A 144,179-nucleotide genomic window follows, 5' to 3' on the forward strand; every position below is an offset into this window, starting at 1 on the left:
GCACAATGAGACCATTTATTTGATTGTTAGAGGAGTACTGTGGTGGTATACTAGGACATGGACTAACCAAAGGGGGATATCCTCAACCTGACATCAGAACAACACACTTCACTGCTATCATGACATTGTGAATGAATTGTCCATGCTCTTTTATCTCCATCAGATGAGTGATAAGATCGCTAAAGTAACATGCGAGAAATCACCGTAGCTGACGACCGCATATTGGAAATGTCTAGTCACGTCACTTTACATTGGCGCCACGAGGTGTGAGAGTCCTGAAGGGTTGTCCCATTTCATAGGGGCAGATTCCAACCACTACACCTCGTAACTCTGTTCTAAGGGGGCAAGGGGACACTTGAAGTCTGCTCTGAAATTGGCATGGAAGCCTGTATACCAAAGTTATGGTGCCGGTGAAGTGTACACAGAGAGCAGCCCGGTGGTTATGGCTAAACAAAAAACAGGGAAGGCTATGGTTAAGTTCTGCTCTGGTGGTTTGTGGCACAAAACATCCAGCCTTGTGAGTCCATGTTGCCCTCCTCTTCTCACCTCTCTGTCTCCACCTCTTTGCTCCACCATCCCACACTGTGATAACGGAACAAAAGGGAGATTATTTTGGTGATAAATTCAGAGGGAAACGACACCCAGAGCCACACCCAGCATAGTGCGACCGCATCGCTTTCACCCAGCCTCTGTCTCAAACCAAACACTGGCACTGAAGGCTTTTTATTGCTGTCTCATTTTGGTTTCTTGGTGTGTGTGTGTGCGTGTGTGTGTGCATGTGTGTGTGTGTCACTCCCTCACTATCCTTCATCTTGGTTTAATTTCTTTTTGCGTGTGTGTCTTTTTCCTCCATTTCATCTCGGCTTGTGTGACCCCTATCTCTGTGTCTGCCGGCCTCATTTTGGATCCATTTTGGCTTCATGTGTGTGTGCGCAGATCTATCTTTGCAGTTGCCGCTTTAATTCAACTGCTTGTTGGCTTGTGTGTTAATGTGCATGTATGATACGTGAGGGCACACACGCACATGCACACACACACACACACACACACACACACACACACACACTCCTCCACCCCCTCTGCGTCTCTCTCTCCCTCTTTGCTCTGTAATAAGAGCAGCTGTGGTTGACGTGAGGCCGGCTCTGATTCAATTGCAGTGCAGGACTCTAGGCTATTATCCTCTGTACACTGGAGGAGGAGGGAAGCCCGGCTGCTGCAGCACAGCTGCTAACAGCAGTGACAGGTCTGATGCTTCGTACCAGGGAAGACCTACAGCTGGAAATTTCCCAAGCTCCTCACGAACCTCAAGCCTGATCAAAAAACTGAAAATAATCTTCTTCTTGTGTAATTTTCTCCCTCTGGAAATAATCTCATTTTGTCTTCACTTAAGTAGAGGTGTAATAAAGTATAACATCATTTAATGGGTTGTTCAAATTCCTGACTTTAAAAAAAGGACACTTTCTGGTTCCACTGAATAAAAGCGGCTACAAGTTGATTGTAGATGACATCATCAATGATGATGTTTTTATAAGATAAGTCAGACAATTGCACAAAATAACTATGAAAATATGTATTCTATTTTTTGACAACTGTTACAAAATGAAAACGTAAAAGAGAGACAAATTAAAGTGGCACTGTGATTGACTGATTATTCCTTTAAAAAGAAAAAGTCATTGTCAGACTATGAAACTGAACTAAAATAAAAAAAGCACATGACCGAGATTGTGGTGTCATCATGCCATTTTAAGTTACATTATAGAGGGTGCAGGTCTTCTGTGTTTCATATGACTAAGCCTACAATTCTAAATATTTATTTCTATCTCATAATATATCAGGTTTCTTTCTCTGTCTATGTGCTCATCACTGTGTCTTTGGCCATTTGTTTATTTGATAAAGATATTGGCTGTTTCATTGTTCTACATCTTTTATTTGGGCAAAAGTAACTAAAAAGTAGTGTAATAAGTTATTTATTATTCTACTCACACAGTAATTGTGTAAAAAAAAAATACATTACTTTAAAATGAAGGTAACAAGTAATATATGTTGCATTTTGAAAGTAACTTGCCCCAAACTGTGGCAGGTTAATAAGTCTTAGGCCTTGTTGTTGTTAATAAAGTTAACTGAAATTCAAACAGGGTTGTTTACAGTGCACAGAAGCCTGCTCAGCTCGGATCACAACCGAACTCAGGGCCAGCTGAAGTTTTGATTTATCGCATTGGTTGATGTGATCTTTTCAGCCCTATTGGAAAGGTAGAGGGGCGGGATCAAATGGTGACACAGTAGATTGCTAATGAGGCATAAAAATTCACAGAAGAGCCACAGGTGCGACGAGTAATTAAGTCCAGTACTTTGGTGAGTGCAGAGTTCACCGACGAGAAACGGACATTAAGAAGCATGTATGAGGTAAAAAGTTCTATGTATGTTTTGTACTGCTTCGGCAAATTACAGTGTGATAAAATGGCGACGCTAAGTGAGCTCATGCTAGCGGAATTAGCATTTATTGTAACGTAGTGTGCTAATGTTAGCAGTTAGTTTTATTGTCACAGACTCGGTATGAGAAGTAAAAGAGAAATTGAAGTAATACAAGGGAACTGTTAATGCACACAGCGGACCAGGAAACACTGCTGGACCCTCAGATATCACTTCGTCTGGACCTCACTGACTGACCGTTGGCCTTGACAACCGTCGCCCTGCTCTTCACCCTTCACCCATGCTGCGGATAAGAGCTGAGGGACTAGTGAGTACAATTCAACCAGTGCATTTTATTCACTTTCAGTAGCAAGTGAAATTGCCATTAGCTGTTGGTCACACTGCTCCCAAGCTACCACTCAGGCCTGCAGTGGGATTTTATTTTGAGTTTAAAGGACTAAGTTTGTTTTGTGTTTAAAATCTTTATATCATTAAATGTATTTACATTTCATTAAGTTTTGTTTTGAGTTAAAAAAAAAAAAAGGGGGACTATTAAACAAAATAACATAATCCTTGTGGGATTTAAAACCAGAAAATCATACTTTTCCTGTGAAGAGGAGGCAGAGCTATTTAATCAAAATGAATATATAAGTTTCAAAAGGTTTAAAAAGCAAGGTTAGCATGATCTGCCATAGTACTACAACCCCCCCTTAACTAATTAGTTAGCAATATATAATTGTGGGACAGGTGCTACCATTGGATTTACCTATTGCCTTATTTATATCGATTCCTCATCACAACAACAGTGCCGGATGGCAGTGCCCCCCCCCCCCAGCAGGACAGTGTGCCCTGACACACCACAAACACTGTTCAGGAACAGCTTGATGAACGCAATAAAGGGCCCAAGTTGTCAACCGTGCCTCCAAATTCCCCAGATCCCAATCCGATCGAGCATTTGTAAGACGTGCTGAGCAGGTCTGATCTTTGGAGGCCTAGTAAAATTTACAGCCCGGAATAGAACTTTCTTGGCTTGATGCTTCACTGAGAAGCTTCCAATGTGGTATCCAGATTTAAGTAGATCCAAGATGCTAATGCTAATTTAACAATGGCTGTGGAAGTAGCATAAGTGCTGATGTCATTTTGGCCATCAGCCATGTTTCTATTTTGTGGTCTAATGTATGCTGTCAAGTCTGCCCTTAAAGTAAATGTTTTAATATCTCCCAAGTATCACAAAAATAAAATAATAAATATTAACTGCAATAATGTTCCTGGTGTTTTAGCTGCTTGTTCAGTGAACAGTATGTTGATGAATGATCAGGCTGCTCTGCAGTGGAGAGCACATGGCTGCAGTAATGCCAGGTGAGTAAGAACAATAGTGAGTGGGTGGCCCTGTTAAAACAGCCAAAGTTTGTGAATGGCAACTGGATTAACTATGAAGAGTGTGTCTGTTACTGCAGAGAATGACAAACTGTGTTTGCATTCTTAAAGTCTGCTTTTAAATATAGCATTTTCTGTAGTACAAAGCAAACATGGCAACTACTGTGGCCTTTAAATACTCAAAATATCAAAATGTAGGGAAAAAAATGTGACTACATTAAAATGAAATATAATTTGTACCACAACTAAAACACATATTTGAAACTGCTACTAAATCAAACCTAGTTACCAAACTGAACGCATGTGACATTCGTCGAGGCTTCAAATTGCTCTTGCTGCCAGTGCCACAGTCCTCCACACTTTGTTCTGTCAGTTACAGCCCCCTGTAGCTTGAGGCGACATGACAATGTCTGTTAGAAAGGGTAACAGTATTTTTTCTCCCCTGGTTTTTCTGACTTGTGCCACTGGAATGCCTGGAGGATGTAATTACGACCTACTCTATGAGCTGGGAATTTCCCACGTCTGACTTTGAACTGAGGGCAGGCATCGTTCTTTGACAGCCAGAAGTGGCAAAGACAAAAAATGGTCAAGGAAGGTAATGAGGAAGAAAAGATAGAGACTGATGCATTTACAGTGGAATTAGAGGGGAATTGGTGCGAGAGAGGTGTGAGGAAAAGATTTTAAAAGGAGATAAAACGGCGACAATGCCAGAAAGAAAGCACAGGAAAGATGGGGGGAATGAGTGATTAAGGGAAGGAGGTGGAGACAAGCTGAGGACCTCTACAGCTTAATTAGATGCAGGAGGAGGAGACACCTGCCAGATGAACACCCCCTCTCCTTCTCTTTTCACTCTTCTATAGAAAGCACTTACTACAGAAAATAACAACACTTAAAACCCAGCATCTGTTTGCCGGTCAGCTCCGTGATCTGCCGGTACGAGACCCACCCCAAAAAAAATCTCCTCCTCCATCTACCCCAGGCGGATGTACCGCTATGAATAATGTAACAGGGAGGAGTGGAGGCCACTGGGCGTGTGCACGGAAAATAAAGAGGGGTAGTTCCTCCTCCCCCTCCCTCTCTCCCTCTCCTTCACCACCCCACTCTCTCTTCATTCTCCTCCCCTCCCCTCTTCACCCAACCCCCTTGCAGCCGGCCGCACTGCAGAAGGTCAGGGAGAGAAGAAGAAGAAGAGGAGAGAGGCGAAGACACAGAGAGGCAGAGGGAGAGACAGAGGGTGGGGTGTGTGGATGTACATGAACATGCCGAGAGGACAGTGCGTGGACGAGCGATGACAGCCATGCTGAGCCCAAAGATCAGACAGACCAGGAGAGGTAGGACACGGTTTACATCTACACAGCCTGCCAGCTGTGTTAGCTGCTCATACATCTGTAACTGGGTAGTGACACATCATGTCGTACTGACAGGGGCTATGATGGGAGTTCACAGATCAGAGGATACGTTAAATGTGATGCTAAAGCTTTATCTGGACTCTGATCTATACTTTTACAAATATATTTCATTTTAGAAAAAGTGCTTTTTGCTCTTTTACACCAGAATTTATCTGCAGGGGAAAAAAAAGATCCACTCCATCTTTTTTCCTACTGCAGTCACTATATTTCTGAATGAAGCGGCAGGTCATCCCACGCAGGGTAGCTCTCGCGTACATTAGCGTTCTACTACAGCTGGCCGATGCTGCCAGTGTGAATTCTATTAAGAGGAGTGAGCGGCATCTCTGGTTTCATCACTGCAGCGCTCAGCACTATCAGGCTGCCGTCAGCTGCTGCTGCCTGAGTGTGTGAGTGTGTGTGTCTGTGTGCTCACACTGGCTTATGTACAGTATGTTTGTGTGTATGGTGGATGGATTGTATTAATATGCTGTTGTGTGTGTGTGTGTGTGTGTGTGTGTGTGTGTCCTTCTTTCCTTCCTTGGCACTAATCTCCGTGACTGCAATTATACAGCTGGATCTGATTAAGATGAAATGAATAGTTTCCAAGAATGGTAGAGTGATGTGTAAATCCTCGGCTGGAGCGCCATGAAATTGGCAGTAAAGTGGATTAAATCTGTGTTTGCATAAATTAAGACAGCAGGGTGTGATTCACTGTGTACATTTTGTAAATTAGCACTTAATTGATTACATTGCATTTAGGCTGTGACAAATAATTTTAACGAGCATGATGGTTTAGCGTGAGCAGTATCAAGATATGATTTTTAGTAAGGCGGATTCATGTGCATTTACAGAAGGACAAAATATACAGAAATTGATTAAAAAGGTAAAATACAAATGTCTCACTACATTTAAGGTGTGCATCATTTCTGTTAAAATGGTGAAAATTAAGAGATTAAAGCGACTCTATGATCCTGCATGAGAAGCATTCTCTGCATGCCGTGTGTAAATGGTTGCTCCATTGCTGACAGCATCACATTTGTTGTGTGAAGCCCATGAATAAACGGGTATGTGACAGATGTGGTCGTGTAGTACAGGCTGAGCTGAGGTTAAACCGGGTCAAGAAAGGACACAGCACTAACCCGTGAGCATATGACATTTTCAATGGCTGAAACGTTTATGACCGGTGAACTAGAATGTCAAAGAAGTCACTGAAATTATGAATCAATAAAATAAATGTCATCGACTTTTTTTATTGATCATTCATGTCTGCGACATTCATGATGCTAGAAGGTCAGTTGACTAACTAGCGTCCATGTGGATAAGCCTTGTCATATTTGACTTTGGAAGGTCAGTGATGAGCTAGCTAGCTTAGATATGATATAAAAGATATGATGATGATGATGATGATGATCTAAAATGGCTGCATGCCATTGTTTTTACATCAAGTATACCACTAAGAAAGGTAGGTTTCATGGTGCCGTCACTCCCCTCTCTTGCCTCTTTAGCTAGGCTAACGGTACTTAGAATAGTTTGACAGTTTAGGAAACAAAACACCTATTTGCTTTCTTTGTGAGAGTGCGATGAAAATGTGCACACAGTCAGCCGGCCAGCTACTAAAATATGAAATGAAGGTAAAGACAGAAAATAGTAAGCTTAGCTTGCTAAATTGTTTTTTTTTTCCTGTAAATGAAGCATAAAAACTTTATATTCTAGTTTGGTTTTCGAAACCAGAGTGCTGGAAAAATTAAGCATGTCACATATACTTTAGCTGAGTTTAGTTTAGCATAGTTTAGCATAGAGACTGAAAGACAGGGGCAGCCTTATTAACATATTGTCTTTTAATTGTTTATCTGGTAGAAACATGTAACTAAATGTTCTTATGTAGAAATGCTAATCTGTGGACTGTAGCTTTGTATTTAGCATAGAGACATACGACTGGTATGGTATTAGAAACTTGTGTTTCTAATTTTACTCAGACAGAAAACATGAACATTTTCCATAGAAGTAGAACTAACATTATTCTAAAAACAAGTTGCAGTTTTAGGTGGAATTTATTTATTTATTTATTTATTTATTTATTTATTTATTTATTTATTCTTTTGGACAGAGTTTAGCTAGCTGTTTCCCTTTGATCACTTTTTTTGTGCTAATCTAAGATAATCTTTTGCTGGCTTTAACATTATGTTTACCATCCACTCGCAAAACTGGTATCAGTTTTCTGATATTGCATTATAATTTCCCAGAAGTCAAGCTCACATTATTTACCCAACTGATTATTTGGATTTGCCCCTGAGGTGTAATTAAATTTGCACCATTATGCTTTCATTTTAGAGCAACTCTTAATTGGAATGCTTGTGTAAGTATAAACACAATTTGCCGTGCTCCATATAAGGCTGCTGTGCTTCAGTAACTATAACAATTCACAACATATTAAAACTGTAATGGGTGTGTATTGGGTTCATTTTTCTAAAACTGGCTCCAGATTTGTAGTAGCAGCTTTAATTGCCCACATATCAGCTGCTTCATTCTCTTGCTGTGTCTTTCTGATGTGCGTTACCATGGTTTTATGATCAAAGTCCTGAAATGTAGCAGCACCCTGACATTCTGCCTTCCTGAGGCACATGAATGAACACCCTCACAACTAGATACTGTGAGCAAGCGTATACTGCATAGATAAAACAGTCACACACTGACACACACTGAAAATGAGCATGTGGCGATGATAAGATGCACAGAAATGCAGAGATTACGCTACACACCCGCTGCTGCAGATCAGTTCTGCTCCACTGCAGCTTTCACATACAGGCTGTATATTATTGGCCACACCTCCGAACATGTCAAGGAAGGCTGCCACACTCACACATACACATATATACACACACACACACACACACACACACACACACACACACACACACACACACCTAATGGTTAACACATTAATCAACGTGATAGGCTAACTGGAAGTTACGCCCTGATGCACCTGTAACTCTCCCTGCCATTTTCCAAGAGCCATAAATCACTTCACAACAACCAGATTAATGAAATTGAATTCCTTCAGCGTCCCCGTGTGTGATTGTGTGTAGTCTACCTGTGTGTGTCTGTGTATGTGATTTAGTCATCAGTGTAGTATTGTCTGGCTAAATGTGGAGCACCCGCCTTGCCATGCTAATGGATAGGCTCCTCTATGATGTACAAAAGAGCCGTATATCCATTTCCTGCTGATGGTAAATATATGACTCCAAACTACATTAAGTGACATCATGGGGGCCTAGGGTATGTGCGCAATCAGGCATACGATGTGTGTGTGTGTGTGTGTGTGTCTGAGAATGTAGTATCAAGTGTCTCTTCATGTGATCTACTGTAACACTTGTGTTTTGATTTAAGTCTGCAGACGACCATTTGTTCACATTGTAACATTACTTCCATACTTAAGACATGACATTTGTGAGTCCAATTGACTGAATCTTTTCCATCTGAGCCAATGTAGACCTGTAGAACCTTTGCTCAATGCAGCCTTTTTGAAGGTTTAGTTTTGACCAAATTGCATAAACATCACTATTTATATCCAGGGTCAACATTCAGTGCCAATGCAAGACTGCTCTTTATTTATCAAGGTGGACAGAAGGCTAATAGTGCAGAGGTCAAGGTGGTGGAGGACCAAGTTTCAATTTGGGGAAAACCGAATTAAGAGAACTTCAAGCAAATTTAGCAGTTTAAGTGAGTAAACCTGTACTTGAGGGAGACTTGGCACCATAAGCTGCAACTGGTTAGACTCATGGTCTCATGGAAAGTGGTAAAAGTTGAAATTCAACCATGAGTAATGGCTAGCTCTAGAGACTTGTTTACATAATGACTGCAGCATTGCTAGTTGGTGAACAGGCTAACAAGCAAGCTAAGCACTAAAATATGCTAACACCAGTAGTTAGTCCCTATATATGTTTATTACACCGCTCTTCTTTATGCTGCAGAAGCACCCATTCACTTGAATGGGCCTTCCCAACGTTCGGCGGTCAATTATTTTTGTATAATTGACTGCTGCTAAGCATATTTGACTCTCGTCAAGGAAAGTGGCCTTTTTGCCTCTGGTTCACGTAGTTCGTAGCACTCCATGCTCTTGAATCTTTTCTAAATTGTAAAAAGAAACACTGCGTGAAGTTATTTTTCGTGTCAGCAAGTAGCCATGTGATTAGTGGCATAATGTATAGAGTCATAGTCATTATTCGGAAAATAAGTAAAATATAAAATAAGTATCAACCCCCTCCACTGCACATCGGGGTCCAGTTCGTCCATACATTATCCCTTACATAGCTATTGATCCTTTTTACTTTGCCCCCCGCAAGTTGCTCATAAGAATGTACAAAAAAGGCTCTCTGAACTTGTTAGCTTAATTGTCTTTTAGCCAGTTCTTGACTTATGTCTGTTATGGGACGATACATTTTTTTCAGTTTATTCAAAAGACAAATGTGTACTACCGACTCCTGTGTTATGTGTGTCCTAAAACCATGGGAACAATTCAGAGAGTTACCCCGGCAGCAATTGTAAAATCCTCAAATGACACCAGTATTATCCACCACATTACAAACAATGATGAGAGTTTTTAACCGGAGGAAATCAACATTCTTGCTGAGTGGTTCACAAAGAACAATCTACTGCTCGACATGAAAAAAAATCCAAAGACCTGATTGTTGATTTTTTTAACAAAGGAGGCAAAGACACACATCCATCTGCCAAAAGATACAGAAGTATCCACTGCCATAGCAGACTACCAAGCAACTTCATTCTTCAGGCTGTGAGATTCCCGGACTCATCCTCATCTTTACCGACTTGCATTTTGTTGTACAAGTGACAAATAAGTGAAGCTGGAATCCAGTGATTGTGATCCATTAACACGTTTGACATATTAAATGTTTTAAATTTGTCATGATTATTGTGTATTTCTTTTAGTTCAATATAAGCTTGTTTTTTCAATTTCAATCATAAGATGGTTGACAGTATCCATTCTGCTTTACAAACCCATCTGTACCAACACACATCCACATTAATGATATCATGTATGAGCTCATGACTGAGTGAGTCCCTAATCCATCTGTTATTCCTGGATATTCTTCTCCATACCCAGAATTATTCATCCATGATGCTGAAATTACATGAGACACATACTACTTTACATATATCATCACTGGGGCATATCACCATAAACAAATGTGGGCAGACTACATCTGCACTCAGAGTCAGGCATGATGTTCAGCCCCTATTATTTGACTCAGTTCTTCCCTAACTACTATCTACTGTAAATGAATGAGCCACAATTACACTCTCTGTTTTGGTGAATTGCTGCGATTATGCATAGAGCGCACTATTACAGTCAAGCAGCCTCTTTTCAGCATTGTAGTTGATAGTTGTAGAAGTGACCACAGAGCAGCTCCACCCAAGCCAAGGAAGGTCTGAATCACTCCGAGCAGAAGGTCCAAATTGGCGCAATGGGTAGTCGTGCTTGGCACACACACACACACACACACACACACACACACTCTCAAAAATCAGTTGTTGTGACTCAGGCGTGATTCATCGGCTAGTTTAGTTCCACTCAGTCCGTGATCCAGACAGCTGATGTGTTGAACAGTGGTGCTCTTTTATGCTCAAACTGGCAGGGTAAGGAAGGATGGAAAGAAAAGAGGGATGTGATGTGGTGAGGAAAAACGGGGGTGAAGGTAGACTGGTGAGTGGCATTTTTAGCAGGTAATAAGGTGGAAAGACAGAGACACCTAGTCAGGATTTCAGTTGATCATGTGAAGCACTTTACTGACAAAAAAATTGGTTTACTACCAAAATAATTAGTAGCAAGTAAGGGTGGCAGTGGGACAGACATCTGGATCACACAGGTACAATCTCTAAACAAAGTCTTAATGTATGAGGGAGGACAGAAAAAGGCTCAGGACTTGGGAAGCCATTGGAAAACCCAAGAGTGGTATCTTGACAATTCATGGAGAGTGCCAGGGATGACATTTTTGTAATAGGCTTTCTACTGGTTCCCTCAATAAAAAGCCTATGGAATTTTTCAGTTGGATCTTTGGATAGTAGCAGTAAAAAAGCTCTGTGTTGTAAACATCACCCAATTGCGAAAACCAATCTGCACAGTGCTCAAGAATTAACATTCCTCTCATAAACAATGGAAATAATTACATTTTAAGAATAGCTAATTAAAATGTGCCTCAACTCCAAGAACTCATTTATCAGACAAAACCTGCTTAAATGAGGTGCCAGTGGCGAGAGCAGGGATCTTCTTGTGTGCGCACGTGTGCTCTTACTAATAACAGAGCTTTGATTCAACAGACCCAGCAGTGCTGAATGTGAGGCGCGAGAGGCGAATTAGAGCGAGTCAAAGTAAGAGAAATGGAGGGAGACGAGGCAGGGGGGTGAGAGAGTGGAATTAACACAAGACGGATAAATGAGAATAGTCGAGGTAGAGGAGGTTGGCTAAATAGAGAAAGCGAGCAGGAGAAGAGTGTCTGTTGATGGCTATTAAACACATCCATTATGAATACAGGTAGGGAGGAATGGACAAGAAAAAAGATATTGTTCCATTGGATATTTTGATCTTATAAAGCATTACATATTGCCATGTTTGGTTGCTCAGCAACCCAATTTCCACCACATTGCTCAGATTTTACATGACAAGCTGCCCAGAGAGGTAGTCTAAGCCCAACCATCACACATCTGTGTTCTTTTATAACCCCACAAAAGACACAATAGACTCTATGCTCAAAGGTTTTTGGCTGTCTGTACACTCTCACCATGGTCTTAAATGATCCATTTACTACAGTGAACTGCACATTAACACAAAAAGACAAAAAATAGACAAGATTTTTAGTTGAACATGAAAGAGACTACTCGACCTGTGGAAGTTTGGTGACACTGTAATTGTGACAAATAATGATCACCCATCTTTATAGTTTCCCTTTTAGTATATTTAAGCCCATTGTATTGCTTTTATACTTCACTGTTTGTGTTCAGTCTCACAGCTTCCATCAAGTTGTAGCAGGCAGAAAAAAATGCTCTGACAAACCTACTGTACACTACCTGCCATGCACCAAACAGCAGACAGATACAGTTAGCAACGAGCTGATGAACATAGGGGAGCATTTAGCGGCTAAAGAGGGAGATATTTCCCTTAAGAGTTGGTGGAGACCAAAACATAGCTAAAATAGGAGTACATAATGGACCCAGAAATATTTAATGCTGGCTCAAGGATTTATACTTATGATAGTGAAGCTGCCAATTTAATTGTTGGTTAGTTTGATAACCTTTGGTATCTGACAAGAGCATTTCACATACTTCACATCAACACTGGAAGGTGAAGACGCTCAATGTCAGACACGGACCAAGGAATACAGTTTTGGAGACTGTTATTTTTCTTAGCGTGACTTATTTCAAGAAAAAAACAGATGACTGTTTCTTTCTCCAGCTGCGCCTCAGAAGTACAGCAGGTCCATTAATCGAGGGTCACTGGTTCAGCTCTGACTGCATGTCAGAAATAGAAATATTGTGAGGCACCTCGTATAGAAAAGCTCTGTATTGATCGTGAAGAGCAGTCCGGCACCCTGCATGGTAACCTCTGCCATCGGTATATGAGTGGATGTGTGAATGTGTTATAAAGTGCTTTGACTGGTTGGAAAACCATTTATTTGAAGATATGTGTAAATAGTAAATTCTTCACAAAAAATACTTTGATTTAACATGAAGGTGGTGAAAATAAAAACTGAAAATCTTGTAGAAATGATGAGTCCATCCATCATCCAGCACATCTCTGAGGATCAACAGGCTTTACAGACCATGACATGAAATAAAAATGACACGAGTGCTGTCCTTTATGCTATATGTTTTTTTCTGGACAAGGAGAGATGAGACAATAAAAAAGAAAACACATTGATTTTCTTCACCCTCCCCATTCATCCATCCCCTCCTGCCCTCCCTGCCATCTGAACATTGATCATTTCTGTGTGTGTGTGTGTGTGTGTGTCTGCGGGGGGGGCGGCACAAGTGCACACCAGCAGGGAGGATGTCTGCACAATTGATTCCTATAAATTATACATGATCATCAAATAGCATTGCCAGCCCTCATCTCAGCTCTGTCACTCTGTGGCATTTCCCCTCTATGTAAAACCTTGAAATCTTGCATCCTGCTTCCTCCTTGAATCACGTTTCCTCTACATTCCCTCTCTTTTTTTAGATTTTGCCTCGCAGATTATAATAGAAGATAACAACCCAAAAGGCTGACAGTATACTTGGCAATGGTGTTTTACTCTTGTCATGCTTCAGTGTCAGATGAGATATAATAATGTCAAAAATGATCCACGCCGCACTCCTAAATCTGTTTTCTTTCATGGCTGATGTCATACAAGGACAGACCTGATGTCACATTGAGACACAGCCATAAAGCTGCCATCCCCTCCCTTTTAAACCTGTCCTTGACTGAGCTCAGGTTACGCACGTTTGCTGAAAATGATTCAGTCAGCCAGCCAGCCAGCCAGCCAGTCCCATGTGGTCCTATTATCTTAGCTGAAAAAGTCTGTGCTCTGCTATTGGGTTGCTGCACCACACACAATAAGTCTCCTCCAAGGACCTCTGAAATAGGAGGTGGGGGGGGATCCCTGTCACCTGAGGCTATGTGTGTGTGTGTGTGTGTGTGTGTGTGTGTGTGTGTGTGTGTGTGTGTGTATTCCCTTCACAGTCTCTATTTTATCTCCTTTCTGTCACTATTTGTGCCTGCTGCCTCTCTACAGTCCCTTTCCCCCTTCATCTGGCGGCGTTGCGGCCCGGGGCAGAAGGTTGTGTGTGTTCACGTCTGAAGAGCCTGGCAGGACATGAGTGTGCATGCAGCATACAGAATGAGGGATAACACAAGCTTCTATTAGGGAGAAAATGAAAAGAAAATTGGAGAAATGTAGTAAATCAAGCAGAAACACCAATTCATTCCCCTTTAACCCAGCCGACCCTTCACTTTCTTCCTGCTTGTGTAAACACAGTATACAATTGCTTTATGTGTGTGTGTGTGTGTGTGTGCGTATGTGTGTTTGCAGCCAGGTCCAAGAGCATGGTGATGGGTGAGGTGTCGCGAGGCCCATGCCGGCCGGCCTCCCCCAGCCTCCAGGAGGGGGCGCTGAAGGCTGGCTGGCTGAAGAAGCAGCGCAGCATCATGAAGAACTGGCAACTCCGCTGGTTTGTGCTGCGCTCGGACCAGCTCTTCTTCTACAAGGACGAGGAGGAAACCAAACCACAGGTAATATTACTTCAGCCACATTTGTGTAATGTGGAATACACTGACAGGACAGTTAAATCAAACCAAGATAGCTCACGACTCTTTGGCTTGTGGACATGCATTTACACAATTAAATCAAAGGGTTTTATCTTGGTCCCAGTGATGCAGCTCCCCACTCTCTGGAGCACTGATGAATTTTTACAGGCTAACAAGCCAGATAGCACTAAATCACATATAAAAAAAACTGGGGCTGTGGACTTAGAAATAAGGGCACTTACTACAGCTCTGCAGCCCCCTCCTCATCTCTACTTGAGGCTTTTGAGGCTACATTAGCTGTTGCTACATGTATCATAGCACACCAGAATGACCCGCCAGCAGTTGAGTTGCACTACCTCCACCAAGGTGGTTGTGTTTTTACTCATGTTTGTTGTTTGGTTGGTTTGTCAGCAAGATTACAAAAAACCCCTGCTGACAAAAACAGCATAGACCAGCACCAAAAGATAACCTATGCTGGTCTTGCTAGTGGCTTTTCATTAGCAAGACCAGCATATGTTGTGCTTTGGTGCTGGTTTTGGCGCTGGTGTATGTAGGTTTTTTCAGCAGGGAAATAGAGACAGATTTCCGGAAAAAAAACAGGACTCTGACAGTAAAGGAGCTACATTGTTGACTTTAGAATTTGGTCTGTGGTTTTCCTACAATGACGACTCCCTTAACGTTTTAAGTTCGATTCAAAAACAGCCAATTAAAAGAGCTAAAAAGGCTGAACAGCTAACTAGCTAGTTGCCAGAGTAGCACAATGGGACAAAAAAAACAAACCATGAAGCCGGGTAAAGTGACAGGCATCCTACAAATATTATTAGAATGAAAACATTTGTATGGTTGAGTTTAGAAAAGTTCCATGTCAATCAGTGGTGGAGCCCCAAGATCTTCATGGACAGTAGCTGTCAACATCAGGGCCTTCATTCAATCTTAACCATTATGGTTGCAAGTTCAATAAACATAGGCAAATCTGACAAATTGTTATCATTTCACTGCTTGATTGACTAGCAAAAATGGACAGTGAAAATCTACATATTTGATAATCCTTTTGCTTCCATTAGACAGCAGCTAACCTTAGCATTCAACCACTACCAAGCTAACCTTACTGTTTATATCATTAGACAATACGATAGAAAAGATGTACATTTATTTTAAGATATTATACATATTTTAGACACATTTACCTAAACTTAGAAGTGAAACGCACTGGATGTAATCAAAGGATACACTTAGCCAGGAAGTGGTTGTATGCTAACATTCTTAACAGGTTTTCAAAAATGTGCCTTAAAATGTGGCCTGTTTCCTTCCAGATCCTCACTATCCATTATCTTTTCAATTTCAGTAAAAATGAACAGCCACCAGTTGAGCTCCCCACCACGAATGTGACATCAGAGAAAGTGGTCTATGCCGAAAATCTGAAATAGCCACGTCATGCACTGCAAAACTATCTGTGATGAAAATAGGCTGAAGTAACCTAGACCAGCTACAAGTAACACTGTTACTGTTTAAGTAAACTCTCCCAACATTACTACTGTATGTGCTTTATTTGTGCCGGCAGATGGAAATGCACATCGGTTGCAGTGAGTCACCACATTCACAGTACAGTTTAAGTGCATTAGTAGCACAACAGTGTGTGTGACGCCTGGTTTCCTCCTCCATTAGTGCTCCATTATAAAAATATTTAGAGTAAACCCATAATCGATCCCATTGTTTCTGTGATGAGAGACGTCTTTAGTGGCCAGGTGCTGACTCACATTTTCCTATTATGGTTCCTATTTATGAGTTCAGAAGCAGTACGGTAGCTGGCCTGAACTGACCTTGTGCATGCACACACACACACGCACGCACGCACACACAAACACACACACACAGTCATATAAACAATGCTGGGATGGACAGCCAACAGCTGACAGGCTTACAAAACCGTAACATGAGGCGATGATGTAATCTAACAACAAAAGACAGTGGGGGCAGGTCTGTGACACATACACACCAACAGACACACACACACACACACACACCAACATGGCCTTTTGAGCATCATAATCATCTCTTTACATTTCTGGCTGAAATCTCGACACTTTTATTGATTTACTCCTTCTTCACTCTGCGTGACTGCCATTCATTTAATGCAGGCAGCAGCCGTCTGCCATTACTGTCTTTCAGTGGGTCAGCACACACACACACATTCATTCACACACGCTATACACATACACACACAGAATGACGTATCTCCTCAGCGCAGTCTCCGCTCTGCAGGGAACAACTGACTGAAGGCTTTGACAGACTGTCTTTAATCAGAGCTTGCCAATACCCATCCAGCTTGTATTGATTTGCAGCTCCCAATGGATTCAGTTCACACACACGAATGAGCAGACACACACAAACACACACACACACACACACACACACACACACACACACACACACACACACACACACTCACTCGGAGGAATGCACATTTATGCATACACACGCATCCTCCCCCTCAGAGAGCAGGCTGTGTGAGAAAGTGTCATTCTAGCCTTTTTTTCCTCTCATCTTCTAATCGATAGGAAATGCGAGGATGGGAGTGGTGGGGGTTTTAAGGAGGGGAGGGAGGGGCTACAGAACAAGACCCCCATCCACCCGGCCAAGATGAAAAGATGTGATAATTGGTTGACGGGAAGGCAATACTGAGGCATGATCTATACAGGTTTGCTTTTCCCTTTCATCATGTGGGTATAAATAAATCCACTTCAGAACAAATAGACTTCAGTTATTGGACAATAGATTTATGTTGATAAAAGACAAACACATGGGTGGTGCTGGTGGTGGTGGAGGAAGGGATAATTAGTGCACAGAATACAAAATGAGTCTTCAGCTGCAATTCATCACACAGGAACCAAGTTAGCATGTAATATTTAAAGTGGTGAGATGTGAGAAGCTTGTTGCGCCTCCATCTTATTACATAATGGTTATTAATGTGATGTTTAGCTGTAGCGACCGCCTGCCAGTCAAATACTTTGAGCTCATCTGTCATGTCTTGTCAGTTGTGTCTTCAGTTGTCTGTTGATGGAGCTTTAGTTTGGTGACACACTGTTCTTGTCAGCGCTGGTTTGGTGATGTCGTTCTTGTTAACTCCTCATTTCATTTTCTGTGAATATAAGATTAGCAAGAATCATCTTAAACATCACCTCCTGTGAGCCATAGGACCAGAATTTGAAGTGTGAGCACACACCCTGTCTGAAATAGGTGCCTGAGCTTGAACTCTCAGAGTGTTCGGAGAGAGACAGGTGAGCAGATGGTGATTGAATATTCATATTTGGGTGAACTGCTCCTTTAATGGATCTAAAACGCCAATAGAAACAAAGCGATAACACTTCCAACTCAGTGGCAGACTTATTTATGCCGTGAATGACTTTAGACTTCAGGCACATTCCAACAGTGTTCAGTCTTGATGTATGGCAATAAGTATTTCTGGGAAACTATGACGTGCAGCGGGGTTGAACAGCCGGTGACAGCTACGAGGGCTTCATTAAAAAGTATTAGCACCGCAGTAAGCTTTCTCATAGGAAGGTGCTTATGAGTGTTGAGTCCAATGTGGTCACGGTGAGAGCAGCTTTACTGCTGCTGCTTTGACTGGGATCCAGTATCAGCTCGGGTTTATATGCAAGGAGACAGCTGGTGAAATTGGTCAGAGCCTCACGGCATGTGTTAAACGAGGAGTTCGAGGTGTTTATGAGCCTCAATTTAAGAGCCACGCACATGGTACCAATCGTTCACAGAGTGTGATATTTGTGGCAGCGCCGGAGTAGGTTGTCCAAAGTGAGAGGGAGTCATCAGGGGCCTGAGCTGGTGTCCTGGTCCAGGATAACTATTGGCATTTACGTGCAAACCAGGTTAAACTGGGCGTGTCCACATCTGTTCACAGACTCGTGGATGAGAGCCCGGTTTAATACTGACGGGCGCTCTTTTCAAAGTCATTGAAAAGGACAAACTGTGCAATTTATCCCACATTTTTATCTTCCTCTGCTTTTTTTTTGTGATTTGTGTTCTCGGGTGACGTGTTGCCTTTTTCTTATTCATTTATCCCCGGCCAGCTACTTGTGTTATTCCGAGCACATAGCACCCCTGGGAGTTCTTCCCCGCGGTTCCTGCCCTGCCCCCGTGCTCCATCCATCCGCAGCTCCCACCCCTTCCATTTGTTGCCATGGCGACTAATGTTGGCGACAGCCCGCCCGGCCCTCTGGTCTGAAGCTCTTTGGCAGACTCCTCTCCCAGTTTGATGGAGGATGCCAGCGCGCAGATTAACGTGGGCCGACCCACAGACGCTGGCATCCCTTCACAGCTCACTTGGCCCTCGGCTCTCGAGGCTAAATGGGTATTGATTTGGATAATGTATTCTGATAATCTGTGTGGGTCCCTGTTCAATCACAGGAGTAGCTGCTTAAGATTTAAGAGGGGTCAAGAGTGGAGGGAAGGAAGGAAGGAAGTGGGAGTGAGGGAACAAGGACAAAAGGAGGACTGGATGGAGGAGAGGAAAAAGAAAGGCCAGAGGGCATGTAGAAGGACACTGAGCCAGAAGGAGGAGGGAGGGCAGATGATTTCAGGGCTGAACATGAGGGAAATATGTAATTGTGTTTTTTTCTGTACAATATTGCAATTATAGGCAACTGGACTTGTTTCAGTTTCTGGAAGACGTTTCACCTCTCATCCAAGAGGCTTCCTCAGTTCCCTCAGTTCTAACACTTAGATGCCCAGTTGCCTACGATACAGCACTTTGATTTAATATGACCTTGATGACTGAGAAACTTTATAAACAATATTGCAGTTAAGATTCAGATTTCAAATATGCATGTGTGGTCTACATGGTATTAAAACAAGATCATGACTAACATATCTATCTGATTCAGGACTGTATACTACATTCATTCACAGATCCGCTGATTAAACTCATAAAATGTTGAACATGCCGAATGGAAAGTGATGGTCATGGTGATGTAAAAGAAAAACATCAGTTGGCTGGAGATAAACAATGAATGGAAATATTTCAACAGAAAATGGCTCCTTCCCTTAAAGTCAATACAAACCAGGTGAAATCAAACACGGAACACTTCAAAATTTCCATTTCAATATGTAAGGATATGGAAGAAGACAAGGAGGGGTAAAAAGAATGGAAAGTAAGAAGAGTAAGAAGAAAGAAGAAAGGAGAAAGAAGAAAGGAGAGGAAAGACACAAGGACATTGCAACTGTTTCAGTCAAATATTCGAATGCATCTCTCTTTGCGTTTCAGGGCTGTATACCTCTGCAGGGATGCCAGGTCAACGAGCTCACAGCGAATCCAGACGAACCAGGAAGACACCTTTTTGAGATTGTACCAGGTGAGTTCCCCACTAGCTTCCTCATTGCCTACTTTTCCATCACCTCACATCTCTCCAGAAACAACACTACCACTTTACATAGTGTACATTTGAGTAATTTTATCTATCTTATTTTTAGTAGTGCACTTTTGGTTTTGGGTGTTCAGATTCCTGCCCATCCACAATAATAGGACTTTTATGCTCCCTTAGCTGCTATAGCATGCACTACCTTTTCCCTGCTGTTCCTGTTTCATCTTTCAACATAGCTTGTATTCCCATTGTGCTTGTCTTGTGCAATATTTACTCATTAAAATTGTCTAAAAAATGGAAGCAGCACTGAGAAACTACATGAAACATGAGTTATGTATCTTGTGTTATGTGAATTAAACAGTTGTTTTCTGTCTGAACTATTTTGAAAACTTCTCAGCAGACAGTATAAACTGTGGATTAATTACCTTTATTTTCCAGCTGCTATTCAGTATCCAGACAGCAGAGAGCACTGTTAGTCAAGGATTAGTTGCTGTAGTGGTCTGTCGCACTCGCACGACCTCAGAGCTGCAGACATGTCACGTACCAGCATTACATCTCTAACTCCAGAAGTGCCATGAAATAAATAGAAAATAAATTGGCCTCTCCATCATCCGAGGTGGCTCCACGACTGCAGATCTCAGGTCTGTGAGGGAGCTGTCATGCTTCACATGTTGGCACCTGCACAGAGGGGAGAACAGTCTACATAGATTAGCCTCACAGAGCCTTTCACTCAGTTAATACCTACTTTTACCTGGCAGTGTGTGTCAGTATGTATGTTGGGGCTTTTACCACAACAGCCACCACAAAACCTCAAAATCAAGTACAATTGAAGCTGCAACAGAGCCGCTGAGCTCAGGGGTGGTACAGTCCATCCCTCTGGCTCCATATATCACCCTGTCACTGTGGGAGTGTTTGCTCGGAGGTCCCTCCTTGTGTTTAGAATGGCTGACAGGCTTGTGAGTCTCTGTGTGTTTTGTTTATGGCCAGTCAACATAGCAGAGGGGTGAGAAACCCCATGAGTTTCTACGGCCAGCACCCTGAGGAACCAGACTGGAGGGAGAGCCGGGCAGATAGACAGCTGAAGAAGAAAGTAGACAGGTGGATGATGCAAGGAGACATGCAGGACAGCAGAAATACTTGAAGTTTGAGCCCTGGATGACATCCTCAGATGTCGTGTTTTGGTCCACAACCTAAAGATATTTAGTTTACTGTCATATAGGGATAAAGAAACCAGAAAATATGTACATATATCTGAGTATATCTGGATCTGAATCCTTAACATTTTTTGTTAAAGAATTGCTGAAATTGATTGTTTTATTACTACAATAGTTGGCAATTAAAAGTGCAACTATATAACAGTTTTGAAGGTTTGATGTTTATGTGGTGTGTTACAGGGATATCTAATGAAGTTGGTGCGCTAACCAGTCAGCAAAGCAAAGCTTTGGTGCAAGCGGCATAAACATCAACACTCCCATGGTGCTTTGATCTCACAGTTCAGACCGGTGGATGAATGGCTAGCAGCAGATAGCGGTTACTGTGATGATATGCCTGGCCTTGTTTGTTTTGAGTATGAATTTGACAGGTGGCCTGTTCTGACATATTGCATCTTGGGGATGTTCTCTGGATCAACGAGAGGAGTCTGATTGTATTTCACGGTGTTCCAAATGGATCAGTATGAGTTACATTCTTCTTCTTCTCCACCTACAGCACTGACTACATCTTCTGTTTATTAGATCTGTCGGCTCCGTGGGGAGAAACACATGAGTTACTCTGCTCTTTCTTCACTCTGTAATCGGCTTAGAGTGACGAAGGCTTTATCCACTCCTGTTGTATGAAATGAATAGACTGATGAATGGATCTCAGACTTCACGTTGAGTTAAAAGTAATGCTTCAAGGAGGACAGTGCTTCCTCTCATCTTTAAAACAGTCATTACGGTGTCCAGTCATGTCTGCAGCTTTTTCCTCACAGCGGGAGCAAGTTTTTACTGAACAATACACTGAGACAAACAGAGACAGAAGAGATAGAAGATCACCAGCCTGGCAAAACAGTAATCAGCAGTGATCTCAATAAGCACCGATGCTCTTTTACACAATCTTTTATGCTTCTAGGAAAGCAAAGACTGTAGTGAGTGTTTACTGTTGGCCGATGAATGAACTGCCACCGAGGGCATCTCAGCCAGCACTGATAAGTGATTGAGGAGAGGGGCTCTGAAGAGTTCTTTAATTAGTCCATCTACAAGAGTCCTTAACTCTTCATGCTTTAACAAACAGGATCTCACAGGGTTTGCAGTTTAATCCCAGGGTCCACCTAACCACATGTCCTTGGGTAAGACTCTTTCTCCTTTGGTAAGATTCTGCTACTTGGGCCATTGTATTAGGGTGAACAAGTTGTTGCATGACTGTTGTAAGCCAGGGCCTCGTTAACTGCATGTTTTTCACCTGGAACAAGATGGTTAAGGATTCTCCTCATTTTATTGCATGTAGCTAAAGTACTTTGGCCATTTTTTACCTAGCATATGGCAGTCCTGTTGATGCTTCTTGCTGTCGTTTGAACAGAAAATTAGAGGTAAAGTGGAGTGTTTGCAAAGGTTGCTGTTTTATGTGATCGTTGTTCCATATCTACAGAAGTGCACCAGTTTGTTCTTAAGACCAAACTACTCCCCGTCCACAAGCCTCGCCAGCGTTAGCAACCATGGTTTCCTTGTTTGTGTTTTTGAGTGTCCCAGCGTTGTCTGCAGCAGGCCTAGGAAGGTAAAATACAATGGCAAAGGGTGATGGAAAACTGGGGTGATTTGTCTTCACTGTGGAAAGGTTAAGTGAACCGCAATGCTGACTTGAAGCAAACTGCTCTCAGACCAACTGCCAAAGACGGGAGTCTCAGAGCAGTTCTTTTGGAGTTTTCAAATACAGGCACAAAAGCCTGACTTCATGCTCTGGGTTCGATTGGAGGGCTGTAAGGGACCAAGTGTGAAAACACGCTAAAACAATATGAGAATGTTTTTGTCCAATAGAAAGGCGTAAAACCCAATCACCTTTGTGGTAATCTCCCTTTAAAAGACCGTACCGACCTGGTGGAAGGGTTGAGTTCAGGTGAGGCCACAGCAGGCCAAATGAGTTCCATTTATTTTCTTGTTTGTTCATATTTTATATGTAATTGTAAACTGCCATTGTTCATATTATGGCCTGCACTGTCACTGTGGAGGGAAAGAAAATCATTCATCTGCATCAAACTGACCACAGTCCGTGTCTCCATTCACTTTTTCTCTTACTTCTTTTGTCAGTTTTGTTCTGTAAATTAAATGCTAGCAAATATAGTCTTTATCTCTATCATTAAACATTAAAATGTCATGTAATGATACAATACTGATTTTTTACAACCCTGTCCATCAAAAAGTAAATCAGTAATAATAGAAAAACACACACAAAAAGAACGTAACCTCTGGTGGAAGCATTTGTTCATTCTATTCATTCTCATTCTATAACTGACAGGAATCATTTGAAGCAGTAGCTTTGCAGAAAAAAAAAAAAAAACATCTAGGCGCCAAGATCGATAACAGATTAGGACTCCGCGGACTGAGAAACCTTCAATCTGAGGTCAGACCAGCCAAAAATGAAGCCGCTGGGTTTCTCTCACTTTCAACGCTCCTTTGTCCACTGTTAATGGTAGCCCTGTCCTTCAAAGGAGCCCAGGGACCTTGGCTGATCATCTGGGTCATGTCACTGACTGATGGACTTTGTTTTGGTTAGACAGTGTGTAGTGTGTGTGTGTGTGTGTGTGTGTGTGTGTGTGTGTGTGTGTGTGTGTGTGTGTGTGTGTCCAGCCACAGAGTAAATCCGCTGGTTATGATTGTTGTGGAGATACTGAGTACCCAGCACTGTTGCAAAAAATAGATACAAGACAGATAACAGCTGCAAGATGCAGAATCCCTCACCGAGACACACATTGAGCACACACACAGTTTAATGCTGCGAGAGTTAGATGTGTTCTGTGCTTTATCCGTGGCTTTGCATACAGGCCTCATCAGTGTTTATAGAAGCAGAATGAGGACACTTTCTCATAAGTTGACTCATGACATCATGGGAAAGAAAAGCATCCCAACTGCTTGGAAATGAGCAGCAATTGAATCTTTTCACGGGTTGATAAGCGTGAAATCATCATTCAATATGAATGTCTTATGGGCGCACAATCTCAGGGTCATAGCCAGTGTAAAATTCCCCATCTGAACATTTATATTGCATCAACACATTCAACACAATCCTGGCAGTCAACTTGTTCTTGAATGTTGCTCAGAGGAAGCAGAATAAAAAATCTCAACCTGCTACTCTATTGCTTACTATTACTTTGTAATTTCCCCTTGGCATATGTTTGGAATAACAGCAGCAGTCTAGCATGCAAGCAATTAAAAGTTGGACTCCCACCATGTTTTTTTTTTTTTATCTGTATGTACTCCAGACAGAATGAGCAGTGCACCCAAACAAAGCCGATTCCGCAGTCATGTGCCTGAGTCTGATTTGAGCCTGTGGGCATGAAGGAAACGGGCAAATGAGTGGATATTTTAAAAAATAATCTTTGTATTTAACGGCTGACTCAAGGCTATAAGCCCTCTGTTGTGCTGGTGTGAAGCAATTAAGCCATCTGGAAAACAGCTTCTGCTAATTCATTATTGTGGACCGGACTTTTAGGCCGCCCATGCTGACACACACACAGACACAGGATTTTTCCATTTTACAGGGGTTCAGAGCCCACACAGTTATTTTACCCTTTGACCTCTGTAATACAACAACTATACTGTATAATATATGTTAATTCTAATTGGATGTGATTTTAAGTGCATGGCCTTTTAAAAAGCACCACAGAGCAGGGACAAATAAGGAGGTTTAACAGAACCCGTCACACTGAGATTCTTCCTCCAGGTTATCATGAATTTACAATCCAACTAAAGGAGAGAGAGATTTTTTTGTTGTTCTTCTGTTAAAACGATGGTTTGACATTTTGAAGAAATATCCTCATATGCTTTCTTGCCGAGAGTTAGATGAGAGGATTGTTTATACTCATGTTTATATGCTGAATATGAAGCTAGAGTAGGCTTAGCAGGCAGTTAGTTTAGCCTAGCATGAAGAACGTACAGGGAAAACAGCTGGTAGCATCTGTTGTTTGGTTTGTAATTAAAGATTTAATATGTACTGTAAGATTTGGCTGTGGAACTCCTGTGTTGCATTGGAAGCCGGTCGTTGGTTTATGTTAACAGACCCCTTTTCTGACACTGGCTACTGTTGCTCTCTGTTAGCAGAATGGAGAGACGAAGCACTCAAAAAATGTGCATCAAGCCAAATGATTTGGACTAACATGAAAAAAGCTGAATTCTTTACATAGAAATCGACAGACTAGCTGCATTAAACAACTTATACGAATCGTCCCCAGGCAACCGAGAGAGACAGGGAAGGTCTTATTTTAATGTCATTCTAAAATCTGTTTACATCTGGCCTCTAAAAAAGAGAATAATACACGTAAATTGCTGCAAATTGTTACAACAGGCCAATTATCAATTTCTCCATGTCACCATTTCCTCCCCAGCCTGCCATTACTTACTTTACTCAATTTTTAATGGAGGATTGTCTGTGGGCAGTAGTGATATCATTGTGTAGTAGAAATTGAGTTTAATGGCCTGTAAGTGATCAGCTTGTGGCTGCCTTACTGTTTGGCTGATGAGGCAAACTGGAGAAACTGGTCTCTCCTGGTAGCTGATATTAGACTAAAGGTTTTGGGGGGTTTTGCAGTGTATATCCAAACACTGATAGTCATGCTGTAATCAACCATAGTTAACAAGCCTGCACTCTAAATATGGGTTTGTGAGATAAAAAAAAATATACAATGGCCTACTGTAAATACAAGAAATTCCAAGAATTGTAATGTACAATTTATAATGTATACACAAAGGATAGGGAAGATGTCAAACCAAACCAATAATCACATACATGTAGATCTATGTACTTCTTGGGCTCAACAATATCTTAGCATTTACAGAATGTGTAAGAATGCAGATGACTAATAGATGGTGAAAGTTGCAGTGTGTAAGAATTTGCTCCCTTCATAATTAGAAAAAATAGGGGCAAGCAATTCACCAAAGTCAGTGCTAATTGCTTCTAAAAATAGCCACCATTAGCTAGTTAGCTAAGGTATCAATGGAGCTAGTGGTCCAGACAGTGAGCTGTTGACCAGGACAGACCAGGGCTAGCTGGTTAGCATGTTAACTTCAGTATATATCAATACTTTGCACCCTGTTGATAATTTCAGTGAATTCTTGAATGCTTAGATATTGCATCTTTAATATACTGAAGTATCTGGACTACAGAGCTTTATTGAATACGCATCATTTACATACATACTGATTGTCTTCTAAGTGGAATTTTCAAGAAATATACTGAACGACTGTCACACTTCCTTGGATTGTACCTCGTCAAATTGGGAAAAAAGGGAGAGTTTTCATGAAGTGGCCACAGGTTGAATTTGAGGGATAGAAAGTGTCAGATTTTGCACATAATGTGTCATTCATGCAGTCCAGTATGACCCCAGAACCAGTCTGCTAGAATCCAAAGTCTGAACAGCCTGTATCTCCCAGAGATTGATTAGCACTGTCTGCTTTCACTCTGTGTGTGTGTATACAAGTTTGTTTGGCAAAGATTGGAGGACTGCCCATCTCCCTGCTACTGCACACACACACTCGGAAAGAGAGAGGGAAGGACAGACAGAGAGAGAGAGAGAGCCTTGTTACACTCCTCCTCAGGGATTTGCTTCTCCCCAGGGGTGCTGAGGGAATGGACCTGCTGCCCACGGCTGCTGAATGAAAGGAACGGGAAGAATAGAGGGAATGAATGGACAGAATAAACGAGTGAAGGGCAAAGTAGTGGGACTCGTTTGACGGGTTTAGTTTTACCGCTGGCATCGAGCATGCCTCACTGGCAGGTTCTGGCCGTCGGTGCTACCTGCGTACTGATCTGCTTCCAAGCAGACTTAGTGGTGACGGAGAAGCCGCTTCATGCTGCAGCTTTAGGCCAGAGGAAGTCCCAGCTCCAGTCTGCGCCGCTCACTCAGACATGGGGCCGGTCTGCTGCAAGCCGGACAGGCTGAAGAAACAACATCTCCAAGGTAACGGGAAACAGATGCTGGAGATTTTTTTACTAGAGTAGCTGAGCGCTTGAGTAGCTTTGAGACTGATGGAAGCTCAGATATATGTTTAGAGCAACCTTTTTATGGCCTTTGTGCATAATGTTAAAGGTACTGACTTCTGTTTCTGCTATTAGCTTATTCTGTTTAAGCAGGATTCATCATAAATTTGGATTTTTTTACGCTGGATCAGCAAAGTATAGACAGCAGAGTGACTTTTTGTGCAAGGTTTTGCTGCAAAACTGGTTCTGCCAGTAAATCATCCACTTCTGCAAAATGTTTTAAAAGTGTGTGTGTTTTTAAAGGTGCACTATGTAGTTTGGAGAATACATTTTAATCAAGAGAGAAAAAGCAACCGACAAAATCTTCAATAAACAGACTGACCTTAAAGGACAACTCAGTTTCACACTGTTTGTCTTGAATTATATTTGGCGGACCCTGCCACCTTTCTGGCTCAAAAACAGTGTTCTGAGGACCTTGTTATCCTCTGAGAACAACTTGTTTAGACACTAAAAATAAATACTTCTGAGTTCAAATTTCTATTAGTCAAAACTGCACAGTGCCCCTTATATAGAATAGTGGATGAATTGTTACCTAACATAAAGAAAAATGATGTAGCAACATAACAAAAAGCACAACCGCTTAAAAACATCTCCCTTTCCTTACCCCGCTTTGACCATGGCAGGAAGTATTCTGACATGCAAATGAATGTCATCCGGCTACTTACGGAATCATTCAGAGATGCTAATAACTACTTTTCTTGGGAGCTGCACACAGTCACTGACACAGTATGACTGGTGGTTCAGTGTCCACTGTACTGTGGGAGCTTGTTGTGTCCGCAACAGTGCACACTGGATGATAACCATGAGGTCAGGTCTGAAGAGTGGCTTTAAGGTCAGCCAGTACTGGTTGGGATCCTCGTGTATAACCTCAGAGTGAATGCAGAAATGCCACAATTCCTGCATTCACTCTGAGGTTATACACGAGGATCCCAACCAGTGTTTGCTATTGTCACTATAATTACGTTACCAGCACCATCCTGCAAAAATTAACTCCATTATCGTAACACTATAATTACATTTTGTAATTGTAATTTTCAATGATTCTTGTAAACCAATCATTACAAGTCAAAAGTGCACAACTTTTTGGTAGTCTTTCGTTCGTTATGTTGCACTCGCTCTCTCTCTCTCATACATAATACCTATAATAAGGTCGCATAAAGTTAATCCCCAACCGATTCATAGCCCCCAATCATCAGTCACATTATTAATAGAGGACTTTGCCTGAGGGACAACACACACCAGACAGTGTATAAACTCAATGACCTTTTCTTGGCCAGAACAGTGGTTAGAGACACAGTAAAGTTACTGAGAGGTCACGGCTTTCTGTGTGCCTGTCCCACCAATGCGAAGGCCTAAATCTGTGCTTTTAAAAAGTTGCCAAATGCTAAATTACGAGCTTCAACAACTGAAGACTGTCTAAAGCAACCATAAAAGAAATGTTCAGTATGTTGGGAAATAGTCTTGAGAGTTAGATAACATCATTATCACTCTTGTGTTTGTGCGCTGGATGGCAAACTACTGCCAGGAGACAAAATTAGCTCATCCTAACAAAAGGACTGGAAACAAGCTAGGGGAAGCAGCTAGCCTGACTCCTCCATATTTAAAACAGTTGTTACACAGGCACCTCTACATGACTACCTAATATCAGCCTGATAACAGTCTGACCTGACAGATGTACAGTACAGCGGCGAGAACTGAAATGTCCATCGGGCACGCCAGTTAATTGGTTTATCCCGTATGGTTTATGATAGTGACAGACAACAATTGATGCAACAACTTGGAGCATGTTCACATTCTTTTAACAACAAATTCCACAACATTTTCATATTGACAAATGGAGCTCCTAGCAGCCTTGTATGCACAATTGTAAATAAAGAGAAAATATGTTAGTGCAGCGATGTCAAAATGTGAAACAGAAAAGACCAATTTAATTTTCCTTTTTTTAAATCATTTGTTTTTATTTGTTTTCAAGGACGTCAGTCCATCCTTTCTAATGAAATCACACAGACATAATGCTATGACTGGTCTGGGACTAAGACTTAGTCTGTCATGTCACTCAGCGAAGTCATGGCAAGGTTGTATTACTTTATAATTGCCTAATTTGACACAGTGACCAGCCAAAAATATTGCTCAAGAGTTGCATGTCCTCACACTGATGCATTATGTTAAAAAATGAAGTGTAAAATCCAAAAGTTCTTGTTTCACTTGGCCAGGCCAAGCTAGGTTAGCCATTTCCTTCTTCTTACAGTCGACATATCCACACTAGAGTGAATTGATCATCTCAGCTATCTCTTGGCAAGAAAGCAACTAAACATATTTCCCAACTATGCTCAAATATTCCTTCAGCAAGTTGCGATTTATTTAGTTCAGTATTTCAATAGTTGGCTATTTTTGGCTGCCTAGTGGCAAAAGAGTTTATAGTTGTTAATTCCTGTAACGTCAGATACTTTTTTTTTTTTTTTTTTTAATTCTTCAGGGGACTTCAGGATATCAATTCCATCTCTGTGCTTTAGCTAACGTTAGACAGACTGATCTAGGACATGCATAGAAACTAGCCCTCTGGTTAGTCTTTGCCAGTTTGCTAATTTACTGTGCATCTGTGTGTTTGGTACATCTTTATTCAGGAAGCATTTGGTTTTCCCTAGAGTACAAAGGTGAATGAACTCCTTGGTTTTTAAGGACTAGGCTAATTGGGAGCTGAGTGAAGCTAACATTAAGCTGTTGATGGTCAGTGAACACCTCCAGTATGTAGGCTGCAAAAGCACTGTAATGTGTAATTTAATGAACTGATGTTGCTGTTGAGTTATGAAGCTACCTTTTCAATGAGTATCATGTAAGAGTAATTGATATTATTCAAGAAACTTGAGGAATGATATCAAAATTTGATGGCTGTCGAATGTTAATGCCAGCTTGCCACTGTCACCAAGTGTTTGCTCAAGGGACAACACTGGGTCTCTAATGGTTTTGCTAACATTTGTTGTGAATTGATGCAATATGAGTAACTTGACTAAATAAATTCAAGTTAGAAGGTGCATTACACCACCTGTCTCTCTTCTCATGTTGTTTTACAGGTATCTCTCTACATATTGACAGTTTAATAAGATCACAGTTTGACATCCGAAAGGACTACACCGCTACACCATCTCCCACTCAACAGTGTCTGCGAGCAGTCTGACATTTAAGGGCTGAAGTTGAAATGCTGAATCACATTATCATAGCTTCAGTTCTTTAAATGTCAGACACTCTAAAGGCAAAAGCCTGATGCGCACAAGCTGTAAACATCCAACTGTCTCTCAGGCTCAAATGTCAAACCTCTGTCTGTCGATCGCAACGTGGAAATCAAATTTATCACTGAGACTCTGAGAGGAAAACTCAGTTTGTCGCATGTCTCCATAAACCCTGCAGTCAGTGTTATCTTGATTGGCTCCAGTAGGGATCTTTGTACTCATCTATCCAAGCTTGGATGTTCCAATAGTCCTGATGTCTGTCGGCTGTGCTGGGATTGATTTTAACAGGAAGTCTTCGATGTAGAGCGTCTCCTCTTTATATTTTCAATCAGACTTTCAATTAGTCTCCTTTCCTCAGGGCATACTGAAGCACTCATTTACCATTATCATTATATTAATCATTATAATTCATACACATGCTGTACTAATGAGGGCAAAATATCAAATAGTAATGCATCCTCAGTTTCTTATTAGGCAGAGGAGCACATGTGAGGCCCGACTGCAGTGTGTTGTTCATCATGACGGTGTGAGTTTGCAAAGCTGGGTGACAAAGGCACTTAGTTTTATTGCACCGCTGTTTATATTTGGATTCCCTTCTCACAGCTAAATGACTGGGACAACAGTAACTGTGTCTGTGGCAACAACACCATCCAACACCAACAGCTCAGACAGACGGGAGACAGATGATATATTCTTTAGATCATTTAAATGTGGGGCAGAAGAAAACAGTTTGAACACAAAGATATCAAGATGTGTTCGCTGCATTATGTGATTCTTAATGGAGTGGTTGATGTTTTACTCCATGTTGCTGATGCATTCTTGTCTCAGCCTGATCAATGTGCATTTAATTCTAGTGTCACAGCTACGTATCAAACAGTATATTGGCAGTGCACACATCACTAATGTTTATGAAGTCTGAAACAAAAAGTAGAAAAGAGGCTGAATCTGCTCCAGCACTCAGTGAAAGCTGCTCTGGACCTCAGTGTCAACCAGCTAGCTGTCCTCAATGAAATACAAACCGGGACAGGACAGGAGGGTTAAAGTACTGTAGAGAAACTGTAGAGAACACATGACATGACAACTGTGCCATCTAGTGGTGAAACTTCTTTACAGCATATTGGTTTAAAGCCGGTATCAACCCCAAACACAAATACCGGCTGGACATTTTATTTTATTTTATTTTTTTCACTTATTATTTTTCTGTCTGAACTCAACAATATTGTTTGATGAAACTGAAGCATCAATTTGTGAACTCATGGAAATATTGTACATGTGTGAGGCTGCTACACCTGTTCAATTCACAAGCTTGTTTTGATGTTATGATCTTGCTACCACAACTTTGATTGTCCATATTCACAAGAAAACTGTAGCCACGTGGTTGTTAACCAGCAGTAAGGAAAGTGGCGAACAGCATTTTCACCGCAAGCGCGGATTAACAAGCCGCAGCTCAGCTCCTCCTGGTGCTATTCTTGCCATATTGCATGCAAAAAAGAAAAAAAAAAGACTGAACAAAAAAACTAAACAGTGCTGTGCTTGCAGTGTTAGGGTTTAGGGACTGAAACCACTCGATCAGGGTTATAGGAAAATCAAACGTTTTGACTTTAAAATATCTGTTTTGGTCACCACAAACAAGGATGTAACTTGTCTCGGGGTCTCCTTAAAAATAATCAGTGGTCTCTAATGAGTTCAGGTGTTGAAACACGGGCTCAAGTTGGCTTGACAGTCTTCTCAGTTAACTCAGCCACCATCCCTTCCAACTCCTGATATGGAAGTCAGGTCATAAAAATGAAGTGTGAACGTGGTATCACACATGTTGTAGAAGTGTCGATATGGTAACCAACATATGACATGTGCAGACATGTTATCTGCTACCCTTTAATTTTGTTGACAGGGCTGGATTCACTCTGCCCCCTGCTCTGCTTTTTATACTGTGTTCTCTACTTCCTTTCTACTGTCTCTTGAGAAATATGCCTGCTGCCTCAAGGTCTGTCTGCACCAGCCTGGACCGACCAACTCAATATGAGAGTGCTGGCTCAAACCAATAATGGATGCCGCTGTTCTTGAGGCAAAAATATCTCTGCTGTACTCACCTCTACTTTTTTTTCTCCCTCCTTCCCTAATTTCTCCCTCCAGGTGGAACAGGAGATAAGGATCGTGCACCGATCAGCCATGAATCCTTCCTGCTCATGGCAAACTCTCAGACGGACATGGATGACTGGGTCAAGGCCATACGGCGGGTCATCTGGGCGCCCTTTGGAGGAGGTAAAGCCAGGCCTTTGGAACCGAAACGTGGTCACCTTTAAAAACATAGACAGTTTTCATTCTTCAAAAGCCTCAGAGGAACGAGCAGCAATTAAGATCTCTGCAGATTGATTTAAAAATATACCAAAACATACAAGACAGGTTAAGCAGCCACAGAGACGAGAGCCTTTCACTTCAAGTGAAGTCCTTAGATTGTGTTCGGTGTAGTTTGAAGGACAGCAAACAGCAGTGAAAATTATATTTTATTATGATTCCTATGTTAATATTCATTGAGGACTGTCATCATTCCTTCAAAGCCTTATTCCAAACCAGGAAGTCCTCACTTCCTTTCCACACTATAGGCTCCAGAAATCCCACAACACTTCTTGAAACAAGCTTTTGCTGCTGAAACTGGAAAAGCTTACAGACTACCTCTCCGGTGTGTCAGTGTCGTACTATGTGGGTAACAAAACTTGAGCCGAGTCATGAAAGTATCACCTACCCCTGCTGTGCCTCATCCCTCGCCCGCAGTTAATTCTCACCCTGATGTGTCTATTTCTGCTGTCAAGCCGCTGTACCTGACGGGGGATATGTGAGCAGAGCTTGCTGTCAGTCCAGATCAGTGTTACTTTGAATTCAGAAATAGCAGATAAAATGCTTCTGTTGGGTGTCTTTCAGTGCTGTTGTGACTCATACACTATGAGGACGTTGGACACAGTTGAGTTTGTGAGTTTTAATCCATTTGAGTTTCTGTGATTCCAGAAAGGTCTGTTTTCCTCTCCATGCAGCCCTGAGCCTGTAGTTAATTCTCACCCTGTCTGCTCTGGTCTGCCCATCTAACTAGTGTACTTGACAGGAGGCCAGAAATATAAGCAGGCCTGTCTGGGTGTGAACTGGGACATAAGGAGCAGCTGAACAGCCTGGTGTTGGGTTACAAAGGAGCCTTATATTAATAGGGGGATTCACGTAGAATAACATGCCGATGATATAGTGCATGACATCACCGGTCTCATTTTAAACTTCATTTGGTGTCGGCCAGTAAATTCTCACATCAACAGCCCATCAACTGATTTTCTGTTGGTCAGCTAATTGATAGATGGAACACAACAAGGAGACCTTGGATTTGAGGTCCTCGTATTTGATACTTATTTATATTTTGTTCGAATGTTGATTAAAATTACAGTTAACTCTTTTCTCGAATTAAAGCTGTTCTGATAAAGTGAAGGTGATACTAAACAAAGGTGGTGGCCAGAAATGAGGCACATCATTGTTTGTATGATGTAGAAAGGAATATGTTTTATTGCCAGTTATATTTCCATATTCATGTCAATTTCATTATTATGTATTTATTTTCAAAAACACATCATTTATACCCACGGATACGTTTTCATACAAAAGAATAGCAACTCTTTAGTCTTTGCAGAGATTGTTTTTTTGAACAATGTATACTGGCTACTCCCCAGTGAGGAGTTCCTCATTAAAAATTGAGTTTTCTTCTTATTCTTTTATTTGTTATGATTTAGCTCTAAGACAGAGTCAAATAGGTGACTAAACTCTTTTGACACAAACAAAACACAGTAAGTGGATGGTACAGCAAGCTAACTTACCATACTTACACCTAAACTAAGCTACTCTTAGCGTAACGATTGTTGGCCTATAGCTTCAGAGACTTACAAGTTGAGCTGAATCCCAACAGATGATTTTTTTCCTGAGAACAGAGTAAACTTGTGTCCTAACTATTATTTTTACATCTGTGTTAACAAATCACATTTTCACTGTTACTTACACAAAGTAAAACAGTATGAAACTGTGTTGTCCTTTAAGGTCAGTTGTTTAATTCACTTCATTCAGTCATGAAAACAAAGAGTTTGTTTATTCATATATTTTTTGTTGCATTTCACACTATTTTGGGCTTTCCTAAAGTCTTTAAAATGCAAACAAATTGATAATTCCTAGCCAATTTGTTGTTCATATGATGGGGGTGGGGGACCAAGCTGTGGGGGCCCTAAATCCCTGTTCACAGATGTAATACATTTTCTTTTAGAGGGAAGAGCAGATTCAAAATCGACAACATTTGGGTGGATGTAATGTGTTATCTGCTGGGCCGCCTCATGTCATGTGCCCAGCCTCCCTCTCAGATTCACAGGGTGAGGGGTGTCTGTCTCTCAGTTCTCAGTCCAGAATAGATCTGTCGCCAACTTATAGACCTGTCGTTAACAGCAGCACTGCGGTCACAGCACACTGACCCCCGTCAGCTGTCATTTGTCTGAAGTCCTCGGTCGGTTCCTCCAACCGTAGCTCGTTTCTGCTGGACACAAGTTTGTGAATGCAGGATTAATCTACCAGTGGAGTCAAATGCCTGAGCCGGAATGGATGAACTTGATGAAATGTGGTTTTGGGGTGTATGAGAAACACTCTCTGCTGCTTTGCAGCTCCGGTTCGGTGAATTACTACCATTACTGCGAGCTGTCAGGCAGCTGCGACTGCTGCAGCCACTCGGCAGGTAACAATCAGGCCAGTTCACCATCAGAAGTCATTTTCTTCTGTATGTAATTTTAGATTTTTTTATGTAGGCCTGTCTGTTATACACTATTTACAGGGCTGCCAATTTCTTTCTTTGCTTTTCTTTGTGTCTGCATAACTGGATTTATCTTTCTGTAATATTTGAAGTGTCTCACAGATGCAATATATCCTAGATATATATGTTATGAAGATAAGAAAGTGTTTAAAAAATAATATTGTGATTCCTCTATTTGTTCCAGTTGCCTTCAGTGGATGCACGAGTGAATAATCTGTTGGACCTACAGTCCAAACAAGTGAATATGTTTCCTCCATCTGTCACCAGGGATATTTGGTCAGCGCTTAGAGGACACAGTCCAGTATGAGAAGAAGTTTGGCCCCCGGCTGGCCCCCCTGCTGGTGGAGCAATGTGTGGACTTCATCAGGGAGAGGGGCTTGGACGAGGAGGGTCTCTTTCGGATGCCAGGACAGGCCAACCTGGTCAAAGAGCTGCAGGAGTCCTTCGACTGTGGCGACAAGCCTCTGTTTGACAGGTAGTCATAAAAGTACATCAGATTTTAAAGGGACAATATGTAGTTGTGCTGTGTGTGCGGACCTTGCCACCTTTCCGCCACGTTTAAACAAAGTAAAACAGTATGAAACTGTGTCTTCTTTTAAGGCCAGTTTGTTTAATCATTTACAAAAATGACAAAACAAAAAATTTGTTTATTTTGTTTGTTTAGGCATAAAGAAAATCAGTCAGTGAAGATCTTTCTCTTCTGAGTTAAACACAGTGCACCTTTAATGATGGATCATCCACTGACAGCTTTTTTACTGCGCTCTCTTGCAGTAACACAGATGTCCACACGGTGGCATCCTTGCTAAAGCTGTACCTGCGAGAGCTGCCTGAACCAGTCATTCCCTTCTGCAAATATGAAGACTTTCTAACCTGTGCACAGCTTTTGGCCAAAGATGAGGAGGAGGTATGTGCAGTGTACCCTGTGTGTTCGTGTGTGTGTGTGTGTGTGTGTGTGTGTGCGTGTATGTGTGTGTGTGTATGTGTGTGTGTGTGTGGACATCTAACAATCCTTCAATCTGTCATTCATCAGGGGGTCCAGGAGCTTGGCAGGCAGGTTAGCACTCTACCTCTACCTAACTTCAACCTCCTCAAGTACATATGCAAGTAAGTCCACTAACATTTGTTCCCTCTGGATATTTTATTTCACATTGTCCTCAGTTTTCAAGAATGATGTCTGGTTCTGCTTCAGTTTTTAACTTTGTTATCTCTCCTTAGGTTCCTTGATGAGGTCCAGTCCCACTGTAACGAGAACAAGATGGGTGTCCAGAACCTCGCCACAGTATTTGGACCAAATATCCTTCGACCCAAGATGGAGGACCCAGTAACTATCATGGAAGGTAAAGACAACGTGGCGTCATTGGAAAGCTCATGAACTATTCCACACCACATCACTTAAAGGAGCAATTTATAAGATATAAGATATGTATTATGTTGCAAAAGTTAGCATGCTACCAAGCTAACAACAGCCCCTTCCGTTACAACATTGCTGTGTTGGTTGTGTAAACACCAACGCTCCCACGGAGCAGCAAGCTCTGAATCTGGACCACGAGGTACACAGCTAATTGACCTGACTAGCTAACAGCAGCTATGGTTAGCAGCAGTTAGTGGTTTCTCTGGTGACATGCTTGTTTTTGTTTATGTTTGTATGAATTTAAGGGGTGGCCAATTCTTACATATTGCACCTTTACGTGTTGATAGTCCAAAATCTGCTGTACTTTCAGCTGGGAGATGTGTGTGAGTGCAGAGTTCTCCACGTTTTATAAGCTCTCGTTTTTCAGTCTAGTAAATAAACTCACAAATATGTCCAAATGGTATAAATGTCAAAAAAAAATGTTTTTACACATATTGTCCTACTAAAAGGGCCACTTAGCTCAATGGCTGTCAGTCAAATTAGCTACAAATGCCAGCTAGCTACAGCCATAGATAGCTACAAGACTGCAGTTACTCTTGTGAAATGCTGTCCCATCAAAATCAAATGACACCTTGTAGTAAACTATCTGTATGTGCAGGATAAAAACTGAAATAATCCAAGTCCCTCAATGATATCCTGTCTGTCTGTGCTCTATAGGCACCTCTCTGGTCCAGCACCTGATGACAATCCTCATCAGGGAACACATCCGTTTGTACTCAGGGAGGGACCAGGAGGGATCCATGGCACCCCAGACGGAGCTCCCTCTCCAGGGACATCAGCTCCAACATCGCAGCCTGGGAGCCTGGATCTCAGAGGAGGACCTCCCCAGCTGCCCGGTCTCCAACCCCGACCAAGAGCTGCACAGCAGCGCCTCATCACTGGATGCCAAACTTTGTGCAGCCGTCACTCCAACCCAGACCCCAAACCTGAACCCAGGACCAAAACTGGGGTCTTCATCAGGGAAAGGAGAGACGCTGGTCAGCCCAAGCAAACAAGCCAAGACCACTCCCTCCTGGAAGTACTCCTTCAAAAGCTCTTCAGCTCCTCGTTCACAGACACAAGCCAAGCAAAGTAGCAGCAGCAGCTCTGTGGCTGATAACACGAGTGTGTCTTCTGGTGGGGGAGGAGGTGGAGCTGGTGGTGGTGGCGGTGGAGGTAACTGGCTCATGAACGGTTTGTCCTCCTTGAGGGGACACCGTCGCACGTCATCAGGCGAGCGGTCTGCCCGGGATCGCGACTCCACTGGCTCCTCGCAGAGACTCTCCACCTACGACAACGTCACCTCTTCCTCCAGCATGGGGAGCGTCCCAAGTGTGTCCAGCACACCTTGGTCCACATCCTCCTGCGAAATCTCCGTCCCTGACTCAGGAAGCGAACCCTCAGCCAACCAGAACTGCGGAGTAGGGGGTGAAGGTGCGGACAAAGCGGAGTGGATGGAGAGCCAGAGAGAGGCCGACAGAGGAAGGGATGGAGGGACGACGACAGACCCGAGCTCCGAGCAGGACAGCTGCGAGGCCATGGAGCTGTGCAGCAGCAGCGCAGCCTGCAGTGAGAACGGAAACATGGCCATGGCAGCAGGGGTGCCGTCCATTATCATGTCCGAGGACGGAGACGGGACAAATCTAACACTGAGCAGTTTGGTGGAAGGACTGAAGGACGAGTTGAGGAAGCAGAAGACATCGTATGAGGCCAGGATCCAGAAGTAAGTCTGTGTTCCTTGATTCCTACATTTGTCATGATGGTAAAAAGGATTATAACACTGCAAAAATTGGGACGTACTTCATCAGATTATCTAGGAGATAACCTGATGAAGGCCTAATTACTAGTCTTTTTCACACCTGCCGACCATAAAGGGTACAAAAGCTGCACTCTGTGGTTCAACGATAAAAACATATATTTGACAAAACTACAAAACTTGGTGCCATTGTTACATAATGGCTGATATGTATATTATCATTTATAAATATTAAGTAAATCATGTGGTGTGTGACAGTGGATATGAGGGTATCAGATTTTTCAGTCACATCCTCTTGAGTCATGTATTTCCTGTATGCTTGCTAGTGAATACCAGTTTTGCATTCCACTTTCAAACTGGCAGTAGACACGTTTTTTGCTTTATCATGAAGTGAATGTTGACTGCAAAATGTAATGAATATAAAAGAATGACACCATCAGTTTTCACAGTGGTTCCGTAGAAACCTCATTTTCAATATGCAGTTCTGTCTGCTGGTGCCATGAATTCTGTTGTGAAGGCTGTCTGGAGATCCAGTCAGGCTGGCAGCCTGGCACCATTTCTGTCCATTTGCTTTCACGGCCATTATTGACTAAATGAATAAATGAACTCACATTCTGTCCTGTGTTGTCAGTGGAAGCTACTCTGCGGAAAACGGAAAGCAATCTAGTTGTCTCTGCAAAAGCTGAGCCAATAATAATAATGCCACTTGGAAACGTTAGGAAGGAGGGCTTCAATTTATTTCCTGAATGCTGACGATATCTAACAGCACATTTTATTTTGGGGAAACAGGTCAACTGAGTGGAGAGAGTGGAGATAATTCTATCTCCACTCTGTCTTTAATCTCATTAATCTCAAGCTGTATCTACATTAGTATTGCAGACACCTTTATGTGCCTAGATAATGTACACTTCACAAAATAATTTCACACATCTCAAAACCAGAGCAAACATCACCTGAACCATCTTAGTTTTATTAGATACCTGTAAAGTAAAGTAAGAGAATTGTTTCCTCTTTGTTTTTGTAACTTGAGTTAATCGGTCTGTGGCCCTTTGGTCTGAACCTTCACTCTGTGTCCAAGATGTAAAGGTGAAGTCACTGACCTTTGGCTTGTGTCTGTGTTGTGCTGCCTCCCCTCAGACTCGAGGAGTCCAGCGCTGCTCTGTGTGCGCAGATGGAGCGCCTGGAACAAGAGATGGAGCAGGAGAGGAAGAAGCAACGCATGCTGGAGATCAAACTACGAAACTCCGAGCGGGCACGCGAGGACGCAGAGAACCGCAACCGGCTTCTGGAGAAGGAGATGGAGGATTTCTTCTCCACGCTGGGAGACCTGGCCCTGGGTGCAAGGACTAGTGACATTTGACACGGCACGGCCACGTCAGAGTTTGTATTTCGGTGTTAGGTGTCTTACAAGGGCTCGCGTCCTCCACAGTGCATCAGGGCGTTCCTTCAGATGAATTCAAAAAAAAAAAAAAAAGATAGATGAACTGAACATACCTGTGTGCATTCAGAACAATCTCAGACTGAAAGGTGGAGTTGAAGGATGCAAAAATCAAACTGGAAGTGACTGTGTCTCCATCTCCACGGAGCACCAACTGGTTTTGACTTTCGTACGCATGCTTGAACTGGACCGTTAAGATGAGAAGACGACACTCCTTGACGAGTCCAGTGTTTGTCTTGTGAAGGCAGTGTTTTAACAGTGCAGGTGCCTGTATGTATGTGACTGGTGGAACAAAATGTAATTTCTCTGAAATTCTCTATACTGAAGTGCACTGACTTCTTCAACCACTATTGTACAAGGACATGACCAGAATGGATTTCTTGCTGAAACTGCAAGACCCGATAGAGACATTAATGCTGATTAATATCTTTATCTGATATTAATCTTTGAGGAATATGTGCTACATTTTGGGGAATACTCTGGTTTGCTTTCTTGCCAAGAGTCAGACGAGAAGGTTGATACCACACTTTAGCGGGGTTCTTTTTAGGCAGCGCTAGGCTAACTCCTCTCACTGTCCTCTACCGTTTTCGTTAAGCTAGGCTAACCAGCAGCTTGCTGTAGTGTCATCATTTACATACTAGCATTTTGTATTTTGTTAGTTTAGTTGTTATTCCATAGTTTTATAGGAGTTTTAACCTTTATGCAAAGCTAATGTTAGTGGCCTTTGCTTTAGCTATTTATGTAGAAGAGTTCTTTTAATTTCAGGCAGCACTAGGTTAACTCTTTCCACTGTCTTCTACCTTTTGTTAAGCTATGCTAACCGGCAGCTTGCCGTAGCTTTATCATTTACTTACTAGCAATTTATATTTGTTGGTTGAGTTGTTATATTGTTACAAGTTTTACAGGAGTTCTAACCTTTATGCAAGCTAACTTGACTGGCCTTTGCTTTATCTTCATATTTAGCAGGGCTAAATGTCAGGCAGCGCTAGGCTAAATCTTCCAACTGTTTACCACTTTTATGTTAAGCTAGGCTAACTGGCAGTTTGCTGTAGCTTCACCCACTTACTAATGTTATATCTTGTTTGTTCAGTTTATAAATTGAAATGCAAGCTGCTGCTGGCTTTTTCCCTGTTTCCAGTTTTAATGCGAGGCTAAGCTAATTGCCATGCTCAAGCTTCATACTCAAAGCGTACAGAGGTTAAAGTGGTATCAGTCCTCTGTCCTTGATCTCAGGAAGAAAGTGAATTAATGTATTTCATAAAATGTCATGCTGTTCCTTCAACTGTAGGGTCAGTTTAACCAAATTATATAAAAAAAAAAACATGATTTCTCATTTGCCCATTTTGGAAGCAAGCAACTCAAATTTCTCTCTCTTTGGACAGGTTTCTTAAATATGAAGTTGAATTTGAATTTTTTTCAAATTTGGTCTTTAATAGCACGAACAACAAAATTGACCTCCACTTTTAGCCTTTTAGGTTTACAGCTGAAGTCTCGTTGACAGCTGCACAAAGACCCTGGAAATATAAAACCCAAGTGATTTTGCACGGCTCGAAAATACAAGGGGTACTTGAGAAAATTAGGTTTTTTTGTGAATCTGAGTGAACTGACTGTTAATTAAACTGTGCAATGGTGGCTTTAGCAGAAGTTCCTTCACTTGCATATATCCTCCTGCCCTCGTTTTGTACTGCTGACATTTCCCTCCTGAATGTTTATCTCTAGAATCACATTTGTATATGGTAACACAATAGCAGGTTTAGATGACCACACTTCCCAGTAACAGGTGGAACCTCTGCAATAGCTGCCTCCGTATTTTCTCGTCCTCAGGCCCGTCCAGTGCCTCTCTCGTCACCATCTACATGGTCTCCATTTGATGGCAAAGCCTCAGTCTTCGGTTAACTCCGACCCTCACAGATGTCAGTATACCTTTTAATGTACAAACAACACAACAGGGACAAATGAAGCATTTACAACTTAGCGCATGCTGCCTTGAACACAGGCCACGTGGCTCAGAAGGTGAAGGCCATTGACAGTACACAGTTAATACCAAAGCTGGACCGCCTCAGCTGTTCGCTCACTAAAGATCAGAATGGCCTGCCTGGAAGCCATGTTGATTTTGGCACATGAAGCTGAACACTGCCCTCAAAGAAACAATGGAATTTCCTGGTTGTGCCTTCAGGGAAGTGTTTATAGGAAAAAAAATGTAGTGTTGCTTGCTTGTCCGGAGATTTAGTGCATATATTCGCGCATAGTCGACACAGTGGCTGCATTGTATCATTTTTTTCTTTCTTTTCAAATGGCAACAAACTGCTGAAGACGAGTAACTTGATCTCCCTAGAAGGTGCCAATTCTTGTGTAAGTGAATCGTGAAAATTGAATGGAAGTTTTGATTTGAGAATGTATCCTCGTAGTGAATGTAACGTGTTGTTGATGAAGCCAGCCCGATGAAAAAATAAACGAGGAGAGAGGAAAAAAAGACAGGTCACCGATGGTGTTCAGGTCATCCAGTTCTGTGACCCATTACTGTGACCTCAGTTCTTATCAATGCTGGACATGTGATGTATTATGGGATGTATCACACAGACGCGCATCGCATCAGGACGCTGCGACGTGCTGTGTGTGGATCCGGTCCATTGAATCATTGACAGTTTTATCTTTCCCAAAATGAAGAGTTGCATATGTCTCCCTTGTGAGAATTGCATGTGGTTACATTGTTGAAAATGTCTTATCACCAATCAGAAGAATGTCCAGAGGAGACACTTGATTCTTACAGGGCACGACAGACGGTATAATTACAAGTGAAAGTGTGCTTTTGGTTGGACAATGTGACTGTATTTTTCCTTTTTATATTTTATAAAGAAACATGAAGCCAGTGTTGTTCCGTTAGCCTCTTCAGTTGCACAGATTTACATGGGGAAATTGTCCTTTTCGACCTCACCCTGTGTGAACCATCACTATCACAGTTGACAATACAGTGGTTGAAATCTATCGCAGGTTCTTTGATTCCAACAGATGCATTTATTTTCCTTTATGTACGTGTCATGGCGAAAGGCTCAATGTTTCTTATTGCTCTGCTGATCATCTATGGTGCTTATTTATTATGGATTTCCACTATTGTAATGAATGGACATGTATGGAAATAAAGGTGAAAAAGATCACCTGTGAGACATGAGTGAACCTGAGTTCTTGGAGTATGTGATCAAGTTTTCTGCTCAAAAAGATCTAATAATCCTTTTTAAAATGATTTCAGTGAACTATGACATGAGTGATGAGGACAAAGGGACAAAATTATGATGAAACGGAGTCCCATGGGTGTATTGTGTAAGAACTGGCCACTCATTGAATTCATACTCGACAATTAGCTGGTTAGCTCAGTTAGCCCTGCAGGTAGCAGTTTGCAGCGGCTTCGACCAGCCTCTTTAGGCGTACAATGGTATTTTGAGAAAAAAAGGGGCCAGGGCTAGTCAGTTAGCATGCTAACTTTGGTAAGTATCTGCATTATGTCTTTCCATTCTGTTGATGATTTTATTCTTTCTGACATGTTTTTAACAAACAGTTATTGCAGGCTGCACATTTAAAGTTCCTGGAAAACAGGAAATCTTGCTTAGTTCCAAATTTCTACACTGAAATTGAAACGGGCTACTAATTCCTATTCTTACTCAAACATTTCATTGAATGCTGAACCCTCTGTTTAAATTGGAGACTACAGGTACATCCTATAATACCCCAAAATGCATTCCCCAATGGTCAGTTGTTTAATCTGTATATATATATATATATATAATGTGTAAACTTGTATTGACCAGATAGTCACGTCATTTGCTTTCAGGAAGTCATCCCGTCTGTGGTGCTAACTGAAGACAGTCATTAAAACTGGGTCATATATATCTGTACACAATTTAAATTTTAAAAAGACTGAGTAATTACTTAACACTGCTGGACTCTATAGGTTTAGTTATTCAAATACATTTTACTCAACACTCCAATTCTAAACTAACTCTAGCTCCTGTTAGCTGAGTGGAGTCACTGAGACGAGGCGCTCGAGAACGCACAAACACACACATTCCTCGCACCGTCAAAGAAAATACAACTTGAGTCCTTCATGAAGAAATCAGAGACACGAGGAAGGTCTTTTTTTTTTTCTTAGATCACATTACAATCCGCTCACATATGGTCGATTTAAAAAAAAGATTAATACATATAAATTGTTACATATCTCCTCTGATGAATCATGCTGTTACTGGTGCCATCAAGGTTCGATCTTACTGGACTGAGCAATGAAGCGATGTGATTTGTTGTTAAAGGGAAACAAAAGAGACAAACAACAATAAATCAAAGTGTTTTTCTTTTATTTGCAGTATGTGTTTTTTAATTTTTTTCTTTTTTTTTTTTTTTTAAGATGTGGCATCATCAGATCCCAGTGCATGTATTCTAGTAGTGCACTTCTTCGTTGGTTGCGGTTTTTTGGGACGCGCAGATCCAGGAATTTCTTAAAACTACTTGCATGGCTGGATTCACTAGCAAACATTACAAACCAGCACCATACATATAATGATTTCTTGTAGGTATTTACTCATCTTTTTTTTGTGTTTATTAACATTACAGTCCTTACCGCGTCCCCAAATCAGAAAATCTGTCGGCCACGTCCCGACCCGCGAGAGCTTCCCGTCTCAGCGTCGAACCCCCGGCCGACAGATTTGTTTGGCGGGGGGGGTAAGTCTTGATTACGTAACATCATGACTATAAACAAGTCACAGAAATAAAAATTGATCTTATTCATAAAAAAGGAAAACATGGATTGACAGTACCAAACATTTTCTTTACCTTCAGGAGACAGCTAACAAAAGGCTAGGCCCATCACATACTACTAGCACAGTTTGCTGAAGGTATTGCACATTTAGTTTAAAAACAAAACAAAACAAAAAAAAAGAACAAAAAAAAATACATATAACAATTCTCTTACTTCTAGGTGAAGTATACATAATGTACAAAACTAGAAGTCTGTTGAAACCAACAAATAGTACACTTTCAAATAAATAAATAATGGAATCTGTTATTCACACGTCTTCGATAGCTAATTCTGCAGGCGACTAAGTATATGCAAGAACTGGCAGAAATTCAGCGTGAGGTAGTTCATCAAAGCCGACTTAAATCAGAATGACATTTGTTTGGAGAGATGCAGTAATTATATATATAAAAACAAAAGCAACAACAACCTAAGAAGAAGAAAAAAAAGAAAAAATACTCCAATTAAAGCCCCTAATGTTGGGCTGACAAAATTAAGAGCACTTTAGACAACAAAGTCTTTTTTTCTGATTGGTAACTTTAGCTAATATGACAAATGGGCTAATATGACAAATGGATACACACCACAGATTTTCTCCTTTCTTACAGATGTGACACTGCTCAGATCTTTAGCTCTCTGTTAATCAAAAAAAGACTATCGCACGTTTAGGTTTTTGTTTTTTTGCTGTCGGAGTCTACAGTAACTGACTGCAGATTGAATTCAGTTTTGAAATGTACAGCTCTGGCTCTGCAGTTTCCTCCACTGCACTTTGCTGGCACACCGTTAGTGCTCAATACTCAACTCTGTCTCTTCAGGTCTCTAAAAAGAGAGCAGGATCAAACGGCACCAGCTGTTCGTAACTTTAAACTTCAAACCGAAGTGTTTACAAGGTGCAACCTTTAGCCTTGCGACACTGAAATGAGTTGCACCACATAAACTAGTTCTTATATAGAGATTAGCTTGTTGTTTCAATATCAAACACCAAGTGACCGCTGGGTTTACCTGTTGCATAGCCACTGTTAGCATATTAACTGTTGTTTAGCTTGCGTTACTCTGATAATATATCAAATATTAACTGTGGCGCAGCAAACTGTTAAAGCTAACATTAGCTTGCTCATATACCTTGAGTTAACTGTTGCATAGCCAAATGACAAAGCTAAGGATTTCATGCTAGTTTGTTACATTTATCTGTTGCATACTGACATAGCTATCATTTGTTTGCTAATATTTTATATATTAACTGTTGTTTAGCTCAATGACATAGATAATGTTGTTTGCTAATATATTAATGTTAACTGTTGTTCAGCTCATTCTCATAGCTAACATTTGCTTGCTAATATATTAAATGTTAACTGTGGTTTGCTCATTGAGAAAGCTATCGTTTCCTTGCTAATACAATAAATTTTAACGGTCGTTTAGCTTGTTGACAAAGCGAACATTTGCTTGCTAATAAATTACCCGTTTAGACTGAACAGTGAAAGAGGTAACGTTATGTGGTTGTTGCTCTGAAGTACACTTGTATAAATGTATAATTACCACAACAATAACACAAAATACTTAAAATTAGAAAATGTGCCATAAGTGTAAGAATCAATTAACCAAATATGAGCGATACAGCTTGAAGAGAATATTTTTCTCATATATTAATTCTGACACACATGTACTCCATTTTTGCTGTTTCTTCTACTGCCATTTGTAAAAAGGAAACCTACCTACATCTAAAAAGAAGTTTAATATCATTTGACTTATGAATATACATTATTTTTGGAATTGATTCCAAGTTACAGCTGTTGATGCTTCAATGAATTCCATTTTACATTTACATTAATTTTGATACGAGTTCTAGCAAACCAATTTACCCATTGCTAAGTATCTCACGGGCTAAGACATTCATTAAGTTTTAATGGTGCAACCCGATTACTGGCTATATTTTACTTAGGCAGGACACACACCCAGTAATGGATTTTACGAATAGCTGGTGCAGGTCCGGAACAGATGAGCCACGGTGCGGCAGTAAGAGAAATCATGTCGTTAAATAAATGGTTCCGTCCATGTTCAGCCTTTCACATTTGGCAGACGAGTTGCAGGTCGAGCACAGCACAGAGCTACAGTAGCATCATGCTACCGTCTGAAGACAGACTTTTTTTTGTTTTGCAACTTTGCTTTGAGCTTCCCAGAAAAACGACTTGATCACCGACCGAGACAGGTTCTAGACGGACACGGTAATATTCATGACTCTGCTGCAAACATCTAAACTGAAAAAAGCCTGTTTCATTCATTTACTATGATATTCATGATATCATAATTCATCAAACCGTTTGCTTGAATGGCTTTATGCTAATATAGCTCGTTTTAGATAAACTATGGTTAGAGCATTTTTTTTTTCAGTTAGTACAAGTGTTGATTAACTTAAACACAGAAGATGGATTAACCAGGAACACTGTGGTTGTTTGGCTCTGACTCTCAGATATGTCTTCGGAAACTTAAGCGTCAGTCCACCTTCCGACAGTCACACAGAACCATCGCAGAATACTGACAGTGAAGCCAATGATGGAGTTGACTCTCCAAGTTTGATCCAGCAGCTGAATTTCAACGCGTCCATCTTTGTCAAATCTCCTCTCTCTCCGACAGTCATCACATTAAATTAGTACTCGGAGAAAAAGCCAAAAAACCTGTTATTAACCTAGATTTCGGTTGCTGTCGCTGCAAAGAAACACTTCTTTTTTTTTTCTCTTTACTTTGATGAAAGACCTTTGATTAAACTGCCTCCTCTTTCTGAAATGACTCAAACACGCTCAAGCATCTCAACGCATACGTCATCGCCGTCTTTACCCTGCAAGACACCGCAGTCTCCCGCCCGAGGGTCCAAATCAAAAAACAAGTAGAAAAATATACAAATACATTTTGTGAGAACTACAACCCCATCACCGATTACCGGTTTGATATGGAAACTACTGTTGTTATCCAGACGCCACGAAAACCTACGCGGAACACGCTTCCTCCCGGGTACTCAGGAATGAATGACAAACAACAGGCACTTTTCCTTTCCAAGCTAAATTAAAAAAGACTCAAAAAGGGCACAGTTATTGCATACCATGAAGAACAATTTGATTCTTTTGACTCTGGTTGTTTGTGCTGCTAAGTTTAAGCTCCTTTGAGTTTTATTCACAATTGCAGGCATGTCTGGTACACAGAGAGTTTTGGCGATGTTTTTAGAAAAAAACAAACAAAAAAAAAACACTTTCAAATGTTTCCAAATTCAGAAAAACTACAGCACATTACCTACTACTAACAGGATCTGGTTCGTAGGAAGCAGACATCTCTTCACACCGTTCCCATCAGGCTGCAGAACTGCTGTCCCTCCCAAGCCGCCGAACATCCAACACGTTCTCAACCCCACGATTCCCTACATGACTCAAGCACATTCTACCAAACACCGACACCGATTAACACAACCCCCACACGACTCTCGATAAACCTCCCCAAACCGCCACAAAATTAAACATTCTCAAGTCCTGATTAAACTGTCAAAAACCAAGCCAGTGGAGAACATCAAAAAAAAAAAAAAAAGAGCTCTGTGCATCCCAGACCTCCTAAAGCAAACACCAGCACTTCCGGTTCGTGTCACACAGCCTGTCGCAGACAAACAGGAAGAGGTAACTTTAAAGCACTTTAAAAAAAAAAGGGGGGGAAAAAAAAGGAAAAAAAACAGAAGACAGTCATCAGAAAACAAAAATCTCCACGTTATCCTGCGGGACCTCACTGAGCCGTCATCAATCCCAGAAGCTGAAATGGTAGAAGGTAAAAATGAATCGCACGGTTGAGCGAAAATCACTTTGAAATCCTATCACGTCGGAACGGGAAGTGAAGAACGAGCAAATTATAAAGCTTTCATTAAAATCTTACAATGTAGGAAGTAGTAGTGACTCACAGGAGAAGAACGTTTTTTTGTTTTTTTTTTACAAGTAAATCTACAAGATCTCAGTTCAAATGAGCGGATATGCCGTACGCAGTTCAAACAGTATCCATGTGAGGCGAGATCGAACAGAAGGGGAGCACTAAGACCGTACGCTCGTCAATTCAGTTATGTTTTTGATGGCTCACTGCAAACTTGTATCGAAGATAAAACTACATCTACCATAAAATCTGTACAAACTCAGTCTACATTTATATGGCAAGTTGTAAAAGCAGTAGCTTACAAGTGAAACGAATGACTTCCAACAGAAAAATAGATCACATTAAAACATTGTACAGATATTTCTTTAAATTCTCACTGTTGGTTAATACAAACCGGAGCATCGTGAAATCATAAAAATTCTCTTATCATCATCTTAGGTTTCTGAAAAAAATTAAGAAAAATGCCACAATAAATTACAGCTAGGACTCAAAATGAAAAAGAAATCCTAATTTAAAAAAAAAAAAAGACTAAACCGTAAAAAAAAAAAAAAAAGAAAAAAAAACAAGATCTGTCCTTTCAGAAATCAAAATATTTCTCAAACAGCTAGCTGGCTAATCGCTACACTACTGAAGACAAGCACAGAGAGGAGGAGGAGGAGGAGGAGGAGGAGGAGGAGGAGGGGGGTGGGGATGAGGGGGGTGGGGCCAGGAGCCAGTGTCGGGCTATCGGTCTTGGATGTGACCAGGGAGCGAGGCCAAGCCCAGGACCGGGAGGAGGCGGAGATGATAGTCATCTGCAGCAGCCCAGGGGGGCGGTGCCTGGAGCGGCGGCGGCAGCGGCGGCGGCGGCAGCGCTGGCCGTCTCCAGGCTGCTGTCGGTGTCGGTCAGAGTCGGGTCGGTAGATATGAAGGAGACGTTGGCGGAGGAGGACGTCGAGGTGTGGTGCTGCTGGTGCTGCTGGGGGCGGCTGCTCACTGCTGCACCTGTGCTATGAGGAGCAAGGACAGACCTGTGGTCAGCCATCGAACGTGAGCACGCAGCACCGGCCGCTCACTTGTTGAAGACACTGTTGTTTGAGCTGCTATTTTAAGGTAAAACAATCACATAATGTTGCTTTAATAATAAGGTGTGACTTGTAGGTTTATGCCAAATGTAACAGGGTCATAACTCAACACATACTTAGAGTCCAACCAGATATATTAGTGTGCTAATACAGTCAGAGTCCTGCCCACATACAGTAGGATTCAATTTGAGTGTTACAGAGGTGAAGTACAAAGATGAGCCCAAGACTGGAATACACCTTTACACAGACAGAAACATTAGAACCACATGACAGGCAGAACTGTAGCAGTGCACTACTGACACAGTTCATGAGCTCCAGTTTGTAAAAAGAAAAACCAGTGATCATTTAAACATCTTTAGGATTCAGAAGCTCTTTCACATAAACTCCACTAACCTATGGACGCTGGCTGTCCCCTGATGACACCGTTCTTTGTCCTCTCTTCCCAGTCCAACACTTCTTTGTATATCAACTCTGCAACAGACAAGTCACAATCACTTAATAGAGAAAGAGGAGAGGAAGAAAAAGGCCTGACACGGTGAACCTGTGAGCTGCTGTCATCACTCTGTCAGCGCTGAGGAGGACGGAGCGTCCACACGAGCGAGCAGAGCTTCTCACTGTGGTGTTTCCTAACAGTCGCGCTCACTCACAGGGCCGCCGCCATTTTTAGTTACATGTTGCATTTCTGTTACATTTCGTGTGAACAAAACATCAGTCTGTGCTGTGCAGTTCTATGCTAATGACACTGCGCTATATATGTTCCACTTATAAACAGGCAAAGTATGAGACTGAGAGAGAAGTATGAGATCTATGACTGTTGCTGGATGTAAGATGTCAAGTGTGGCATCTAATACTCATTTTACACTCGACAAAAACCATCTAACGTGCTAACACTTGTTTTTTGTCCTCAGAGTGAATGTGTACCATCAGTATGCACTCCCAGGTCAATCGACTCTGCAGCGGTCACAGGTATTTTAGCCTCAGGCTACAAACGGCTGTGATGTGAACACAACACCAGGGAATTTCCCTTTTCTGGCACAATGTCATGACATGTGTTGATGTTAATGCCATAATATCTTTTCATACACACCTTGTGTGTTCTAATGAGGTTTATGAACGGCTGCCATCTACTTTTTCTTGAATTTGTGGTGCTATTCAAATGTGTGAAAATAGGATTGTGCATCAAACATTAGTGCATTTGTGAGTTCAGGGGAGAGGAAAACGTGCACATCAGTTGGAGAACAAAGATTAAATGTCCCGTACGCCGCAAAGCACGAACACAGAGCGACCTTATGCAACGCATCGCGAAAAAGCAAAGTGCTTCTGACAGCTTACTCAAAGAGGAGAGGAGAGGGGAGGGGAGCAGCGACAGAGGATCGTTCCTACCTTTCCACTCCTCCACTGTGTGCTCTCTCTCATCCAGCTGCTTGTCTGTGATCACGGGTGGTGGCTGGAAAGAGACAGGCAGACACATTTGTTATATTTCAGTTCTTTTAACAGAAGCTCTTTGAAAACAGAGCAACAAGTCCACATGTTTCACTCGCTCAATATTAAGAAAAAAAAAGACTGAGATTCATTTAGACAACAACTTCTAGTTGCAAGTTTCACAGTGACCTGTATTTTTACAGGCTAGCAAATGTTTAATCTCTGCTGCGCATGTTTTCATTCCAACTAAACACTACGGCTCATGAATGATGAGTAAAGTCAAACCAGAGAGCTGCAGTAGCTCCCAGCTTAAACTGAAAACCTACAGACTCAGCTAATTGATGGCACAAGATAGCAGAAGGAAAACTGCTGCAGTGGACCTTCCTCATATTAAACCCACTTAATGCTGATTTGTTTTCTGCTTTGGACTGCACAAATCTCTTCAGGAACACGCCACAAACCCCTAAAATCAAACTGATAGCACGCACCGAGCTGGAACAAACTACTTCAACGCTAGCCGTGGGATAGAGTTATCCGTCCTCCCCAGAGTCTGGTGGAGATGTGATGCATTTATGCAGTGTCAGAGATCTGTGTACAAATCTGCGGCTTTCAAGGCTACACTGTCAGTTCTGAGGAATCCTTCATGTTGCAGGGGAGAAGGGGGGAGGGGGGGCAGCAATTCACCACAACTTTCAATTCGCCCATCACAGGCGAAATCAATTTGCACTGGCTGACTCATTGTGATTCCAAGGAGTGTGAGGTGGATTATCACAAAGCATACAGACACTGTTGTGTCACCAAACACAGACCGACAACGCATTTAACATGCAGAGCAGACATTTTTTAAAGAGGAGAGGACATGGATTATCTTAATAACATATCGAGGGATTCAAAAGTTGTGCACCATAACAATTCTATTTATTCTACATGTGTCCACGTGGAAAGAAATGTGAATATCATTTGCAAATGTTTTTCCTAAGTCGAACCAAATGTCAGCAGAGCGCTTCTTTTTCTGCATGAACACAACACCTCCAGCAGCCGTCACAACGGTTTGGGTTATTTAAATTTCGTCTATGCTCTCCTGTTGGTGGGCCTCAGCTGGAAAAAGCTGATGCCTCGTATGTCTCTGCACCAAATCATAATTCAGCACCATCAAATCAAAATCTTATGACAGTTGAGTTGTTTCATGCCAAAAGGCCACCGTCAATCAAATCTGATCTAATCACACAGACGCCAGAGATACATCTTGAGACTGAGCATTCAGGCGCTTTTAAAAGGAGCTGAAATCATTAATAATTAGTGAGTACTTACCGCCTCCACTTCAGTGGGGTCATACCACACGTTGATATAAGGGTGCTGGAGAGCCTCGTCCACCGAAATCCGCTTTGACGCATCTATTACCAGCATCTTGGATAGAAGGTCTCGGGCTTGGCTCGCTGTGAAAGAAATTGTGGCAGGGACAGAGAAAATGAATAATAAATGTAAAACAACATTTGAAACAACCAGATTTATAAGGTCGCCCCCTCCCAAAAGCCCAGTCTGCTCTAACTGGTTACTGTCACAGCAAGTGTATAACACCCAGAAGTGCTTTTTATTAAAAATAAATAAACGTTAAAATTCCAATACAATATCAAACCTTTAACTTTTGACATACATTTTTGGTATATATTTTTTTTTAAAAATTCTATTTTTTATCATTTTTATTCTTAATAATAAGAACCTGTACAAGGAATTAAATAGTATTAAATATTCACTCCTAAATAAGTTTTTATTTATTTTTTTTATTTCAAAAAGCATATCTGGTTGTTTAAATAGTATCACTAGGGGCAGAAAATAGTTGGGTTTGATGGAGTCGGGCAGGAGAGGCAACTATTCAAAATCTATTTGGTTTAATTGTGATAATGTTTCGAGCTTGTTTAAAGGTACTCTTTAAACTTTTCTTCTAAACACAGTTGTTTACTTTCTGTGTTTCTCAACAAAAAACATTTTCTGTATCATTGACACCTTACAACTAAGCAAATACAAATATGCTTATGAGTCCTCCTGCATCATACAAACGACACAGGGACCTACTCGTACAAAACACAACTCCACAGCACTACTAGTGGTCAAAAGCTACTCAGGGCTCCTTTAAACGTTGCCTTTTAAACCGAAGCCAAAGATAGAAAAACAGAGGCATCTTTTCTTTCTATCTGGCACTTTCAGGACATCCGTTGTGATTATCATATGTTCTGTGTGAAAGCCAGCGTGAGCTCTCGAAGCATTCAGAGCCAAATGTGAACATCCAACACATGCAGTCTGAGAGGAGCACTTCAGGGTAATACACTGTTGTCACACTCGTGCCTCTGTAGATTAATGAGGACAGAAAAAGATGAGCTCCATTTTTGGAGGTTTTCTTTTTTTTGCCACATCTCACAGCAGCTCCACAACGTTTTGCTGTGAGTCGTCCTGTCATCTTCTCTCCGTTTACACATGAACACGCTCGAGGTAAATTCCTCTTCGCAGTAAACAACTTGGTCCTGAACTGTCAGCTTCCGTAATAAGTGCTTAATCTCAGGCAGCCACTGAAAAGTGATTTGTCACTTGGGCTTTGCTGTCAGTGCACGTTTGTGAGGCTGCAAACGCACAGTGCAACAGAAACTGATGCTACATGGGGGAAAAGTTCATTCAGCTGCTTTGACAAGTGCTTGGATTCATTCACTCTCTGTGGAGGCGTTATATTAATCCTTCAATTACCAAAAAAGACATTTAAAAAAGGTCACCTGTGATAAATTCTACAATAGCAGAAAGAACCAGCTTTAAAGTCTTTTGTTCAGATTTTTTGCAGTAAAATTGAAGCACATTGTGCCATAAAACCGGTGGCTCTAGAAACACTGATTGCCTCATTATTCTTCGCACCGTCTGGCACGCGATAAAACAGCTATTTAAATTTTTACAAATGGTTCCTCTTCAAGCCGGACTGCGCACCCGTAATAAAGGAACTTTGCAGCAAAGTGGTTTAAGCTCAAATGGCACTGAAATTACAACCTCTCATCATTTCCCTTGTGCTATACATCACGGACATTAAAAGGCACACTATGCAGGATTTGTCTGTTGCCATTTATCAACAGACGATTTCAGAAAAAGAGATTTGGAGGAAAACCGGCGGACAAATACGAACTAGGAGTGTTGACTGTGATATTCAAAAATGAAAAATGGATTCCATGTCAATACTGTGTTGACCCGAATATAGGACAACCCTGATTATAAGACGTCCCCTCTTTTCAAGACTAATCTTCAGAAAAATACTCTGACAACCAAAATTGACTTTGTTTAAAGAAATTCTAACAATTAATGGTGATGGGCAGGCCTTCGTTTCGTTTTTCAGTGACAAACTCACATACCCTCCTGTCAGTCTCTTGGAAGCGGCCGCTTTGAGGACCACGATAAGCTTTTCTCTTACTGTTAGGATTTTTTTGACGGTCTTTTTGGACCCGCTATCTTTGGGCGTTACACTCCATAACTCCATATTTCTTGGCTGGCTGACAGTTGTTTGACGCCTCTGCTGCATTGACCACCATTATCTAAAATTAGCATCATAGCTCCGCCTCAGATGTCTGTTAACTTGCCCCACTTTTGATCCACTTTGCTCTGTACAATCATCGCGCCTCTCCACTTTTTCATCTCCTGTCGTTTCTTCTCCGCTGTGATAGTATTCTACAACCTGGGAATGAGACTCACACACCAACTATCTTTCTCCAGAATCGCTGATGCCCACAAACATCAAAATAAGAAGAAAATAGCACATCAGGCAAAAAGCAGGGTCTTTGCAAACACTTTTAGTGGGTCAAAAAGTGATGATTGAGATGAATAACCTTTGCACGAGTCATTAATCTTAGGAAAATCCTGCAGAGTATTCTTCTACGAGAGAAAACAGCATCTTTACCTTTCAGTTTGTTGTGTTCAGAGTCCGCAGGAAACAGGACATCAGGGAAGAGCTTCTCAAAGCTGTAGCCAGCATACCGTGGCCTGTTCTCCACGTAGGTCCTCACCGACTGGTTGAGCTTCATGAGGAACTCCTGAGACGGTGTCCCCAGCTGCTCGATCACCTTGTTCCACTGGTCGATATCTTAAGGTTACAGTATTAAGAAAAGCACTCGGCTTGGTTTGGACAAAAGGAGCGCCCCTTCCAGAGTTGGGTTGGGTATTTTTCAGTTCCATTTTGAACTGATGAATAATAAAAGAGAGCCATCTGGAGTTGCTGTGTTTTGTACTACATTGTTCCGGCTTGGGTAGTTTCTAAATTAAATGTAAGTGCAATGTTGCTGGAAAAGGAAATGTCAATGCTGGGCGGCTGAAGAAGGTACAGCAGCAGATAGTACCCTCTTCTGTAAAGTGCTGACTCAAGATAATGGAGTACATTTTTGCTCATGAAGAAAAGGTCGTAAGAGATTTGAATCCTTTTTAAACCTGTGCAAAACTGATTTCAAACATCTGGAAGTTCATCAATAATGCATATTGGATGCTCACCACAAGTAGGATGATATAAATATGTTACTCTTTTTCTTGAGGACAAAAAACACAAACATATATGTATACAGATGTAACATGTATGGATCTACCTGGAGGACACACAAAGTAATGCCTTGTTCACATCTTTGTTCATCCTAAAATATGAATGAACAACAAGGAGGGAAAGTCTAGCCAGTCAAAAGGGAAAAGATAAGTCAAACTACAAATTTTGGACCAATACCAATTTTATGTCTAGACCTCAAACTGTTTACTTTCAGTCTGGCAGAATACTGAAGGTTCTGCTTCACTTAGAACAAACAGATCAAACTTGACAAGAAAGGACTTTAACTGGTCCTTGCAATTGCTACCTCAGTTTCTGATTAGATTTAAAATCACACTGTTGAGACTGATGTGTCACAAGCTGCTGGATGGTAAGAGTAGAATAATCCCTTCAGTCTAACAGACAATGGCTAGCATGGCCCAATGTCAGACTGAATACTGAAGGGCAACAAAATCAGGTTAGGAGAGACCCGCTTAGCCCGACAAGCTAAACATATATGCTAAAGAATATGCTAATTAACATTATCAAAATGGTCACTTTAATAGACATTAAAAATGTAATATTAAGGATACTATTCAAAATAGGACTACATTTTCTACGTGTCCATGAGCCACATCAGCGGGTAAATATTAGCCCTTTTACAGTGCTAAAGTCCTACCACTTCAAGCTAGCTTCTGCTTCATTGAGTTATTTTCATTTGGCTTTCTAAAAACCTGAAACATCACATTGATATGATCTATCATAGCAAGGTAGTTAAAAAGTATACTGCTTCAGCAGACTAACATTTAAGCACATCATTATTTTAACCAAATAGGAAAAAAATGGCTAACACTGATAAAAAAAAAAAGTGTCATGCTGATGCTGTATTAACCTTTGCTAACCAAAGTTATCTATTAGGATATTACAGTGTTGAGCAACTACTAGATTCATGAAGCTAATGTAAAGTAATAAATCAGTAATATGGCACAAAGACGTTCCAAAATGTACACTAAAAACTAGAAATGTCGAATAACGCACTTATAAACACATTGTGATCATTCATCGACAAAGACACAGTAAAACCATGGATGTAATTAAATAAACCCTGGCGCTGTGCTTGTTAGCCTAGTTGAATAGCATGCTGGGTCAAAGAAATGGAATAGATCCCTCATTAACATTATTACACCTGTGCTGTTTTATCTGAGGAGACAAACTGTCAGGCATGAAAAAAGGTTTAATCCTCTTCTGCTCAGTCACTGAAGGAAACCAGCATCAACCCTGAATACATTAAGCATCTTCACTCATGAAACAGGCGCAGTAGCTTGGCAGCATTTCCCGTTGTGTGCAAAGATATGAACAAGATGTCAGACAAAAGGGATGAGACAAGACGGCATTTCGGGGGTTTAGATGGAGGTTCAACTTAAGGATACGATCAGTGCCTGGAAACAACACACTACCCCGGACCATTTCAGCCATGATGCAGCCAACAGACCAGACATCAACTGAAAAATGAAATGACAACCACTAAATTAGCATGCAGGACTGAGAAAACAAAGACAAAAACAAAACAAAAAAAAACCCTCAAAAGAACAAAAAGGGAAAAAACATGATGTGGTGCGAGGTGATGTGTGTGATACATGACAGAAATGAATTACATGCAGTTGAGTGCACTTGGGTCAGCGTCCCAAGGGGCTAAGGGAATTGATTATCATCTATCTTTTTTGCTAGCATAATCTGTGTATACTGCACATTGCTGGAAGAACAGTAGTGTTACTAATCAGAATGATTTCTGCTTCGGGACACAAACAGTGAATCAGAAGCTTTGACTTTCAAGGTCTTCTGGAAATGTTTTTGCAGAGATGCATCTTAACACCCTCAGTTATCCTCAATGCAATTCATGTCTGATGTGTTAAACTGGAATATTCTGATCCATGAGGTCAGAAATTAACATTTTTTGGTGATTTTCTGTCACATGTGTGACACTGAAGATTCAGAGGACTCACAAATATTTCTGTAGCTGAGCATCAATTCAGTATTACATTTTAGAGCCAAAACTAATCTGACTGCTGCTATGGCATCCACATATGGAAAGCAGTTTGAAGATAGCGAGGGTATTTGTTTGCAGTGTGATTCTCAGCTATGGGAGAGCAAACTATTCAATTCTATTTCGGTTTCCTTATGTGACAGTCGTGTTTTTGAAGCAACAGTTCTGCTGTAGAGGTGAGTGAGGACTGTGTCGTGTGACTTTGTGCATCTGTGAGAGGAGCAGGTGGGTGGTTGCAAGTCGAAAATGTCAGGCGAATCCGAGAAATAGAATTTCTGTAGTTGCTCACAGGATTATGATCTCCGTGCGATCCGTTGGATGAAACTAATGGTTCTGAAGAGACGACAGACGTTTGTGTGCTGTGTTTTGTTTCACAAGAAGTGCCAGACACTGCTGCAAGCAGCTCAAGGATACAATCCCTTCCTGGAAAAAGGATTTTGTGGCGAACCATTTCTGCCATAATGCAGCCCACAGCCCAAATATCCACTACATATGCGCAGCATAAAAGGAGGGAGAAGAGAGTAAGCAAAAAAAAAAAAAAAAATGCAACAAGTCAGCAGAAAAAATTAGGGTAAATGTTTTTGGTCAAGAGGACCAAAGATGAGTATTGGTATTTATAAGAATCTACAGTTTTGCTATAACGGGAACTTTATTGCTTTGTATCTACCTCATTTTTTTTGTGCTATCCAAAAATCCCCCCAATTGCCCTAAAAATGACAATTCAGTCATCCTCATCATCATGCTGATAGAAAAGTAGGTAAAGTTTTTGTCTACAAAGCATTTCTGGAGCTTAACAGCAAAACAGTGTTGCAGCTTTCCCCTAAACAACTGAAGAAGAAGATGGGGACTAGGTTTAAAATGTAAAATAACACCAACAACAAAAAAAAAAAAAAAACTGTTTGTCCTGCATAATTCATGTCGTCAGAGGCCCCGAGATCCCAAATAGATTTGAAAATGCATCATGTACAATCATTTGGTGAAGTACATGCCCCAATTTCAGATGGGGTGCTTGCTAACGCCATTAGCCTAGCAGCCACAGTGAGGATCTCCACTTAATAAAGGGCGTCAACATCTTTTTAAATCAATTTGGGACTTCAGGGCTTTGAGATGCATGGAATACACCAAACGAGCAGTGTGGAGCCACTGTATGTTTTTTTTCTTCTGGTTTTTTAACAATTTAAAACAAGTCCCTATCTTATTCAATTGTTCAGGAGAATCCACCAACGCTGTTTTGCTGTGAATCTCCAGAAATGTTTTGTTAACTTTCAATTGACATGGGGGTGAGAATATATTGACTTAATTTTCATTACTCGGTTAATTCTTCCTTTAAATTGTTATTATACATCTGACTTTAGACCAAAAAGGCTGAGGGAGTTACAAGTCTATAAAAGGAATGTTTTGGGATCTGTTACATTTCCTGTAGAGATTCTCATGGGCAGATTGACACCACTTCCGTGCCTGTACACTAAATATGAAGCAAGATAGTTAGCTTAGCATAAAGACTGGAAACAAGGGGAAACAGCTACGCTGGTTCTGTCCACAAGTCTGAAACTGAAACTCACTGATTAACATGCTATATATCCTCAAGTCGTCCACCAAGGAATAGTCCAGCACATAATCCCTGTAACACCACAAATTGTTGTTTTAATGGTTAAGTTTTAATATTAAGTAGTGAGTTTTAGAGGTGGTGGAGGATCAGGTTTTGTTACTGTTGGTCAGTGCACGGCTAGCTTTTCCCCCTGCTACCAATCTTGGTTCTAATCTAAGCCAACTGTCTCCTGGTCTTAGTTTAATGTCTACTGGATAGGTATGAGGGTTATTTCAATCTAAAATATGGTAAATTTCCCAAAATCATGAACTACTCCTTTCTTACCATATTGCTCTAACTGCAATACGTTCTGAGCGGGAGCACTGAGTGAAACTGCAGAAGCATGCAAGTGCCTGTTTTCATTCTGCCGTCTTTATCCAGGCTGTAAGGAGCTCAGGACCGGCAACCTCTTAATAAAACATCAAACGCATGCTAAAGCACTGCTGGGAACTGAAGTCCCCAGACAGGAAGTTTCCCACAAAGCACCGATGCCCAACATGCCAACTTCCCCCGAAGTGTGACCTTTACAGGAAGAGGGAGAGTGTGTGTGGGAGTGTGTTTGGGAGGTGCTGTCGAAAAACATATCTCAGTGGAGAGGGCCATGCAGCAGGCCAGGCAGCAGCTCAGGAGCTCCTCATTGGCCGGTCACTGTCAAGACGCTGCCCCCCCACTTACCATTGGCCTGGTACCCCATGCCCAAGATGACTTCGGGGGCGCGGTAGTAGCGGGTGACTACGTAGGGTGTCATCAGGAGGCCAGTGGCAGCTGTCCTGGCCAGGCCAAAGTCCAGGATCTTCAGTGTGCAGTCGGACTTCACCACAATGTTGCTGGGCTTCAGGTCCTGGACAGAAAACACAACACAAACCTGATTAACGCTCAGGTGGTGGTACCGCTGTGGTGCGATATGGTGGTATTCTGCTCTGAAAGGTGAAACACATCATTATGATGGCTGCTGTCAGCTCAATGACTCAATGACGTCTGTGCCACAGCTGTGCGTCTTGAGGACTCTCTATCAAAATAGGTGGAAAGTAAGTCTTTTGGTCAACTTATCGATTAAAATGAAACTATCACCAAAATGCAACTTAGCAACTGAGCGGAGGAAATATCTGCCAACGTGAGTTCTTCAAAAACTCCTGAGTAAACACTGTGTACACAATGTTTTCAATGCTTATGTTCATGTGTAGAGACCCTGTTGATACTACACACAAAGTTTAATGTTGTGTCGAGCCTTCTAAGCACTTTAAAAATAGCGATTTTGATGCTATTGCTAATTTGCACCATGAACTCCCATTGAAAATGAGTTTGAACCGAAAACAAAAATACAGTAAATGTTAAAAATGCCTCTTTTGTCGTAATTATGCTTTTACACAAAAGGTTTGACTCATATACATTCACAAAAAAAGCCTAAGTTGCATTTTGGGGAGGGTTTCACTTTTATCATCCAACTGTTGCAGCTCTACATTGAGCAATAACTCAAATTGTAACAAGTAGTTTGATTTTAAGAGCTTCAGACATGGTTTGACTTGCAGACAAAGTTTTTCCTTCTTCTGAATTTCCATCCAGTGAGTTGTCACATCATAAACAAGACAGTGCCGGTGGCTACATGATCTACTAATGGCTATCTGCCAATTCATTCATTACAAAAATCTTGCCAGCCATGACAAGTTGACTGGTCAGTGTTAAGCATAATTTACATAAGGACAAACTGGATCCCTCGTCTGTCATATCAATTATTTTTGTCTTTGTTGTGATCACTTCCTGGTTCAGAGAATTATGCACTTCTAGTGCAATCCATCACAATAGCAAACAATGCAGCTCTAGTATGACAAAATCTGAACACACTGCATGTACAAATCATTACAATCATTGTTGCTTCTGGACAATGAGTCTGTTGTGCTCGACTGTCCTGAGAGGTTTGAAAGTGTGTTCTGGAGGGTGCGCTTAGCGACTCCGAGCATCCGAAAAACGACTCGAGAGCTCCCACCACAGAGACGCAGCCCCAGAAGAACAAGAGAAACTTTGGCGATCCGTGACTCATATTGCATCTGTTCACCTTATGAAAGCTTTGCGTGCCGAGCCTCGCTGATGCGAGTGGGGCTGGTTAGCTGCGCCTGTGGCTCAATTAGTTCTGGCTGGCAGAGCAGGAGGAGCTCCGCCGATCTACTGCTGCGTCTTCCACTGCGGGTGATTGACAGAGTGCCTCACAGTGTGTATGCGTGCGTCCGTGTGCATTACTGTGTATATGTGTGCACACATACAAGAAAGATACTTTGTACGTCGCTGATGGTGCTTTAGGGCGTTTGTGTACGTGTGTGTGTGTGTGTCATCCCGTGTCAGCTGTTTCAAAGTGAGCAAGCACCTGAGTGTGTACATGTGTACATGGGTTTTACTGAAACCTGTGCATCATATCCTGCATAACACACCGTTAATGTGGCCGTGTTGGCTGAAGATGTTGCATTCAGTTTCACAACATGGAAATGAAATTAAATACTGGCAACTCCCAATTTAGAAAGGAACAGTCAATTATCTTTCTGACAGTTAGATGAGAAGACTGATACGGCACTCATGTCTGTGTGGTGAGCATGAAGCCACCGCCACCAACCTGCACGTCTCCAATTCACCGATTAAAATGTTATGGGCTCTATTTCAATGGTTCACTCTTCATTTGGCTTTGCACATCTGTGTAGTATTTTTGGTGCACACAAACAGGAGGGAGGCTCATTTAAATAAGGCACGACAAAGAGAATTGTTTCATTGGTGGAAAATGTGACTTTGCACTGAAAATAGTCAGTCTGCTGCCATTTTGATGATTTTTAAATCAACAAAAACAAACCAAATCTGGGCACAAAATGAGCAGCAATAATGCACTAATGCTTAAAACTTACATGAACCTATGAATGTACAACAAAGTTAATCAAGCACTGTACAGGTAGTGGATGCATTTAGCTGAAATTAACAAAAATAAACAACATTTAATGGCATTAAAGCAGGAATCAGCAGGAAGTTAATTCATATAATCTGTTGTCCACAGCTGCTTTATACTGTATGAACACTTCATCTTTCACTTAACTTAATCCCTTCTGTCAGGTTGATAAATATGCTGCCTCTGATTAAAAGAGTCATTAAGAGATAGTGTTCGACAATCCACTTTGATAACCTTCATTAAGTCACCTGGAAATGACACCAAGCTGCTACACAATAATAAACACACACACAACCCTACATACATCAAGACTATTCCTGTGCATTGCAGCCTCCTTTATAGTTTATTCTTGAACTGCATTACGAATGAAAGGCTGCTTTATCAAAATCACAGAGAACCCGTCATTGCACATCGTCACCCTGGTGACGGCTGACGAGAAGGCTCTGTAGCAGGAGACCTACAGAGCATCAGTGATGGGTCTGCACAGCGCCCAGCAGATACTCTAAGACAACACCCACCCCAGCCCCGGTCTGTTCACCCTGCTGCCACCTGGCAAAAGTATCCACAGCCGTACCACCAGACTACAGTGAGACTCCTGAACTCATCCTCAACACTCCACTATTACAACTTTTTTTACATTTCTTGGTGAGCAGTTTAGTCATTGTTGTAAAATTACAGATTAATAAACCTTGAAGATATAACATAATAACAATGTAATGCACTGTGGCAATACGACTGAAATAGCATATTGGTGCGCTTGGAGACGTCCGTGCAGTCTACCACACTAATTGTTTTGCACTTGGATGATTAAAATAGGGGCCCAGATCTCCTGTGCTTAGTCCATATAAAAACTGAATTTTATAATGTAAAACATGATAAAGGGGCTTTTGGCCCAATTTTCTCCACTATCTCACAGCAAGCAAGTGTATTTCCAAAACAGTATAACTATTCCTTCAACTCCAAACATAAAGCTGGAAACAATATACACAATCAGTCTCCTGCTGCTCAGTTGGCTTACACTTGCTTTCCAAAGCCATATTTTTCTGGTGAACAACTGCCAGCCACATAAGGACATTTTGCTGAATCTTATCAACATATGACTGTTGGCAGCCTGGTCACTGCTCATTTCTCCAAATTTCTGATGCTGAGAGAGCCGTTCTTCTCGAGCTGCATATCTGTTTGTTCATTATGTGTGCTTACCATACAACATTTGGACCTGCTTATCTGGAGCCACCTGAACACCTGTGTATGTGTGTACCCATGTTTACATCAGTGCGCCTTACCCTGTGTATGATGCCGGCGGCGTGCAGGTGTTTGATTCCGCACAGCATCTGGTAGAGCAGGTAGGACAGCCTCTCGTGGTCCAGCTCCATCTGAATCACCTGGCAGAGGTTAGCATCCATCAGCTCCATCACGAGATACCTGCAGGGGAACCGCAGAGGGGAGAACAGTCACGCAGGGACACACACACACATACATTAACAGAGAATCCTGCGGACACAGCGCTTAATTAGTTGGTATTTTATATCAGCCAGAGAGCTCTGAACTGAAATGCAAATAGAGCTGCCACAGTTGCTTAGTTGTCTTCTCTTAAATTCATTTTGATAATACGTTTTGAGTATTCTATTCTACCTTCTTAAATTTGATCATTTTCTAATTTATTGACCCTATGACAGTAAACTGATTGTTGAGGACATCGTCCTGGCCTTTGGGAAACAAAACAAATGTTGCTGACCATTTTCTGACTTTTTTCAGGCCAAACGAATGGATTGACCTAGAAGAAAATTCATAATCAGTGAAAACAATCATAATTTGCCGCCTTAATTGTCACATTTTTGTGGAAAATGCTAAACTTCCTTGGAAAATAAAGAAAATCCTAAACCATAACACAGAGCTTTAACTACACACACACACACCTTACATCTACATCTTGATCTCCTATGTCCTCACCCACACAGTACTTGCTTTTCGTGGCATTTAGGAAGTGACAGTTAGGGTTCTCCTTCTCAAAACTGTTACATCATCACTCCCTACAATCCTCCTACATGGAGTACCAACCTGAAGACAGATTTTTATACAAAAAGAAAACATCTTGACAGAGCGTGGCGCTTCAGACTGGAGGAAGTACGACTGCTCTTGGACGATCTGAGTTTACATTCCATGTTTTAAAATGGGTGTAGTTCACTGTGTGCCAGGTCGACTTTCATATGTATAAATAGGCTGAAACTAGAAATTGGTATAATGTCTACTGCTCTGTAATACAAGTGTGGCTTCAGGTACACACACGCACACACTCGCAAATGGAGTGTTCAGCCTCCATCCTCCAACTGTGTGTTTGCCCTGAAACCCTCTGGCTATGATTTGTCCAGTTTCCTTTTTAGCTCCAATCAAGCAGACACAGCGCACGCGCACACACACACACACACACACACACACACACACACACACACACACACACACACACACACACACACACACACACACACACACACACACACACACACAGAGCTGCTAGAGGATGGCATTAATCATGTTTGTTCCTGTCATACTCGGCAAAACCATCACTTCCCCCCACATCTCAGTTTAGTCTTCCACTATCTGCGAGTCCGCAGCCAGTTTCCACTGGCATAGGCGTCTCGTCGACTTCAAAACAGATCCAGGTGGCTGCCTTACATGGCTCAATGGTGATCGTATTAAAAGGGAGTGTCCGCCCAACTGTTTTTTTGTATGCTGAAGATTTTGTGTTTTACCTTCATAGTTACTTTCGGTTAATCCACAAGTTTTTCTTAACTCTTTAAATAATAAACATGTCCACCAACTGTGAATACATGTAAGACAATTTCAAGCAAAAATACACCTGCCTGTACTTTGTATTTGTAGTAGTAATTTAGGATACCACACTACCCACAAGCCCCTAAATGTCACATCAGATAATCCGACCCCCCAGTGTGCTCCATCCTGTATTGATTTTACAAACACGCAGTGAGCAGATGTCATCTGGCTCACTGATACTCACACATCTTGGAATTCTTCCAGTGTCTTTTGTGGTGTGAAAACGTTTAATAGGCCGATTATCTGCAGAGAAAAATAAAATAAAAACACAGTTATTAAACTGCAAGTCCGGCAGGGAGATGAAAGTTGGCAGTGAGTGGCGTCATCACACCAAAACGCACCGCCGAACCAGCAGGGACATGTGAAAGGTGCAGCAAGCAGAGCATCAATCATGAGAAACAACAGGACATTCTCCAATTCAAAAAACACTACATGATAAAACACGTTGCAGCGGCAGGTAATCCACAAGCTTCCTGTTTTCGACATCACCTGTCAATCAGACAATGTGGGAAGACTTCTGGATCATTATGACTCGTTGACAGGAATGAGGATGATGTTTAAATTTAGAGGCTAAATGTTTTCCAGAGTTTTCCTTGGGGGAAGCTCTGCTCCAGCCAAGTGTCTTCTGTTATTTCTATTGAGAATTCACTGCTCTCATATGTGTGTTCGTCACATTACTCCAAGGCTGGTTTGAGCTCAGAAATAGCCTAATGCGTTTAAACCCAGATGCAAGCCTGTAACCAAAGGAAACACACCAACACGAGACGGCATGCAGTGTCACAGCTCGATATGTTCCATCCCTAATGGTAAAAATGAAGACAGAAACATGCAAAGCGGCGGAGAAACTGTCAGAAAGCTCTTACATTCTTGTGGTTGACACATTTCATGAGCACCAGTTCTCTGTAGGCCCGTTTTGCGTGAGTCTGATTCTGGAAGGGCCTGCTCAGCTTCTTGATGGCGACGTTCCTCTCCAAGTTGTGGTCGTATGCTGAACTGTGGTGAAGAATGAAAGCAAAAGCTTAGTCAACAATAACGCGCTTCAAAAAGCCAAAGAGCACTTGATACTTTAACCCTTCACGCTCTTTTCCAGTGACTGTTTGCAATGTTGAAGGAGGAATGAAATCACAGGTTGTACTCTTACCAAGCAGGCTTTGGAGCAATTGAGCCGAAGAGCTGATAAACAGGTCGCACCACTGTGTCTTTTCTTTTCCCCAGTTCTACCCTTCAGGGCTCTCAAAGTCAGAACATTTACATTTCCACTCACAGCGGCTTTAGATTGTTGACATCTCTTTCGAGAACCACATAACGTCAAACTGAAATCAAATCAAATCAATATTTGCACTCAAAATTCATGCCAAATATGTTGTTAGAAAAAGTGGACTTATGGTTAAATCTAATTGTAATACAATGTAGTCATGTGTCCATAATAAGATGGAGACATTAGCTTGAAAACTAATGTGTGTTGTTTAAAATCTGTGTTTCTTTGTATTTGGTCTCAGGTCAGTGCCGCTGTCAGCCTATTTTACTAAAGAATGGTCACGATTACAGCTCGTTAAAAGACATTCGAGGTTCACCCATATTTATACTCATAATCACCCTCATTTAAGCTTTCTAACAAATCCCTATGAAAATATCTCTTTAGCTGGCAAATGCTTCACTATTTTCATTGGCTAGTCACTTGAGTTGTTGCATGTACCTTTTGGGGTTGTGTTGCATTAGACTGAATTATACTTATAAGGGTGTTATTTATATTTTTCCACCTCACATACCTGCACTGAAGAACTAGACTTGACATAGTCAATATAAATGCGGATGTCACCAGATCAGATTTTCCCTTTTGTACTCTTTATATTGAGGTATCTCTCCCATTAAAACAACATGATGTATCTTTTTTTTACCTTAAAATAACAGCTACACTTCACTTCATTTGATTGTATATACTGTGACATATCTGAATTTTTATTTTTGTGTTTTGTTAATATTTCTGGTCCCCAAAAATAATGCATAGCATATATGCACCCATGGCCCAGTTTCCCAAACTGATGTGAGTAGTTTATATAGCCTCAGCATTAATGAGATTGCAAATATGTATGTCATTATCCAACTGTATTCACTTAATTGAATCTGTAAGTCCTAAGGGGAGCAGTATGCTGTTACGTCAGGCATTATGTGATGGAACGGACAAACTGGGGTTTAAAAAAATAATAATTTGCATGAAATCCTGCATCGGTTTAGCCAATGTAAGCGAAGCAGGGCAGATGTTCATATTTGATAACCAGCAAGTCATTTCATAACAAAATGAAGTCTTGACTGATGCTCTAATGCATCATTTTCTTGGTGTTATGAACCAAAGTAGATTAATAAACAAGCAACTTAGATGAGTTCATCATCTTCAGTTTATGTGACAAGTACTGGGACTAGATTACTTTAGACTTTACTTTTAGTCCACTAATTAAAAATATGAAGGTCCTTCCAACCGCTGGAATGACGTAGATGTAAAGCTCGCCATCAAGGGACAACTGCTGATGTGATAGAATATCATACTGAAATCCACAAGGAACACAATACCACACTGTATTGTCAACAAATCCACCGGATGCATCAATTTCTGTGTTTTGCTGATGTTACAACATCTGATCTCATCAAATCCCAGGGCCGACAGCTGGCAAAGACCGAGCGCTGCATCAGTAGCTTCCAATAAATGTTTTCTTACCTGACAGTTCCTATATAGGAAGAGAATGTTTGCAGCTTCAACCCATTCTGACTGACAAATAGATGCGAGTTTGTTTCAACCAGGTGAAACACTCCAGACACGTTGTGCACATGGCTGACTAAAACACAGCTGTACATAAGGCTGTGAAATTACTTCTTCTAATCATCACTGACCACTCATTTCTATCATGTTTTATACAGAAATAACACAAGCAACATTTTGTTGTGAAAAACTTTGTACTACATATTTTGTTTCTATGAACAAGCTTCAGGTCGAACACATTAGCATCCACTTCTTAAAATGTTATGACAAGTTCCTCTTTATCAAATATACATAAATAAACCCATAAAACAATACCAATATTGTTTGACAAAATGCTGTTGCCTGAAGGTCAAATTTAGAGTGTATTTTCTTTAATGGATTCCAACCACATCTCATAGTCTGCCGAATTGTCATGGAGATGGCTTAGTAGTCATTACGTGACACTAAATGAGAGACCTTTGCCATTTTCGTGACAATTATTCAAAGACAATGCCCTGATGACGCCCATTTGGAAACTCCAGAAAAGGCTGATTAAGTTGGTAAGTGGACCTTCAGTTGAGTTTATCTTGTCAACTTATGTTTTTAAAGTATTTTTTCCTCACCAGACAATTCCCTGTGCTCCGGATCCGATGGGTCTGAGGTTCTGGTAGCGCTTTAAAACCATAAAAGTTGAATCGCCCACATCTATACTGTAGTACTCCTTTTCACGCTTGTTCCGGTTCATGGTGAAGCCTTGGACAAACGCTGTGACTGGGCATCCAAGTGGAGCTCTCCTCTCAAGACCTGCAGTGAGTGAAGAGGAAGAGAGGTTGTCATTTTCTGTTGGTTTGTTTTTTGTTTTGCTTTTAACTCATTTTCAACCTTTGGGTTGACACTGTCTCAGCAACCAAAATTCACACGGAACTAACATACAGGGATTTTCAAAACACTGATCAGGCAGTCTTTATAAACTGTATTCTTTCAAATTAAGTGGTGCGATTTTGTCACAAGATTCAAGTTAATCCTATTTGTCATAAGAGGATAATATGTTTTATTGTTTTCCTATCAAGCATCATTTCTAGTAGATAAGGGTGTCAGGATTCTCCAATTCCACGATTTTAATTGTTTTGAACATTTATTTCCCAGCAATGATGACTAACAATCCCGGCAATGATGGCTATCAAGTCTTGATTTGTAAAAAAAAAAAAAAAAAACAACCCAACAACCATCATTTGTGTTTTCTAATTCTTTTTTTAAAAACGAAAGGAGCATTTTACAAATTTGACCACAACAAAGTGACTTTATCCCTGTGGATAAAGTGGGTAAGAGGGTAAGTCAAGATTTCACAGTTCAACACAAAAGCCCAGCCTTCAGTGATTCAGCAAAAAACAACAAACGACAGAAGTGTTTGTTACAAAGTTACATTTCTCAAATCTGCCCTGAGTAAACCCTCTTCCCAAGCAAATCAATAAAGGATCTCTGAAAAACAGAACAAACCCAACATCTTTCACAGGGAAGGTGAATAAAATGTAATTTTAAATGCATCATGATTCTCTCTTGAAGTCACGGTGACCTTGACTGTCCTGTCCTGTGTTCTTGAAATATGTCATTCACAAGAAAGGGATGCCATGAGGTCACAGTGACTTTGACCTTTGACCACCAAAATCTAGTCAGTTCATCCTTGAGTAAGAATGAACATTTGTGCCAAATTTGAAGAAATATCCCTAAAGGCACCTTTGAGATATCGCATTCACAAGAATGTAACGTGCGTATAGACAGACAAGATGCAAACATAATACCTGCAGCCACAGCTGTCGCCGGCACAGAGAAGTAAAAATAAACTGTGTACTGAAATCAAAATAACTACTTTATATTTGCACTGTACCCTCTGAATCAGAATCAAACTGAATCACGAGGTGCCTAGAGATTCCTACCCCTCATTATACAGTACAGGGGAAATGTTTTTCTTGGCATGACTCATTGAATTTTATAACAAAAGTTCATTACAGAGTCAAAATTCATCTCAACACTATATGGGTGGCAAACTAATATTCAAAATGGATAAACAGGAGCTGCCTGCCTGCTACAAGCATCAAAGCCAGTGCTTAGGAATGGTACGGCTGATAAACCGCTCAGACTGTAGATATGTCCATCAAAAAGCCCCTCTACAAGCAGTCTGGCTCAGAAACAGCTCACTGCCTCACCACTTCACTCAGTTAATTAAATGAATTACAACAAAGGTTGGTATTACGTGGGGACCCCATGTTGTGTCAAGTTGTATTCCTCAAAGACGTGTCAACAGAGCAGATCTGCTAATGGGTTTGACGGCGCAGTATAAATCTGGTCTCACTGCTCCTTATCTTGATTTGTCATTGAGAAAATTTTTTAGATATCAGAAACTCAGACCGGCCTTGCTCCCAATCCTAAGTCTCATCAATTATAATGGCTACTATATAAAACCCAAAGGTCTGAGCAAGTGATGATGTAGGCAGAGAGAGACAGAAAGGAAGCAGGAAGCTGTGTTTCCTGCCAGCTCTGAAGACGACGAATCATTAGTGGAATTTGGAACACTGTGCTGAGGAGGTCGGCTGTGAGATGATAGCTGTACGTTTCATGGACCACGACCTGACCTCTGGATTTCTCAAGACTAATGCAAACCCATCCCCCCTTTCTCTTTCAGTATCCGTGAGCCTAGGAGCCTTTCATCGTCATTGCTCTCCTCTGCACAGCACTCATCTTCCTATTCTTGGATATGAGGCTCTTCAACCTTTGCTCGTTTCTCCCATTTTTCTTTAATCTTCATTTGCAGGGCTGCAGTCAAGACCATAGTGTTTAAAACCAACTCATAACGGAGACCTGGTTCAATCGCACTCAGCATTCAGTTCAGAGGAGAGTAGAAAGCCATTCAAATCACAGTCAAAGATCGATAAGCACATCAATTGCTCTCTCTTTAATAAGATACACTAATTGGCGAGAGGACTTATCTTTTTTAGAAATTCCAAAAGTGTCTGAAATCTTGACTATACGCCAGAGAAGTGATCTTAACAATGAACTCCAATGCCGGCTCCTCCTCTCAGATGCATCGATTTCATCCTTTATGCTTCATCTCAACCCTGTCTCCTCTCCACTCCTCTCTCCAGTGTTTCCTTTCTCTGACTCTGATCATAACATCTTATTCTCTCTGTCCTGCTGAAGAACCCAGCCTACAGTCTGCAGCTGAGCCACAGGCTGCACAGGTACAGGGAAGAATAAAACACTCTGAGGAAATCTGTATTTTTATTTCATTTATTTCAAGAGACGTCGGCAAAAATAATTTATGCTTGATCAAACACTTGTACACATGGATGTACTCAAACACAGATTAACAGAGTGAACTTTCTGTACCATCTAAACCTTTTTTAGCAAGTTCACTCAAAAATGCAGATCGCTTCATTCCGATTTGTCTTGTGGTGATGACAGCCATTGTTAAGTGGCACTATGCAACCATGTTAGTCCGTTTCTCCTGACCTCAACCTGCAGCACCCAACCTTATCCTTAACCCCAATCAGTCGTCAGAATGCTTCACTAGACCGCAAACTAACATTAGCCCCAACCACTTCTCTCTCTGTGACCATAGCCCCACACAAGACCCCACTCTGAGTTTAATGGGAGGGACACGCTAGTTGAAGGGGAGAAAAAGTCTTCAACACAAGACCGGTTTGTACCAGTTGGGCATGGCTTTCACTGCATCTGAATTGGGCACACAAAGTCTCAGATGTGGTTAATGCTGACTTGCAGCCTCATTTATAGCAATCAAAAGATGCTGAGCATACAAAAAAACTTCCTTAAACTGGCAATTGACAAGTTTTCTGCTTCAATCATGTGTGTTTACATTTATTCCCATTAAACTTAGCTATGACTGTGCTATTATGTCTGCCATCTGGCAAGCGGTCACCCAGGAAAAGGAAGGTTAACTACTGATCCATTAATCATACAGACTAATGATGAATGATCACGTTTTGTCCGATGTTGTTGTTATTTGCGACTGATGGAAACAAAAATGATTGTGTTGTCTTTGCAACAGCAGTGCCAACAATAATACCACTTGGAAGGGGGGAGGGGGGTCGGTCTGTTGACATTTTAAGAATCCCATTCAAGTTTGTACATCTGTAATCAATAAATCACTAAATTACCTGCCTTGTGATTTCCCCTTATGTGATGCCAGCACAAATGACGGTTTGGACAAGAAAAATTTTGAGATCAAAGTAGATTAAAAGCATACTGAATTGGTTTGTTTTGTCTTTACTGATGTCCTCTTCGACAATCGCCATGACAACTGATGTTTATTCACACAAAAATTTGAATAAAGATGTCTTCGAAAGAGGACAACTCTTCTGACAGAATCTTGGGTTCTTCCTCCTCCTCTCTTCTTTGAAGATTTTTCATGTAACAATTTCCATCATTTTTTTTTTGTTTGCTTCTCTGCACAACCAGACAACAAACCATCATTATCCTTTAATAAAACGGCCAACACAGCTGAAGCGCACAGCGTGTGTGGTTGGTGCTCACTGTTCAGCAGTGTGGATGTCTGTCCAGACATGTAGTGAATATTGACATATGATTCCAGCGAAAAACATGTTGTCTTCATTCAGAGACTATTTATACACAGGCGTTTAGAGGGCCGATTCAGCACATGGTGTGACGACAATCACCTGAAGCTCAGTATATGCAAAACATTTTGTCCAAAATCTAAGAATTTTCCTCAAGGAGTTCTGGAGATGTAAAAGCCCTGAGGTCAATGTGACTGATCTTTGACCACCAAATTCAAACAAGTTCACCCTTGAGTCCAAGTGGGTGTGTGTGCCAAATTTGAAGAAATTCCCTCTGGGCGTTCCTGATATACTGTGTTCACAGGAATAGGACAGATGGAAAACCTGAAAATATTTTGCCTTTGGAACATGTGATTACTTCCCAACTGTAGCAAAGAAGCAAACATGTATTTGCACAATAATGATTGCTGTAATAACCTTGAAAAATAGTGTTTCCAACATTCCAGTATTTCCACATTATTCAGTCTAACGTTGCGTATCATCTAAATTACGTTGCCACAATCAATTTAATTAAGTCTTGCTTACTGATGGGCACCCACACCTCACAGAAAATGACTTTTTTCATGTTTAGACTGATCCATACTGCAGCAAAAAAAACAACTTTATTTGCCAGCAGTATCAGGCTGCAAAGGGAAGGAAGCCACTTCCAGTGTGCTTTTTAGAAAAATGTCATTCAGTAAAGCAAATATAGGCCACACTGGAGAGAGCGTGTGTACTCGTGTAGACCCATTAAAACACTACACAATATGTCTGAGCTGATGTTAAGCTTCTGTGTGTGGTGTGACATGATTTTCCCTCGTATGAAGATGCACCAGCACATATCGGGGTTACTGTGAGACAGGAGGAGCTGTGGCTGCCTGTGAAAAATGGGGCTGAGCAATACGACAGAGGGTGTCAGGCTGTCAACCAGATTCAGCTGTTAGGAGGCCGATTACACATTACATACAGCCAGGGCTGCGCACAAATACATGAATGAATGACGGAAAGCTGTTAGCTTAGTGATAAAGTGGGTTCTACAAAGCAAAAGACAGGCCTACAAGTTCAGTTTTTTATGTGACCACACGACACCTTCAGTCATCTAAGGTCATTCAGATCTATAAGACACAAATTGAGGCATCCATGTTGCAGCTTTATAACAGATTTCACACCGACCAACAGCTGCCGAACTTGTTGCCATCGTTCGTTAATCACTGGCTGTGAGGAAATAATGTCTCTGACAACCAGACAGAAAGGAACAGATAACCGTGTCACAAAGTGTCAGGTGCTTGCCTATGTGCAGGTGAACACACACAATCGCCTTGGCAGTCCTGTCCAGATTTGCCCCGGTCTCTCCCACACAGCTGTTAATCACGCCGAACCTCCTGGGAATGTATCTGTCTCTCACTGGCTGTCACAGGACTGCTCTTGCTCACTCTGATTGAGCTTTATCTCCTATATTTTTGGAATATCAACAAGGTTTGAGTGATCCTGGAGTTGAGAATTAATCCAACAGTAATTCTGGGAGAGTAAGATTTTATCTGTGAACTGCTCACATTCAGCCTGGGTTGCTGGTGAGAGCTCATAGGAGACACATTCTGTGCCAAAATAGCACTGATTCACATTTCTCCTCTGATTAACTGGAGGGTTGATTTGGGGGTATTTAGGCCCACACTTCCTAAAATCTGAGCCCAACATTTAGCTAATGTGGTAACCAAAAAGAGAAAATATTCCAAGTTACCCACTGCCATCGTCTAAAGAAAATAAGGAGACGAGTTATACTGCATGTACATTCAGACCTGCAATCAGCTGTCAGGAGCTCAAGTATGACCACTAGAGGTGTGTCACTCATGCCAGGGCATCTGGGCTCACACCATTCATGCTGGTCAAAAAACCCACTTACACCCGCTAACATCTGGCTTCCGGCTTCAATTAGAGTTGTTAAAATTGGGTTATTCACCCAGGTCAACTGACTGCAGAAATCAAAGCTATCAAGCAGCTCCAGCTCCAGTCAGATGAAAACATTTCACCTGGGTGGACACTCCTTTTTCCAGATGATGCTTTATCGCCTACTGAAATTAAGGCTGTTGGTGCGTAACTACTTTCACATCCATCTTTGTTCAGGTAGTGCTCAAACATCGTTCAACTGGTGTTTGAAAGAGACAGTCAGGTAAAAGATATTTAAGAAGTAACCGTGTCAGCATGGGTTCTGCGCATGTGCAAGAGTTAAGAATGGCGCAAGATGTCTCATTCCTTAGCTACTTCCATCATCAGCCTCGGAGAAAAATGTGTATTGTGTATGCATTTTCCTGCATGTTCAACACACATATGAAAACATGAAAAAACAGAAAGGCAAACTTCTACTGATAGTTTTAAAAAAACCTGCATTTAACCACAAATTTTGATGCTAGCACTGTGCCAACAGCGTCTCACATGCTCTGCAACGATCAGAGGCATGCATGCAAATGTTTGGTTATATCTGCTATTAGTGAATACATTTTTTAAAATCATTTGCGGGAAACATGAACATTTATCACAAGTTTTTTTTAAATTAACTAATGAATAATTAATTCAAACACTGACTTTAAGTTACATTGCTCAACAACATACAAACCACAAATCCCTTTACCTGAAGAGGAAGGGGTACCAACAAATCAGTGGCGGGGAAACAACGTACTTTGGCTACTTAAGTCCCCATTCGGCCTTGCACTGGGTACACCTCAAACAGGTTTAGGCTTCTTAAAGTCCAAAATCGAACAGACGGGTGATGCAACTGTTTTACTCTAGACTCCAATCTTAAACCCGTGCCAACAAAGACGAGACATACCGCAACCTAATTTAACCGCCTTAATCACCATCATCCAATAAGGCAGACAACTAATAGCAGCAAATGCCCAATCTCAAACAGCGACAATGACCCCATCCTCTGAATGCAGCATGCACAAGGAGAAACACCCCATAATAAACTGTAATGGCAATATGGTTTCTGACATGTTAATAAGCACCTCACACATGCTGTGGCCTTTTTTAATGGCTAAGTAAATAGTGCCAGTGAGCAAAGAGGGTCAAAACTGACAGATTTTAACTGATGACTGTGACTGACCCTAGCTGTTAACGTTTTACACAGTGATATGTGTACTGTGGTATCTGGATGTCAGTGGAGCTGCAACGATTAGTCGATAAATCGCTGGTTAATTAAAAGAAATGTAATTGATGACTACATTTTATAATCAACTAGTCTTTTTAGTCACTTTTCAAGCAAAAATATCAAACATTTGCTGGTTCCATATTCTTCAATTTAAGGATAAGCTGCTTTTCTTTGTCATTTACGACAGTATATGAAGAGTGTTTGGGTTTTTGACTAAACCAATGGATAATAATTTTTTTGAAAAATCAACATATCACCCCAGCAAACACTAACATATAGATGGTAATTAATTTAGCCTCTACTTCTTTATAAGAACCCTTATTTGATCAACTACTGTACATGAGGTGTAAGCACGAAACAATGTGCACACGGACAGAAAAAACTACAAATGAAATATCACATCTTGCAGGAGAGAATTTGGAGACGATCCAAAGGTGTGCAAGGACATGACAGCGTTGAGATTCTTTCTCAGGGAAACTATCTTTGCCTTCAACCATGACAGCCTGAAGCGTTGCATGCCGATGTTTTATTTGTCAGGTTGGGGAGGGACAACCAGCAAACACTACCCGTCTTTAAATAAAATATTGACTACACCTAACCGAGCAAATTATGGTTCTCATGCAGTGCACTTAGTTATAGCAAGGAGAAGAGAAAGCGCTGGCCTTGATTCTGTTATCACTGTGGTTCAACTAATGAGAACACTTCAAATGATCCATTATTCAGATGTCGATGGGCCCCGAAAAATCTGTCGCTGCCAGCCAGTAGGACCTGCAGATATGAACGTGAGCCCATCATGTGTTAGCCAGGAATCACAATCCCATCTCTGCAGGCTACCTTTAGGCTTTTGGTGCAGGAATCGAATTTCTTGGTGCTTTTGGCTGACCGCTGCTGTTCTCTTGGCAGGGCTTGTTTCGAGAAAAAATAAAAAAATAAAAACCTTGCAAGCGATGTGTGCAGTGCAGTGTGGGAGCTCCATCACCCAATATGACTACACCTTACACATCAGATAGATAAGACACAACCAAGGTGCACGCACATGCACGCTAACCCACCTTCGACCAGACAATTCCAGGAAAACACACCAAGTTATTAATATCACTGATAATGTGGCTGATTTCAAAACTCCACATGTGATCCCTCCGTTTGATAAGCTATCTCTCCTTACTGTATGAGGCTGACACATGTTCAGGATCTGATTGCTGTAACAAAGATCAATTAAACTGCAATATTGTGCAATGGCCAGGGAGTGTTAATCACATCCACCTTTTGAATGTGTGGGTCAGTAATGCACATAAATCACAATAAAAACACACAAACAGACAGACTGCAGCCTCGCATGGAGCCAAATATTGATATCCCATCTGCTCAGCGGTGTTGAGACATGCTGCTACGGTACAATAACCGGTATTAAAACCCACCCGTGCTCGGTTTACAAAGCAGGAATTGAGGGTTTTTCTTTTTTTCCTCCACCTTCCCAGCTAAGAGATCATATCAAAGCGGTAAATACCAGCCGGAGTGTGCGAGCTACAAGCAGGGGTGTATTCAAAGGCGTCAATACGAGATATTCTGTTTACATGGTAGATGTTATCGTCTTCGGTTGACCACAGACTCGAGGTCACGGCGTTTGTTTTTTTGAAACCTTTCGCTCGCTCTATGACTGGCAACGCCACCCGGCTCACAGTTGACAGTGCGAGCGGTGCTAATGTGTGTGTAGCACCGACACGGGTCGGTTACAGTAGTGTGCTTCCCAGCGTAGCCACCACTCAGCCCTGGTTGCCTTTTACCAGTTAGGCCAGACCTGTGCTTGCCTGCTGTGGTGGTCACCGTGTACACTGTAGTAACACATATTTACAGTACCGTGCGGGACACACATTAGTTTGTATCATTCCCCACTCCAAACAGTTGACAATACCGCGTCAAACACGTCTCGTAAGAAGAAAAAAAAATCCATATGTCGAGCTCACCCTCTCCGGTTAATTCCAACAGTGTCGACCCGCAGTCGCCGTTCGCTGCCTGCTGGAGACACAACCCGGACGTTTTTTTTTCTGCTTGTTTTTTTTTTCTTTTCTTTTCTTTTTTTTTTGTAAGGAAAAAAAACCGCTCTTTAATCCCTTTTTCCTCCGGATACAATCCCGTTTCCTCTCACGCTAGCAAGGCAGGGTCATCGCAAAATACATGTGTAGCTTCTACGTAACCTAATCTTTGTGCTTCCGTGACACAAGCAGTTTCTGCCATTTCATACCAACGTCGTCGAAACCTTGCGATGTTTCCTCGGCTGCACAATGAGCACCGGGGGGACGTTCAAGACCTCCTGCGCGTTCCCGGCAGCCGCGCAGGGAAAGCGGAAGCAACGATTTCGCAACGTTTTGAAATGTATCTGAATGCAACGCAAAGTATTGGAATTTTACGCATATTTAGTGGTGGATTTTCAGGGAATGTTTATAAATACATACACTACAAACATAATATAAACAGAAATACAAAAAAGGTTACATATCATCATTGCTTATTATTCCAATTAGTTACAGACTGGTCAATGTAGCATACAACTTATTTTAGACATTTGAATTCAAAATTTAACCGCCAGTGGACACTTAGTGTATGCTACCAACATTTTTGTGCTACTGTGCCAGCAGCGATAACAGTGTTGATAAAGCAGTAGACAACATTAGATCCAAAGTATATTCATTGTGCCAACTGTCAATGTCAATCACAGAAATAGTTGTCAGAAATTCTAGTAATCGTAGTCTACAGAAGCCCCAAGATCTCAAATTGAGTAATTTACATGAAGTCAAGCTTGTGCACCAACTTTGGACAGGGTGCTCACTAACGCTTTTAGCTTAGCTGCTACAGTGACGATTTGGGTTTAAAACAGGATGTAAATAATGTCTTTTCAAATCAATTTGGGATCTTGGGGCTTCTGGAGACTTGGATTACACTGCAGATAAAACATTTTATGGTTTTTATTCAGTAGTTTATTTACACTTTGAAACATGTCCCCATCTATTTAAGTTGTGTAGGAGAACGAACGCTACAGAGCTGTTGATGTGAAGATCCAGAAATGTTTTGTGGACTACGAAACTCCACCAGAAATTCCATCAGCATGGAAGTAGATAATGACTTTACAGTCCGGGCATATGAACCTCTTTAAACGCTTTGAAACCTGTTGTTATTAGAAATATAATCACTGAAATGTCAGGCTACTCAGTTTTCACCGTGGTGGAATGATAAACTCAAGTACTAATTTATACCATGTGCTGGTCAAGAACATTAATAAGTTACTTTTCAGATTAAGATTTTACAGTAATAAAAAAAAGAAATGCAGTGTATTATTTTCGAATCAGGAATTTGCTGCAAAAAAAGTACGTTTTTTAGGATGCTGCACTCAGTTACTACAGTTGGTGTGTTTCGCCATTATCACAGGTGTGGAATTTAACCCTTAAGAAAGCTTATGCTCGGGTCGAGGCGGTCACACGCAGGCATCACCTTGAACTGTCTTCCACAGGTCAGTGTGTTAATTATTCCATTGGCGGTCAAGGATGGAGACATTCAGGGCTTCTCTGAATGATGTGGCCGGTAAGCATATTCTTCAGCGTGAATATGAGGACAAGATAAGGCCACTGAATTGTATTGTATTGTATTGGATGTGGCTTTTTTGTGCTTAACATTTAGTGTTTTTTGAAATTTCACATCAGTCATATGACTTAGTTATACTCATTTATATGACCTAAAAGATGTTACATGTTACATCTGGTCTACTTAGATTATTCACGATTTACATTCACACTTATTATATTTGATATTTCTTATTGCAATTTTAAGTTACAATTTGCATTGAGGGCTTTGGAGTATTCCGACTTCCTACTTCCTCACTTCACACTAGATAAAAGTTGTAGTACTCTTTCTGTAGCACCAATCCAGGTGGAAGGGTACAATGTATAAGCCTGTAGCATCCATAATCTAATAAACTGATAGAAAGTGGGACAATTAATGTGTCACTTGTGGTTGAAGCATCAGATTAACACAGTGCAGCGCCCTACAATGGATTGGTCATTTGCTGCCCCATCTGCCGCTCGCTTGCCCTGCAAATCCAATTATGTTCTTATGTTCCCTCGTCTAAAAATAGGTGAAAATGAAGGAAAACGCAGAAACAACACGTCATTAGTTGCGAGCGCAGAGCAAATTGTGCTATGGAGCTGATGTGTCCTTCCTGCGGAGACAATTGATCCGTCATGAGGAAATGAGGGTGGGTGGCACACGGACGAGGGAGAGGTGGGTGGAACGGCAGCAGGGGATGCATGAGAGAAAGGATTAGATTCAGAGTGGTGGATGCCTGAAGGAACTTAAGAAGACTCTCCTCAGATACCGGATGAAATAAGGTAGGCTGCACAAGATGTTAACTTGTAATGTTTTAGTCTGAATGTCATTTATTACAGCACCTGTGAGTGCTGGCTGGATCATTAGGCACTTTATATGTGCTGCTGCTGTAGCAACACAAAATCCGTCTGGGATCAAACGTATAGAAGATTGTATGGACGTCAGTGAGGCTAAAGGTGACTACATTTCGAACCATTTACTGAAGCTCACAAAGAGTTAGAAGCAGAATGTAACTGAGACTAGTCAATAACACTCAAATTCTCAAAATACTTTTAAAATTTTTGTTATCCGCTGTGATGACAATACATTTCATGCTTTTAAAACACAGTTCTTCAATCAGTTTTTCTTGTTTTAATGTTTAACTTTTCATTTTTGCCTTTTAACTGTTATACTTTGGTACTAAGTCATAAGTTTAACTAATACAGTTAACAATTGCTGAGTTCCATTTAGCTACTTCAGCTTCAGGGTCCTAGCTTGCCCAGTTTCACTGTCGCAGCTTACCGGAGCCATCTTTAATGTGATTAGTAACGCCTGAGCTTTTCCTATTATAAAGTCAAAATGTCTGCCCGGTAAGGCCTTTTTCCTGATTGCCACCGCCAACATGTAGACACCCAACCCCAGGTTTTGTTGGTTGACTCAAACCACAGTACACATAACCTGATTATGGGGTAGCGCTGGGTTACTTGGCAATCTATCATGTCACCTGACATGTCACAGCAAGCATGTCTGCTTTCTGTCAGGGTTCTAATGCAGAGAGGTCACAGAGTTAAATGGATGCAAACAAGTGTCTCTATACAGTGTAGTGTAGACATGCCAGCAGCCGTTAAAGTGGTAAATTCAATTGAAACAGTTTAAAGTCAATTAAAGAAGTAACGTCATTAAAAAGAAAAATAATGAGGACCAATAACGTTCTTCTGTCTTCCTCGTTTCATCCTCTGTGCTCAGAGATAAGATGATTAAAATAAGATGCTTCTAGGTGTTGTTTGTTCTAACAAATTAACACCACTGCAAAAACATTTCAGAAGGGTCTTATCATATGTTTTAACTGAGCTGGTGAAACCAATGAAAATCTTTAGTCATACTTGACAGATTTATTCTCCCATGTGTAACCAAAAATAGTTGCTTCCCAGAGTCATGTCCATATATAATATAGTGATCTTTATTTTCCAACCATTTAAAGGTCCATGTAAATTGAACAGACAGAAATGAGAGGTCGTTGCCTCGTTCAACATATTTGACAGTGAACCATCCTTCAGTGCTTCTCAGTTGATTCTAATAGTATCTAATGCTTTCAGAGAATAGTATACATCTTTTTTAAGTTTATTATATTTTATGTCTTTCATTGAATTCATGATATAGAAAGCACATCAATTACACCACTTTGTTTCACCTGAACCTGATGTGTACCGGATGTTTACCGGAAGCTTCCCAAGGTAATTTAACAGCCCAGAAATCCCTCAGCGTAAGCCCCATAAGTGCTTTAAAACTGCTCAACACCACATTCAACTGAAGTGACTCCGTACGGCATAACATATATATGAAGAAAATAATTAATTAATCATAACAATTTAACAAAAAACATGGAGTGACGTCCCAGTGTATTGTGTTTTCTTTCCCCTCAACCTTTGGATACTTAAATTGCAGCTTGTCCAGTTGGATCGTGATTGAAGCTGTTATGCATTTTTTTTATTTCAAATATGAAATGAGATTTTGTCAGTAGAGATTATTGTTACAGGAAGAGTATAAAATCAATAACATGACTGTTGGATTTGTTTCCAATTAGATCTAATGCCACTAAACCCTGAGCTTGTCTGTCTCAAACACCGACCTCTGACCTCTTAATGCGTACCGCATCTGACCTACTCCCCCAAAGAAATGACACTTAACTTCCCAGTGCCAGAACTCCTCCTGCAATGTGCAATTATAATAATATTATAATGTACAGTAGTGTTATTCCCACTATCGGGGAGGCCATTATTGATTAGAAAAACTACATGTACATATGACCTTTGTGTCAGTCACTGAAATAATCATTGAAATAACAATTATTTCATATTTAAAACCCCTGTAAAAAATATCAATACAGACATCTGAGAGGAGCGATTGTAGAGCGTTAGATTACTTATAGTCTATATATGTCTTCCAACTAGTGTCTCTTTTCTGGATAAGCGTGTTATCTCGATATCCAGGAGAACATAATCTTCTTTCCCATGTACAGTTCAACACTATATAAACTTGTGGCTTTAAAGTTCCCATAATACACTAACATTCAGATTCATATTTTTTAGCTTGTGTGTCTCTCTCAATGTTTATATGCTTTATGGTACTTTTCTCTTTTCCTCTGGCAGTGAGGACAATAATAAAGAAGACATGCTTATGATGCTATAGGCATCACCATCCACCTATTTTGCTGTAGCCCGAATACATGCTGTCTCTATGGTTGCTCCTCTCTTCAGCTCTGGCGAACTAATCTTTGCCGATTGACATTGAACACACCACTACCATTGCACCGTCGCAGGAAAGGTCCCATAGACCCCAAAGTTAAAAAGATTTATACTTTTTTGGCAAGTATTTGAATGTAACTGATGTTTCATCACTGAGGGATTGTTTGAAGGCACACTTTCCGATCTTGGGCTGAGTTAATTTCTCTATAGAACGAGCATTTTGATACTGTCAGACCTGCTTTATCATAAAGAAAAAAGATGTGGAAATCTCACTTTCAACAATATGAGACCTTTAAGCGTGTGTGTCTGTTGTGTTTGTGTCTCCCAGCAGGATGGGTACATTCGTGACCCTGGCAGAAGTATTGGAGGCCCGGGGTTCACCACTGGATGAGGATGAAGTCTGGTGTCTGCTTCTTGCCACAACTGAGGCCTTACTGGACATTCCCAAAAAAGGTTACAACTCAGTTCTCATTTCCTCCATTTTCATTTGTTTGGGTACAGGCCTCTTTCTCAGGCAGCATTCAAGAGCATAAAAAAAACCCTAATTTTGAAACGATGTGCTCTCCCTGGTGCTCTCTGTTCAGGTTCAGGTAACATGTGCAGTGTGCTAAGCCCAGGCTCGGTGCTACTGTCAGCCAATGGGAGTCTGGCCTTCAAGAGCTGTGCCCGACATGAAGACGTGGCCTCTTTCACAGCTCCTGAAGTCCAACAGGGTCACAACGCCTCCACCAGGACTGCAGCCGAAAAGGTTGGGAAAACTCAGACTTTGCCATGACATTTATGAAAAAAAAATGCTACACATGGGCCTGGCCAAGCCCGCTAAAAGGGGCCGCAGAAATGAATGTCTGAATCACTTCCCTCTTCCTCTGTCCTCAGATGGTTGTGTACTCGCTGGGGATGACTTTTTACTGGTGCGTTGACTATCATCTACCTCAAAACCAGGTACTTTCCTCCCTCTTCTATCGCACACTCAAACCATTAAAAATAATCTAAAACGATCGCACACCGTCCACTTCACTGTCAACTGTTTCCCTTCCAGCCGGTCCACCTGAGTGCGGAGCTGGAGGGTTTACTGCTGAGTATGTGCGAGGACGTGCTGGTTAGGCGGACCGACCTGCTGACAGTGCTAGATACCTGCGAGCTTCACCACAAGGCCTCATTGCTGCCTCCTGCTGAACGGCTCATCAGGCAACTGGTAGAAGACGTCTACAGAAACTCAGTGAGTGCTGGAGTGGTTTAGTTTCAGCTGGTTGGGTGAGGTCATGTTTTGGTTTTGAGCGGTTTACTATCTTTAGTTTTTGAGTTTACTGATAGCACCGACTTTATGCTTGCTTCCTTGAGCTGGACAGTGATGTCTTTGCAGGTTGACCATGTGTCCATGGCTGAAAATGGATCCCAGCTAACAGACCGCAGTCAAATGGTCAGGGACAGATTACACAGTAAGAAACGGAGCCCTTTAGTCAGTTTTCCAAAGAGTTTCAGTCTAAATAGAATGTTTTTTGTCTGCTACCACATTCACATTTGCTATGTAATCCATTTGCCTTGTTCTCATTTGTTAAAAAACATACCAAAAGGGAGAAACTGACATTTTGTTTCAGTTGTACTTAAAAGCAGTAGCTTGATATTTCTGCAAGACAGTTTATTTGCTTTCTTGCAGGGATTTAGATGAAAAGACTTATACCACTCTTATGCCTGTATGCTAATAATGAAGCTACCACAAGTCTGTTCACTTAGTTAAGCAAAAAGACAGGAAAGTAGGAGGAAATAGCTAGCCTAACTCCATAAAGGAGAGAAAATTGGCACTGCTCACAAAGAAAGGCTTTTTGTCAGATTTTGTAAATCCACAGTAAATGAGTGAGATTTACAGATGCTGGTGGGTGTTTATAGTTCTTTTTTTCAGTTATGGTCAGAGCAAGGAGTGGAAGCAAATGGAAACAGCTAGCTGGGCTCTGGTCATAGTTATCTAGGCTACATCAGCCTGCCAGCTGGCTCTGTTCATAGCTAACATTAGCAAAATCCAAATCCAGCAACTGTTAGGCTAATTGTTTTACTTTTTTAACAAAAAAATGGCATAAAAGTGTTTTATAGTGAGCCATGTTAATTTCTTCACCTTTGGACAGATCCCGGCTAGCTGTTTCCCCCTGCTTTAAGCCTTTATGTCAAGATAAGCTAACTAGCTGTTTGAAATAGCACCATATTTACTGTACAAACATGAGAGTGGTATTAATATCATCTAACTCTTAGCTTTAAAGAAAATAATGCATTTTCCAAAATGTCAGACTATTACTTTTAGATATTTTATCCTGTCAAATGTGAGAGCTATAACTCGGCCTTTGAGGTTAAGTATTACAAATCTTTTTTTTTTCAGGAAGCTCTTTTAGTACCTCACCATGGGCGCTGAAGAAGAAGATTTCCAGGACATTTTCCGGGCCATCCTATCCATGCGAGCCTCCTGGGTAAGAAGTCTGCGGTCAAACACATACTACACACCTTATGACAGAGCTATTTTAGTACATGATGCATTGTTATTATCCCATTTACTGTTTTGAAGCTGAGTAAGAGGACACAGTAAAAGCATATTTTTTTACTTCAAAATTATCCACATTCAAGCAAAGTTTGGCAAGTTGCTAAAATCAAACTGTCGATTAGGGAAAGTAAAAAGACAGAATCCCCAGAGGAGGATTCTGGCATGAAATGTGTGATGTGTCATGTCATGAGTGACAGATCTCGGCGCCTGTCAGACTGAAAATGGAAAACCCATTTTTCGCAGGATTCCCTCAGGACCTCGACACACAGAGTGCTACAGCAGTTGGCAGCAGCTGAACCGCAACCCCTGCAGTCCCTACATGGATGGCGGACGAAACGCCAACTCAAGATCCATCACGAGGTTTGATTCCACAATGAGTCTCAATGACAAGAGAGTGAAGGTGAGCCACATTGTTATATCATGTTATAGCGTGGAATGAAAAAAAAATTAGAATTCTACAATTATGATATCTTGTGATGGATGAGCTTACAATGTATTTCCCTTTGCCTTGTCTTTCGTTGCAGGACATGGGTCCTGAGTTTATTAAGATGTCAGATGAGCCGCTGGTTGTCTTGGAGCTGCCTGGATCTATCGTGGTGAGTTCTTAAAAAAAGACATGCAATCCTGTCATTGTGTTTGGAGTTTGGAGATATTAACAGTTGTGTGAAAAGGACACACATGCTCAGGTAGCCCAAACTTCAAGAGGTGAGCTTTGTTCACGTCAACCTATTCTGGGTCCAATGTTCATGTGTGTCACAAAAGGTGAAACAAAGAACAACATCATATTGCAAGATTCTGTGTGTCATTTCCTTGCTTGGTCACCTTTTTAAAGTATACTTTACAAAGTGGTGTAAAAGGTAAGTATTTTAGTTTAGTAAAAGTACAACAGTATTACTACCATCACATAGGATAAATATACTGAGAAGACTAAAATGTGGTAAAAACAGGGCTAAAAAAACAGATCATTTATTCTTTTTTGATTATATATTACACTATATCATTAATCTGAATCTAGTATATCAAGTTGCTGAATAAAAAACTGGAATAAGAAGTGCAATATTTGTTGATCATTATTGATGTTTCATCATCATCATCATCATTATCATATTGCAGTTATTAATCTTACCTAGCCACATGCTGTATTAAAAATAATCTGCATCTTTCTTTCACTGGAATTCAAAGCAGTTGAACACACTAGCCAGTTCATACCGTTTTTGGCCACCAAACAAAAGTTCTTTGTGGCTGCTTTAAGTATAGTGCTGCGGTAAATGTATTCTGTTACTGTCCGCCTCTGACTCTGCACAACCTCCCAGCAAAAGTTGAAAAGGTCACTCCCGTCAGGTTTTTTATCTAATTCAATCGCTAAAGCTCTTTTCGCTCTCTTACAGTCAAAGAAGGGGAAATCTGCAACCACTCAGAGAGAGCTGAGTGTGGTGATGCCAAACGGTCAGAACATCCTGGTCAAGTGTGAGGTGAAGTCCAGAGGAGGAGACGTCTTTGACATGATCGTGGCTCACTCCAACCTGATAGAACATTTCTACTTTGGCCTTGCTTATATCGATGGTAAAGAGGTTTAAGAAAATAATGAGATAGTGTGTGGTAATCGGAGAGAAGGAAGATTAGGTTGAAACTGTCAGTAGGAGGGAACAGGAAATAACTAAATAAACTGATGAGGTCACTGAGGTGACATAACTGTTTGATGTTATTTAGATCCTAGCATAAACTCGTATACACACCAAGAGTTTGAAAATGCAGCATGCGGTCCTTTTCCTAGAGAGCTGAGGTTTGATTTTTTTTTTGTATGTGTGAGTACAATATCTAAGTAAGACTTAAGTCAAAACTTGAGAACTAACAGTGAAAAGCAAGAAAATGGTCTTACAATCGAGACACCTGTACCCACAACTCTTTTATAGGACTTTGTGTGGTGTATGTAGCTTAGAAGTCATCCATTATTTATGTTAACTCACATTTTTTTCTGTGTCCATTCCTCTCATCAGATAATGAGTTCTTCTTTGTGGACAACGATACCAAGATTTCCAAAGTTGCTCCAGATAGCTGGAAGAAAGTGCCTACAACCACCCTTGTCCTTTTCTTCAGGGTCAAATTCTTTGTCAATGACATTTCTCTTCTTTTGTGCGTATTCCCCCTTCTTAGTTATTTATCAAAATACAGTAATTAAAAAATGTGTCTATTAAAGAAGAGTAGAATCTTTGAATTGCCTGCCGTCTTCTCTATCAGGCACAAACAGACCCGACACCAGTATTACCTCCAGCTCAGGAGAGACCTTTTAGAGGACAGACTGTCCTGCCATGAGGAGACGGCTCTCTACCTGGGAGCTCTGGCCCTGCAGACGGAGTGTGGAGACTGCATGCCCGAGGTTGTGCAACATACATTTTAAAGAAACATGTAAAGTCAAAGGCATCAGCATCTAAGATTGAATTCATCTCGCTTAAAACTGATTTAAATGTGTCACATTGATCGTCAATGTGTCATAGCAATAGTATTTGGAATAGTAGGGAAGCAATGAGAACATGGCGGAGAGAAATCCAGCTATTTGTCATTTGATCAACACCTATAGCACACTAAACAAATCGTAGGTACAGTAGCCAGGATGTGCCAATCTAAGGAGGTGTATGTGATAAAAGATCCTTCTTTCCAGAGGAGTTGGCACATATTAATACTAGAGAATAGGACAGTGGTTTGGGTTAGGGTTGCAGATTTACATACAAATCACTGGTCTAAGTTTCTTGATGTGCACCGTATGCTACTGGTGTATTTTTCCCGTAAGTCTACATTACATAAATACTGTTGTTTTGAGCTGTATTGCATTTGTTTTGTTTTTCTTAAGACTGAATTGTGCTTCTCCTTCCAAATGTTTCATTTTGCACCTTTTAAAAATGTCTTGGTGTACACAACTTAGTCTCTAGTGCATTAATTAAAATATATATATGTTTTATTTATCTGTTGTGTTTAGGTGTATGGTAGGAACTACTACCGCCCTGACCAGTATGTCTCCAAGAGCGTGATGGAGAAACGTGCCTTGCCTTACATTCAGGGGGAGCTGCTTCGACTTCACACCAACAATGCTCAGATGCTCGCCGACGAATCGGAGCTTGAGTTCCTCAAGGTAGCAAAACAGTCAAATACGATAATAAATGCTTTTATTTGAAGATATAAGTCAAGTCAGTGTGCCACACCTGTACAAGTACTAGTAGCATCATATGATATATATCGTAGCATAGTCTACCACTCTCTATTTGTGGCTTTAGGTGTGTCAGCAGCTGCCTGAATATGGCGTGTTGTTCCACCGCGTGACGCGTGAGAAAAAGCCTCTAGAGGGAGAGATCCTCCTCGGGGTTTGTGCCAAAGGAGTCATCGTCTACGATGTCAAAAATGGCTGCCGATCCACCAGTCAGAGTTTGTACTGGAGGGAGACATCTACGATCTCCTCTAGTGTGAGTGGGAGTGTTGGTTTTATCATATCATCCCTTTAACTAGGTTCAATACAAATCAAATAGCTGTTAAAATGAAAGTGTTGTCTGTAATGAAATGTCTTATTTTTCTGTGCCTAATAAACGTCTCGTGTTCCTGCAGAGGCGTAAATTTATAGTAGAGTGCCGGGGCAGCAAGAAGAAGTATACCTTCATCACAGAGAGATCCAAGATAGCCAAATATCTGTGTAACCTCTGCTCAGCCCAACACAAGTTCAACAATGAGATGAACTCTCGCCAGCTCACCCACAGCCTGGTCTCAGGTCAGTTACTGCACCATAACTATTGATGAAGTTCACTTTTGAGATGCAGAGCTCATCTCAAAAGACAAAAGCTGAAATCCAGTGACCACTCTTGCTGTCTGTATCCACTTCTTCTTCCCGTTTACCTCCAGAGGACAACATCGTTCAGTATGCCGCAGTGTGTCGTGCTCAGAGCAGCCGGCTCAAGTCTGTCTCCTGTTCAGAGACGCCACAGGACGACAGCGGTCTGACCACACCTCAGGAAGAGCCCATGACCAAGCTGTGCGATGATGTCACAGCCAGGATCGAGGCCCGCATTAAACAGCGGCACCAGAGCCTCAATGAGCAGAGGTATTTAGTCATCTAGCAGTTCTCTTGTGCATATTCCCACTTCCCACAAATTCAGACTACAGCAAATGGTCTTTTTGTGAGAAGTTCTTTAACTCATTCAGAAACGATCTACTAACTTCTTCTTCTTGATCTTAAGTCTATCCTCCCAGGCTAGCTCACTGTAAGTTCACCCACTTCTGCTTTTTTCCAAACAAGCCACTCCAGCAGAAAAAGCACTTCCTGTTCTCAGAGGACACGATTGTGTAACATCAGTCAGTCCCTCTGTTATCGCTTTGTTTTGTCTGTGTCTCCTCTGCAGTACCTGCTCCAGCAGTCAGCGCAGCAGCACTGGTATGCGCTCCCCATCCTGCTCTCAGCGGAGCGGATCAGAAGCGCCTTCTGGCTCCCCAGCAGCCAGAGGTATAACCAAGTATTCTGCCCATTATTCCTACCTGATGTCCCTCATGTGAGAGATGTTGTACCCCAACAGCTCAGTCATATAGTCACAAAACAAAGATGATGTCACTGGAGGTTTTGCTGTCAAGAATTGTCCATATTTCTTTAGTTTGCTATATAATTCAGTGTTGACAATAGTTGTGGGACGATGCACTTTGAAAATAGTCATTGCTTTACCACAGTGTGACTTGGATTAAATATGCACGAATGATACCTTGTATTGGTTGATGGCTTCATCCGATAAGTTTACTTTGTAAATACATTATTGTTTATCATTTTTTCCTATGTTGTGTCTCACAGAAAGCCCAACAAAAATAGGGTCAGTGTCAGAGAGAGAAGTTTTATGCGTTTCTTTGAAAAAAGACCCGAAGCTTGGCCTTGGTAAGCTGATCACACTTGAACACACAGCATCAAGAGAGAGATTTGTCATGTTTGTTATTATTTTTAATTCATTTAGCTGCTTTTTAGATTGCTCTCTTTCATTTTATGTCCAGTACATTTTCACTAATCTACCATCTGCTATATGCTTATGATCCTTTTCTACAATTGTTGCTACTATTGTCATTCCTTTACTTTAATTTCCAGTATATGCACAGTAATGCTGCTGTGTGTGTTGGATGTATTTGCCTTGATTATCACAGCACCAAGCAAAATGTACGAGCAAACTGGCTTTATATTAATCCCTGTAAGAAATGCTAGGTACATTAGGTATATCTTATTAGTTGATAAGACCTGTTATGTCTGTTAACAAGTATATGGTTGTTTTAGCCTTATAACCTATTGATTAATGCTTATTATAAGGATGTTACCTAAAGAAATGTGTAAGATCATGTGAGGACGTTATGTAAGGTGATGGATAAGTCATAATCTTACAGAAAAGTCTTTCTTGATGCATCTGTGGTTTGTGTCCATACAGGTATAGTGATAGTGGGAGAGGACACTGTGAGACATTATGATTTGGGCATCTTTGTTGCCTCCATTGTGCCTGGCGGACCCGCCGCTAAGGATGGACGCATCAGACCAGGTAGGGAATCATGTGGATTTTTCTTTGCTGTCCCCTTAGTAACACTGTGTGCAGCGCATTGAAGATGTTGCAAAACTTAGCCTTCACATTTGGAAATCATACTTTGCCCTTTTCAGTTCTGTTTTTAAATGTTGTTTCCTGAAATCACCACTAATTTGTTCTGTTAAAGTGCTCTCAATGTGTTTTTCAACTAGTGGACACCTCATTTTGGTGCATTAGTGTCAAATTATATAGAGATGGGTGTTTTTTTCATTTGAATTCATCCAGCATTTTAACAAAATAGATTCAAAGAATACGTAGCAGGATAGAGAGGACAGAGAGGGTGTGGGGGTCTGTGGGGTTCCATCACAGGCCTTTGGAGTCACACGCAGGTTCAGAGGTGGTGGAGAGTTCTTGGCTCTCCACTGATATTGGACGCCAGCACCATTTCACTGTGACCTTTGCCTGCAGGTGGTCGTCTGATCTCTCTGAACCACATCAGCCTGGAGGGCGTCACCTTCAGTGAGGCAGCGGAGGTCATGCAGAGCAGCCCTGAGGAGGTGCAGCTCATTATCTCCCAGCCAAAAGGTGCACTGTGTTTGTCGGTGTGTGTGTGTGTGTGTGTGTGTGTGTGTGTGTGTGTGTGTGTGTGTGTGTCTGTGTTTGTGTGAAGTGTGTTGTTGTGTGCTGAATAATACTGTGGCTGTGACCCTTCCCTTTCCCATTGTTTGTGTGCAATATTGGCGATATAGTAATTAACCACTGCTACTAATGCACCTGTTCTTTTAACTTACATGTAAAAACGAGACTTGTCCTTCCATACTGTTTATTGTACTCCACATTGCTTCCACTATGGTTTTAGCACATGTTCCTGGTTGGACTGTTTTGCTCTGTATTGTTATATAAAATAATGTGTCAGAAATATTAGTTGTTTGTCTGCAGGCAAAATGTCGATTTAGGTTCATTCATCTCTTCCTCAAGGGCATGAATACATTCCCTCCTCACCTTTTCATCACAGAGTATAAAGTGATGAGTGAACTGAGAAGTGTTTTCTCTTTCTGCCATTTCTTTAAATTTTAAATGCTAAAATAGTTTGTATCAGAAGGATTTCATTTATATCTCAATACAATATATAGTCAAACAATGTAATAGATAGCAGCTGGTTAGCTTAGCTTAGCACGAAGACCGTAAACAGCTAGTATTGGTCTGTCCAAAGGTTCCTACGTGGACATCTAAAGCACATTTAGTTATTTAAGTTATTTAATATATTCACATTAACTAAACATGACAGAAACACTGAGCATTAAATGATACACTTTACTTAGAGGGTAACTGAATTACATGGGAATCCTTTATGTAATTTATGTAACTGAAATAAGTAAAAACCACATGTTGTGGTTTTATGGCTGACTATGGGCAGTATCACGTTAACCCTCACGTTCTTTGTGAACACAAAAGCGTAGGTGTAACAACTAGCTTGTATGCCCTTGTATAACTGCAGTTATTGTACCAAATAGAGCTAAATGGCCCTTACTTCTCAAAGGGGTTGGTATACTCTGTCAGAAGTGAAACTCTTTTGAAACTCTTTCCCCAGATCTTTCTGATGTCAGATGGTGTCCATCCATGTGTATAACTTCCTCCGATAATATGACAATACAAAATTCAAACCCAATTCACATCAGGGTTTGGTCAGCTGTGCAGAGGTTAGAAGGGAGCCAGAGTTTGAACTTTTCACTCCACCTCTGTTTTTTCATTCTTCACACAACTAGATCTGTCAATTAGAGTTTGTACAACTGAGTGCAACACTACAATTGTCTTCCATTACCCCAGAGCTCAGCTCTTAGCCTCTAACTTTACTGTGCAGGCATTAGAATGGTTTTGATCACATTCTTGGCAAGAGAACTATTCAATTAACACCTTCAGTGAAGAATACTTAGCTACATTTTGTACTATTTTTGATGTATAACATTAACTGATTGTTGCTTTTCTCCACAGTCCACCTTAGTCCCATCAGTGTGCGGTCTCCTCCTGTGTTGAGGAATTACGAGTCCCAGTCCACGCTGATGGCAGACGGCCGATCTGTAGACAATGGTTTGGATGACATTGTGTCGGTCATGATGACGCCGAAGACCAGCAACAGGCTTAACGTCCCCCGAGAAGTACGCATCTTCAGTGCACAGGTAATGTAGTGATTGTTTGAGTTTTTCTTTTTTTTTTTTTTTTTTTGTGGCTCTATTTGTATTATTATGAGTAATGGTGTCTATTTCCTCATTTATTCTCAGTATGGAAAAAGACAGGACTGACGTGAGTATTGTCTTTCTTGTTTTGCAGGATGGCTGCTCTCTGTCTCCTCCTCTAATCTGTGCAAGGCCCAAGGAGATTACTGTAGAGCTCAGGAAGATATCAGGAAGTCTGGGCATCAGCATCTCCGTGAGTACATGTAACATTTTGTAAGAGCAGTAAATGTAAATGGCAGAATTCACCCCAGGCTTAAATGTTTTTGACTATACTTAGAATTACTGGACTTGACATTATGTATAACTGTGTCAAAAAGAGGGCAAAAAAAACACTGACAGTACAGTGGATGTCTCATAATGTGGTGTTAATACGGAGTGATATAGTATTTGCTGCTTTAAGTCTGGTAGTGGCATGTTGATGAAAGGTTCTAAGTCATCCAGGTCCTGGTAATTCTAAGTGCTGTATCGTAGGCAGCTTCTCAAGAAACTGAGTCCAGTTGCCCATGATACAATAAAGTCTCAAAGAAGGGTTTTAAAGGAGACCTATTGTGCTTTTTCAGTTTCTCCTCTTAAGTGTTTTATGCATGTAACAGCTCTTGAAAGTTGGAAAGGCCAGAGTCCACAGCAATAGGAGGCCCTCCCTCTCCAAAACACTTCTCCTGAAATGCCTTGTCAGTAATCCTGCCTTCAATTCCTCGATTTTGTGACATCATACTCTGTAACAATGTCACACATTTTCACATCTACCTAGCGGGTAGTTTGGCATGGAAGATTTGATTCAGCACAGCTGCTCCGTGTTGTTAGCACTGCTGGCTCAGGCATGTGTGAGCTGACCAATCAGAGAGGAATGGGTATTCAGGAGGCGGGGTCTTAAAGAGCCAGGGGAAAATATAATACGCATAATATGTCTCCTTTAATAACAATCTGCCATCATTCAGTCACTTTTGTTCCACACCGATATAAATATAACTCTATTTAACAGTGTTAGGTGAGGTAGTCTGAAATTCTGCAATAAAGCCCTGCTTACATGTCATAAAGCTGCTAACCTATCCAAAATATTTTATTTCATCACTCCATCCTGACCATCATAAAACATTTGGGAAGATGACTGTTCACAAAATGTTGGCATTCCCTCTGACCCATCAGATTGTCACAGATGTGTTCTGAATGAGTTTCTGTCATGAATCATTCAGGGTGGTGTCAACACTAACGTTCCTAACGGAAGAATCTACATAAGAAGCCTTGTTCCAGGAGGAGCTGCTGAGAGAGACGGACGTTTGATAGCAGGTATTACAACTAAAGATCAAATCTAACCATGCCAAAGCCTTATGAACTTGTGTTTGATCTACTTACAGTCACTTGAAGCCTCCCCATTCAGCCATTTATTGATTTTTTACAATGACAAATTGTAGGTAGTGGTGCAAATTGGTTGCAGATTCAATACAGCGCTGCAAGTCTCCAGCAGTTCACATCTGAGTCCTTTAGCACATCATGAGTTTGATAGTGAGACAGCTCCAGCGATTAATATATATCCGTCTTTCAAAAATGTATTATTCTGATGGAGAGCTACAAGTTTATTTAAAGCCTCTGTTATTCTTTGGGATCAAGGAAAAACAGGAGAAAAATAACAGGCATGCAGTAGCAATAAAGACAAGCATATAACACATTGCATTCAGCTGAAATTGTACATGGCAAAATTAGGATAGGATACATGTTATGTGATTTTAAGTCTATTTTTTAAGCTACACTAAATAATAGCAAACTGCAAATAATTCCATTTAACACTTCAGATTTATTTTTGAACATCTTCCCTGGAGCCATAACAGCTCTCCGAGTGGACAAACAACACTCCGTTTAACACCGTGTCACTGAAATTCAACACTTATTAAGGCTGGAGAAGTTGGTGTGTGCATTTTGGCATTTAGTTGCTGTTTTCAGGAGACAAAGAACAATATCACAAGACAGAAACAGAAACCAACACAAGGATTTCATGTAGGAATGTAAAGAACTGAAACAGACAGAGAAGGAAAATATAAATTAGTGAAATGCAATTTAAATTTTTGCTTCACTTACAGGTGACAGACTGCTGGAGGTGGATGGGATTAGCTTCCAGGGCTTCACCTACCATCAAGCAGTGGGATGTCTGAGTAAAACTGGGCAGGTAAAAGACAACGTGTGACTGATGTTGTATTATGTCAGTGTGAGAGGTCCATCAGAGAGCATTTAATGAGAGAGAATCATTACCTACATACTGTATGCTGCTGATGATAAGATGTTTTAGACATGCTGTCAGGGAAGACGGTGTCAGCCTGTTGTTTGTTGGTCGGTTGGTCCACCTTGTTGGTCAGGACTGAAATATCTCAAAAACTATTGGATGTGTTGTCACAGGCCGTGTCCGAAATCACCCACTCATTCCCTGCTCCCTAGTCACTGTAGGGAGTCCAACATAGTGGACTATATAGGGGGCTCATCTGCAGACAAAAAAAGGCACTTTCGGACTCTACTCAGGCACCGTTAACTACGTTGCTGCCGTCGCATAGTTGAAACGTGAAATTGCGGGGCTCAGCTCCCGGGCCATTCCAAAATTTAAGATTTTACATCCCACCCATGAATTATCAAATAATACATTTACAAAATACAAAATCATGCAGTTGTTGTGAAACTTTTACTGGTCCAGTGACCAACTCTACTCAAATAAATTTGGAGAAAAAACAAATTGAAAATATTTATTAAAATACCAAATAAGTCAGGAGTACCCCCTAACATGCTATTTTTCTCTTGTCCCACACCCTTGGTGACCAAACTGATCTCCAATAAAAACTGTCAAAATGACATTTAAATCTACTTTCTTTTGTATTGTTTTGTTCATAGATGTCTCTTGTAGATGGGGAAACATCTTTTTAATAAAACATTATGTTTTACATAAGTATTATTATGCGCAGCGCAATGCATGATGGTAAATATTGCTTGGTTCGAGACCATTGGTTGTACACTACTTTTTGCGATGCATTGTTGGATACTGAGTCCACTATATAGGGTATAATAATCACCACTAGACATTCGGACAGCACTACAAACTGGCGTCGTCACTATGTAGTGCACTATATATGGAGTAGTGAGTGATTTCTGACACAGCTACAGCGAATTTTATTGATGGCATGAATTTCACCGTAAGGGCTGATTTTTGTGGTTTTGAGTAAAGGCAACTATTGGAGACATTCCTGTTCCCTGATGAAAAATTAACATTTCTTCAAGTCAAAAGTTTTATTTTGCAAGTACTGTTTTTAGCTGCATCTTGAGTTTAGCACTGTCACATGCTAGCACATTAAAGAGGGCTTTCACATTTCAGTTGACCCTGGGATGACTTATCCCCTTTTCACGCACACGTCATTAACCTGGGTTAACCTTATAACCTAGGGCCGTACCATGCACACTGCATTTCTACTAGCCCTGGATTAAAAGCCTGTTAAAATGTGACTCATGTCTACGTTCTAGAATGATTCGCCACTAATCTGTTTACTTAAGCCCATTTTACACCAGTACTTGGAGCTGTGTGTTTAGTCATTTTTCCAAAGATAAACTTGCAAACTCCAGGACAAGAAAGCCCTTGACTAAAGTCGCAGTTAGCCCAGTTGGGAATCTGCCAGAATTGTGCAAGTGTGAGGCTTTTCTTAGCCTGAGGCTAAAAAGGGTTCTTTATCAGGGGGGACGTTTGAAAAGTCAGATGGTAAACATTATACCTGCTAAACATTGTAGCACTGTTATTGAGAGCATCTTAGCATGCTGGTGTTAGCATTTGGCTCTATGATCCACTATAGCCTCACAGAGTAGCAGGCAGCTAGCAACCCTTACTCCTCTTATGTTTTGTGTTTGTTTTTGTTTTTTTACTTCACCAAGCAAATTGATTTCCTACAAGTTTGATTCAACAATCGAGTTCCATTCTTCCCAACCATACCTGTCCATTGTCATGTTCCCTCAATGTCTTGTCTTTTCCTCCTCTTTCTTCGTGTAGGTGGTAACCTTAGTGGTGGAGAGGGAGTCAGTAAATCCACCACGTGTTGCCCTCAGTGAAGACACCAGCAGCAGCGTATCAAACCAGAGCCTCAATCGAGCTACCAGCCCGCAAAGGAACAACAGCTGCCCGACTATCATTACCACTCCAACAACGAATTCTGTGAGCTCCAGGGACTACAGCTTTGTCAATGACGGTAGGAGGGCTCATGTTAGGTGGACTTTGAACACAAAACCATGCCCACAACAAACTAAGAATGCCCAGGATCTGTTTTTTAAGCAGCTCAGAAATAGTTGCGGAGAGCATTTGTGTACTTGGGAAATTCCATAATGAAGAACATTTTGCCAATAGATCAATGTGCATCTCGCTTAGAGCGTCAGAAAGTTAAGTCACAGCACCTCACACTACTGAGGAAGAACCCACATGAGAAAACCTGTCGGCCCTAAGCTGTTGTGTGCTTTAATAGCCCACCACTAGTCTGGCTGCTTCAAGGTGAACTTTTACACACTTCCTTCCCTTCATCCTGATCTTCCTGACTGACCCTGACCTTCCTCTTCTTATCCCTCTGGCTTACCTTATCCTTTGGCCTGTCTTTTTATATCTGTCGTCACACTTCTCTCCGCTCTCCCCTAACACAGGCCGGCAGATCACATGTGTAAACACAATACAGAGTCGGTTTTATCCAAATTAGACAACACAAGTCATCCGAGGCCAAAATGGCTCTTGATATATGATCCTTGAGAAGGAAATGTGAAGGAGGGTCCTCCCCATTTCTGTACAGACTGGTATTCTTGCTCATTTGCTGTACCTTTATGTTTGAAGATGTTCTGATACTGAATAATATAACTGAATTGAATTTATAATTTATCAGAATGGTGTTATAATTGATTTTACTGCTGTCTTTCATCATGTCTACAGAAGGCTGAAGAGGACATGCAAGTAATGATTTCTTTATCTTGACTGTGAATTCTTTATTATTATTTTTTTTAAATCATCCTGACATAACGAGCCTTGATTTCCTGTGCAGACATCTTTTGAGATGACAAAATGTTGCTATAATCAGATATCTAACAACTTAACTTTTTTAAAATGATAGTTTGTGTTGTGTGTGTAATGATTGCGTGACCTCATGATTCCTGACCTAAACCAGTTATTGTGCCGAAACCTAACCAGACTGTCCAAAAGTAACAAAAGCCACCTCCAAAAGACATTACGTATCTCATGGATTTATTTAATCCATACAGAATTCTGTGTAAAAATGATTGCAGAGCTGTAGTTTTATACATTTTATTGGTAGGCAGATTTTTCTACCTCTGTTGTCCGAAGCCAGGCTAGCTGTCTGTATGCTAACTAGCTGCTGGCTTTAGCCTTATATTATCAGAGAGATATCAGAGAGCTTCTCACTTTAAGCAAGAAAGCAAATCCCAAAATGCCTGAGCGTTGACTTTAAATGAATGAAAGCTGCTAAATACACAGTAAAAGTAGTGTGTTGAATAAATGTATATGTCCCTCTTGCACTACACTGGCACTACACCGAAGCAAAGCCACTCAGCTAGTTCAGGCAGACAGCTAGCCTGCAGCTATTCTGACATGACATATATGCACCTGTAGCTGCCATCTGCACCACAGCATTCACCTGTAGGTTCCAAGTCTAACTGTCCAATCCCAGTTTTGTGTCATCCTGGCGGAGAGTGACGAGGTCAAAGACTGGACATCAAATATCTATTCTGCCTGTATTTTTCTTTTAATTAATTTTTCATTTTGAGAACAATTTAAATCAACATGGTCTTATGAATTAACTCAACAAAAAAGATAATCAGCGTTTTCTTTTCTCCTCCCTTCCCTCCCCCTCTCCCAACTACCTCCTTTTTCTAACTGATTTAATCTCCTGACCTCCAAACATCATGTTTCACCCCATCTTTTCCCCATCTCTGCCTCTCACCTAAAAAACCCCCTTTAGAAAACACCCAGGAGGTGACACTGACAAAAAGCGCCAACGGCCTGGGCTTCAGCTTCGTAATGTGCGAGCTGGATCCGCCCACTCGGGACTTTGGCAGCCTGGTCCGGATAAAGCAGCTTTTCGATGACCAGCCGGCCCAGCAGAGTGGGAGGATCCAGGAAGGAGACGTCCTGTTAGCCATCAACGGCCAGTCACTCAAGGAGCTGTCCTATCCAGTATGTGCGGATTTTAAAATTAAGTTTTCCTTTTTTAAGTTTTTTTGTGATTACTTGGTATTAAAATGGTGTGTTTTAATGATCTGCGCCAAGATCAGCCACTTCTCAGCTACTCCACTATGTTTGTCTGACAGCCACAGTTACTAATTACTTTTCCGATTACAATGTTTCACACCCTTCCTAGCCAGCATAAACACATATCTCCAAATTTATTGATATAGAATTTAAATTTGAATGTTAGTGTTAAACTGAAGGAGTCTTTCCTTGTGGATTGAGAAAAATCTCCTACCTCTTAACCCCTAACCCTAACGATTAAAAAAGCCCCTCAGATTAGCTGAAAAATACTTTGGCTCCCTTCCCTGTGAACTCGAGAGGCCCAGCCAGGTGGGAAGTAACACTTTAATAAACGTAAGTAACGTAAGTACAGCCGCGCTAGTTCCTCTCAGGTCAAGAATCACACAGCTGTTAGACTGTGAAAAATATTATATTCAATACTATCTAACATCAGCCGAAGCCTAAAGTATACTTATTCTGTATCAGCAATATTAACCCACCGCTGATGAATAATAAAATAACTTTTACTTGAATAACCTCGAGTTTGATTACTCTCATACAGGCCTGTTAAAAGTTCTTTCTTCTTCCTGTAGAAGGTGCTGAAGCTGTTCAAGTCTTCACCACCTGAGGTCCGACTGACTCTTTGTCGACCTGCGCCTGGTATACACACGCACTGTCACACAAACACACACAGACACACACACACACACACATTTGCGGACACCTGACGTCCTCACCTGCACATCTCTTCTATGCAGGGGTCCTTCCGTCCATTGATCAGTTAATCGGCACATGAGCGACGTCACAGTGTTACACAGCACCTGGATCAGCGGATGTTCCGTGTTTCCTGATCGATCAGGACGTGGGTGATGGAGGCCGAGGACAGAGGGAGCGACGGTGGCGTTCAGATCATTTCATGACGACAATCACATCGATGGACTCCGACACTTCACAAAGGTCAGAGATACTCCTCAGTGTGATGTGACTTGAGCTGACAGAGCATGTTTTGACCTTCGCGATGAACAGCCCGTGGGAGTTTATTTATCCTGTGTTGACATAGCCCAGAGGAATAAACGGATGTTTTCAGTCACCTGAAACACTGCAGCCAGACACTAATATTACCTAAAGAAACAGGAGGCAAGGCAGCAGCATCTGATAAGATGTAGCACACTCTGATATCTTACAGAACATGTTGTGACATGGCATAATGTTAGTCAGTGGGACATGACACAACATGACAGGCTACATAACAAAATATGACAATTTTTAATCAGGTATTAATGCCGCGCTGTCCTTAGTGGGAATTTGTGTCTCATGTTAGTGCGTCACACACAGAAGCTTCCTGTCAAAAGACAGAATACTTTTGAACCTGTACTAGCTCCGGCTGTTTGCTCTGTCTTTTCCATTTCAATTATGCAACTTCTAACTACATGTAATGTTCTGTCCTGTCAGTTTTCCAGGTATACTGAAGAAACAGTGCAGGAGCAGAGAGGTCGGAGGCTGAGTGCGGACAGATCTGTGGGAGGAATAATTAAATGAAAATGTGAGTAGCAGGATAATGAGGTGTCAGGCGGGGCTTGTGCACAAACATCATGGGAAGGCACTGAAATCGCAGACAACCGGGCGGACAGGAACAGTTCAGTGATTTGCATACTTAGAAGCAGAGGCAGCAAGTCTGAACAGAGGGAGCAAAGAATCCACAGGTAAACAGGAATAGTTCGCAGTGCAGGCAGGCAGGTACAGATTTGTTTTTCAGGTGGCTGGAAAGCAAAGGCACAAAGCTGCACCGACAATCTGGTCAGCAGAAAAGTGGAGATAGAATAAACGCTGTGGGTTAAGACGCCAGTAAGAGGTAAACAAGTGGATGTAGTAGTCAGGTGACTGGGACCAGTGGGAGAGTCTGAGGGCATCTTGTGGATGGATGGAGAATGTGCAAGTCTAGAGATTAAATGCGTCGGCCTGGGGGAAGCGAGAGTGGGCTGGAGGCAGTTTGTTCATACAGAATTCATTATTCGAATTAAAAAGTAAACTCTGATCTAATCAAGCAGGAGTTTATCAAGTATTGTTTTGGTAGTCATACATCTTAAATACAACTCCCCCTTCTTACTGTTCCCCTATTGCATTACTGTTGGCGACGCTGTTGCAGTGACAGCATTAGCAACATGGCTACCGCTAGTAGTTTGGCTACTGTCCAAGGCAGAAATCAACAATAGGATTCCCAACTTACTGGCTTGATGAAGAGAATGCCTGTTATGAACCATCTGAAGCAGTCAGTGGAAACACGTATCAGCATGGGGACAGACTCTGACACAACACCGGTGCTCTCCACTGGCTGAATGCCTGTTCCTTCACTCTCGCTTTTCTTGGTTTCTAGCACTCTCCCTCTTTACCTTTTGTGCCCCCCACACATTAGTGGGGCTTTTTTTTCTTTTTTCTTTTTTACAGTGTAGACTTTTCAGTTATTCCAGTTGTTCCTGTGTTACCTAGGAATAGCAACCTGGGAAAACAACACCTCTTCCTGTTTTTTCTGGGAGAAGTCCAGCTTAAATGAATGGGATGCTGATAGTGAGGCTCATAGGGAACCAGTCTAAATGTGGACAGTGTCATTTTTTGACCGGGCAATCAGTATTTCAAATGGCAAACACAAACATTTTTAATCTTGTGCCTATGCAACATTTCAGGTCAAAGACCTCTTCTTACCACCGGTCTGAGTCAACCTTCATAAAGTTACTTGTTCATCTTTTGCCCACAAGGTGGCAGCATAGTGTTAGAAGTGCCAACAGTTGCTCTCTTTGTATGGCAAACAGCAATCATCACTCTCACTCACTAAGACTTAATTAACAGCGTTTCTTGGAGACGAGGGTAAAGTTAATAGAGTGATTGTTTTTCTTCTTTCTCCTCAACAGGAAATCCGCGAAAAGAAGAAGTCGAAGGAAATAAGAAGAATCACTGGTATTTATTTTTGTTAAAGGCAAAAACTCCAGTTAGTCAAAATATGTTGTATCTTGAAACGGTGAAAGGAAAAATAAAACAATCATCAACTTTTCTGTGTTTTTGCAACTTATTTTTGCTTTTGAGTGTTCTGAAACACAAAACCTAATTTCTCACAAAAACAAAAGGCATTAAACTGAGTCTGACCTGAATATGGATGATCCACCCCCAAACACTCATTTAGTATCTGGACAAACCAGGCGGTACACACACAAAAACACACACACACACACACACACCTCCCTGGGTGAGGAGCCAGTAATGGCCCCTCGTAAATAAGGGTTCCTGTATTTTGGTGAAACCCAGTAGTGCATCTGGATCCCATCAGAGCTCGTGTTCCCTTTGCAAATGATCCCAAATGTTTCTAATTATGCCAGTGGAGTCGGCACGAGGCTGTGTGTGAGCACTTGTGCGTGTTTCCGTGTGCGTGTAATCGCCCTGACGGACGTGCACACCCATACACTGGCCTCTGTTTATTCATGAACAGGGTAACAGAGATGGACAGCGTGGCCTTGACCTGTGCAGCCTCTGCCTAGGTCAGCGCACGTGGTGATGACTGATGGGTGAGAGATGGGGTGGAGATGGATTCCCTCCAGCAGTCTTGTCTGCTGACATTGCTGTCTTTCTGTCGTTCCCAAGTGATTTCCGACCTGGGGAGGGTTGGGGATGAGATTATAAGGGTGGCTGAGGTTGCAGGAGGTGTAAAATAAAATATGGACAACCGTACAGCCATATGTGGAGTATTCGGAGTGAGAGCATCGCCGCTGAGAGAAAGTTAATGGTCTAGTCCATCGTGAAAAAGATGGTCTTATTACAATTGCAGGCCAAGCATGCAGTGTGCAAGACCTGCATCATGTTTAATATATGTAATATGTAAGTAGTTTGAACCTAATCTGATTTAGCACACACACCACGCATATGTGACTGTTTGCACTTGCATGTGTTGTAACAACCTCGTATGAGCGTGACTGCACACACCAGGGAACATTTCATTAAGTGCTAACAGAGTATTATGGTGGACTTCACCATAGATGAATATTCTGGATCTGGGCCACTGTTCACTGTGCCAAGTGTTGTGGGAGTGGGAGTGCAACAAAAGCAAATATTTCGAATTAAAAACAAGACAAAAACACGGTCCATTCGCTGACTTTTGTTCTCATAGCAGTGAAAACCTCACCGGGGTTCCACATTTTCAAAGTCATTTTTATCACTGTTCTTTTCGGTGACAGCTCCTCTGAATTTCCATGAATGTAATAAAACAGACCTCTGGCTACCATAGATTTATTTTCCCTCCTCAGACACCATGACCCAATGATGACATCATTCACATTTATACTGTATTTATCAGCAGAGATGTGCCTAAAAAGATCATTTAACACTGCTTTAGAGGTGGAACATATGTAAGATACGGCCACCTGTTGAAGGTAGCTCCAAAACTATAGGGGGCAGCATAAATACTAAATGCCCTTTTTTTAAAATCCTGTTTGAATTGTGCCACAAATTGTACATCATTTAATTTAAATCTTTCCACCCATTAGTTTTTGTATCAAATATAAGATTGTGATGATGCGCAATTAGAAAGACTACACACCCAATGGTTAGATAAGTGACGTCGTCTTGTTTTATGCTCACCAAAACCCATAGCTGAAACATCGTAGGACCGATCCTGTATATTAGTTAGCTCATAGAAGTGGCTGTCCTTTCATATTGTGCTGTTATCAGTAGTGCCCAGTAGTGACCAATGTTTTGCTTGCTGACATTTTGTGAGTTAATTTTGTGCTATGAGTCAGAGCGGCGCTAGCTGGTTGGCATGTTAACTTCAGTAGACGTCTCTGGAACACAACACACTAACGTGTTTGATAGCGTCAACACTGTTCACAGCTCTTCACATTCAGTTGATAATATTGGGTCGTTTTATTAAGTCTTAAACTAAAATTCTGGCCATATCCTACAAACTGTCTCTTTAACAGGGCTCTTTCCAACTTCTGTGTGGTGTTGTGAGCCGGTCTTTATTTCATGTTAGCGGACTCCATTTCTAACTATTGTAATCTACTGTTGTGCTCTGTTGGTGGAGCGGAGGAAGGCACTGAGACAAGGCGCTTGAGAACGCGCATAAAGTCACATCCTTAGGACTATTGCAGATAATCTGATCTGCATCCTTCACAAAAAAATCAGCATCTGAGAAAGACCGGGAAGGTCTAATCACTCACATTATGTTGTGTTAAAATCTGCTCTCATATTGCCAATAAGAAAGAGATGAACACATGTTGATTGCAACTCACTGTTACACAAAGTCTCTTTAAGGTTAAACGTATCCAATTATTTCTGGCCAGCCCTGTTTTCAGACAAACTGTAAAAAGCCTTGACTTCCAGTCTGCACTTGAACGTCACAAACTATGAGCGCACATGCAGGGTGTGACAATTTCCCACCCACATACTGTGTAACATGGCATTGTGTATTGTACACATTCACAAAGAACGGCATTATACAGTCACTGGAACTCAAGCGAGTGGTCTGGTCTGACCTTGTCCTTACCTTGATGTAACCGGGGGGAATGTGACATACGAGAATCTGGCTCCTAAAAAAAACATAAAACTTGCTGACTGTTTCGTATTGTGCGTCCAGCACATCACGGATGTGGATAAATATCTCTGCCCTGCCATGTAGAGTCACATGCCAGAGCTCCGTGACCCCCGAAGTCACGTGAAAACGCCACCCAGACAAATGGGCACAGTGATGCAGCCTGGCAGGCCTCAAAGACCTCTCTCTGCATTACGAGGCATTGTGAGCGATTCACATTTTCCACTTCAGTCACTGTGACGCACGGCCCCGTCCGGAGGCAGCGATGGATGCTGGGCGATTGCATGCGTTTGGGCTGTTTGCCTCCCTCTTTGATGTCACCTCTCGCTCAGCTATTTCCCCAATTAAATTGATTGTGCTAATGTGTAAAGTGGACTGCCACGATTAAAGGTAAAGCCGTGTTGTTTTTGAGAAGGGCCTCAAATCCATCACCATGGCTGCAGCGCCAAAGCATCCAGCGACACAAACGCCGGGCTCGGAAAAAGCCCCTGCAGTTCTGCGGCGGGGGGAAATCATCAAATGTGACTTATTGCTGGCGAGTGGAAAAGGATATCCTAATTATAATTATATCCTGACCGAGACGGTTGATATTTAAAAATGAAAACACTGATAATTGCACATTTCACGGGAGCAGTCAGCCAAAGAATTCCACCTTTCTGAGGGAGTCAGAAAAGAGGAGAGGAGATTGAAAAAGTAATTGAGGGGTTGTCAGTGAAAAAGGAGCCGTCAGCAGAGAATAAAAGTTCAATACGTTGAATAGATGAATAGGGGGTGAAGGGCTAAGTGGGTGTGTATTCATATGTGCACACACACACACACATACACACACTTTGAGGGAAAGTGAGAGAATCAAAGGAAATAGGAGACTTATACAGCGAGCTCATAATGTGTCAACACTGTTCAGTGTGGGAGGTCGCCCCGGGGGATCGTTGCCTAACACACGAGGGAGAAATTCAACAGCTCTTTCAACAGAAATCCTCATCATACATCTCCACTGCTTTAGGAAAGCAAAACAACCTTAGCAGAGGACTATGGAGCCCTTGGTCTCAGGGCCTCGGCTGTGTTTGTCTCAGTTCATGAGGTGGAAAGGAACCTCAGAAGATCGTTTTGACGACCGGAATCTGATACTCCACGCGTCAAAACTTCCCCGTGGCACCAAATCACCGAGATATGACTGCTGGGGGCTGATAAGGTTTCTGATTGATGCCGAAGGTTGCAAGATGACTTCATTCGATGAGATCTCCAGATTTCCTGCTCCCTTTGAAATAAATACTCAGTTCCACCCAATGGAGCTTTAAGACATAATGACAGGATCCACCTATCCTGGGAAAGGTGACTGTTACGTGTCTCGTGCACATGGTCTTTCTCACCAACACCCCTTTTCACACTTGGTTACACCCAGTTACATCTGGGAGCCACACACCACATCATCAGTCGTCTACTGCTGGCTGCTGAGCACCTCCAATTGGAGCTAATGTGGCAGATTGAGGGAACGGCAAGACATCTGACAGACAAGAACCCGCCAGCAGATCTTTGATTTGGAATGCTCTCTTATCTTATTCAATCCTGTACATAACCCACCCTGATGCCACCCATTGGTTTGTCGGCAACTGTTTTAAAGCCTCAAGTTTAGCTGTCACCGTCTCAGTTTGTTGGAGCCTGAAGTGACCATATTTAAGGGGATGGTGGCGCGAGGTAAACGATATCTTGTTTGGATCTGACATCTGGATTACAAGGTAGCAACGCCTTATAACATACCTGGCTTTGTCATTTATTTTACTGAGTGGGACCAATTTAGATTTTAAGATAAACATGATGCTGTATTAAAACAAACATGAAGCTACAGTTGAGAACATGAACTTATTTGGAAAGGATTTACTGAGTTTATTAATCAAGGGAGAAGCTAGTTAATTTTCTCATAAACTTCTTTTTTAAACCAGTGCTGGCCATTAGAAAGAATTCAGGTTCATCGCACCTCCCCCATGGGCTTATTGGGCAGTACTTTACAGAGTCAATGGTTTGGTTCCTGAAGACTACGATAACTCTTCCAAGTTTCAAAACCATAGTCTCTCCATTAGCTATCTAAATAAGCTGCTTAGCTTGCCTGTTGACAAGCCATGACCACGAATGAAAGGTGCGATATGAAAGGATTTTAGTTGAAAACATTCATAACTAAGTCATAACAGAACTTGAAGTAACAATGCCCATGCATGTGTTGTGTTGCAGAGATATCAGCAGCTAAAGTTAGCAGCAGTTAGTGGCTACTTGATTGCTATGCAGCCCCCTATTTGTTTTGAGTGTGACAAATGGCCAATTCTTAGATAACTGACCTTTAAGAATTTAACTAATTTTCTGCTAACTATGACCAAAGTGTTTTTTTTCTGCTCCAACATAAAGTATTCAGCTAATACCGATCAGCATTTCTTAATGGTGTAACATAACTTAAGATTTAAAGTTATAGCTCAATATTTGTCAATTTCACTATTACATCGTAAAATCAAGTGTTGTTTTCTCAATATATAAAACAATTCTTAAAAAAGAAACACATAATTCATAAGTTGGTACTAACATTTCATGCCATTGCTACATTCGGCAAATTGTTGTACAAAATGTATATTATATGTGATTATGGCTCACATCTCTCAATAAAACCAACTATTATCCTTGCCTTCTCTCAGAGCCTTTTGGTTTCCTCATTCCCCTGTTAGCCAGAGCCGCTCTTGGCAGGACAGCATAAACGGTCAATATTCTTGAGTTCTTTTGATACCATAAACCTGGTTTTTCAGCTCTCACTCAGCACCTATTCCTGAAGAAAACCATCTGTGCAAAGGATCAAACGGCCATAAGGAAAGAGGCTCAGTCTCGCTGTTGCAGAGGTTAGGCCAGGGCCTGATGTTCTGGATAGTTCAAGGCCAAGAATTCCGGTTATGGACTTACAATGAGGGAGCAATAGTACTTGTAACAGACAGAGGAGTGATGGGGCTTTAATTTCCCTGAATCCCTTTACAGTGATGATGAGACCAGAAGGATGAGGTACTGTGTGACAAATTAACTCATTTTTCCAGCCTTAATGAGGCTTACATAAGGTGAGGGAGCTCAATATGGCCAAAATCTAGACTGAGACAGGACCCTTCCACTATTAGAGAAAGATACATTTATATATATATATATATATATATATATATATATATATATATATATATATATATAAATAAATAAATAAATAAAAAATATATATATATATAATATATATATATATATATATATATATATATATATATATATATATATATATATATATATATATATATATATAAAAAACGTGGTGTTACCAACCACCATGTAGTTAGTTTAGCTGTGGTGTGGTAACTAACCAGTCGAGGATGGAGCTATATCAGACTGTAAGCTAATGTACCGCTTTGGGAAAGATTATGTTTAGGCCTACACTTGTGCATCCTAAGCTTTAGGTCTGCCAAACACAGCGGTTAATCTTCATCTTGAAAGCCTCATGTAGTGCAATAAAGGTTGACTGAATGTGGAGACGTTATTTAAAAGACGTCTGTGTATTGTGTTAACCAGCTAGCCCCGGGCCTGAAAACCTCTTTCTCCCTGTGGTCCAAAACTCCTGTGCTAGTGGCTAGCTGCACAGCTGACTGAGCTAACAAGCTAACGGTAGCTATAGTCACGAATGAATAAACAGAATATAGTTAGCTGCAGTAAGCAGCTACTTTGGTGATAGGCAGCCCCTATTTTCTTGGAATATGAAATAAAGGCGATTTATTCTTAGGTATTACATCCTTTAAAGTGAAAAATACGCTTTTGAAATCAGAACAATAAAGCAGGTCTAATAGGCTTATATTTATGAAACTGTAATTGTACATTTTTGTACATTCACTTAGCATGTGTCACATACCAGGGCACCAAACAACAAAACTTAACCAAAAGTTGCTCCCACCTACATAAGTACTCATTTCAAAGACTCCTTTGAGCAAGGCATTCATCGTCACAGTAGATCTACCTCACTGAAGCTGGTCAGTAGCCAACTAGTGTATGATTGAAGTTATTTATATTATACAAATCTAGTTCACACAGGTATGACAGAGCTGGATGTGTAACGATCAATCCTCCCTTACAAATGATGTTAATTGAACACGCACACGTTAACACCACTCAGTCTGTCACAGCTAACGTGACCCTTGGTAAGGGTTTCCAGTCGAGTGTGACATCAGAGAGTTTATTCTCCACAGGAAATCAGGAATCTCCACATGGGCCGATCCTGCGCGGGGGACACTCAGCCGGGTGTTAATGGGCCAAATGTTCCGTGCCGTCGAGTGAAACACGCTCCATTGCAACTTTATGGTTCGAATCCTGATGGAGTGCACCACCCAGATATGCATGAGAAAATGAGCGGGGGAAATAAATCAAGGTGAGGATTGTTGTTATACAGTAGGAGGAGGCACGGTGCACGCACTTATCCCGCACAGCACAAGAATTCAAACAAAGACTGTCGCAGTTGGAAAACTGAGGTGAGCTTCAGGTCTACATCCAGCTGGGATGGAGGAAGAAAATGTGTTCATGTGCGATGCAAAAGCCATTGTAAATGATGGGTTTTATAGCGCAGGAGTGGAGTTACATCCTAAGTCAAAGTCTGTTATGGATCTGCGAGTACACTGTAAAGGCAGTAATCGTTCTGTCAGTTGGATGGCAGGAGCATCTGCCAAACGAACACATGCGGTCAAACCCGTGCAGCACAACTCTCACACGTACTGTAAAGCCCGTCCATCTGCAGTCAGAGCCTGGATCATCCAGAGTCATCCCTCCCTCTCTTTGTGCACCCAGGTACCTCCCTGTCCAGGATAAACAGACCGGGCCCGGACCCTCCACCTCGCTGCAGCAGTTAACATCAGCCTCCGTGAAACGCAGCGAGACCGAATCAGCCCCAGACAAGTTTTACAAGCCCTGCGTTTTCTGTCCTGCCCTCGATCAACCAGCCCCATTTGCCCCCAAGGCCCTGTTCCCCATCCCAGACCACTCCCCCAGGACCCATTAGCACTCTCAGGTTGAGGTTTTACTTAAAGAAAATGTTCTCTTAGACACAGCTGCTTCAGAGACAGAATCATTTCAATGGGCCGGAGCCAGAGATCAGCAGTGGTTTGATGTTCGCAAGCTTGAAATCTCGACCAACAAAGAAGGAGCTGCACTTAAATGGTGACCACATCTTAAATCTGAGGCTCTGATTTATATCATCTAAATATTCAAACTGTTAAACAGCTTTTTATTTGTGGTTCTAATTGTATGCATTTGCTTCCTATCCTGGTAAAATATATATGGATGGTAGAAGAGAGAAGGGCGAGACATACCTGTCTAAATTTTCGAACATCTTCCAGCACCCTGCTGTTTTGTTGTTTCTCCCAGGAAACTCCCATAATTTGTGTTGCCCCCAAACGTTAATGTTCATAGAAAGGCCAAGTCCTGCCTCTTTCGGTGGACCACATAGGGACCGTATTTCAGAAAAAATATGTATGGTACTCATTGGCAAGAGACAAATTATTTGTTGATTCTGCCTGAAAGGACATATAAGACTGTCAAAACACATTATTAGAGAGACCATCCACCCAGCAGTTGGGCAAGTAATGTCACACCTTGTAAGGCCAATCCTGTAGCAGTCAATAAGTCCAGACCTGTATAGATTTTCACCTTTTGAAATACCTTTTCAGTGCTGAGGTGACGGCCATGTTGGCGTTGGTGTATTTTGTGCGAGGCGATGTAGCCTCCACTGAGTGGTTTCGCGCAAAACATCATAAAATCACATTTTGCTACCTTTACCACAAACCGTGACTCTTGACTTGCCAAATTCTATTTTGTGTATTTTGTGAATCATGGCGCAATTCAAATGGATCCAACTGTGACTGTGACAGAAATGGGAGAGACACTCGCATGTGAATTCTGGAAAATGTATGAATGGATGGAAGGAAAACAAGCCGACAGTTAAAAATGAAACCAGCATGTAAATAGCATCTTATTTTTAAAATTTTAGATGGCATTATGATTTACTACTGGAAAGGCACTGAAACTGTTTGATAAAGAAGGAGAGATCAAAATGAAGTTGATAAATTGATCAAACTGTGGATGATGTTGGCTGCTCATCCGTATCGTGGGAAGTAGCTGTAGTGGAACGTGACCGTAATCCTCTGATGAAGGCGCCTTCACCAGCTGTCATTCTCAGCATCGGTCTCAGGCTGGACGTCCACATCACTCCCCACTGAATTCATCGTTTAACGACAGCATCTTTGTGTTGCTCGTGCCAGCATTACCACATTTTTCTCCTGAAGGTACTTATGGAGCCCCTCTCTAGTGGACAGCATACTCCTTAACATCACAAGCAAGTAAACACTGGGAGATCTGGAGAGTTTTGATGACAGCCCAACTGCTGTAGATGTTGCAATCTCTTCCAGGCACCTCGAGGACGCCATTATATTGACCATTAAAGCATTTACTGAACGCAGCTGGCACGCTCATCGAGTTTTGGACAGCTGAACAATTTCACTCTCCAGCAAGCCCAGAATTTTCTGCATGTCTGTGAACGTCTGATGATTCACGGGAGAAATGCTGAAGAGAAAATACACTTTCCAATGTTTCAAAGAGACCAGTAGCGTCTGGCACAGCTCTGAGAATGTGGCAGAGCACTGACTTCAGCTCATGTGCAGAGAAAAACACATACACTGCTTTAAGATGCTTTGTATGCAAATGAGCCTGGACTCTACCGATGCTCCATTGTAGGCTTGAGCCACACATGTAAGACCTTTAAGTCCATTGGATTCTAGCACATGATCAACTCCATGTATATGATTGACGGTGCATTAAAACAAACTTTTGCAAAGTTTGAGGACACTTTGTTGACTGTCCTTTCAAGTCCAATTGCAAGACATGGCTGTCCCTTGCTGTCATGAGCCAACCCTGCACAGATTTTTTTTATTGTTTAATCTCTTTAGAATTCTTGCAGCAACTTCTTCTGTACAACACTTGACCGTTTCATTCCGTGAGGAGGAGAAAGGATTCAGATTCCTCATGGAGTTTTATTACTTCTAAAACGTTTCCTTGATCACTGGACTCTCTCACTGCCAAGGGATCGATATCTTTCTTTTCCTAGCTGGCGACAGCCACAATATGATGCATGTATCCTTGCCTCTGAGTAACATGAACAAGACATTCCCATATTCATTTTCTCAATGGCATTGCCTCGTATAAATGGCAATTTCCGCTCTTGCCTGGTGATCATTTTTGAGGTGGTTGACCTCGGCAGCCACCACCTCCTCCATTTTAATGTTGCAGCATTTGGTTACAAAACCAAAGCCGCCATCCCTTTCTCACGCTGTACAAGTGAGCTCCCTTTAAATAGCCAGGGATCATCGTCAAAGACGGAGAGCAGAGGAAGAAGATGTGGTTACGACATCAAGGGTGGGGTGTAGTTGGTGGAGTTGATTATTAGTGCCTACACAGTACCATCGCGTATGTGGTGCGAGTTAACTCTTTCAGGTCATGGCCCAATCACATGTCCACATTTAACCCCCACCCCTGGTTTTCTAGTGAACCCTTGCCTCTCAGAACAGAGTTACAAGGGGTGGTGGTTGAAATCTTCCTCTAAGAAATTGGGACAACCCTTCAAAACTATCATAAGCATCAACCGATGTTGATGGTTTCACAATGTTATGACCGGACATTTCCAACATGGCTACTTCTGCTCTGGCGATTTGTCATGTGTTACTGTGGAAATCATCACAACGCCATTTCCATTCATCTGAAGGAAATAGAAGAGCAGGGCGAATGCGGTCACATAATTACGCTATCAATGAAGTCATCAACTAGCATAGCATAATACATAATACATGGAAATGGTATTATAGTTCTCATAACCCTTGGTTTGAAATAGGCCTGAGAAAAATCTCTATTTGGAGGCCATGTATCCCTTGCATTAACCCTAAGCTGGGTTAATGGATAACAGGAATTGGGCCACTCTAGCCCTATATGTAGGGATGGGGGATGCATGGTAGGGGCAAGGGGTGTGTTGGGATTGGGCCTATGTGTTGTGTAATGAATAAAGTATGACTAATGTGTGCACTTTGGCAGATAGCTATAATTGAGTCCATGTCCTGGATATATCCTGTTAAAAAAGCAGAAGTTTTCAGTCAGGATGTCTCATTTCACATCTTTACCAGATATATAGCACCTTGGAGCTTGGTAGTCCAATTCTTTCTAAACTGATCTTTCAACCTCAGCTCAAATAACCATTGAGGGAGGAAAAGAAAGTAAAATGACTTATTACCTCTAGCAGCTCCTCTTTACGACTCATTTTACTGGAAACTGACATTGATATGTTGGAAAAACTTACTCCCTAAAAACTGTAGTTCTTTTGTTTCAGCCAATAATTGTTCACCGACTGAGTTTTAACCGAGCCATCAAGATCATTTCTGCTCTTAGAGCAGCTCTGCTCAAGAGTGTTTGCATAAAACTGTAATAAATAAATGAATAAATAAATTGTAAGAACAGACAGCCACATTCATGCGATCATCTGTAGAGATGTGTAACTGAACAAGGGTCCAATAATTTTTATCTGCAGAATGTGGAAATGTAATGTGTGGGATGTGTTTCAAATGCAAGATCTAACGGTAATATCAGTGTCAAGTGTTCAAGGCCAAATCAAAGATGTTGTAGTTTTTTGTCTCCGGTTTGAGACTTGAGACCTCAGCCTGCAGCGGAATGTACTGAAACCTCGCTGACGTTTTATTTGACGCTAAAATAATGGCAGGGAATGAAAAGAATTCAAGTATCCTCACAGCACTCTTTTTCTCTTTTGTCTCTCTTCTGTTTCCTCTGGTTTATTTCTCTTTTGCGATCTCTTCCGCCCCTCCACCCCGTCCCCTTCCTCCCCATCTATCTCGCCCTCCCGTCCTTTTCCTTAATGCATCCCTGCGGATGAGCAGGCCATTCCAGAGCCGTAAATCTCAGCTCTGTATCTGTCCATCACATCTCATAAAAGTCTCATCCGTCCCAGTAAAAACTCAAGCTTCTTTCCCTGCAAATGTGTTTTGGGTGGCACGGATCCCTGTAAATAATTTGTTGCCGTGTATTTTACAAATCATCCTCCCTGTGTGATGTCCATCTTGTTTCAATCACCGCTTGGAATGGATGATTTGATGCACAGCATGCGCAGATTGTTACAAGGTGGACTGGAGCTTGAATCAGGGATGGATGCACGCATGTAAGAATAGAAGACGACTGTGTGTGCATAATGTATCGTGACCTTTGGGTCAAATTGTCTCCACCTGTTATTTTGTCTCCTGTTGCGTTTTCCTTTTGGCAAGTTTAAGGATACAAAGAATCTTTTCAGCATGTTGTGAATCGTTTATGAATCTTGACCTCAGACCCTGTAAATAGAACCATGGAAGGGAACCTGGATGAAAGAGGATGAAATATGCTGTATAAAAAGCTGCTGAAAGATCAGTAAAGCGGTGTGTCTGTAATGTATGTTGGCTGGAATATGGATCTTTCTACATCGAGTCATGTGAAGGACACACTGAACAACCACCTGTTGCCACAAGGCGATGATATGACAATTGTGGTTCAGTCAAATGTGGAAATACTCTCCACTTCCTTGACAAGTACCACCATGGTGCCACAGCACTATGGTTGACAAACGATTGAGGTTTTGCTTAAAGGTATAGTATATATCTTATATCTTATAAATAAGATTACTGTATCTCTTTAAGGAACAATTTACCACAACATAAAAATTCAGTAATTAATGTACTATTTAACTTGCATCAAGGATGAAAATAATAAATCACATTTCACATCAATTTGGTTTTTCAATTGGGATCTACCCTGAGTGACCAAAATTAAATAATTAAAATTCCCAAGTAATTTTTCCACTTATTCTAAATTAGACAAACCATCATCTTTCCCTAAGCTACCTGGGTTCTGTGAGTGCCTGAACGTATATGAAAACATTAATCTAGTTGCCACTGAGTTGGATGTTACAAGCGTGGATGTTAAATGAAAAATGAGACCTAAGTTTTCATATGTTCTAAGCAAACGTTATGCATATTTGAAGATGAAGACCAAGAAAATGTTCTCTGGTTGCCAAGCATGTCACTTGTCAAAATGTAGTGAAGCTGACTGCTTCGAGTTAACATTTAGGAGAGATTTTGCATGTTTATAATGCTTTTTATTACTTGCCCACTCACTGGTATGCAGTTTGCAGTACACAGGAGTGTCTATACAGCGTGAACTCATACATGCCTACACTAAAGAGATGGAAATCTAATCCTTTATGGTGCGTGATAATTATGCTTCTCTGAATACAAGCTCCCTCTGCCTCAGTGAATCTATCTATGATCTGCTCTTTCTCCGTTTACTTTCCCGGATCTTATAATTTGTTGACTGTAATGCCAGTGTTGATGAGACCTGAATGTAGCTTCTTATCAGAGTGTGTGCAAAGCCAGAAGATGGCAGTGCAGAGCTTCAGCTGGTGTCAATATCACAGCCTGTCATTCCGCATTCTACAGGTCCCACAGCTTAAAGTCTGGATCAGGGCTTCTCAGCTGAGGGGTCAGAACCACCGATACGTCATTCACTATCCTCAGGAGTTGAGGCGGATATAACTGTAGCCTTAGTGCTAACGGCACTTGACCAAAGCATAAACTGCTTTTTCTTCCAAACAATGGCTTAACCTCAACATAAGTACATCTGAATAGGACATTTAAAGTGTGTGTGTGTGTGTGTGTGTGTGTGTGTGTGTGTGTGTGTGTGTGTGTGTGCGTCCATCATTAAAGATGAATCAGTCTAGTCATGTCTGTGTTTGCCTGGCCATTATCAGAGCAGACAGACCATCAGATTGCCAAAGTGGATCCTGTTAGTGTGCGCGTTCTTGTCTGTACGTCTAAATGCATGGATGTGCATGTGTACCTCTAATTGCACGTGTGTGCGTGTATCTTTGCTATCAATAGAACTCTGTCTTCTGGTTCACTAACTTCAACCAGTACAACAATCTATGTGATGACTTTTGTTGGTTCCAGGGTACATTATCCTTATTTTTTAATTAATTAATTTATTTTTATTCCAATAGAGGATAAGGCAAAGGGGAATAAATGCATTATCTTATTCAAAATATGAGGATTGTACATCACATTCCCCCTTCTACTCAAAGCAGAACGTTTAAGATTGGAGTTTTGTATGAATAAAAATGCCTCCATTTTTCTCTTGAAAGCCAGAGAGTTTCCCAAAACTTGTATTTACGTTTTTCCCCTCCATTTGTCAATTTCCTTTGACATGCTGTGGTTGTGCCCTAAAACCCAAGACTCTTCCGCTCCATTGTTAATGACGCCTATGCTCACAAAAAACAAAAAAAGCATGAAAAAAACTAGCAGCTCATCAGCTGATAAAGATTTCTCATACTGTATGTCATACCTGCCTCATGTGCCACCCGCACTCCCGTTTCATCAGCCTGTACGCAACATGTGGCACACCGGCACAGCCGACTGAAGGACAGGCTGTGGCTCTGAGGCTCCACCCAACTGAGGTTAAGCTCAACCAACGTGATTATCTGTGGTTCTATAGCTGCTTTTAAGCTTTAAATTCATCCAACATCAACAGCAATAATGCGTGGAGCACTGACAGAGTGGTGAGAGGAACTCAGCATCTGTCACATTTACACTCAGTGCTGCTTCCTGCAGGGGAGCGCAGCACGCCTCCAACTAAAGACCGGCAATGTGCTGTTGTGAGCGCACTCAGTTGCTCTCTGCTCTGTTCCCTGGATGTCGTGTGAAGTTCCACAAAATTGTGTGTGGCAGTTAAAAGTTATATTTCCATTACAGCCTCTGTGTGTGTGTGTGTGTGTGTGTGTGTGTGTGTGTGTGTGTGTGTGTGTGTGTTTGCATGTGTGCAGACGTGTAATACTTACATTGTGGAGACATAAATTTACACAGTCATATTGTTGGGACCCATTTTCCTTAAGAGAACAAAATGCAAGTCCCCATAACATAAATCATTTAGTCTAAGGCTGAAGACATGGTTTGAGGTTAGAGTAAGATTAGGTAGTATTTATGCTTATGGTTAGAGTATGTCACCTGGAAATTAATGTAATGTCCCTGAAAAGTGATGGAAATCCATTTGTGTGTGTGTTTTTATGTATTTGTGTGTACGTCTGTTTAGTTTTCAGGTGTGTCTTCGTCTCCATGTCTACACAGACAGGTGTAAAGTGGCTTAGCGTGTGTACTGTGCGTACATGGGCATGTGTGTTTATGGATGTGTGCGTGTGTGTGACATTGGCTCCTCCACCTGCCATTACCTCACTGTAATAATAACACCATTATTCTCGCTAACTAAGATTCCATCCTCAACTTTTGATGACAGTTGAAGCTCCTCCAGCTCCTGTGTAAATGTGTGTGTGTGTGTGTGTGTGTGTGTGTGTGTGTGTGTGTGTGTGTGTGAGAGAGAGAGAGAGAGAGAGAGAGAGAGAGAGAGTGTTTTTTTTCCTGCCAAAGACAAGTGCCCCAGGACACACAGCTGAGCCGGCTGGTGGGGGCTAACATTTCAGTGCAGAAAATGTGTCATCTTTTCTCTCCGTGATGGATATAATACCCATGCTTCCTCCAGGTGCCCGGGCTCCGCTTGACGGTGTGTGAGAGTGTATGTGTGCATGTTTCCTGACTTACTGCGCCCTCGCCATAATTTCATTAATCACAACCCTCAGACATTCTTTCTCGTGTCAAAGGAGAAAAGACGAGAGACAGATGATCTTTGTTTCCACAAAGACACTTCTTTGATTTCCGCCAGCGTCTTTCCTCTCCCAAACCGCTAAATGGGATACAAAACATGATCTCTTTTGACTGCCATTCAAAAGCCCTATTGGCGCTCCAGTCGGAAGGCTAGCCTGTATTGTCTTTAGATATGGGCTAGATCATATAGACTGCGCATGTGGTTTTCCTGGCTTGGTAAAAATGCAGGAGGGAGAGGAAGAGAAATGTTGAATAGACATTACCAGAGCCATTTATTTTACATTGCTGAAGGGTATCAGTGTCAGGGAGGGATACAGGCCATTTACTGAACGTCTGCTTTTCGAAGTTAGAGTGCAATGCACATACATATTTCTTGTTCATTCACTTATTTAACAGCATATTTAAGTCTAAACTTTATAGACCTGGCTTATATTCCTGCCCTGCACGGCTGAAGACCAGTGCTATAAAGAAGAAAATAAAGTATGAATAAAAAAACACAACTGCTAATAAAACTTCAGACAAGAATGTACAAGTATGAGTTCATGAATTTTTCATAATGTCAATGGTCAATGTATGTTTTACTGATACTATATTTCTGTTATGATATATTATAGAATATATCCAGTATGGAACAATGATCCTCTGTCAACTTGACTGTTTTGTCTTTTTTGCCATATGGCAGCATGACTCTTGAGACGCCATCAGCAGTCATCCATTTGGTCCACAGTCTCGACAACTATTTGATGAATTGCCATGACAGACATTCGTGCCCCCCTGAGGATAAATGCTGTCTGTAGTTTGTATTTAGTCCGGACTGGCAAGTGTTAGCAAATGTTAGCATGCCAACATGCTAAATTAATTAATAGTGTTCCTAATATACATTATCAGCCTCGAAACTGAAAAAGGCTTGAAAATTACCTTAACTTAATTAAAAGAACTGGCCGACAATTCAACTGTTCAAACACTGACTATTTACGAATGCAACCACAATTCAAATCATTCTACAGTGTTGCCCGTCTTTTGGAAGCTATCATTACCTGCTGAACATCAGTGTGTTAGCATTGTCATTGTGAAACTGTTAGAACGCTGGTGTCAGCTTGAAGCACAGCCTCACCACGCTGCACACATAGTTGAAGGTGTGAAGTTCCACAAAATTCGAAGGTATGTCACAGCACCACACAGATGCAGTTGTTCCATCTATTTCTTACTGCAAATCACAACCTTAGCTGAAGGTTTACTAGCCCGGAGCGCTGGTCAGGCCTTGCATCAAGTATAAAACCAGCTTTAGTCTTTTTGTCCACTCATCAGGAATAACCCTCCCATGGACTATTTAATCTCCACGGCTTTCATGGCCAATACCTATTCTGTAATGACTTGATAACATTTGCAGGCTTACTTTTAAAAAGAGGAATCACACTTTTGGATCCACGATGTGCCAAAGTCCATAAAGTTACACATTTTGCGAGGGATCATTTCGCGTTGAGCGTCTGTTTCTTCCTGTGGGCATCGAGTGGTTGGCAGGAAGTGGAGCCTAACGTCATGCAGCACTGATATGAAAACACACCTCAGCACAGTGAAGTGAGGATAAACAAGCTCTCTTTATGGTTATTGTTATGGCTTATGTCTCTGGTCTACATGGTGGACAAGACTGAATGGCGACAAACAGCTTCTTCTGAAAATGGAAAACAAACCATGTCCAGTAATGCTGACAGCTAGCAGAAAAAAATACAGCAACAACATTGGGATTATGCATGAATAAAATATTATTCAGAAAGTTAAAAGGTTACGCTCACAAACACGAGACATTCCAAGTGTTTTGGGTGTGTCTTCCTTTCAATATTTATGGTCAGCATTGTTGTGAATCTGGCTGAACTCCGGTGGTTTTTGATTCATGCTTTTCGTGGCTTGGAGTGAACTCGACCTTGGGACATGGGTTTGGACTCATCCAATAACCCGCACGAACACACATACCTTCGCACAAACTCACGCACACATACAGATAAAACACAACCAGAGGTTGCACGGATCTGATGGGAAGCGAAAAGGAGTGTTCCTGTAAAGGGTTTGAACTTCTTGACTGGGGATACACATTTCCAATAGGCGGTTATTTGTTTCTCCACTTCAGAAACCGAGTGGTGGTGGTGAGTGAGCATGCTGGGCCAGCTTCCCAGATAAAGACTAACTGACCCGGATAATTTCAAACGGAGATGTTCGAGTCAGGAGTCATTTCCCAGCCAGAATCGAGCCTTATCGGAGTGTAGAAAAACATCAACAGCGCAGTTCATGGTTTGGACAACAGCAGAGCAACAAAGCCGGGCGTCATCCACATCCATTCCTGGGTTGGTGTATCTAATCATGCTAAATGCTGTTTATATGTTCAGTGTGGAACTGATTTAAATGCATATTTTCTCTCAGTCCCTGGCTGCAGCGGTGGTAGCTGTTGTTGAAACGCCGCTTCGAATTGAAGTTTATTTATTCCTGCAGGCCGTCATCACAAGCCTGTCTCAAATCAAAGTAATCAACAATCAATTACAGAACAAAACGCAGCTGTGCAGTATGAAAAAAAAAATGTAATAACCATGGAAGACATAACAAGTCTAATCTACAGAAGCCAGCCCAGGCTACCTGGCACCACCAACCTCAGACCCTTCAATCTGTTTAAGGAAAAACACCATCATATATTTATTTATCCTACATCTTTCATAGGCACTGGAACAAAAGATAGTCTCGTACTAAACTGTCTGCCAAAGGCCATGCTCTCCTGTAGTAAATGCAGTGATTAAGTATGATTTTAATCCAGAACAAATATGCTTTATTTATTATTTGTTCTGGAGAGATTGGCACTCAAGTGGCCTTCCGCATGTTGTTAAAGACAGATGTCCCTTGTTAGAGTAACCCCGCTCAAATCAAAAACACAATTCGGTTTTTAGCTCCCTTCAAGACAGAAACTCTCTATTTTTCTTGACGTCTTATAACCAAATGCAGGAACACTTTTTAGAATGTGTTTCAAGTGCACGTTGGCTTAACACGAATCTGGGGCATAAGTCATAGCTGTCAGCTGTGCAGATGCATTTCACCAAATGCAACCGTCCAAGTTGGTGGGGAAAAAAAGGAGCCTCACCAAATAGTGATATAATACAATTCAACACAAAGACGTTATGGCTTTCATGAGGCTTTGCAATAGCAATGCATTGTCAGAGTAAAAAAAACACATTGCTCAGGGTCATGAGAACCATTAAAAATACTGTATTTGTGGTTTTTGCATTTGGCAGGTGGCACACACAAGTGAACAAATTGCACAACATTATCAACACCAACCAAGCGAGAACGGACTGTGCTCATTAGCAGCCTGTAAATTAGCAGCGTGAATTTTCTCCGACAAGATTGTATCTGTAATTGGGACACACATATTCTTTTCTGAGGAAAATAAATATCACTTCCTGGAGACCAGGGATAAAGAAAAAAAAAAAAAAAAAAGGGGGGTGCGCAAGAACTACCTTATACTCCACATACTTGTCTTCACAGCAGGCAAAAGCTAAACTTACAGTCTGATCACTGAATTGCCATTTACTTGTCAGTTTTATAGGAAAAATACTGTCCAGCCATCAGGTGGATTTAGCTGTTATTTGCACAAAGTTTGGTTTTTTGGGGGGTTAAAGTTTGCTGCCACACAGCACCTGGAATTCCAAATATATGAAATGAATTTTTAAAACTCAAGTTCGAGTTCAGGTAACGCTGTGGCTCCTCTCTCAAGCTATGTTTAAACAAGTCTCGTTAGCCTGTTAGCATGCTGTGCTTTTGCTTTGGCTCGCTTCGTCAAGGGCTTTTCATTATATTCTTTTTCCTGCATCTCTTCTGGTAAACACGGTGATAAATTACAGGTCAGGAAGTTATATTATATATAGTCATATTGGGGTCAGTTTTCCCACAGAGAAGAGATGAAGGTCCTTCATGCGTAAGTTCTCATATTAATAACATTCTTCTTGAGCTGGAAGGCTGAAACGACGAGGCAGGATAGATGCAGGGCAGACACAATGGTTCCTTCTGTGCGTCGAGCCGTGCGTTTGTGTGCTGTTTGTATTTTCAGGACAGCACCATTAACTGGCCCCTTACAGAGAAACTCAGCGGGGTTCAAATGTGTTTTGTCTTGCTGTTGATTCAAGCTGTGTTACTCTGAGGCGCCACAATCATCATGGGTGGCCACGCTGGGCCCTCGGCACAGCACACACACACACACATACGTACGCATAAATGCTAAGTTACCCTTTAGTACACAGTACGAAATCTCTGCAGACATGCTAAAAAAAAATCAAAGAGAAAAGTGTATGCATTTATAATCATTCTCTCCCAATGGACATACACACACACTTCTGATACACAATTAACATTCTCTGACTATTTCACTTCTCAGCCATGTGCATACATATGCAGTAAATGCACAAAAACAAGAGAAAGTCGTGCTTAACGCATGTTTATATAACCTCAGCACCAATTCAAAGGGACATACACACACTCTCTCATGCTACTTCACACACTCACACCCCCCTGCTGGCCCGTAAAAACAAACGGCTCAAAATATGGCATTTGTCTTCTGATTAAACACTCACATTCCAGCAAACTGTGCTCGGCCTGCCAGGCAACAGCCGTCATATTGACAGTCGGACATGCGGTTTGTCCGGGTGATCTCTCATGAAGGGAAGCTTTATGGCACAGCCAGCTCCATATAATCAGCTTTAAATGGCCCAAATGCTAACGAGAACGCCGGCACCCTCCCTCCCTTCATACCAGCCCGCCGGCCCCAGGAGTCAGGAAAGACACAGACAACAGCCGCAGAGGCCACGAAGGAATGAGGAATGTTACAGGGTTCAAAGATCACCAGAAGTCAGATTTATTTGACCCATAATTGTGATAAAGTTTTAGTTAAATCCACAGCCATCTATCTGGAAATTGTTAAGCAAGAATTATGATTGGTTCCTGCCATGCTAAGTTGCTCCAGTTATGCGTATTGGACGGGATAGTGAAATTAGCTGCCAAGATATTTGAGGTAATTTCAAGTCAGCTTCACCAAGACATCAACCATCTTAATCCATAGGCTGACAGTGATGGGTCATTTATTTCAGGAAACGTTTATACTGCTGTGAAAATATCCTCTTTGTTTCCAGAAAAGTACGACTGGGAAGAAAAAATGAGACCCAAAAGATTTTGGGATTGAAAATGTGCCTGATTACGATTGTATCTCATCTTATCTTTGTTTGATAGAATATGCTTGTGTAAAAAAAAAAAATAAAAAAAAAATGGTTTGCATCATTCTGCTAAGCTGCAGAATGTACTCCACTGTTAATACAGTGCTCACAAATTACACAACAACAAACGTAAGTTAGAGTTCTTACATTTTGCCTCGCTCAGCACCACCAAGGATGCTTTTAAATGACCCCAAAAGCTTACATATATGCACATAAAATATTTACTCTACTGTTTAGTAACTTTACTACATGGCAACTCGTAGATGGATGCATGTATAGTATACATGTTAGTAAATCTATAATTTTCTATAAAAGTATTTTTCCACAATGTATGTTCATATATATAATTACAAGGCACAATCTCATTGGTATAACTGTATTTTTTAAACTATTATTGTTCCATATGCGGTTACAGTACTTCAGACAAAGTCATAAACCGGTAATACTGTATGGAGGCTCCACTGTCTGACTAAGACCTTTCATATCCTTGAGGGACATATTTTATCAGGCAATGCAGACAGGAGGATGCCTTTATGGTTAAGTAGCGTCTCTGTCTCAACAGTGTCTGGGATGGAGGGCAAGGAACGATGAAGTATGCTGCACTTTGTTCATTTGTTTGAGATGAAATGGAGAGAATAGAAGATAAAAGAATAGTGTTGTGTTAAAGGAGCACCATGTGAGAATTCTGGTTGAAAACATTCACGAGAGAGACGTCAATGAAATGCGTTGCAGTGTTCAGCATGCCCACCAGCTGGCCTTGGCCTGCCCGGGTTTAAATCTCCCACTGGAGCTCCGGCCCTGAGCGCTAGTCACATGGCTAACTGAGCTAACTAGCTAATAGTTGCAGTAGTTAGCATTTACTCTGAAGTGTTAATTTAACGTATGGCCAGTTCCTACATATTGCACCTTTAACTATGTTCCTTAAACTGAAAGACTGAAATTTTGAATTAAGCCAAAGCTAGAAAGCTAGCTTGAAAAGTGGAGGCTCGTCAGCATAGCTTGCTGACATTAGCGCAACAGTTGTCAGCCCAAACTATCGCTAAAAACGATAAATACAACTTTTTTAACCAAATAGTTACTCAACAAAATCAGATGTATTTTCAAAATATGGAAAAGTCATTTTGCTAAAACAGACAGGACCGTTTGCAGTGCATATAGAAGAGCAGGACATGCTGTAGGTGCATGAGCTGTGGTAGGTTAAAGTCTCCACTGAATTGAACCAACCATACATACTTGTGGGTAGCTTCTTGAATTGTTGACTTCATGTTCAGCCACGCAAATCATATTAAATGGGCTGAGCTACAAAGGGACAAATGGGCAGAGGTTTACGAGGCAGAGAGCATCTGGTAAAAGCACATCTTTACAAGCCCCAGACACACAGACAGAGCTCCAGAGTGAAAAAAAGACGCATTATACAGAGATAGGAAGAGGATGGCTTTACTGGACAGCTGTGTAACCCAAGGGGGCAGGAGGAAGTGGTAAAGGATGCTACTGAGGCATGTTGACACCGACCGTCTTCCCTTCTTTTTTTGTCAAATTTATTATTCCTCTTAGGTGAAAGTAAAAGTAGGTGACTTTTTTTCACAATCAGAAATTCAGATTTTAAGACTTTTCTGGATTTTCTCTGTAAATAAAACACTTAATTTTACAGGGAGCTACATCGAGAGATTGGTGTGGTATCAAAATATATCAAATAAAAAAATAATGTCAATAAAAACTTTGGAAAAATCTAATGTTTCAGAACATCAATAAGATCACCAGACCAAATCTAATATTCTAGCAACTTTAGACACTGTGTATTGAGGTAATCAAAAACAAGAAAGGTGAAAGAAATAATGCTTCTTGTACTTTATGGGGTCAAATCAAAGTGTTTTCATTTTCAAAAGAAACCTTGGATCTTTCTGAGTCACACTTTGCTGCCTTAGTACCTGTGATATGTGTCATAATTGCTCGATACGCGTTAATGATTCGAAGTGCGCATTTCTCCCTGTGTGTGCGTAGCTTGTAAAAATATCACTGCTGTGTTGCGACTGTAGAGTTAAATGGCCGTAAAAGCTGTGTGTGTCTGTCTTGGCGTGTGTGTGTGTGTGTGTGTGTGTGTGTGTGTGAGAGTGTATTTCAGTCAAAGCTAGGAAGGGGTGCTGCCTGTCTGCATGAGTACCTAACCTCAGAAAGCACCACAAATCTACAGGATACTTAAATGCATAGCAGACATAATTGAAACCATAAGAATGTTTGTCATCCGCAAGGAGGGAAAGTCACTAATTTGAAGTATTCTAATTACTGTAATTATGTACTGAGAGCATCAAAACTGCGTCAAACTATTTCAGCTGTCTGAAATCTTTTTGAAAAATAAGGAATTACTGAACATTTCTGTGCAGTTTTCACTTCCGACAATCTTACTTTCTACATGAAATGTATTTAAAGAACCATAATATATAAATTTTCACTGTTTTAAATCAGTTCTATTTTGCATGACTGCTTACCATTTTCCAGAGAATACCACAGTGTTTGAGTTTTTTGAACGGTTCCATTCATTTTTGTATTTATGCTGAGACTTGACACGAAGCCATTGCATTGTGTGAGTGCAACGCAGACGTTTCAGATCAATCTTCACTACAACTGCCTTACCGCTCAAAAATAATTTAACATTGACAATGATAAAATACACATTGTTCATTGTTACCTAAATCAAGCTGGCTCTGTATATCGATGTTCATAAATAAATGGAAACTGGAGAGATATAAAGACCTTGTTTAAAAAATCTTAACCACAACAGGATGCAATAAAAAAAGGGGTCTGTAGTCGGGGCAGTTCCTACAGTACCACTGAGGAAACTGACATCACCTCATAATTTTATTGGAATTTTGAGACTGTGTGCGAGAGCTCATATTCTGAAATCAAACACTTGGCTGATTGCAGTAGTTTTAAAGTTTGATATATTTGTATTTAACTAACAGTGGGTCATGAAAAAATGCCCAAATAAAATTGAAAAAAGTCAAAGTAATTAAAACATATCACTTAAAGGGTTGGTAAGTTATTCTAGAAACATGTTGTATTTGAAGAAAATCTCTTAACATCCCAATAGCAATCAATAAATTAAAAAAAAAAAAAAAAGCTCCATGGGTGGAAGCTCTTGAAACTGCATGTTTAAAAAAAAAAAAAATCAGGAAATTTGCCCAAGCAAATGTTTCATGTTAACACAATTTGTTTTGTTAAATGTAAACATAGCTGTATTTTTCTTTTTACAAAACACTTTACACCTTTAAGTTGTTTTTCAGGTTATGTAGTCAAGGCGTGGGGGCCTGGCTCAGGGTGGACTTGGACCCCATGGCCCTGTCTACAGTAATATTAAATTGTGTGGAATTTTTCGACAGTTTGCTAACAAACACCTGCTCTTAAGGCCTGGCGGACTGTTACATTGAGCTCACTTTAGCCCCAACTTGCACTCAGCTTATTTTAGAATGTAGATGATGTCCTGCCAGATCGGTTGATGAGCAGTGTGAGGCGCACTTATCGCCAATTAATGACCAACGATCTGGCTCCCGGACTATCGTTTGGATTTCTGGCAGGTCACTTTGATTTTGGTTGGCTGTCTACAGTTTGAGCTGTTCCGCAGTCAGTTTTCCCTCAGGGCTGCTGTCAAAAGAAAAATTACAAACCGTAGTGAGTGTGTCATAATGTTTTTTTTTTTTGTGGTAGCAGTTTTCATTTCTAGCTATAACTGTCGTCTTTTGTGATACAAAACTGCATTTGCCTTTGAGAATTGCAGTAAAATGTATTTCCATTGTTTGTCTTTTATAGAGGATTCAGATGTTTTGTCGGAATAAACATTGATATTGGACCAAAAAAAAACACAGGGCACAATTGATTCTTATTGAGAAATATGCTTTCTGCACTCTTGCCATTTTTGGTCACACTGCCAAAACTTTTAACTTACAGCCTCTTACATTTTTCTGGACAGTAGTGGTCCAGGCATGTCTATGCTGAAGTCTCTAAACCAGCGCATGATTCAGTACATTGACACTTTATGACTATCTGGTGATGTTATGTGCAGCCAATGGTTCTTTGGCGCGATTCAAACTCAAATTCTAATGTGACCAATGTTCTCGTGTTCAGCTGAGTGCTGAGGAAAAATGTTCAAGTCCGAGCAGCTGTATTGTTTAGTTGGAAGAACACCTCCAGGACCAAACAGCGCTGGCTTACAGGGAACACTGGGTGCAGCTCACCTCTGAAAGTGTTTTCTCAACTGGACTCCAGTGTGACAGACTCAGCGCTTAAGCACTATCCCAGATGTACGCTATGCATCAAGCTTTTTGATGGCTGTCCATCGGACGCGGCGTCCAAATGGCCACGGATCCGATGGCTTTCCAGTGGCTTTATGACTTGAGATCTTAATAAAGTGTCTGAATGACTTTCCAGTGCTTTCATTCGAACCTTATTCTCTTTACTGGGGGAAAGCGAAACCTCGCTGAGTGCTGTGAAGATCTGCCTTGAAGAGCTTTGCAGGTTTTTGCCTTTGAAGGATCCATACAGCAGGGATTTTCCCATACCATTCATCACTGTCTGTCTATTCTCTCTCTCTCTCTCTCTCGTTGTGTGAGTGCGTCTGTGTGTGTGTGTGTGTGTGTGTGTGTGTGTGTGTGTGTGTGTCTGCCACAGGCCTTTACCGCTATTAGTGGGGATTTTGCCCTCTCTTCTTTGAGGTGGTGATCTGTTTCCTTTAAATAGGTGAGAACTTGGATTAGTTCTGAATCTGCTCCACACATTGTGGGATCGGCTGTCCCACAGGGCGCTGCAGTTCATCATGCAGCGGACCACCGTCTTCCTGCATGCGTGGTGGGTCTACATGTGTGATTTTAAAGAACTCCTGAGATGAAATCATGCTGGGAGTGTGGACAGCGCAGTGACAGAGAAGTTCAGACAGACTGTCACGTCAGCGGAGAGGTCAGAGAGTGATTGGACTGAAAGATTTAGCCGCTAAAAAAGCCAATTTTTTTCTTCGGGAGTTGGTGGAGTCCAATAGGCTAAAATGCTCAAATGAGTTTGAACGTGGACTTTGAGTTGTTGGGTGGTGGGAAACGTGATGCAAAATTATTGTTAATGTCTCTCCACGGATGCATAAATAAGCAGCTGCCAACTGAGTTTAAAAAAACAAGAAAACAAAAAAAAAAAAAAAACAAAAAAACAATTATTATCCTTTAACATTTGTTACATTTAAGAGAACTTTTCATCTTGTAAATGAAAAGTGCCATGTATGAGCAACTAAACACATCCTTCAGTATATTCCATAGACTTTTCTGCTGGAGCCTTAAAGACAATATGTATGAATTTGGCATTAAAATATCTAAAAACAACATCCATCAATGGAGTTCAACTCCGCGGGAGGCTGCTGCAGATTGATGAAAAGAACTGAAGATGAACCCACTTTTTAATCCCAAAAAAAAGTAATCTCTCAGCTCTCCTCCCATCAGTAAATGTCTCCGGATCAGAGCAGAGTTCTTAGTGATTGCGTGGGTGTCAGTGTTTTTGTTTTTTTCTTTTCATAGAGAGCCCACTTGCAGCAGAAGTGACAATTGGGATATGACGAATAAACAACCCAAAAAGGATAAATATTCCCCTGCAAATGTGTTACACTGGAACTTATTCATTTGTAATACCCCATTATGCCAACATTAGGACACAGGTATATTATTACATTTAAAAAATACTTACCACAGACTAAGCAGGACAGGAACTTACAGAAAAATGAATTGAATTGTAGTCAGGGAGATCTTGTTTACCAGCTTCATCTCAGCTGACTGACCCCAAACCTCCATTCCAGTCAGCTGAGATGTATCAATAAGTTAAAACACCACACAAGTAACAAACAAACTGAGCAGCTCTAACGTTCTGTGATGTAAAATTACTGTTTTTATCAAAGTAGTCTGGTTTATCTGAAGACAGCACAGATGGCTATAACATCTCCAATAGATAAATCCTACATATCCAGCAGTCTGTCTGTGCAGGCAGCACATGAGCTTACTCACCTAATCATTTTTGTCACCTTGTCTTTATATTTTGAGTCCCCTGTCATATATTGCAGGGTGATGACAAACGTGAACAATCAACCGGTCCGCCATCGTTATGAGTGACGTGACGTCTGTTTCTAACGTTAGATAATGTTATCTTGCGTGTTGTTGATTGATATTGCTGTGAAATCGGCATTGCTGGGCTCTCTTTTTGGATTTTTCTGATAGTGTTACACCACGGTTTTAGCACTGAGCATTATCCCATAATCGCTTGCACCCTCGGCCTGCAAAAAATGGGACTGCTGTAAGCGAACCAGACACAGAGCTGTTGTTCGTGAAGGAGCAGAAGCAAAACTAACAATTAAATGCAGTTAGCTTCGTAGTGCAGAACTTTATTGGCCCTGATGTGTTTGTGGCAAGTTGTGTTGTGTGTGTGTGTGTGTGTGTGTGTGTGTGTGTGTGTGTGTGTGTATCAGGTAAGCAGAATCTGACGGTACATTTCACAATAAGTCTTGCGTCTGTTTCAAAGGGAGGCTTTCTCCAGACATCGTTGACAATTTACAACCCCGGGGCTTGCCTCAGGTCCTGAGTGTCCCACCTTACACACATTCATGCGCACACTTACCTACTTGGAGTACCTTTCCACTGAAGTAGTTTGCCAGGGAACCTTAGGCCCTTTCATGTGCTTAAGTCATGTCTATCACATTAACCTTAATTGGTGTGTGCAAGCACAAGAAACAACAAACACGCCCTGAGTGCTGCAGACAGCTCGGGCCCAGAGGGGACAGCACGCACATCAAAACGCTGTGACAGGAGGAGACGAGGGCGGACGCTTCGGGGACGGATGAAACCGGCTCGCCTTCCCGCAGGATAACGTGTTGCGAGGAGTTGACCGCAACTCCGCGGAGCAGCTACTGTGCGGAGGGTGATAGTCATGCAGGAAGCAGCAGCGAGGTGCACTTAAGGATTAAACAAACACATACCAGAGCTTGAACTCATTTACCACATTGCATTTACACAGTGTAATAATTTGTGCACAGGTGTTGCTTTGTGTGAATGAGCAAAAAAAAAAAGAAAGAAAAAAAAAAGAAAAAGGGCGGGGGATTTTTTACTTTCCACCATCTGCACTCACCGCCGACTCTCGGAGCTTTTGTTTTATTTGCTGTGATCAGCGTCCTCTTCCTGTTATGATTAGGAGTCCCCTTAAAATTTGACCGCAGTGGATTACAGTGTTGAGCTCCTTAGCTGGCGGCAGTCCTCAATCTAAATTTGTTACAGTATTTAGATTCCAATGAACATTTAATTATGCGCTTTGAAAGAGTCACGTCTCAAGTCACCGCACTGTGTACCAAACAGGCAAACACCAATCAAGCCCAGCGAGGGTGTTAAAAGGTTGCAAACAAACAAAAGGGAGAAAAATGAGCAGAATCCACCTCCACATGTTTATTTTCCTCACCTTTTTTTTCTTTTTCTCCCCTTATCACGAAAACAACTCCTCGGGTCCCTAAAATGGGAACTCGAAGCAGCAGTATTTTGCGTTTGCTGAAAGGACAGACAAACTGAACCGATGCGCCAGTCTGATGCATCATAAGTTGAGCTTTTCAACATTGTTCGTCTGATACAAATACTTGTACAAGACATTTCTGTGTGTTCAGGGGGATATTTCAACATGGAAGTCTATTTGTTTTATGCTGCATCCAGATGCTGGGCCAGAAGCTCCTTTCAATCCCAGTCATATCCGATTATAAAAGGAAAGTTGTTTTTTGGATTAAGGAACCGATTTTGAAACAACCACAGCAGACAACATTTTCCAACTCTCCAACCTTACTTGGCGACTGCCCCAGGAGAGAAGTGCAGTTGAGCTAATACCCAGGCCAAGCTTAGATTTAAAGCTGCTCCTGGCAAATATCGGCCCACAGGAAAATGAAATGGACAATGGGGATTGGCAAAGCAACGGGAAAACAGACTGCTGCGCCCAAACCTTTACAGAGACCTCACAGTGTCCCGTACCAAGCTGTTGCACTTGACCAGGAGACTTGACGGGACAAAAGCCCAACAAGGAGAGGTGGAATCAGTGTTTACTTCACTGACACTCGGTGCTCCAACACAGTCAAAGTGGACGCACAGTGTTTCCCAGATGTCAAACTTTTAACATGAAGACGCAAACAATATCATCATCGCTACATTGTTTCTGCAGCTTACATTCACCCCTATGTAAGTCTAAGATGGAGTTGCAAACTTTCATTTTGTCACGCAACCCTGTGCTGTATAAATCATTTTGGACCTTGATATGCTGAAATTTCAAGTTTAGATCTTTTAATACAGTATATCATATTATCAGAATACGCTAAATGACGTGGACACTAATTAGTTCATACAGGCTGAGTATAATTATTTACTGTAATATAGTGTGGACATCTATTGCAGCCCACAGTCAGCAGGCAGGAAAATGACATGCAGCTTAACTTGTTTGTATAGGTCTTGGGAAAGCACGAGTGGAGCAGCTTAGTTAAGTGTTTGATTAACACCTTTAAACACCTATACTACACACACACACACACACACACACACACTCACATGCTCACACACCTTTCCCTCAACCAGCATTCCTGGCTCCAGTTGGAGCACTACATGCGAGACACCCCTCATTAAGTTTGTGTGTGTGAATTTTCACTGGCCCCACTCCTCGCTTATTAAACATTCATAGGAGGGCGATTACTCTCAAGTCTAAGCTCCCATAGTGTGTGTGTGTGTGTGTGTGTGTGTGTGTGTGTATATTCCGAGGACTGCATCCTGCAGTGAGCGCACAGAGAGAGCGTTTTGGTCCACTAACAAAGAACCACTGTTCAACGCGTTACCGTACAGAACTGTGTAGAGAAGCCGTTGTCTCTGCATCCCACTGCAGAACACGCATTTCCTCGTGCATCGATTCTGCGACTACATATCACTGATCTTCACTGAGTGTACAATGATATCTGCAAACCATTTAAATTCAGATAAACAACCCTTTGCAGGAAACATTTTTCCACAAGAATTTCATTGCTGCTGACAGGACATTGTTCAGTGGAGCGCAGTATCAAAAAACTCTTGAGTGTGATTCATTGCCTTCCAAACATTGTGACACTGGATATGCAAATACTGATGACCTGCAGCTGTCATCGTGGCCACAGCCAGAATTTATTTAACGGTCCGGTGTGTACAATTTCAGGGGCATTTAGGGGCAGAAATGAAACATAAAATTCATAATTATGTTTGAAGCAGTGTCCTCCTCCACGGAGTCTGCCGTGCCGCACCGGCATGTTTCTACAGTTTCTTGTTGTAGTCCGTAGCCTAGAACGGACAAATCAAACGCTGGCTCTAAAGATTTTTAGTTGGCACTTTAGTGGAGGCTGAGACGAGGGTTACTCAGTTGGTTATTATCTGCAATCTCCCTGCTAGACGGCACTGAATCCTCGACAGTGGACCTTTACTGTCACTTTCTTTTGGAGTGGGTAACATATTAACATTGACCAGAGCGTGACGGCACTGTTGGTGGTGCTGGTGTGGTTTAACACCACTGTGTACAGCTCTTCATAAGCCCATACCAAACACAACACAAAGTTTGGAGCCAATAAAAACAATTGATTTGGTCTCTTTTTTTATGAAATTGATACCCAATCAGACTTAGTTTCAGTATAATTGTACCTGATGCAACAATGGGCCCTGGTTGGGTCTCGGCTGTAGGAACTCAGCGTACCTATGAAGACCTCTACTCAAGCATCATCAATACAGGCCTGCTTGGTCAAAGCTTAACTTTGCCTCTGCTTCTTCTTGACTTGTTCTTGTTGGCCCGAGAGAACAACAAAAGACCTGTGAAGCAACTTAAAGAGGTGGGAAACTCTTAAAACTGTTGGCGCACATGCCTGCCTCTTGTTTGCCCCTCCAAATAATGAAAACGGTTCAAATCTAGAGAAAGAGCCTTTTCTTACATCTTGTCTGCCTCAGCAGTAGTCCTCGAGCCTGGCCAGCAGGGTTAGAGAAGTTGGATCTTTTAAATCCTCTCTCTGGGGAGCTAATCTTCCAATCCACACTTTAAGCCAAAAGAACATTTCAGGCGATGTAATTATTCAGCCCTCACAATGTCTGCATCCTTGCCTGCTTGTGTACCTGGCTGGCTCCCCAAGCAGGGTTATTTGCTCAGCTACCAATTGCTTGTAAAAATAAAATAAAAAAAATAAAAAAAAAACAGCTTCTGAAACCGAGCAACTCATTACTTCTGGTAATCAAGTTCAGACTTGGTTTATTTATCGACCGCAGTTTTTCTTAGCGTTATGAAAACTGGGTCGTTTCATTTTCCTGTGATTTAGATGCTGACGGTGCGGACTGTTAGAAATGTTACAGCGTGAGTAAGTGAACAGGGACGCGTACATGTGTTTATTTAATAACAGACGATAAAACACTGCTGCGTGATTTAGCCGCACATTCAGAAATCTTGGCAAATGATCGACGTTGCAAATGTGAAACTGTGGATATTTTAGCAAACAGACAATATAACTGTTCCTCTCTGAATTTATGTGCAGACAGAGACACACATGTCCTGCTGACTGGGTTCCATCCCTCCTGAGGCCGGAGCAACGCAGCCAATTATTCAATTAACGCGTCTGCAAAATTGTGTCGCGGCCTTTGTGGGCGTACATAAAGCAGATGTAAGACCCCAAACTCTGAGGCTAACAAAAGCCGACAGCTTTCATTTCCTAACAAAACACAACAATTACTAGGATAATAACGTAGTTTCCTGTAGAGAAAGCAAGGTCGAAGGTTAAACTTTGATCATCATGATCGAATACTGTGTGTGTTGATGGTGGTCAGTTTGAGTTAAATTTCCTTTTCAGTTTATAGTTATATACAAGGTGAAAATATAGTCAAATGTTATTTTTGTAACGAGTTCAGTATGAACAACTTTCCATATGTGGACTGTAAAAACTAAAGTTTTATTTCTGGCAAATACTAATACAATATCTACTTTAGCTTTTTACTTTAGCTTTGTTTCGGTCTCATCAGTCCCTCTGGAAAATACATAGCCTTTTAGCTTGTCCAGCTAAGCTAGCTAAGCATTTAGTTGCTACCATATTACTTTCCAGAAGATGCTAATTTTACCTGTCTGTGATTTAGTAAGTCTAAAATGAACTCTCTTTGTAACCCTGTTTCAATTCTAACCAAATACCGAGGACAACTTTATCTTATCCATTTTAGCTACTTAAACATATATGGACTTAACCAGCTAGTACTTTTCTAGCCAGTTAGATGCTAATCTTATTTATTTGAACCAGATACTGAGGAAAATATCTATCCCTTTTGCTAGCTATGCTTTAGTTAGCCACGATCACTAGCTAGTTGTTTGGTAAGTCTAACACTGACTCGCTTTTTATCTAGATTGAAAACACACAGTCCATTTGCTAATCCAGCAGGTCTAACATTCGGTAAGCATTCTTTTTTTTTTTTTTTTTTTAAGCTCGTAAAAGCTTCACCAGCCTGTCTGAGTGTTTTCCACTGAAAACAGCTTCCCACAGATGAGACCAAAACAAAACAATGAGCCGAAAGACGTTTAAAGGCTCCGGGCAGATGAGAGGAGCTGGGTTAAAATCCAGTGTGGGTTCATCTTTATGACCAACCGTTTATGTTACTCACAGACATATGATCCACTGGTATTGCAAGAATCTTGATTAGTGCAGCTTTAAGCATGCTGCTGTGTAACACTCTCAGCGCTTCATGAGTGGTAAATATTTCACAGTGTGATAAAATGAAAATCTTTGGGAATGTAGTCATATGTGTTAAATGTCGCCGTTTCACCATCTCTCTCTCTGGGATCCCTCTCTTATCAAACAGCCACAGGGCTCTGTTGACAGTTCTCACGGTCGAGCAAGTCCAGATGGCAATAATGGTATCGGCGCATGTCTTTCTGAGCACCAGAATCTTTGAATGAAATCAACACGTGAATGTCTGGAAAAGTATGGAATTCTAACCACTTAACCCAGAAACCCTGTTGTTTTTTTTTTGTCCTTTTAACATCCCCCTGTTCCCTCATCGTCTCCTCTCTTTCTCCCTTCTCGCGCACAGCCGCGCACATCCAGTTTTGTTATCAGTTCAAAGCGCAGAGAGGGGTCAGCGAGGGAGCACGTCAGTCAGACAAGTTGTCACCCAAATGATGACAAATTGGCCGCCTCTCCGCTCGCCTCCCAATCAAGTCCAGACCCGGCTTTCATGCATGCACGGTTCCTGTAAATGGAGATCGATGGCACTCAGGTGAGGCTCGTGGTCCCTCGGCTGAGTCCCGCACAGTCAGCACTCTGTCTCTGCCACGCGGACCTGAGAGCTGTTTATAGTCAACATTAACTTTATACAAGTTATCTGGGTTTCTGTTGATGGTCTTTAGTGTTTCATGATGGTCTGGACGCTTTTGCGAGTGTATCGCTTACTGGAAAACGCACTGGAATGCTTGTGATTTTGGCAGGAAAACGGTCACGTTTGACTGCGTTGAACACGGACGCTGTTGACGCGAGGCCTTCCTCCCACCTCGTGCATTACAGCAGCACCAGGACCGCGTGATGGAGGGAGAGCCTTCACCTGTTTCTGATCTCCACTCGGCTGCTAACGCTGACGCCTCTCCGATGGGCTTGTTTCCAAGGAGACAAACATCGTGTAACCCAACACTGCGAGTCTTGCAATAACATTGTCTTTATCGTCAGCGATGGATGGAATTTTTCTCATTTCGCGTCCTGAAGCTGGGAGGATATGCAGGAATGCCTTTCCTCCTGCTGAACGCAGAGCGGTGAACACGGCAAAACACATTTGCTTTCTTTTCGTGCTATTTTCTCCCACTTCCCTGGGCCTTTATTGTTTCTCTATTTTCTTTTCTATCTTTGGCCACCTCACTCACTTGGGCTGTGTTTGGTTTGCAGCTTCACACGGAGCCGCAGCTGCTTACGTTTCCTACTCAGGCCAAATTAACCTATGAGGCCAGTACAATATTAACCCTAATAAGAGAGCATTTTTTTATTCACAACAGCCGTCGTTCGATCTGAATGTGACGAGTTACAACCCAGCGGTTCCCAAACTTTCTCTCAGGGCCCCCTTTTTGCGAATATTTCCAATAATTCCCCATCTGCACGTGTGTCTTTTGCTTGCAGACTCCTTCAGAATTTATTTTAAACATCTGTAATGCAGAGCTGTAACTTAAGTGTGAAATCTCATTGAAAAAACTAAATGAGGTTTATTAAAAGAATTGTGTCAGGGTCTTTGGGAGCAGATCCATAAAGCAGAGCCAAGACTCAAAACTCTGACGCTAGCAAAAGCCAACAGCTTTCCTTTCCCAACAAAACATAATGATTTCTAGAATAATAATGTAGTAATGTAGTATGTAAAGTCACCTTTATAGTTGTGGCAGCATTGACAGTGCAGCATGCATCTTTAATGTTTTACTATGTGAGAGCATTCATTGCTTTCAACAAAATTTCCCCAAAATATCTTCTCTGCTCAAAAATTACAACTCCCTGGGAACCACTTGTAGTCTCCAAGTGGCATCTAAACTTGTTCAGCTTCATACAATCAGAAGCAAATATTTTCAGACGCTTGCAACACACTGTGGTCTGTCTTCATTAACCACCATCGTTCATGTTATTCTTGGATTTGTTGTTTTTTTTTTTTTTTTTTTGGAGTTGTCACATTTGTTGTTGATTCATTATGTGCTTCGCCTCAGAGCCCTGTCACAAACTCGTCCGTACTTTCGAAAAATCCCAATTTTCCAAATCACGCCTCGTTCGTTTCACTTGTTTCATTTGCAACAAGCGGTTGTAAATTTCACCACGGAGGACGGCAAAAAGTTATTTCAACCTTGGACGTCACCAGTATATTCTCTGCCCGCCTTACATGCTCTCTCCACTAAAAATGATCTCCAGTTTGCCCTCTGCTGTCTTCCTGGATCCACTTGAGCGCAGCATTGATTTCCATTTTTTCACGTGGCTCTACAAATTGACGGTTTTTTTTGGTCAGTCAGTTGGTCTGTCAACCGCACTGAAATATCTCTGCAGTCTCTGGATGGATCGCCATGAAATCTGGTGCAGTCATTCATGTTTCCCTCAGGGTGAACTGAAATAAGAGATCATCTAATAGACCCCATTAACTTTTGGTGTGGGTCCAGGACGTTTTTCCTCACTGTCTCTAACATTGTGGATTTGGACTTTTTTTTTTTGGTATATTTGTTAATTTCTCAGGCGTATTGAGGCGTATCTGAGGGAGTTATTGAGTTCACATTTAGCAGACACTTTTGTCCAATCAGCTTTAAAATAATTCATATATACATACGTGGTTGGTGGTGGCTACCATGCAAGGTGCCAACCAGCACATCAGGAGCAGTTTGGGGTTCAGTATCTTGCCCAAGGACACTTCAACATGCAGAGCAGGGGGATCAAACCAGTGACCTTCCCATAACAAGATGCTGGCTATACCCCTCAGCCACAGCAGCCGAGTCTGATATTGGATGAGGCCTGATTGAATTAAAGGAGACAGTTGGGCCTTGGCGTTCTACTGAGTGTCATTCTGGTTGCTGTTGTCACATCTATTGGAACAATCTTCTTTTTTTCCCCCCACAGAACTAAATAAGATACCAACTTTACTGTGACTTCAACCTACATTTCCGCTGAGGCGGGGAAAAGGTTTTCAGCTTAATGCCTACTATGGCCCCTAAAATGACAATATATTCAGGATGCCTGGTCCCCGGATAAACTTTGGGTGAAAGCTGTTATCCTGTGTTGGTTTCTGTCAGTGAAACCTGAGGAGATACAGATGAAGAGAAGAAAAGCATGGAAATCTTTTTTTTTTTTTTACACAATTCATAACTTTCTGTTTGCTTTTGGCTTCTCTCTGTTATTGTTGCTTCTGTGAGACCCGCAGGGATCCATGAAATTTAATGTTCTGTCACTGAATAAATCCTATCTCTGACTTCACCTCTGCACTTTTGCCCCTGTCACCTCTTTCATCGCCGGGATGAAGAATTCAGAGAGTTTGAGGTCTGAGGACTTTGAAGCTAAAAAGACGCCGACTTTATTCCATTTTTGTGGTATAAAAGTAACAAATTATTCCGAGGACAAACGGAAGACGAAGGGGTTCTACGTTGGCCTCCACTGTGATGTGGACAAGTCCCAGGGCGAGGGAACGACTCTGATTCGCTGCCATCGCTGCGTTCATTCCCCGCTCGGTCAGAGAGTGCCCGGAGGTGGGAGGGGGCGTGGGTGTTAGAGGGGGCAGAGGTGAAATCCAAACTTTCAGGCTCGACCACAAGGTTTGCATAAAGAACAACCTCTGAGCCCTCAGATAGCAAATGTGAACAAAATAACCGGACTCGTTTTTTTCTGTTCTTTCTACCGCAAGCTTCCTACGGGCGGGGGTCCGCCAAGTCGCAAATTATCGTTGATTTAGAAACAACAGAAGCCTTTTGTCTCCGAGGGCTCAGGTTTTTTTTCTTTTCTCTCTCTCTCGACCGTCGAGCAGCTTGGCTCCGCGTCATGTTATTTTTCCACGCATAAAACTTTCATGATGAAATAAAGCAGAGGGCGTACGACGGCGGGGACGGGGCCGCTCGCTAGGCCTTTGGCTGCTATCACTCATGAACCTGTCTGACTGACGAGATGAGGCCGAGCCGGCTGTCTTCCCTTTTACTGGCTCATGTTGTGTGTCCTTTTCACTTTCTCTCTTTTTTCTTTGTCCCTTTAAATCTTTACATTTTCATTTCCTTACCTTCACGCTTTTTTACCTCCTTTTTTTCTCTAGCATAACTCTCTCTGTCCTGGATTTTTCCCCCTCTCCTTGTCCCTGTCTCATTCTTAACTCAATTACCAAACCTTTTTATTGGCTCGCAATCCTGAAAATCAATCTTGCTGACAAATCAGAAACACTCCTGCTATCTGTATCATTCTCTCTCTCATCTCCCCCCACCACACACACACACACACACACACACACACACAGGCTCGGGTTCCCTCAGATGTCGGGTTTTGGGATTCATTGTGGACGTCTGATGAAGAAGTGCGTCTGGGTCATTTCCACGCGGATGTTGGTTTTGCCCGCAGAGCGTCGCTTCACCGTCGATATCTGATATTCATATTCTGTCATCTCCACTGTTTTTCTAAGCCCCTTTCTACCTGTCCTCATAAATAAGGATAAGCTGTGGATTTAACGGGGCAGCGGCAGACACTGATGGCTGCTGGTGTGCGCCGCACCACATTCTATCTCGGATGTCTTGAGGTTTGTGATTCAGTTTCACGTTTTATGACAGGGGAACTCGAGCCTGTGTCAGCTGGATACAAAAATAAACTTTTTTTGACCAGAGAAAGGGATGTGGAGCTCAAGAGTTACATTTTTTACAGCCTCTCAACTAAAACCAGGGCTGTGAGCTGATATGAGCACCGCCGCCGTGTGAAAATCTGACACGCATTTCAACACAGCCCTGAACAAGTCCCTCTCGAGGCCGCACTTGGAGTAAAAGGCTAATGGTGTCTGCGGAAGGTGTCACTCATGGTGACAAACCTGCAAAAGTTTGCCAGATACAAGACTCATATCTGTACAGTACATTTTTAGCCACTGCCACAAGCTGGCTAGGTGAGCCTAGCATGCAGACTGAAAACTGTAGTAAACAGTTAGCTTAGCTCTGTGGAAAGAAAACAAAATCTGAGGTGTTTGCACATGTTTTGGCAACTTCTCAGTATAATGAGGGAAATATGTTTTTAGAGTTGGGTTGAGTTGGTGGAGACCAAAACAGAGCAATAAAGGACATATGAGGGACTTTATCCTTCATATGTAAAGAAAAGAAAACAAATATCAAATAAACAAATATCTATATAAAGCCTTAATGAATTGCAAATAAAGCTTTAGTGGTATTAAAGAATACATTACAACTACTTCAGAGGTCCGTTCGAAGCCAGTATTAAACTGACAAGCCTGTTGTTACTGTTTTGTAATGCTGTACAACTTATCTTAAAAAAAACATGTTAATAATTGACTTTTATCAAAACTATAGTTACAATTTATTAAATGTTTTCAAAAATGTCTGATTTTGTATTTCGAGAGATAAGTTGCCGCTTCTTCCATTCACTTCTATAGAATAAGTTCTGTATCTGGTGACCATTAGAGAAGTGCGTGTTAGTGCACCAAGGCACAGCCTGAATGTTGGCAAAGTACTGAAAAAACAAAAAACAAAACACATATATTTAATCAATACATCTCTTCATGTTGCAACTTTCTTTTCTTTGGGTTCAATTGTCTTTTCTGTGTTGACTCTGTGCTCATGGTCTTATTAAGTTTAGGCACAAAAACAACTTGGTTAGGGTTAGGAAAGGATCGTGTTCTGGCATAAAATACCAGTTTTTGTTGCTGCAAAGCTGGGTGGACATGTCCGGACTTCCACTAAAAAACCCTTAATGTCGGCACAATCACAGCAGGAAATTGTCCCTAGGTCTCCTTAAAAGTATCCACTGGTGTCAAATTATCACATTATGTCCAGACATGAAATTAAGCATTTAATCTCATCATGATATCACTTGTATTGTAGAAATGTCATAATTGTACAAATGAAATGTAGAAATTTTCTTGGTTTGCAGCCATGTTTGTCAACTTTTTATTCTGGAAACTGAGCTGGCCTTCAGATTTTAGTATCTGGCAGCTGCTGTTTGGGTTAACATGAAATGTGCACTGCAGGACTATTTTATAAGAAGTCTGTTAAGGTTCTAGCCATTGGGGAGCATTGTAACTCAAGGAAACACCATGCTACTCTGGGTTTACAATGCTGTGGATGCTTGTCTGTCTGCCTGTCTCATCTGTTCCAACATTAAAATGAAATGTTGATCAGAAAAAAACTGGAGTAGGCTAGAGTTATCAGATTTCTCACTCGGCGGCAAAAAGTGGCAACAGACACCTGACGCACAGAAAAAAAACAGACTGACGGACAGGAAGCCAGAAAATGAAAGGAAAGTGGGCTGCGAGCTGGGAGTTCCTCCGTGTTATTTGATGAAGAGTGGGAGGACGGAAAGGAAATGGACAGAGGGAGAGCACACTGTGATTTGATAAATGCAGCGGTCCACGTTTTACAATCACATCACACTACATTTGGAGGATTTCATGTCAAAGGTTCAGGACTGGGTCATGTGACCATTAAGGGCAACCTGAGAGGCTGTAACAGCGCGGTGTGTGGTGGAAGAGTGTGGTTACAGAAATAAGTCAGTCGGAACCAGAAATGTGCTCAGCTGAAGTCACTGCTGGCCTACGGACAAGTTTATATGTGTGTACTCATTGTAAGCATGCAGGCCGCTCAGTCTGTTACAATAGCAATCTGGGTTAATCAGAGTCAATGAAAGTGGAGACCACACAATTAGAACTTTGCAGTTAAAATATATTGCAGAGGCTGACATTACAGCACTGCGGCAACAATGCCTGAGAGGCTGATTCTGTCAGTATGACTGTGGTGCAGTAGATACAAGGCACAGCTGCACACCTTAACGACTACCAAAGTATCAGCGGGGGTATTTTATGGATACAAATCTTTATTCATGCATGTGTACACATATGCTCCAATTCCAATCCTCTTTAGCAATACAGTGCTGACAGCAACACAGAAACTAAATCAAGTCCAAGGCCCAATCCCATTTCTAATTTTTACTCATTTTTTAGAGGGCCCCTTTGCCCCTAAGAAAAGAGTTACAAGGGCAAGTGGTTGTATTCTCCACCTCTGAAATAGGACATCCCTTAAAGACTGTCAAACACAATCAGTTGTTTTCAATGGCACTCTTGTAAATAGACGCAATAGGACATTTCTAATACCACTGTGACGATTTACATTGCATTACCGTGTCACAAGGCCTATTTATCCAATGGAGACAGAAAACGTTGACATTTGCAATTTGTTCACAGCTACATGCTATCAATCAAGCCATCAAAAATTTGAAAAAGAAAAAAACAGTTCTTCTTTACCCATCAAGATCAAAAATACATGTAATTGTCCGCACTTGAATAAGCTTTCATCCTGGCAGCATTATAAGGTGAGGGATTCTCCACAGGGTGCATCTTAATGTCATCTGGGTGGAGCTCTGGCTGGGACCTGGCGGTTTTTAACAGCTGAAATACCGCAACAGGTGCTATATACAGATCGCAAGTGCCCAACACTTGCAGTTTATGTCCATATCATTCCTTTTCTACGGTTGACAGGTGATCTAAATAACTGTGCGAGGGGAAATTTACCAGCTTCTGCTGTGTCCCTACAGGAAGTCCGGTATGAGCCGCCATCTTGGTCTACTGTGTTACCATCGAGGTCAGCATGTGGGTCACGTTACTGAAAACTATGAATTGGCTAACTTAAGCGACCCATGCTCATTCCCTGCCTTGCATCATTACCAAAGATACAAGATGTATCTGTAGAAACGCTGAGCTAAGGGCAGCTTACTCGTAAATCTCTCTCAAATCAAGGCCAAAAGTCATGTAGAGGATCACTGTGAACATAATGTTTAACAAAAAATTCCAAAATAACTACAGCACAAAATAACACTAAACCAAAGATGATAGGAAGGAGGAATAACAGGGACTATTAATATTACTTTACTGCGTGCAGATATAATATGACTGCCTCAAGGCAGAAAGGCTGGTAACACAATACCACCTCAGACGGGTTTTTTTGCTCTTGGAGAGAGAGAACACCCCAAAACCACAAAACCACCCAAACTCTGGTCAACTTACCATTAAACAACCTTTAATATGGCATCAATTTAGTAGATGTTTGTACTGAGAGCTTTAGTTCCACGAGAACGGACATTTTCAGTTTGAGCACTCCCAGCAGGATCCGACCATTTGAGGTATTGAGTTAAGTTTCTTTCCCAGGATAAAAGCCAACAGTGTACGACTGAGCTTGCAGTCAGTGTTCACTGGAAGAACAACTAACACAGAACTGTTCTAACATTAAAGAACTCATATTATACTAATAAAAGTGCATGTTTAACATTTTGGGGAAATGCCTTTTCACTTTCTTGTTGATCACAGTCGCTATATTATAGCTAAAGCCACCAGCAGTCTGTTAGCTTAGCTTTGCTCAAAGATAAAATAGGAAATAGGGGGATAAAGCTGGTCTGGCTTGGACCAAAGGCAATCCAAAGTGTACCCTATCAACCTCACAGACTCCACAAAGTCATTGCTTGCCCAAAATGTAGTCCTTCACCGAACTCCTTTAAAAAAATTATTTATGTTAAAGCGACATACTAAGCTTTACAGTTGTGTTCAAGTTCTTTCGAGTTGTATTGGATTTTGGCTTCAATGAGTGAATTCAATTGTTGTCCGTCGTGTTTAATCACTCAAAACAGGCAATGGTACAAATGCTAACTGTAAGCTAGCTAGCATCAAATGCACTGACATGAGATTGTAAAGCCCATTGAAGCAATGTGACTGTGGTTTTGAACTACATAAATCCAATTTATTTGAAGGATGACTTTAAAGTCAAGCTAGCCAGGGCTGGTAAGCTAAGCTGAGCTAACGTTAGCTTTGATTTGGGTACAGCTACCTATATCATCATCAGCTGGGAGTTTTTTTTAATAATTAACATTTCGTTATCAGTTAATGGGTGACTGAAATCCTTAGTTTAGGGCTGTTGTAGAAACATGTCTGTGTAACATGACGGACTATGCGTAAGAAGACCCGCTCCTTCTGTCTATATTAAAGCTAATGTTTAGTAAATGAAAATACAACGATGCCTAGGTTGTGGTGACTCTACACTGATCAAAACAAAATTCTGAATATCATATTCCACTTCTGCCAACACACTGGACCTTCAGGGCCTTAAATTGGCTTTTTAGGGTTTTTTAAATCATTGTGGTGTGTATAAGTTCAGCGACAATCAACATTCTTCTTTTTTACGGTCATCTCTGCTGCAGGTGCCATTTTAAGATACCGTCTGGAGTGCAGTTGAATGCATTCTAACTGTAAAACATAAAGCCTTTTAGTTTCAGTTTCCACTATCACTCCAGTGGTTTGTTTCACGTCCCTGTTGTCTGTCCTGCGCCTGCCGCCTCCTTCTCTCCTTCACTCATCAGCTCCCAGAGACAGGAAGCAATTCACTAACCCCTCTCATCACCACTCAAGTTGTTCCCGTCTGCAGCACTTTGGCAGGCCATTTTGATAAATACCATGGCAATTCATATACAGCGAGCCCAGCCATACCATATTAGCCTCAATATGATGGAGTGTGTGAATATGGAGCACAAATCTAGGGCCCCTGACTGAGCATAGTGTAGTATCCTCTTAAATCCCTTCAAAAAGGGAGCATTCCCTCATGGATTCATGAAAAGAGCCCATTTATAGACATGAAGAGAAAAAAAAAGGCCAGTTTCAACAGACTTTAAGTGCGGCGGCCAAGGAAAACAATGTGCCTGGCCAGAAAAACTCAAGTCTGTAATGCACCGACTTAATTCCATTCTCTCGCATGAAAAGAGAATAAAAAGTTTCAGGGCTGGCTGGAAAACTCGCTGTGTCCGAATTGTGTGCGACTGACAGAGGCACTGACATACGAAGTATCACTCTGCACGAAAAATCAACTCGAGGCTAAATCACACCACAGGCTGCCTCAGCGGGGCCGGAGTACGTCACAGCGATATGACAAGTGATTTATCGACAGCCACGCACAAAATGCTGAAAACAGGATGGAGGGAAAACGTGAGAGAGGGAAGTGAGGAGAGAGAGAGGGCTGAGCAGACTGGGAAAGGGAGAGAAAGTACACAAAGACTGGATAATAAAGTGAGGCTGGGTGGGAGCGAGGGGGGGTGGAGGACGGAGAGCGCTTGGTGCCAGTCGTCGGTCCATTTGGTCCATTAATGTGCAGAGTAACGGCCTCACTGACTGAGGAATGATGGGAAAATGGCCCTTCCTGCAGGGTAGCCCTTGAAGTGATGTATAGTTGCGAGGACGGAGCGCGGCGCTCGATGGCCGATTC

The 144,179-nt window shown here is 41.5% G+C and overlaps 3 protein-coding genes and 1 long non-coding RNA gene across 16 annotated transcripts; 3 read left to right on the forward strand and 1 right to left on the reverse strand.

Annotated features, from left to right (window-relative positions):
• The first annotated feature begins 2,140 nt into the window (after positions 1-2,140).
• On the forward strand, positions 2,141-42,866 carry si:dkey-191m6.4 (rho GTPase-activating protein 22). 9 transcript variants are annotated; one of them, XM_037082001.1, is made up of 12 exons: positions 2,142-2,403; positions 2,608-2,728; positions 4,925-5,117; positions 14,258-14,457; positions 19,751-19,838; positions 32,435-32,563; positions 35,388-35,595; positions 35,892-36,024; positions 36,151-36,224; positions 36,336-36,457; positions 37,189-38,233; positions 39,404-39,626. In XM_037082001.1, the coding sequence occupies exons 2-12, from the start codon at positions 2,711-2,713 to the stop codon at positions 39,624-39,626; spliced, it is 2,433 nt and encodes an 810-aa protein (XP_036937896.1). In that variant the 5' UTR covers positions 2,142-2,403; positions 2,608-2,710. The 9 variants fall into 9 exon arrangements, with proteins under 9 accessions (XP_036937900.1, XP_036937896.1, XP_036937895.1 ...); XM_037082000.1 differs by having other exon boundaries at positions 2,142-2,352; positions 2,608-2,737; XM_037082003.1 differs by having other exon boundaries at positions 2,142-2,352; positions 2,608-2,737; positions 4,936-5,117.
• On the forward strand, positions 7,255-10,101 carry LOC119010119. Of its 2 annotated transcripts, none has more exons than XR_005071908.1 (3): positions 7,255-8,621; positions 8,792-8,894; positions 9,881-10,101. It is a non-coding gene; the product is annotated as an uncharacterized LOC119010119 (long non-coding RNA). The 2 variants fall into 2 exon arrangements; XR_005071909.1 differs by having other exon boundaries at positions 7,255-8,401.
• A 1,167-nt stretch (positions 42,867-44,033) lies between the features above and the next one.
• mapk8b (mitogen-activated protein kinase 8b) lies at positions 44,034-77,525 on the reverse strand. 3 transcript variants are annotated; one of them, XM_037081055.1, is made up of 12 exons: positions 77,200-77,525; positions 68,146-68,326; positions 65,652-65,781; positions 64,973-65,031; positions 63,240-63,378; positions 59,709-59,874; positions 57,860-57,931; positions 54,796-54,978; positions 52,182-52,306; positions 50,832-50,895; positions 49,842-49,919; positions 44,034-49,368 (listed from the first exon to the last, which is right to left on the reverse strand). In XM_037081055.1, exons 2-12 carry the CDS (start codon positions 68,265-68,267, stop codon positions 49,175-49,177), a joined length of 1,332 nt encoding a protein of 443 aa, XP_036936950.1. In that variant the 5' UTR covers positions 68,268-68,326; positions 77,200-77,525; the 3' UTR covers positions 44,034-49,174. The 3 variants fall into 3 exon arrangements, with proteins under 3 accessions (XP_036936950.1, XP_036936948.1, XP_036936949.1); XM_037081053.1 differs by lacking the exon at positions 57,860-57,931 and adding an exon at positions 56,832-56,903 and having other exon boundaries at positions 44,034-49,373; positions 77,200-77,524; XM_037081054.1 differs by having other exon boundaries at positions 44,034-49,373; positions 77,200-77,524.
• Positions 75,492-101,625, forward strand: frmpd2 (FERM and PDZ domain containing 2). Of its 2 annotated transcripts, none has more exons than XM_037081052.1 (30): positions 75,492-75,517; positions 82,388-82,509; positions 82,641-82,804; positions 82,933-82,998; positions 83,096-83,275; positions 83,420-83,495; positions 84,425-84,512; positions 84,827-84,983; positions 85,108-85,179; positions 85,972-86,146; positions 86,581-86,716; positions 86,822-86,960; positions 87,558-87,710; positions 87,853-88,038; positions 88,178-88,337; positions 88,469-88,667; positions 88,966-89,066; positions 89,403-89,483; positions 90,019-90,126; positions 90,577-90,693; positions 92,101-92,285; positions 92,437-92,535; positions 93,536-93,629; positions 94,418-94,503; positions 96,355-96,550; positions 98,315-98,529; positions 99,177-99,243; positions 99,342-99,540; positions 100,044-100,126; positions 101,490-101,625. In XM_037081052.1, the coding sequence occupies exons 2-28, from the start codon at positions 82,389-82,391 to the stop codon at positions 99,377-99,379; spliced, it is 3,459 nt and encodes a 1,152-aa protein (XP_036936947.1). In that variant the 5' UTR covers positions 75,492-75,517; position 82,388; the 3' UTR covers positions 99,380-99,540; positions 100,044-100,126; positions 101,490-101,625. The 2 variants fall into 2 exon arrangements, with proteins under 2 accessions (XP_036936947.1, XP_036936946.1); XM_037081051.1 differs by lacking the exon at positions 75,492-75,517 and adding an exon at positions 79,527-79,614.
• Positions 101,626-144,179: the final 42,554 nt, after the last annotated feature.

The sequence above is a fragment of the Acanthopagrus latus genome, chromosome 20, assembly GCF_904848185.1.
Source record: "Acanthopagrus latus isolate v.2019 chromosome 20, fAcaLat1.1, whole genome shotgun sequence".
Classification (NCBI taxonomy): Eukaryota; Metazoa; Chordata; class Actinopteri; order Spariformes; family Sparidae; genus Acanthopagrus; species Acanthopagrus latus.

Excerpts from the sequence above, each read along its gene's own strand:
- si:dkey-191m6.4 (XM_037082000.1), top strand. The coding sequence starts at position 2,711 with ATGCTGCGGATAAGAGCTGAGGGACTA. Across the intron at positions 2,738-4,924 it reads GGATAAGAGCTGAGGGACTA|CCCCCTTGCAGCCGGCCGCA; the intron begins GTGAGTACAATT and ends CTCTTCACCCAA. Across the intron at positions 5,118-14,257 it reads GATCAGACAGACCAGGAGAG|CCAGGTCCAAGAGCATGGTG; the intron begins GTAGGACACGGT and ends GTGTGTTTGCAG.
- mapk8b (XM_037081055.1), bottom strand. The coding sequence starts at position 68,267 with ATGAACCGGAACAAGCGTGAAAAGGAGTACTACAGTATAGATGTGGGC. Across the intron at positions 57,932-59,708 it reads CATGGGGTACCAGGCCAATG|TGGATATTTGGGCTGTGGGC; the intron begins GTAAGTGGGGGG and ends GCGCATATGTAG. Across the intron at positions 50,896-52,181 it reads ACCCCACTGAAGTGGAGGCG|CCACCACCCGTGATCACAGA; the intron begins GTAAGTACTCAC and ends GTCTCTTTCCAG.
- frmpd2 (XM_037081052.1), top strand. The coding sequence starts at position 82,389 with ATGGGTACATTCGTGACCCTGGCAGAAGTATTGGAGGCCCGGGGTTCA. Across the intron at positions 94,504-96,354 it reads GTCTGAGTAAAACTGGGCAG|GTGGTAACCTTAGTGGTGGA; the intron begins GTAAAAGACAAC and ends TTCTTCGTGTAG. Across the intron at positions 96,551-98,314 it reads CTACAGCTTTGTCAATGACG|AAAACACCCAGGAGGTGACA; the intron begins GTAGGAGGGCTC and ends AACCCCCTTTAG.